Source organism: Sardina pilchardus, chromosome 11 (genome assembly GCF_963854185.1).
Source record: "Sardina pilchardus chromosome 11, fSarPil1.1, whole genome shotgun sequence".
In the NCBI taxonomy this organism is placed as follows: domain Eukaryota; kingdom Metazoa; phylum Chordata; class Actinopteri; order Clupeiformes; family Clupeidae; genus Sardina; species Sardina pilchardus.
The window spans coordinates 21704311-21848489 of record NC_085004.1 but is presented as its reverse complement, the minus strand read 5'-3'; the positions used below and the strand labels follow the sequence as shown (position 1 = coordinate 21848489).

At 41.2% G+C, this 144179-nt stretch overlaps 5 protein-coding genes and 2 long non-coding RNA genes across 9 annotated transcripts; 1 reads left to right on the top strand and 6 right to left on the bottom strand.

Annotated features, from left to right (window-relative positions):
* Positions 1 to 24439: 24439 nt before the first annotated feature.
* On the bottom strand, positions 24440 to 35680 carry LOC134095781 (uncharacterized). Its single transcript, XR_009940613.1, has 2 exons — positions 35459 to 35680; positions 24440 to 25598 (listed from the first exon to the last, which is right to left on the bottom strand). It is a non-coding gene; the product is annotated as an uncharacterized LOC134095781 (long non-coding RNA).
* A 748-nt stretch (positions 35681 to 36428) lies between these two features.
* foxf1 (forkhead box F1) lies at positions 36429 to 40045 on the top strand. Its single transcript, XM_062549461.1, has 2 exons — positions 36429 to 37705; positions 38938 to 40045. The coding sequence occupies exons 1-2, from the start codon at positions 36724 to 36726 to the stop codon at positions 39102 to 39104; spliced, it is 1149 nt and encodes a 382-aa protein (XP_062405445.1). The 5' UTR covers positions 36429 to 36723; the 3' UTR covers positions 39105 to 40045.
* A 3136-nt stretch (positions 40046 to 43181) lies between these two features.
* Positions 43182 to 47745, bottom strand: mthfsd (methenyltetrahydrofolate synthetase domain containing). 2 transcript variants are annotated; one of them, XM_062548938.1, is made up of 8 exons: positions 47586 to 47745; positions 47382 to 47485; positions 47077 to 47190; positions 46538 to 46651; positions 46269 to 46359; positions 45985 to 46097; positions 45669 to 45794; positions 43182 to 44192 (listed from the first exon to the last, which is right to left on the bottom strand). In XM_062548938.1, the coding sequence occupies exons 1-8, from the start codon at positions 47659 to 47661 to the stop codon at positions 43515 to 43517; spliced, it is 1416 nt and encodes a 471-aa protein (XP_062404922.1). In that variant the 5' UTR covers positions 47662 to 47745; the 3' UTR covers positions 43182 to 43514. The 2 variants fall into 2 exon arrangements, with proteins under 2 accessions (XP_062404922.1, XP_062404920.1); XM_062548936.1 differs by lacking the exon at positions 47077 to 47190 and adding an exon at positions 46924 to 47037.
* A 1970-nt stretch (positions 47746 to 49715) lies between these two features.
* Positions 49716 to 70831, bottom strand: LOC134095595 (uncharacterized). Its single transcript, XM_062549221.1, has 12 exons — positions 70800 to 70831; positions 53535 to 53561; positions 53143 to 53436; positions 52665 to 52952; positions 52226 to 52282; positions 51987 to 52079; positions 51433 to 51451; positions 51159 to 51187; positions 50932 to 50972; positions 50765 to 50813; positions 50340 to 50371; positions 49716 to 50247 (listed from the first exon to the last, which is right to left on the bottom strand). The coding sequence occupies exons 3-12, from the start codon at positions 53417 to 53419 to the stop codon at positions 50137 to 50139; spliced, it is 996 nt and encodes a 331-aa protein (XP_062405205.1). The 5' UTR covers positions 53420 to 53436; positions 53535 to 53561; positions 70800 to 70831; the 3' UTR covers positions 49716 to 50136.
* Positions 70832 to 74113: 3282 nt separating this feature from the next.
* Positions 74114 to 81246, bottom strand: LOC134096007 (uncharacterized). The gene is made up of 12 exons (XM_062549746.1): positions 81003 to 81246; positions 80288 to 80314; positions 78458 to 78769; positions 77128 to 77412; positions 75902 to 75958; positions 75631 to 75723; positions 75244 to 75262; positions 74956 to 74984; positions 74695 to 74735; positions 74559 to 74613; positions 74384 to 74412; positions 74114 to 74275 (listed from the first exon to the last, which is right to left on the bottom strand). The coding sequence occupies exons 1-12, from the start codon at positions 81100 to 81102 to the stop codon at positions 74126 to 74128; spliced, it is 1197 nt and encodes a 398-aa protein (XP_062405730.1). The 5' UTR covers positions 81103 to 81246; the 3' UTR covers positions 74114 to 74125.
* Positions 81247 to 116185: 34939 nt separating this feature from the next.
* Positions 116186 to 119209, bottom strand: LOC134095594 (uncharacterized). Its single transcript, XR_009940580.1, has 4 exons — positions 119177 to 119209; positions 118988 to 119042; positions 116363 to 116394; positions 116186 to 116235 (listed from the first exon to the last, which is right to left on the bottom strand). It is a non-coding gene; the product is annotated as an uncharacterized LOC134095594 (long non-coding RNA).
* An 8002-nt stretch (positions 119210 to 127211) lies between these two features.
* On the bottom strand, positions 127212 to 141345 carry LOC134095593 (uncharacterized). Of its 2 annotated transcripts, XM_062549218.1 has the most exons (12): positions 141253 to 141345; positions 133536 to 133562; positions 133149 to 133439; positions 130247 to 130549; positions 129780 to 129827; positions 129538 to 129630; positions 129221 to 129239; positions 128981 to 129003; positions 128786 to 128826; positions 128565 to 128619; positions 127920 to 127951; positions 127212 to 127813 (listed from the first exon to the last, which is right to left on the bottom strand). In XM_062549218.1, the coding sequence occupies exons 1-12, from the start codon at positions 141302 to 141304 to the stop codon at positions 127643 to 127645; spliced, it is 1155 nt and encodes a 384-aa protein (XP_062405202.1). In that variant the 5' UTR covers positions 141305 to 141345; the 3' UTR covers positions 127212 to 127642. The 2 variants fall into 2 exon arrangements, with proteins under 2 accessions (XP_062405202.1, XP_062405203.1); XM_062549219.1 differs by lacking the exon at positions 133536 to 133562 and having other exon boundaries at positions 141253 to 141266.
* Between the last annotated feature and the right edge of the window lie 2834 nt (positions 141346 to 144179).

Sequence of the window (144179 nt, the reverse complement as noted above, 5' to 3'; positions counted from 1 at the left end):
ATACCACCGAGCATGCACAAAGGTCCGGCCTTCTCCATAGCAGGAATGACTCACCTCCCCTGGAGAGGCCAGCACAGAGGTCCTCCTCCTCTCACTTACACAGGCGCAAACACAACACACCAATATACACACACACTCAGCACAACACACCAATACATACACACAAACACACAGACACACACACAAACACACACACACACACACACACACACACACACACACACACTCCCCCCCCCTCTTACACAAGCACACACACACCCCCCCCCCCCCCTCTTACACAAGCACACACACACACACACACACACACACACACACACACACACACACACACACACACACACACACACACACACACACAATACATTCTACTATCCAGAGGGATTATTAAAATGATCCTGATGGCTGTTAAGAACAGCTGGGCTCATCTTAATGTCAGACCCTATCCTCAGTCCATGACTCATCGTGAATCTCTGAGCCATAGTGCTGTTTCACTGGAACTTTACTATGCTGATTAAAGGAACACTTTCACCCAAATTTATGTTATGACAACACTGTAATCTGATAGCACTTAAACTAGTAAAACCAAAGGGACCATTTTGTCACCCACTGGTGTTTATTAGTAATTTAATGCTAATACCCGACACCCCAATCCCAACACACACACAGACCAACCCAATCCTCACCACCACCCCACGCGCACACGCACACACACACACACACACACACACACACTAAGTGGCACCCCATTGTGCTGAGTGTTTGATGACGGGCCTCTGACATTCCTGACGAGGGCCTGAGTGAGCTGACAAATTGCCACGCTGGTCTCTGGCCTCTGCTTATCTGCTTATCCACTGTGCCAACAGATCAGCCCCCGTGCTTTCAAGAATGCCAGTTACCACCTCTTATCAGAGCCAAGCACTCAATTATCCCGTGTCCAAATACCCGCCGAGACCTGGTATAAAACTCCCTGCCTTGCGGTAAGGCTCGGAGGGGGTCTGGTCAAAGGTTGCCCTGGCCTTTAACCTCATCTAATGCAGACATGTGTACGGAATGAGAAATAGGGAGGCTTTGTGTGGCTTCGGTCAGACCATGAAGTTGTAGCTTGAGGTAAGGAGTCAATAGTATCATTGACTGACTGCTTACTGATAGTGGGGAATTGATTACTTATTTTTCTAATAAAGCAAAGTGAAGGTAAAAATTCTCTATTTTACCTAAAGAAAGGTTCTCTCAAGGTTCTTATCTGTAGAACGTTTAACACAGCTGAGAACAAAACCCCCCTAAAAAAATGAGCTCACGTCAAAGTACAGCCAAAACTCCTAAAGTTCATTCACCTAAAGGCCCCTTGAGTAAATAGCTTGCTTATATCTCTAAGTGTAGTTTAATTCAAAAAGCACTGCCAGACCAGGACTCTTGACTGAGTGGAGAATCTCTGCCATGCTCTGCCATGCTCAGTAATCAACTTTCCATCCAGCCACCCACGGCCCTCCAGACGGCCTCTCAACATGGACACTTTTCATTCTCAACCAGCGTACTCCATCCCACTACCAATGTCAAACAACCCATGATAAAGCTGCATTTCTGTGGAAAATGAACACAGCTTGCCGAAGCCCCCCCCCCCCCCCTTCTCCCCATCACTCCATCCACCCACACACACACACACACACATACACACACACACACGCACACACACTTTGATTTTGACCGTGATTAAGGCCGCTTTCAAAATGTGCTGAATTAGCGTGAGCTGTTTTCCTCGCAGCGCGCTGTGTGTTCTCCACATGAAGAGGATGAGTCCAATTCCTGCGAAAGACTCCAGGGGTGGACGTATGCCAATCCTCCCTTTTCACTCATTATGAACTTCTCATTGCCCTGCCGATCTAACTCACAACAAACACGTGTGTGTGTGTGTGTGTGGGGGGGGGGGGGGGGGGGGGGGGGTACACACACACACATGTGTGTGTGTAAAAAACAGACAATGGTGGACGACTTTGTATGACTTTTAACATGCGACTCACTCTGAACTCACTTTGCTGAACAACAGAGAGGGCGGCCATGATCCAAGTCATGATCCGAGGTCATGCTATGCCCCAATCACATGGGCCCTTGGCATGCATGTGAACTCCTCTCACTCTCACTAACACATAATCCCGCTCTGCACCGGGCCGCGTCCGAGGTGCAAGTGAAGAAGACAGAAACATCTGGCAGCTTGGAGGAGCGAGGTGGTGACAAGCCTGCACGGATTACTCCAATGAGAGTAATGCAGTCCAAGTGCTTTACACTTCCCTAAATCAAGCCCAATCACCTGCACTGTCAGCCGGCCCGGGGTATTAGATCTGCATTAGGAGGAAATCCTTATCTGAACCCAGAGTAAGCAGAAAAGTGCCTGCAATGTAAACACTCTAATTCAGCTCTCTCTCCCCCTCTCTCTCTCTCTCGCGCTCTCTCTCTCTCTCTGGGATCCAGGGGTAGAAAAATGTGTTGCTAGGGCATAACAAAACCTGCCATGCTTTCATTAGAACCTCACCACATCTGTGCCAGACACCCCCCCTCCTCTCTCTATCTATCCATCTCCTTTCTCATCGTCTTCGTGATTTTAACTTCTCCTTTCATCCCCCTGTAGTTCTTCCAGTCTTTCTATTGCTAATGATTTTTGAGGTATAAGACAACAATGTCTACGATGCTATTATTAACGACCCAACTTAGGACATCTAATTAACAGCATTTAGTTTATTTTTGGCTTGGCATCTCACCACTAAACTCTTGTTTATGCCTCTTATACAGTGATGATGACGCTCTCCAAGTCTGTGAAGCTTTCAGGCTACTTTTGTTTCATTGTGTAGATGACTTTATTTTTAGAACTGGGGCATGTTAGATCATCTGTAACTACTGACAACAACGAACGCTGCTTTGGTTCATGGAATGATAATTACGTAATTATAAGTATTATTATATGACTACTTAATGTATAAAACATGCAATATTTTGTCATGATAATGGGGATGTGTGTACTTGACACATATTGTAACAGATGAGGTCTGCAATGCTACCATAAATAGAATCAGTAGTTGAATAATATTTCAAATTTAAAAATATTAGTTTTACAATTACAACGTCTTATGAACCCTTTAAATTCAAGCAGTCTAAAAAACAAGGTAGCAACATCTGTTGGCAAGGCTATAGTGTATGAGATATTATTTGGAGTGGTCACACAGTTCAGTCCTTGAACTTGAGCAAGTAGAGCTGGCCTGGATTGCAACGCTTTTTTCCAGATCTGAGAAAATCCATTTAGGAAGAACCCAGTTTGGTCAGAGTTCTTTTCCATCCAGGTTTGGAGAGCAACAGCGTCCAGAAATCTCAGTCATTTTCCTGACTCTCTGATAGTGAACAGGTGACCCTTAACCATGAATTCTACATGTGTCTGTAATCGTCGGTGCTGAAAAGTTGGCTACGAGACACACAAGCCGTATTATTTGAAATCCATTCAATTAAGTTATGAGAACAGTGTGTCATGTCATAATTTCACAAGTGCAAAGTAAAAGCACACTATGTGGCGGTATAACAGCACACAGAGCTAACTTGTGAAGGTTGGCCGGGGTCCCCATGGGTGACTAAGACAGCATTCTATTCTGGGCTACAGCATGTGTCTCGGTGGTGATGGGAACCATTTGGTAAAAGAGAAAGAGCGAGTATGAGAGTAAGAGACAGAAAGCGAAAGAAATAGAGAGAGATAGACTGAAAGAGAGACAGCGAGAAGGGTAAATGGAGGTCCATACAAAAAGTAAGGAAGCTAATGAGAGAAAAGAAGATTCACTCACACACGCACGCACGCACGCACGCACGCACACACACACACACACACACACACAGAGAGACGCGAGTAAGACGTAAGAGACTGGTGAAATAAGCCAGGGAGTGGGCCAGGCGCAGAGAGGGAGTGAGAGACGGGTGCACCACCCAGGCAGGGTGTGTGCTGTGTGTCAAGCCAGTTTGTCCTTCTGTCAGGTCCCAATGCACCCGGCAGCTTCTCACGACCTTATAAGGCAGCACTAAAGTTTAGCGCTCAAGTGTGGCAGCTGGAATCTCTGTCTAATGCAAACAGGATTACTCCGCTCCAGGCCCACACGTACCTACATACATACCAACACACACGCAGACACATGCACATACACTCCTTCTCTCTGTCTCTCTCTCACACACTTAGACACACACACACACACACACACGTAGACACACACACACACACACACACACACATACACACAAACACACCCGCACACATTCACACACGTACACATACACCCACACACATGCACACACACTCACATATATACACATAGGGTGATATACACTTGTAAACAAAAACACGCAACAGATAAACACACACACAGACACAAACACAAAGTACTGTATACACACACTCGAACACGGAGCGTCTATTGGTCCACTCCATCACTCTCAGGGCTGAAGATAAGAGTTTAACACCCTGTCGACACACTGGGCAGGCCCTATCACTCGTCACCCGTGAGAGGGACACGCTTCACAAACCAAAACACACCGGGCTGTTTAGAGACTCTCACTAGACGTCCAGTGTATTTACGCCAGCCGTTGCCCCTCTGTGTTATTAAAAAGGATTAAGAATTGCACTTCTAGGAACCACTATTACTCAATTAGGGGACAAAGACATACTCAGGGATGGTTTTCTGTACATGGATTAAGTCTAGTTCTAGACTGAAAGAACATTTCAATTAAAATCTATGGCAAAAAAAAAGCCCATGGGCATAAATACATACAGAAATGCAATGATAAATATGGCCAGGCACCTTAATTGCATACATGTACAGTAACTACCCAAATGAGGCATTTAATATTGAATTTGTCAGATATAAATATTATCCAAGGGTATTGAATGGTAGGTTATATTTCTTAACAAGACTTTTGAAACATCTGTCCACAGCTGAAGTGCCCTTGAGCCTCACTGTGCCCTTGTGCCTAACTCCTCACTGCTCCCCGAGCGCCGCTGGTTGGGCAGGCAGCTCACTGCTCTGGGTTAGTGTGTGATTCACCTCACTGTGTTCACTGTGTGCTGTGTGTGTTCACTAATTCGGTTAAATTGGGTTAAATGCAGAGACTGAATTTTCCTCACGAGATCAAAAAAGGATAAATTCTATTCTATTCTATTCTATTCTTAAATATAAGCATGTGTTTATTGAGCAATTGAGGTCTACAATATACAGTACTTCTATATACTAATATAAGGTGTAATTAAAGTGAAATACTGAAACAGTACAAAATAAGTGGAATACTGAAAAATCTGAAATCTAGATATTACTTTCAAACAGCAGAAATTCAGATTGCTTAGAGCTTCTATTGAGTGTGTGTGTGTATGTGTGTGTGTGTGTGTGTGTGTGTGTGTGTGTGTGTGTGTGTGTGTGTCAGACAGAGAGAGAGAGGGAGAGAGAGAGAGAGAGAGAGAAATCACAGAAAGTGCCGATTGTAGTGGTGGCCGCGGCTTTCTCCCTCTCCACCATGTGTGTCCCACGTGTTACGGCCACATTCTTGCAAATATTTATTCCTGGTGTGAAACGCTCTTGATCTCCCCACCATGTTTATTTCCCACCATTTTCTTTTGAGGACGCACAGTGCTTGAGTGACCACTATTCACGCTGATTGAGACTGACAATAGGTCGAGGAAATATCGCAAAACCCAAAGTGGGGGAGCAAGCACTATACTCGAGCAAAGATCACAGAAGTCGGGGAGCAGAATGTGTAATGTGTAAAGTGGGTATGGATGCAGAGATGAGTTAGAGGAGAAAAAAAAAACAAAATAAAGATCTGCAAGGGTGGGTTTGTGGGGCGGGAGCCTGATTGATGGTGTCATCTTGCTGAAATCAAAAGGACTGTCTGCCAACCCCACTCTTTAGCAAAACACGCCATGCCACACAGCAAGGGGGGAAGATTGGTCTAATTTCAGAGCAATTTGACATCTGTTGGTGTCGGAACAGTCCCTCTGACAGCATGATGGAGTGGAAGTGTGCAGGGTAGTGAGAGCATACAATATCAAGATAATGATAGGTCGGGTTTGCTGATGTAAATTTTGCTACCCCTCTATGAGAAGCCCTATAGGCAGTAATTCATGCTTGATCTTTCTCAAATGCTATCATACTCTCACAGAAACATTCATTCTTTTTACAGACCATCACATTCTCCAGCGTGCTACCAAACTCCAGATCATAATGAAGTCACTCATACACATGCAAACCATACTGCATCCAAGAGACTGTGCAGGCCGCTGTTAGCAGACTAGGTTTGGTAAATTATAAAATATCTTACATGCTGTATCAGATTAAAGAGTAACTTATTTTTGGATGTCCAAGAAAGAGTATTTTCCACATCATAAAGGTTAGGCCCATTTATCTAAAAAAGGCAAAGAGTTAGGCAAAAAGTTTGCCGTCCCAGCGCGACTACACACTACAGTAATTTATGCACAGATGAAGTGTTTCATCATGTCCCACACATTGACTCATCCATGAGTCTCTATCCTCCTTACATGGGAAGAAGCGAATAGCTAGTCAGTGTTCATATTCATTTATATGAGAAAATTCTACCCACCCAAACAAAATTTTGTGGCAACATTACAAATGTGACATGCAGTATTGCCACTGCATGTTTCATTAAAAACTGGTTATGCAAATTTATTTAATGACATTGTTTATGAAACCAACTTAAAAAAAAGAATCTGCCAAAAAAACACTGATTGTGATAAATTGACGGAATCATCTCCAAGCACTACGGCAGCAATCACAGCAAGGCTTGGGAATGGATATGTTCCCCAGAGAAAGAGAGTTTGGGAAAGACAGAGAGAGAGAGAGAGAGAAGCAGAGTGACAGTGACGCTGAGAGGAAGAGAGAGAAAGACAGCGGGAGAGCGAAGGACACTGACACTGAGAGAAACAAAGAGAATGACAAAGTGAGACATCAGATGAAAACCATTCCCAGCGATGCTCCACCCAGGCCGGCCCACCCCAGCCTCTCCCGCCGCCGTGGCCCAGCCCAGCCCAGGCCTCTGCAGCTCTCTCTGTGGCTTGGCTGGGCCTCGCAGCAGCAGGCCCCTGCCTGGATGCACGCTGGCTGGCTGACTGGCTGGCTGCATGGGGACGACAGGATCAACCCTGCGCTTTGTTTACATGGAGCTGCCTCCCTGCGGAGGGAAGAGTGGCCTCCAGGTCAGACCCCCCATGAAGCAGAGAGCGAGGGGACAGAGAGAGCCCAGCGCACCAGGAGCGGCTTTCAGTGGCGTCCCGAGCATGGCGACTTGGGCCAGTAACTGCTCCCGGCGGCCCGCCGTAACTGCCGGCGAATGCCAGACACACTACAGTAACCTATGAGCAGATAAACTGCTGCATCATGTTCCTCATGGTCACTCATCCGTGAGTCTCCTTTCCTACTTACATGAGAAGATGCAAATAGCTCGTTGAGCTCGTTTGGACCTTGAGTACAAGAGCCCGATCTGGTAGAATTAGTCATCTAAATGCCTTCACTGGTCTCTTTGTGGGAAAAGGCTTTGAGAGAAGTCATTATAAGTGACTGGCAAAAAGAGGAAAGATCTGTATTTATACAACAGAGTAGCAGGATAGAATGTTAGACACCGTGAAACCATTTACTCTTTTTTCCCCCTTTTGATTCTAAATTGCACCTTTTCTTTTCATTTTTGTAAATGGCAGCTGTCAAAATAAACGCGATTGTTCTGTTGAGCGTGTGGGTAATATCCAACCGGGTCGGTGGGTAAATGTGAGGCTGACCGCAGCCTAGCCAGAGCTCCGTAACCACAGCATCTTTCTGACCTTGATCAGAAACTATGAATGGCACGCAGCACCCAAAAAAATCCGAAGAGAAAAGAAAGAGAGAGAGAGAGCGAGAGAAAGAAAGAAAGAGCTCTCCGTTTCTGGAAACCTCTGCGTGGCCCTCCAGGGGCCTCAGCAGCCGACGGGACCAGACGGAGGCGCTCAGAATAATGATATGAGCTGAGAGGGGAAAAGAGACGAGGACATGTTGTCTCCGCACGCCAGCGCATGACATCACGGCACTCACATTCTCCATTAGAGCCTAATAAATGAGGGGCTAACGAGGCGGGCTGGAAGAGAGTGCAGGCAAGTGTGTGTGTGTGTGTGTGTGTGTGTGTGTGTGTGTGTGTGTGTGTGTGTGTGTGTGTGTGGTGGTTGAAGGTGAGGGAAGGCGGAGGGGTTACGCTCTGCCTCTGTCGACTCCATTAGAAACACTGGGGAGAGGGAGGGGTTCGATTCGAGGGATGGGGAGGTGGGCGGGCGGGGAGGAGAGGAGTGGAGCGGAGCGGCGTGGGGTGCGGCGGATCGAGAGAAATGAGCAATGTCGGGGGATTGCAGGGAGAGACCCCCATTAGAAAAATCAGCCCAAAACTATAAAAACACACAGCACAGAAGGGCCAAATCTCCCTGGTGTAAACAAAAGGTGGGTGGCAGCACCCCGAGCCGGCCCTGACGGCCAGCGGCGGCAGTGATGAATTTGTGGAGTTATCTAATTTTCCACTGTTTTAATTAGAGGCCAGGTTCCATGAGGCCCGACAGCTGGCTTCTTTGTACCGACTCCTGTGGCCTGACAGAGAAAAATGCTGCCCGCCAACGCCACTGCCAAGCTCTCCATCTGACCCGAACCCCAGAGAGCGAGAGAGGGAGGGAGAGAGAGAGAGAGAGAGAGAGAGAGAGAGAGAACTGCTGGGATCCATAAGCTGCATTCGCTCCCTCTCCTCCTCCTCCTCCTTCTCCTCCTCCGCCTTCTCCTTCTCTCTCTCTAACTCACACACTGTTGTTTTTGCTATTCGTTTTTATAGTCTGCTACTAAAAGATAGCAGCAGTGGGCTTGGTGCGCGTGGCGTATTGTGAGGTGTGAGCACCATAAACCGCTGCTAAATATAGATTTGTCTCTGTAGGACAATGGCAGGTGTCCTTTGCATGCCCCGCATATGACTTAGATGGCAACATTTCTATACTTAGGGGGCCAAATTACATAGAGTGTTACATAATAGGCCATATGGGGATTTTAATAAAACAGGGGACACTGAGGTTGAGGTTGGCAAAAACCACAGAGTGCAGCCCACACAACACAACACTGAGACCAGAGAATCTCCTTACATGACAATGTCAATCTTAGGAAGCAGTCGTAGAAAGACATTTATAAACGATCCTAGCCTTTATCACTCTGTAGATTTTTAAATGAACGTCGGCCTATTATTTTCAGTACTAAACAATCCGCTCAGTAAACATTCACCATGACTTTTTAATTGTTTTAAACGTCCTATACAGTATACTCAATGTATACTCGAATTACATATTTTTCAATTCTTCCTTTTTTCAGCTTACTTGCTTTGATGAGTGAGATCGATGGATAACTTTTGCATGCACCACTCTGCTACTCAGAGTGCTGAGTGATCCCCCAGTGATGGATGAATACTCTACGAGCATAAACTATATAAAAAGGAGCTCGCCTTATGATGAGTATTGGAGGGATAAAGCACTATGGAAACAATAAAAAGCTGAATGTGAGATATAAATATCATCCCTGCACTTTAGTTAAGATATGATGTCCTCAGGGAGGACAGAGGAATAACGCCCAAGATTCGAGACGGCATCATCATCAATGCACAGCTACCAGAGTCTGTTAAAGTGCCGTAAATTACTTGTATGTTTCTGTGCTGTAAATACAGAGCAAGGCTAATCAGCACAGAGTGAACGACTTGTTTTCCACTAGCTGCGCGCGTAAATATAAAGCTGTCAGGAACTTTATTTTTAACAATGCGAATCCCTTCTCTTTTGTTTACGATGAAGAAACGCCTCAAACAGGAGCTTTTTCACACAAATGAATGGGAGCGTGCGGCAAGTTCGGAAACAAAACTAGGTTCAAATTGGACTCGTAGTGGGAAAGGTAATATATGCGATATTTAAAAAGAAGTGTGAATAAAATATAATCATACTGATGAAGATCAACATCCAATTGCATACGGGAAGTTTTTATGAAATATAACTTAATAATTGTTATAATAACTGACAATTATGCAATGCCACAAGCATTATTTGTTATAAATAAAGGCATGTCTTGAATGGGAAATTATAAACCTTTGGCATTGTAAATTTTCTTGCCTCGCTTTAATTTACACAATTACAGTTTTGCAATTAAATTGCATCACCAATTATCTAAGCACCCACTATTTCCATTTTACCCAAATAAAACAACTGCAATGAAAATATGAGGGACATACATCACATAACTAAAATATTAAATAGTTTTGAAGTAGATTCCACATACATACTGTATATGTGGAATCTGCTTTTTATTTTCGGTAACATTTTTCATGTGCAGAGAATGATACACATACAATAGTGTATTTTCTAACTCCTTTACATTTTCTCATACATACCTAATATTCTCCATGACAATAGCAGTCACAAGTTCATTTTTTCAACAGTTTTCTTATGAACCATAGATACTAATTTACTACCATATGTTTCATCTACTCAAGAATAAAACTTTTTAAATAGGAAAAGTTGAGCTTCAGAAGAAGAAACAGTCATGCGCATAAAATTTTTTATGTGAAACATGTAGAAACAAACTTATTTCAACAGTACATTTTAAAATGTACTGTTGTATCATTACCCCAAAATACTTTTTTTTTTAACTGATCTCCCATTTCACTGTAACTTCACTTCACATGTGTGTGTAAATACATATCTTCCTCTGCTGTGACCTCCGGCTCCCTGGACAGGTGCTTTATGACCTAACCCGAATAATTAATGGCCATTTCAGCCTTCACCTTGCTCTGGACTTCCTGCCGGACCTAGCGCAGGAACCTGCCTCTCTGCAACAATGGACATGAAATAACTGGAGTTTTTCAACCAGTCCAGGTCCATTCCAGTCCGCCCTCTCCTTATCACCATCTTACAATGCCTGCACAGCTGCCCCTCTACCCCCCGGCTTTCTTGGCCCTCTCTCCCTCTCTCCACCTTTAAGGACTTATCTTTCACTGTGGGGGACCGCAAGGATTTTTTCTGTTATCTAAAGGACTTCCGCCGTGTCTGAACGACTATGGCAACGAAGGCCTCCAGAGATTATAACGCGCTGCATGAACTGTACACACCGCTGGACAGAATAAGCTACTGTGAGATTCAGCTTTGTAACAATTCAGGCAAACACACACACACACACACACACACACACTAATAATCACGCAGGCATATACATAAACCAGCATACTCAGAAAGAGACCGTGAACACATCTCAGGACGACCCACTGAATTCCATACAGCTGTGTGTTATGACAGCGGATTACTGATAAATGTTTTCAGATCGGGCGGAGAGCCAGGTCGATGGAGCGCACCGCCACCGTGTCCTCAGTTGTATCAGCCGCACAGACTCCGCCATATGGAGCCTATCCCTTGTTTTTTTTTGTGTGTGTGTCTTGTTTATTTTTGCTTTATCAGGCCAATTGCTAGGACATGGCAGCAGTTGTTTTCATGGCCTATAAATAGAATGTTTAGAGTGTGTGTGTGAGGATACTGTTGTCTGTGTAGGCTTTGGCGCGCCTAAGCGGAGGTCTTCGGAGGAAACCGAAGCCTCCTGGGAGGTGCAGGTGTTCTTGGCCTGTTCCCCCGTGTCGTGCAGGACTCCAGTCGTGTGTTTGTACACACGAAGAGTTAGAGGCAGTGGCCAGAGGATGTTTAGCATTTAAGCCTGCCATATAACCACGGCCCGGGTCATGCTAGCTCTGTTTACGCCAAGTAGGAGTGGTGAGGAAAAATTGATGGTGACGAACAATCTCATTCGCTCCTTCCTCACCTCCTCCTGATGATACCTTAGCCCATATCTCTTTGGGCTAAACTCCTGTAAAAGGACACTTAAAGGTGTGTGCGAAAATAGCGCAGACGTTCACCTGGACGAGAACCATTTCGCTCGGTTCCCGACTGATTTCTCGCACTACTACTCAAGCAACACGTCCCGCTGCATGGGCTGATGCATGGGGAGCTGAGCTTCAGCACCCACCACACAGCAAAGTAAACAACACATTTGGCGCGGAGCTAATGGTGGAAAAATGAAACGTGGAAGGAGAGAGAGAGAGAGAGAGAGAGAGAGGCTGACCTCAGAGTAAATCCTCCATCTTCGCGCTGCTCACATTCAGACTTTCCACATTTACCAAACACCACTTTGATGCTGAGAGCAGGAATGCTGGGTGAGCGATATGTGTGTGTGAGTGTGAGTGTGTGTGTGAGAGAGAGAATGTGTGCATGTGCGCGCGCATGCGTGTGTGTTTGTATATAGATGTGAATGTGTGAGAGAGCAAAAACTGGAGCAAGAACTAGGTATGTGTAGGTGAAATGATGTACGGACATACAAAATCTTTGAGCATGCGTGTGTGTGTGTGTGTGTGTGTGTGTGTGTGTGTGTGTGTGTGTGTGTGTGTGTGTGTGATGTGTGTGTGATGTGTGTGTGTTTGTGTGTATGTGTGTGTGTGTATGTGAGCGTGTGCTGCTGTGTCTCTATGTGCATGTCTATGTATGTGCACGTGTGAGCTGGGGGTGGCGGTTATCGAGGCAGCAGATGTAGCGGGAGCGAGGGAGGGAAGGAAGGGAGAACTTCTTGGGCGTCCTCCTCACCTCCCAGTACCATCATTTTAACTGATTTGGATTAATGTTTTAATTGGGAAATGCACACAGACCGTGAACATCTGCAGCCCATAGCGGAGGGAAGCGCGGGGCCAAAACAAACCTCCAGTGAATCAGGCCGCCCGGATTCCAACGAGGATTCATGGGCATTAAAAGCCTGTGGCAGAGATGCAAGCGGACCTTAATGATAGTTTATTGGAAATGTATTTCTGTGGGCCATTGCTCATTTGCTCAGTGCTGCCAGCCCACAGCTAAGCTCACACGGTGTGGGCAGGCCCCACTCTGGGCCCGACTGCCCCGAGACGCAGGCCCACATCTGGTTTCACGACGCCATTAAGACCCCACTCACACAAAGGGAATCAAGCGCTAATTTCAGTTACTGTTCCCCGTAGTAATATTAGCTTATTAAAAGCTTTAACCCAGAAACTTTTACAGTGAGCAAAGAAACATGGGAGCGGGAGACCTGAAGAAAAATCTTTTGTTGTCGTCAGGAACGGGCCAGGCTGGGGGAAAAAAAGGCACTTGGCAAGGAAATGGGAGGGTTCGGGGGTCATGCAAACATTGATTTTCAAGATGGCCGCACACGCCGGGGAGGAAGCCTTGGCCAGGTATATATACCAGACACCTTTGAAAAATGAACAGGACTGCAGCGATCACAGTAGGGTGCCATTGTGTCCACACATTTCAACATTATTTATAACAAATTATGATAAATAAAACGTATCAGTCCAACAGTCAGACGGTCAAACATAAAAATCAAACACTATTGCATGGAAATACTTCACAACAATATTATTTCAATCTCAAAATCATTATGGCTTTTGAATCCAATAATCAGTCAAATTAAGATAAATCTGGTTACAAATGAGATGGCAATTTCAAATGAATGAATCAAAATAGTCTGCAAGAAAATTATCTGAACATAGGCATACACATCAGAAATTTCCTAACATAATGTTAATTGGCTTCATTTTGAAGTTCCAAGACTTGATTATGTGTTCACGCTGAGCAGCGCAAAACCACAGTGAAATAAACCACAGAATGGGTTTCTGTTCTAGCAAAGAGATGCCAAAGGCTGCCCAAAGTTCTCTCAGCGAGCACTCTACTGGAGGAAATTCCATGCCTTGAATTCCTCCTTTTCAGTAAGCCAGGCTGTCTTTCAGTACTGCAATGTGTGTGACAGTTGTATGTCTATGCAGTTCAGATGCAGTGCCTACTGCTCACTTGGGCTTCAGAAATCTTTCATTAAAATCGATGAATATAGTCCCCCTAACAAGAATTCGATCTTACGTCAGAGTTCAAACTTGGTAACGGAGTCACTTTGCTGCCATCACAAACACATAACAACGTCTCTGTCCTATCAGCTGCGATATCTCAAGACACCCAATTAACCTTGGGTGGCACCAAACAAAGGAAATTGACAGGCTGAGAAACCCATTACAGACTCATCTCCCACCCTGCCCTGTCTCCGCGTGTGATCCGAGATCAAACGGCCGCATGTGATGGCTTCCAAATGGCTGTCAGCCCCGGCGAAGAGCCGCACGGGTGTGTCGCAGGCCACGGCCTCTTGCCACGCCACCCAAATGCTGGAGGTGCCCATAAAGCGAGGCCAGTAAAAACCTTAAATGGGACGTTTGGGACCTTTTTCTGCACTTAGCTGTTCACAAAAAAAAAAAAACTCTGTGAGTTCTACGTTTTTTTAAAGATGTAGCTGACTTTGCTTGCACATTTTATTTGACAGTTCCGCTACATGTTGCAATGTTGGCGGGGAAACACTTCAACTTGAATTTCTGACCCCCTCAGATAAATGCTGAAGTGACTCAGCAACTTGTAAACCAGTAACATCTCTTACAGTTTTCCACACAATAGCCAGGGCCATAAATAGGAATATGAAATAGAAATGTACTTAGACTGTTAGAACTGTTCTACATTACAAAATCTCCTCTCCCAGATGCATGCCCCAAATGCTAAATGACTAAAGCACAGAGCACCAAAGCCTTGCTAATGACCTTAATTATTCTGTCCCTGACCCTCCTTGTCTTGCATGCCAATCTTAGTCATCACACCCTCACACACAAACACACACACGCTCCCTGTCTCACTCTCACACACATACACAGAAATGTGAGCGCACGCACACGCACACACACACACACACACACACACACACACACACACACACACACACACACACACACACACACACACACACACACACACACACACACACAACACACACACACACACACACACACACACACACACACACACACACAGAGAATCATAAAGGCAAATTTGGACACAATAAACGCCCATGTAAACACACACACGCACGCACACACACACAGTGAGATTCTAGGGATCAGTCTCTTATCTTCTCCACAGAGTGGGAAAGTCTTGCTAATTACGAGCACCGGGGGTAACAAGAGCCTTGCGAGGAAATGAGCCCATCCAGGCCTGAGCCGTTACAGAGCCGTCCAAGAAATCAGACGTTTTGGATGGTGATTAATTGAAGTGAAATACTGGGCTTAGGATTTGACCACAGAGTCCAAAATGTATTACATCTAACCTTGGAGAAGAGGAGACGAGAAGGAAAGAAGAGGGGAGAGGGGGGAAAAGGAGGAGTGGGGAGGGGAGTGGAGAGAGCCCTTTGCTTGCGGTGTGACTGCCAAATCTGGTCTGGTGTGCCTGTGAGCGCTCCCACTGAGGGCTCATATTCACCCCGATCTCTTTGAGTGGTTCTGCACCATGCTAACATCAGCATGCCTAATCAACACGCAAACACCACGCCACGTGTTCATGCAGCAGAAACACATGACACTCTCGGTGGTGCAGATACAAGACACAGAAGCACACACACACACACACACACACACACACATACACACACACAAAACCACTCTCCACCTCACTTGTGCAGATACACATGCAACAGACACACACACTCACACACACACACACACACACACACGCAAACACAAAAACACTCTCCACCTCACTTGTGCAGATACACATGCAACACAGACACAGACACACATGCAACACAGACACACACACACACACACACACACACACACACACACACACACACACAGACACACACAGACACACACAGACACACACACACACACACACACACACACACACACACACACACACACATACACACATACACGCACACACACACACACACACACACACACACACACACCATCTGGTAATGTAGAGTACGAGTGAGGGAATCAGTGCAAGCTGCTGATCTCACACTCATCCAGGGCCGTTTGCTATAACTGCTCCAGCACGCTGAGTGGATCACTGCTCTCCGTGAACCAAAAAAAGCGCCCGGGGCAAGAGCTGACATCACCTACCCTGGCCCTGAGTGTGAGATCTGTGTGTGTGTGTGTGTGTGTGTGTGTGTGTGTGTGTGTGTGTGTGTGTGTGTGTGTGTGTGTGTGTGTGTGTGTGTGTGTGTGTGTGTGTGTGTGTGTGTGTTCGTTTGTCCATGACCTTGATACAATCACCCACTATGGAGTGGATAACACAAGTTCAAATCCTGGTGGGTCTGTCAATCAGGCAATCCACCACCCACCTATCCAATCCTAGGAAAAGCACAATGCTTTATTAAAACTGAAGGCCAAGGGAATTGCAGCAGTCTCCCAATATCCTAAATGAAAGTGAATAAGGCAGGCTCATTTTGAACTTTTTCAAGGGAGACACAATACATACAGCTGTGAGCAAACACATGATAATATTCCACCAAGCAAGCACCAGCAGCCCATCAGTTATTGTGAAACATCACCGTGGTACAACTTTTTAAAAAATATCTCCATATCTGTTATCACAGTATGCACTTTATGCATGTGTCATTGTAGGGGTGACATACTGTAATGGCAGTGAAATGTGCCTTCTCTACTGTTACATAAGGGAGAATGCTCTCCTAAACAAGTTCCTTTTTCCATTTTGACAAATGCAATTAATCAAATTATTCCAATTTAGGGTGTATCATTTTACCACCAAGAATCCTTGGCAGAGTTATGGTTACTGGTGTCTATGCCTTGCTCCCACAACAGTCTGATTGGGAAAGTCATTACCGCTAATGAATCCCCGTCCATTTACAGTGAAGTCACTGCTGGTGTGATGAATTGATCTGAGGTACACAGAGAAAATATACACACATATAACTTTGGTTTTCTAAATGAAAATCTGACTTCTGACTCCAAACCACCGTCCATATCATCCATCTCTTACAGCAGACAAAGAGGGAAAATACCAGTTGTGCATAAACACTGGGCGAGTGAAATTACGGGTGTCAAAAAGTGGCAGACGATGGTGGTTTCACTGTGCCCATTCGCTCACTATAAATATTCTGGCAACAGGCAGAGAGGCTATGAAGGCAACATCTACTGCCTTAATGGATGGCCAACACCTTTATTTGAAACATGGCCTGTGCTAATGCATTTTATATTTTTCAATCTGTGACTTGATTCGATTTGTGGTTACAGGAAGTAATGGAGCATAAACAGTAATACAGAACGAAGTACAGAAAGATATAAAAACGCTATTTACAAAAAAAAGTAATATGTATCTATTTCACATCTATTTCAAGTGAACTGCTAGAATAAGCAGGCGACGGGGTTTTGAGGAAATCTCTTGTGCATTAGGGGGTCGCGGAATGCTCCTCTATTAATTTCTTTATTTATGTGAACGGGCCCCTGGGAGGTGTTTACACAGTTGCGCTAAAAAAAAGTAATTCAGGCAAGATCCTTGGATGCAGACACAGGTGTTTATCTTTTCTGGACTTGTTGTTATTATATGCTTTCTGACCCCAGTTTAAAGGCCAAATCAGACCTGTGTGAGTGAGAATGTGTGTGTGTATATGTGTGTGTGTTCGTGTGTGTGTATGTGTGTGCGTGCGCGCGTGTGTGTATGTATGTGTGTGTGCATGTGTGCATGTGTGGTGTGTGTGTGTGTGTGTGTGTATGTGTGTGCGTGCGCGCGCGTGTGTGTATGTATGTGTGTGTGCGTGTGTGCATGTGTGGTGTGTGTGTCTGTGTGTGTGTGTGTGTGTGTACGCACAAGTGTGTGTCTCTGTGCAGATACGCACATGTTTATGTTCAGTGAGAGAAGGCAGAAAGGGAGAAAAAAGGGTAGATACACAGTAAGAATTTGCATCAACTTTGATCCAGCCATTTGTAAACTTTCTTTTCACTGTGACCTTGTTAACATGCATCATATTCAAACCTTTTTTTATGCAACTAGAATTGCCAACCAAGCAACAAACTTCACATACATTCAGTCTCCCTCTATCTCTCTTTCTTTCTCTCTCTCTCTCTCTCTCACACACACACACACACACTCTCACACTCTCTCTCTCTTTCTCTCTCCCTTCTCCTCTGAGTCAACAGGTTATTACTACCCCAGGGTCCCTGGTGGGCTGCAGGCTCTGTGGCGATGTGTGGGGTCTTGCGTGCAGCGCTGGGCCTGCTTATTGATTTTCAAGCATGAAGCGGGAATATTGTCCAGGGTTTTACTCTGCGCTGCTTGCCAACTGCTTTCTCAACCTCCTACCATTTCGGTTTTTCTAAAGTCATTTCCCTGCTTTTTTGACTAACAGCCACCAGAGCGGAAGGTTGCATTTGATATGCTCTCTGAATGACAGCACACACAAATCAGATCTCTCTAAAACACAACAAGGTTAGTGAGTAAAATAGTCACACACCCAACACAAACATCTCTCTTTCTCTCTCTCTTTCTCTCTCCCTCTCTCTCTGTCTGTCTCAAACACACACACATGTTCGCTCACACACACACACAATGGAAGCTGGGGGAATAAAATTCTGCATACACACACACAGACATAAACCCTCCATACCTGAGGAAAGAAATATCAAGGCAATGAGGAAATTGGAAAACTGAAGTCCTGACGTTGTCTAATTAAACCCTGTGTTTGGCATGCAGCAGCAGTGCAGATGTGGAAACTAAGTAAGGCAAGGTTTTGATTTGTAAGAATGGCAGCTACAGTACAAGGCAGGGGATGTAGCCCTAAACCAACAAGTGTAAACAATTCCTTGCTCTTGAAATTGGAACAAAATTTAACTTCCACGTTAATTTAAACCTGACAAAACTCTGCTGACTGCATGATACTGATTTATCAGCCTCCTAGAAATACCGTAGCGGACAATAAAACACCAATTAAAATGCTACTTTCCCCCTGTGGAGCACCACAGCCTGTTTGCGGGGAAACATTTAGGACACGGAGGGTATTTCCCTCAACGTTTGAGGACAGTGGCTCAGTTATTAAACGCCTCTTATAAGGGGAGAGACTTGAAAGGAACAGGAACGAAAACAGCCCCTCCGCTACACCGCTGAAAGAACCTGCTGAAAAATGCGTAGAGGTGCCTCAGATACCAGGGGCCAGAAATAATATTGCTCAGCCCACTGAGAAGCAAGGGGTGGGGTGTGTGGTGTGGCGTGTGGTGATGGGGGGGAAAATGGCTCATATTCATATGTTACACACTCCTTGGATCCAACAGCCACTAAGGAACCTGGCCCTCTGCGGAACACGTCACTCATGCAGGGGAACCGCAAACTGACAGCGGGCCGCGAGTGTGACGGCTTTTCCGTGTGTGGCTTTCATGACAAGCTGCAAAATATGATTTCTTTTCTTTTCTTTTCTTTTTCTTTTAATTGATCTCCTCAAAACAGAGAGCCCTATTATTCCCCGTCTCTTCTGCGGCTTAATTCATTTTGACAAGGAAACACCGCGGAGCAAATCCCTGACAGCTAAGAGTCCGGGGATTTTTCAAGGGCCTCTCATCAGAGAGGATGATGAAGAACAACATGGGGTCTTCATTATTAAACCGCAACTGGATTGAGCTTTGTTTCCCACTCATCGCTGGCTCAACAAGGACACATGACCCAAACAAATTGCTGACGGGTGGAATTAAGAGTAATCTGATAATTTCCATAGGGGCAAGATCGCAGACTGCCTTGACAGGAGGCTGTTTGGCAAATAGCTGGAAATCGTCTATGGCAGGCACCCAGTATCTCAACTCAGCTCAGAAGGATGGCGTCCACAAAGGCCCTGTCATGTAAAAGCTATGTTAGTGAGGCTGTGGCCAGCATTCACTCTGTGCCATCTAGTACAGACAGGAACCGCTGTTGCAGGGCAGTGCAGCGAGCGTGAATCACCTCAGGGATGGCGCTAGCCTTGTCCCCACATCCCTCAGGTTCGGAGCCAACTCAAACAGGGGGCCCCCTATCCCGCCGGACCTATTTGGCTTCCCCACTGGAGACATTTCTGAAGGGGTGTGGGCACTCATGCTGCAATTAGCTGCTGGCTTGGACATCTCATATATACCCCTACCCCATTTCGCCACAGAATATGTATTATAAATCCCCTCCACAAAAGAAAAGCGCCCCTTTAAAAAAAAAAAAAAAAAAAAAAAAGGACTCTCACACACACGCACTCTCTCTCTTTCTCTCTCCCTCCCTCTCTCTCTCTCTTCCTCTCCCCAACTCTCTCCAGCTCATTCTCCGGCTCCCGTCCACTCCAACATTGAAAACATCCCATTCTTTGTGTTATTTGGCTGCTTTACTTTTTTTCTTTTAATGTCTTAGTTCCAGTGTGCGTGTGTGTATGTGTGTGTGTGTGTGTGTGTGTGCGTGTAAAGAACAAACTTCTGTGCTGAGAGACGCATTAACGGAGGCTGCACCAATTTGGAACATCATGCAAGGAAAATAAGAGGCCGTGAGTTTGTGTTAACGCATGAGAGAAATGTTTCTTTTTTTTGTCTCTCTCTCTCACTCTCTCAGCGAGTTGTTTTGGAGAGGTTGAATAAGTCTGGATGAGACAGCCGAGGATTGTTTTACAATTACTATTCTTACACGGAGCAGGATACTGTGACGCAAGATGATGAAAAGATTAATTGTGTGAAGTAAAAGTGTTACTTGATACATCTGAGCGCGTTTTAATGAATAGTTTTACAGTCACCTATCAGCCTTGCCACCTTAAAAAAAGAAAGACTGTAAATTGATGGAAAACAAATGGGAGGTGTCTGAATGTATTGCATTCAGGGTGCAAAGCAGCCAAACCCTACGAAACCATTCAAATTATATAAAACAGAAAATCCATTTTTCTCACACATAAAATAGCTCAACAGAAATCCAAGCAGCATGGTCTGTTTAACAGCCCACTGAGCTCTTTCCAAGCACTAGCATTGTTCAGCACAGAGCATGCATGTCTTGTATTATGGGTGCTCGTTGAGGGGTTGAACGCCTGCCATAGCGCTATTTATTTTTGCAACTCCCATCTGTACACCACTTCCACACTGACATTCCCCTGAACAACCGCGACCCTTGCAAAACCTTAGGCAACATCACGACACTGATCATGAAACCTGTCGTCATCATTCATCGTGTCATGTGAAAAATATGGAGACGCATAAGAGATGTCTACCCTCCTGTCTGTCTGTAACAATGTTTGTCTGTCTGTCTGTCTGTCGGTTTGTCTGTCTGTCTCTCATGTCTGTCTATGCATCAGACAGGGCTGCCTGCCCGGTCCCACAGGAGAGGACGGAAACCATAATCTGGTAATTGGGAGTGGTTCTGTATGATTAAAAGAACAAGCGGATTGGGAGCAGCCCGGATGGGCCCACACAGCATGGGACACGGGGCTGTCCGACGGGCAGCTGCCTCTGCCAGCAAGCCTGGTTGCAGAACTCAGACCAGACCCCAAGCCTTGGGGAAGCCCCAGGTTACGGTTCCTACCCACAACAAGGCAGCATGTTGGTCTGTGGTCGCAACGACTACAGAAGCTAATCATTATACGCACACAGGGAATGTGGCCCACAGATACATTATGTACATATACATTGCATTTTGTGGATGGAGCTGTCCCATAAGCTTTGTATTTACAATTAACTGACAAGCACCAAAGGGCAGGGTTTGGATGTCACCATAGGTTGGAAATCTCGTACGCCCTAGTTTCAAGATTCAACATTAATGTATTGCTACTGTACACCTCATTATACTGTAGGTGTATAAGGAAAGTAAAAGTATTGTATTTCAGCTCTTCTTGCGGCAACAAATAAATAAAAGTAGTGTATGTAAGTGCTGATGTGTTGTGCTGATGTTGGAAATGGTGTTTGTGTGTGTGTGTGTGTGTGTGTGTGTGTGTGTGTGTGTGTGGAGTGTGGTTTGTCTGTAGCACTGAGAAACAGTTTATTGGCCTTGTTTCAGACTTACCCTTGGTCATTAATCTGAGAAAGTTAGGCAGTATTTACAAGATGATTCCAGAAGCTCCTCAGGTTGTTGGTATCCATATGTTCATATGAAGTAACCTTTTAAACCGAGGAACACATAGGAGGATCAAGACTATATCAGATCTACAAACGAGCAGTTTATGCAATCCTTCACTATCGAAAATGAACTGTTAAATTAACATACCAATATGTTAAATAATATCCCAAAACCACCACCCCAATATCTGCTACATAAATTAAGATTTTAAGTGTGACAGCGTAAATATTGTCTCACAAATCCACAAAATATCAAGCGCTCTATATTCTAGCCTACAGTGGGCATTTAAAGATTCCAACAACCATAAGTCATATTTGATTTGTAATTAAGCCTCTCAAGAATTCTAGTGTTTGTTCCATGTAATTATTTCTCTGCTGTTTACACTGCTTTTCTAATGAAGCCTATCCACTTAACCAAAAATAGCAAACATTTCAATGGGCCTTCGAGCAGAGATTGATATTTTCCTTCAGACCCACAAAACCAATAAAATCTGAGATCCTTGCCATAATAAATAATGATGTTGTAAACACAGCCGTAGGCTTAAAGCAAAGTTTCTCAGTAGAGGAGGAACACAGCTAGGCTACCAGTCTCCTCTGGCTGGTAAGTAGCCTAGTAAATCGCAGAAATGAAATGGAGGGAGTGAGGCTCTCAGACACACCAATAAGGCAACCGGCTTTTTCGGTCATAAACACTCAGATTGTCTACCTTTTCACAGGCTGAAGAAACCTAGAAACTAGCCCGGGGTCTGTATTCTACAACAATTCACGACTGACTTGAATTTAATGACTTGCAGTTCGTACCGTTTTGTTGTTTTAGCGTATCTGAGTGCAGTTGGGATGCTCCCTTGACTGAACTAAAGATAAACCTGTATTTTTGACTATTCGAGGAAATATTTTAGCGCGACACGTTTTGAAGTGAGATGGATAGTTTTGTTTTGCTAATCTTTTTAGCATGCAGCCTACCTTCCATCTGCCACATGTAGATATATCATGAAGCTTTCGAAAAACATATAATGAGACATCTTTGGTAAGTATAGCAAAGCATGTCTTTGCTCATGCACAAGGACGCACGTTCTCGACTTTTAGCAGGTGCAAAAAAATGCACGTGCATTGTGCGACGTTGAGAATTTCTAAACAACCTATTGCTGTTTTTTCTGTTCCATCAAACATGCACCCCTGTTATGAATATGTATTATGTAGGCTATCGAACAATGTTGTCTTGGTTTTATTGTTATAGCCTACATGGTGTCAATTTGAATCGCTATTTCATTAAAAGCGTTTCAAAATAACGTTCTCCAAATTACCCTCTAGCAGGGATATGTTTAATAGCGCAACACAAAACATCTGCCATTTGATTGACTCCCATATCAAATTGACCATAGCAATGAAATGAGGTTGAGCTTTTAAAAACCACCATTTCAGCCTAAAACATGGCCCATTACCAAGTCGCTGTTCATCACTAATGTCAGTCTGCAGACCTCATGGTAGACTTGAGATCACCAGGATTGTGTGCTAATTTAGGATGCACCCACACAGTAGGCTACAGTGCAGTCTATGTACTGTGTAAACATAACATTTTTCAATTTACATTCCAGTATTGTCTAGAAAATAACGTAATCCCTTTTGCTGTGATATCAGCAGATATGTAACCATTACTCTCCTTTGCTGATTCTCTATTGCATACAAAGTATGCTCAGCCAAAAACAATATCTTGGTACTTTATAGGGATCCTATTGTGCCAATATTTATATAAGACCATAGTTATAATTTTCATATAGGCTAAGACATTGCCCAGAGCAGACATACATTAACAAATGTAGCCTACAATACGATTCTTAACTCTATTTTGCATTAACTTAATATGACATTAACTTAATATGACATGATGATATGATAATTTGAATAATAAGGAAATGTATGCACTTCAAGGTCATATTAGTACGTCTCAGTTTCTGGGCCAATGGACTTTCTTTCTCCCAAGACAATGATCACACAAGCAGGTACACTAGCAACAGACACAGACATGATCACTTGGTTACTTCACTTTGCACTGCGTTGTGAGGATACAAATATAAATGCCGTACAAAACCAAATGTGCATTTATTTTTCTCACAAGGCTCTCAGAAAATAAACAGTTTTCAAAAGTCTTTAATTAGCATTTAATGTCAGACCTTTTGCTGGAATTAAGGAGGTACAGGAGTCATTGTGGTGAGCCCTGATTACTTAATAATATGTTGATGAACACGACTATCAATCAAATGCCTTGACAGGCCTTACAATTCAAGAGAAACTGTCCAAAATAAGGCCTGCTGACTCTCTCATTGTGGGAACATGTGTGAGTTTTGGGACGGGGGGGTGGAGGGGTGGGGGGTGGCAGGGAGAGTATCCACAGCACAGGTCAATGATGAGGCTCAAATTGAACAGGGAGAAACAAATCAGAAGGAAAACTGTCAAATGACTGCATGCATTTTATTTACAGGGTTGAGCAAACTTAGGCGGCAATACAAAAACAACAATTGTGAAATTCCAAAAAGTGCCGGAGACTGGGGTAGGATATTGCTTTTTAATCATAGAGAAGGAAGGCGGCTTGCTTGCTTCAGTTGCAACGGCAGAATACACTCTACAAAAATATTTTGGGAACACGAAAGAGCCTGTCACAGTAGAGTGTGCTAGTTAAGTGCATGAGTAATATTTGAATTTTACAGTGATGTTACGTTCATATAAAGAACAGGACATGTCCTATGAAGTTTCTTTTATTTCATTTCATTTTCAAATAATGCATCAAATCAAAAAAAGTGACAGAGAACCACAAATAGGAACATATGTACTGTTGAAAATAAAGATATCCTTGCACTTGGTTCAGCTCAAAATTACTAGAATTACATCAACGTAGACAATTAGTCTCAAGAGAGAATATAAATAAATTGGTTCAGTAGATTCAAACAAACTGTACAGAATATGTGACATTTGCATTGTTAGATTTAATCTCTGATGAAACTCAGATTATGTCATTGTTTGTGCTCTACAGTTTCACTTGTGCAGTTTTGGAAATGAACTGTTATCGTTTTTATTGCAGCTCTGCGTCTCCAGCCTTTTCTGCAGAGACAATACAGCAGCAGTGATTCAACCTGCAGGTACAGGACATTCGCCAAGGTTTTCTAATTTTAGCACTGTTATGACACACACACACACACACACACACATATACACACTCACACACACAATACACAGAGAGCGAGAGAGAGACACACAAAGAGAGAGAGAGAGAAATAGATTTCCCTCCCTGTCTCGCTCTCACTTTCTCTCCCTCTTCTGACTTTAGCAGACCATGGCGCTCCTTCCCTTCCTTGCGTGACTCTGTAACGTAAACACACTCAGAGGAGTGACTCATCACTATTTATCCGATCAATCACTAGATATAAACACGTGCTGGAGGTCAAAGGTCAGTGCCCTGGAGGGCGATCTGACAAAGTGCTCACCGTGTGGCACAACGCAAAGCTGCACGTACCCCTTGTTCTCGTTCACGTTCGTCCAGACACCCATGATCTCTGCCGAGAACAGAAACTGTCATTTCAGGTGACGAGCCATATAGATCGGCGTGAGACCACTCTCTTCTCCCTACAAGTAAAAGGGGAATAAGAAGAGAAGGGGGAAAAAAACAGACATTTTGAGACGAATGATCGCTCTCTCTCCAGCCCTGCAGAAATGGAAAGAATGCAAACCTGATGAGCTGCTTGTATCTCTTTTCTGATGGAGCTCTCCCCCCCTGTTTTTGTAATGAGCGAGTGAAAACCTATTCTGATGCGGTGCGGTGCTTTTGGACATGACGGCACAGCGTAAATGAGCTTTATCCTGTTTCATGTAGTGGTGAGTTGATTTACGAGTAGTGAAAAGCCTGTTTGGTTATGCATGCCAAGTTGCCTTTTCTAGCAATTGCCACTTTTTTGGTCGGCGTGTTTGAATATCTATTGTACAGAATGTCTAATAACGTGTACGGTTGACTGAGTGCGCGTGCGTATGTTTGTGTGAGACTGTGTATGGTGCAGGCGAGTGTGTGTGTGCGTGCGTGCGTGCGTGCGTGCGTGCGTGCGTGCGTGCGTGCGTGCGTGCATGCGCGCGCATCTGTGTGTATGAGAGTGTCTTTGTGTACGTAAAAGTATTTTCTGAGAAAGTCATGATCAGCACATTGTCCTATTTTACAGCCCTCGTTTCACAAGAGGTGCTGGTGCTGAATAGAGGTGGGGGGGTTGTGTGGCTGGGTTGGGGTAGGGGGTGGGGGGTGGGTAGGCTACTTCCCTTTTGGACCAGATCTGAAGAAGGGCCAAACATAATCCTGCATCAATCTTAGCGCTGTCACGAAGCACTCTCCAGCCTTTTCCAGTGCCATTGTTATAGAGCAGGCCAACGGAAAGAGGTCTGGAGCAGGTGGAAATAAAAAGCCCTTTGACGGTTTTGGGCGTAAGATTCCCTGTGTGCTCCTTATGACATTTACACAAACCCCAGGGAGCGAGCCTTTGGCAGTCGACACACAACGTCTGGATACACACGCTAGCTGTCTTGCTTGTTGGCCGGCGTGTCTGTCTGTTTCATCCTCGGAGCACGCTCAGTGACCGCCGCTCCACCACTGTATTCCTCCCCCTTTTTCATTATACTGTCATTACGACTGGCATCAGGCGTAGACGTAGCAACGAGCAGAAGACTAAATAAATGTATGAGCTTTGGTCAGTAATTCGGTTTCATCTACCCAGCAGCTTTAGAAATCTCTAAAGAAAGTCCTTGAGAAGTATTATTCAGTGTTAGATGTAGGAGTTTTTTTTTTTTATTTAAGCTAGTGAACGAACATTTGTGTTTTTGTTTTGTAGCATCTATGGTTCTTTGTTATGAGTATAATTCTTTGTCTAGGAGCGGCCATCTCTTGTAGAGTTACCCATACTTTCAAATTCAGCTGGTGTGCATTCTTCTTGCTCTGGAGCAATTAACAATTTAGGGGGCTTCTGCTGTGCTCCCCTCGCTCTCCTCTCCTCTCCAATTGAGATCACAAACTGTGCCTTGGCGGGCTGCTCGTCACATGATGCCAGTTCGGTCTGATGCATCACTGGGACCCCCCTCTGCGCAGGAAATGCTCACAGCCCTTTTTCCCACCCTGGCCTTCCGCTGTGGGGAGAAGGCATTATGGGGCCGAATCACGTTACGTTTCCGAAACATTCTTAAAGCCGACCACTAGCTTGGCTATCGGTTCCCACAGACAATGAGGATATGCCCCGGGTTCAAAGTTACACGAGCGTAGATTGTACAAGCATAATAATGTAAGCTGCCAAGCCTTGTTTGTAAGAGAACAGAGATGGGGTAAACTTCAGAGAGGAAATCACCACACAACCCCCCCCCCCCCACACACACACACACACACACACACAATCACACACACACACACACACACACACACACACAACCATCACGACCACCACCACCCCATCCTGACTTTTACTCCACCCCCCCACCCCTTCTGGCTACCTGCCCCCACACTCAGTTGAGGTTTTTGAGAAGGTGCCTCCTCAGTGTGGTTCAAAAATAGTTGAGGGCTGTCTCAGAGGAAAACCTTAAGAGACTGAAGAACAACACATTGCACAACGACATCGTCTATTGTTGTGCGCTGTTTGGGAATTCTTAATTGCTTTTTCCGAATAGCCTCCCCACAGGAAAATCCCCCTTTAAAGTGTGGTGGTGGAGTGGGAAAGGTGGCGGGGGGGAGTAGCCGCGAGGCCATGTAAATACAGTACGGATGCAAACGCTGACTCTCTCGTGCGCTCTCTTTAAATTCAAATCACTGTATATCAAAAGATTAAACCTGCAACAGACGCCACCACACCAACCCATGCTCTACTCTCTCATGTTCAGCCTGAGTGGATGTCTACTGTGTGATGTCTCTCCACTGATGTATAATGGGCTGACATGGACAGACTCTGGTTAATTGTGTGTGTGTGTGTGTGTGTGTGTGTGTGTGTGAGGGGGGGGGGGGGGGGGTCTAGGGGGTGGCAGAGCAAAAGAACACAAACACGAACTTCACAGTGGGTTCCTTTCAGCCACCCTCCCACAGGCATGTGTGTAGATCTGTGGATCTGAGAGGCCGGACTGGATTGTAGGAAGCACAGAGCAGTGCGTGAGAGAGGGAAAATGGCAATTTTATAGTGGTTTCTCTGGCATTTCGCCCCCAAGGAGAAAGAGAATCTTTTGCGATCCATAGCTCTCAATTATCATTAGTCTGTGAGGAATTCTAACAGGAGGCAGGAGGTAGGCAGAATGGGGAACTGATGGAGGTACTTCATTGGATCCCTTTGATAAGAAGATCAGCCTTCCTGTAAACCCTGTAACTTTATATAGACTACACAGTTCAGACAGTTCAGGGGAAATAAGGGTTTGATGATACTGAAAAGATTTAGGTCTATTGAAATACATACAATTAAGTATGAATGAGAGATAAAGACCTAAAGAACAATGCTGAAATCATGTCAAGCTAATTTGCAATGACCATTTTGTTTTCAGTGATGCCAATTATAATTGGTAAAACGAATTGATCATGAACCTGATAACTTTACAACTTCATTATCATTCACAGTTACATCATTCACAGTTACATCAATCCGCACGTGGCACTGGCTTTTTATATTAATGTAATGCTTGGTGACACACTTACACATGACATTTCCTGAATAACTTAGTTGTTTGCCTAAGTGAAATTGTAACTTAAACTGCATAAAATAATGCAATTAGTATCCTAAAGGAATTGCACATGACTGCAGATCACCATCACAGCCCTTTCCATTATCATCCTCTGACCCTTTGCGCATATTCTCATCAGCGTGCATGTGGTATACTGGCGAGGCTTTTTGTATCCTAGAAGTGCTAAACGGAAAAGGACTTTATAATCCTAAAGCAAAACGAACGTGTTGTGGTCAGACCGTCATCAGGGAGACATATTTACGCTTCCCAATGTATTCTGGTTCCTCCAGTTTAAAGAAGAAAAATGAAATATGAAACCGTATCTCAATCGCTCGTTTCATCCGTCGGGATGTGTTTTGTTTACTTGTTTTCTTTTCGGTATGCTCTAGAATGCTGTCATTTTGAGTTGAAATAAAACTCTTGGGCTTGGGCTTGGGCTTGCAGAGGAATTTCACATAGGCCACACTCAACCAGTTTCAGTTTATTGCCACGAATTCAAGTCCTGCCAACTTTTCATGGCTGCTGCCCTTCACTCGTGTCAAGTTTTGATGCGGCTTTGTAAAAGTACCTCATTTGATCCAAAGAACAATGAAATTGTTGCATTTGTTTAATTTATTTTTAATTGGTTTCTTGTAGAGCTAACAACGTTTGAGGCTTTAATGAAGAAAACTATGTTTATTTTTAAACGTGCGTGCCTTAACAATAAAGGCCTTTGCCGCGCTTCATCTCTCTATGATTTTCATTTGACAATGCCTCAGGGATGACTTGGTGATGCTTGAGATCTAGGGAGAAATTGGCACTTGCCTGACTTGAGACCACGAGACCACTAAAGAGTGTATCAAAGGCAAAGAAATAAGTGCAAATATTGTACAATATCGGGAAACTGATTAATTTAAAAATAGGCTATACAAATAGGCTATGCAGATTTGGGTCGTGTGTTTGTGTAATGTTAACACATTTGAGTGTCACGTATTATTTCTTATAATAATAGTAGCCTATTTGGTTTTAATTTAGTTTAACGTTGTGTGTTGTGCTCAATTTCCATAATGCTGTTATAAAATATGCCGGTATTGTTCTTGCTGAGCAATTATTGGCAATGTAGGTAGGCTAAAGTACGCATCATTATTGAGCTCAGGCGCAATCAAACGAGGCTTATGCGCTCAAACAAAATGAGCAATAATAAAGAATTTAGGTTGTCTTAAGTATTTCCGAAACAGGTTTACCCTGTAAGTTAATTTGCACGAGTTGAAATCACAACCCAAACAGAAATACTTTGATTTAGAGACAGCTACCTTTGATATAGTAAACATGGGCCTACCGGAGAATTCCACCGTGGCAGTCAGGTATACGCGTTGGTCGAAAGGAAGTAGACATCAAAATATTTGCCTTAGAGAGCGTATTTGATGATGAGAGTTCTGGGTAATCTGGCCAGAGATGCAGAGGTCTGGACACAAGTATCAAGAGACAGAGTATACAGGACAGAGGTCATCGTTGCTCTCAAGGAGGCTTCGTGCTTGTTTTGGGGTAAGATTCAAATGATCAATGACCATGTCACCCACTTAGGACCACCATGAAGCCCCTTCAAGTCCCTTATTATTTTGTGTTTCCCGCGAGCCAGCAAGCAGATTTGCCTTTCAGTCAAGTTCTGTTTCTGACGTGAGTGAAGATCTGAAACGAGGATAACAAACCGTCCGGTGTAAGTGGGTTGGGGGTTCATTGCAAATAGGCTGAAATGTCGCGACTCCTTTATTGGTGACGTAATTGAATACACTAATTAAATATTTTGTCCATGTGCAGGAATTATAAAAAGTATAATATTTTGGGGTACAGAGATATATTCTCAATGGGTTTAGCCTTAAACCCATAGACCATATCTTAATATAGCCTATGTATTTAGTTCGCTGCTGTAAATATAACCATGCTACAAGTGGAAATCTCAGATGCTTAGCCTATTCAAGTCACGCATCTCTTGTCCTAGAAATTCAAGCATATATTCATTTAAATATAGGCCGAAATTGGACATTCTGTTTCAGACATTTCCGTAAATTATAATTTTCGCATTTTGTAGGCTATTTCAGCGATAAGCATAGCCTATTGACCTGAGTATTTGAGAACGTTGATATGATGTGACCGTATGGGGAATTGGTTGTGGAACACATACGAAGTGAACCATTATACTGATATGTTGCAAATAAATCAGATGAATATCTGTAAACATATAGAGGGTAGTCCTGCCCAGATACCTCGTCCAACCTAACCCTATCCAATATTCACCTGCTTCATAGGCTAGCCCACACCATCCTATCCTCAACCACTAAGAGATGCTGTGTGGGGACCAATGACATGGAGCTATCTCGTTCGCTCGTGCAGTAAACGACAAGAGCTGTTTTCAAGGCAACTGTAGACATGTTATGTGATGTGATGTGATGTGATGTGATGTGAACATGGTCAATATTAGTTGCTTTGAAAAAAGGTCGATCGATTTACCCACTTGACCCTTTCTCTGTTGCTTTAGTGACTTGGTACAGTTAAGTACTTGTCCCGTCACGGTCATAAGATGCAAGCAGTCTGCCTTCCCGCCTCTTAGTCTTTACCACACCAAATCACCAGGGTGCAATGGCAAATTCTCGCCAAGGAAATTAAAAAGTCGTACAGTGCGATTTTAGCGCCGCTGATTACAAGAAAGGGTGGGGCCCCCATCTTCTACAGTTCAAATCAATCCCGCGGCCCAATGAGCGCAATCAGCCCTCTGTGTAATCCCATCCTTTTTCATTCACATAAACAGCACTTGAACAAAAATATACACGGCCACCTACTGAGTAAGTGAAAGTGATGTGAGTGTGCTGTAGTGTGTGTGTGTGTGTGTGTGTGTGTGTGTGTGTGTGTGTGTGTGTGTGTGTGTGTGTGTGTATGCGCGTGTGCGTGTGTGTGTGTGTGTGTGTGCGCGCGCGCGCTCGCGCGCGTTGCACAGAGAATGCAATAGGATTTACCTCATATCAAAAAGATAATGATGTCTGCTATGAGGCGCATGGTAGGCTTGCACAAACCCTCAGATATCATTTGAAATCACCTGAGACTCATTGAGCAGCTAATTAAACGTTTCTCAGTGGCCATCCTTCTGTAGGCTACATCATAACTGAGATAATAGCTACTCAATCAGTTCGCTTACCTTGCTCATTTTAGCAAATGACGCAGTGACACAATACTTGTGTAGCCTATGAAAAACTGCGTTAAGAATCCAAACGCAACACTGCATCTTTATCCACCTCCTTCAAATATGCATAGTGGTGTGAAAGGTGTTTCAGATAATGTCAAGAAATAGCCTATTCACCACCATGTCCATCAAGAGAATATTTGGGTAAACTCTTTTACACATAATAGGCCCTACAGGTGTTAAAGAAAACTTGAGTGACAGTGGTTCAGCTAACAATCTAGAAATATATCGTTCACATTTTATTACAAGTAACGCAGTCTACATATGAATCACATTGTAAAGGTAATTTATCACCAAAAATATGGAAATTATTTGGCTATGTGAAGCTTTACCACTGTATTGCTAGCAGTTCTCTCAATCAGTGAACATCAACAAAGTCTTTCTTCCTTTCTTTCTTTCTTTCTTTCTTTCTTTCTTTCTTTCTTTCATATACAGGGTCATGCAGGTGTTTCTTCACTATTATATTCATATGAACCAATATGCAATCATATTCATATGAACTAATGCAAGCTAACTGATCAATCACAGCCAAAGATAATGTGAAAGTAATGATACTAATACTAATAATTATAGCAATGATAAAAATAATAATGTGTTACGATAGGCCTAGCATGTAAGTTTCCGAATTAATCATATGGTTTTAAAATACGTACACTGTTCTTAAGGGGGGCTGTCCAAATTAAATTAACTGATCAAAAGAAACACATTAATAGATATACTTTAAAATATCGTTTTCCTTTAAAAAAAAAAAAAACGTAAAACACATTCGTTTTATATTTTTCCAGAATAAGTCTTCAAATGCTACATTCAGCTGACCGGTTGGACCTAAAAATGGAGGGCGGCAAAGATGGATCGTAGTTTTCTATCATCTAGCCTACCTTGATTTGGAATTCCTTGTCTGTATATCAGATAGTCAGATAATCTACATTTTCGTATTTATCTCGATTTGGAATTCCAATTATTTTCCAATTATTCCAATTATTAATTATTTTAAAACCCCAGTACAATAAATAGGCTAGTGTTTCTTCAGGTTAGTACCTGGTCTGTCCCATCCATTTGAGTAGCTCTTGATATAGTAACAGAGCCAGGGCATCAAGCTGCCAAACACCACAAGTTGCTCAACTAGCCTACACTTGAGAATTATGGATAGCCACATTGTTTATAAGTGATTTGTCGGTTAAAATAGGCTAGAGATGTGTGTGACAACATCTGCTTAGAAATGCATATACAGGCTATTGATGAAATAGGGGTTCAAAACGGGGTTTAAAACGGGGTTCAATATGAGGCGTTCAATATTGAATGACTTGCGATATGGTAAATTAAAACGCTCAAACTAAAACTATATCACCTGTAAGGCTATCAGGAGGAAAGACTAGGCTATATCCGTGTGCGTTTATTTCTAACTAAGACATTCCAAAAGCTCGTGAACCCATCTTGCCAAAACGGCAATTATTTCATATATCAATCGAGCAAAATGAACATTTTAGTGACGCTGTTGCGCCAGCGATGAGGAATTGTTCTACCTAAGTGACTGTGCATTCCAGAGGATGCAATGCTGTCAAATATTTCACTGGCAGACGTCATGGAAAATGAGCGCGCATTCAAGAAGTGAGTGGAAGCCGGGAAGGATTTCGGAGAGTGGTTTAAAAATGGCTGTGTTATGGGGGACCAAAAAAGAGCTTGAAATTTCCTAATTTAATGGACTCTTCATGAGACCTTTAAAAATAATCAATTCACGCAAAGAACAAATTGTGATTTCAACTAAGCTAATATAGGCTGAATTTGCCTACATTGTAAATTATAAATTGATTCAATTAATTACAATGGGCCTATAGTAATACAAGTGCTATCATCACATTTAGAACTGCTATCAATAGATTAAAACCAATAATCGCAGTGGGTCGATGCAATTATTAAACATGCTTGTTTTCTTTTTTAAAATTGCATAACTCTATCTGCAGATACCAATCCATTCAGAGGTTGTAGTTTTGATGTTCTGTGGACACACTTTTTCAGTGTCGTTAAATAGCATGCCAATCATGGTTGCTGGGTGATCTATAATTCATGGCGCATGCACACTCTGCCACAAGTTTAAGTAAACACTGAAGCATCCCTTATCTATAAACTACAGCCAGGTTGTAGAGGGCATGTCCTGGAGAGTGGAGGGGTGGGAAGAGTGTGAAAGGCACTGGTTTTGGGGAACGGGTCGAAACAAGGGGTGCTCTCGGAATGAAGTCATCAGCGTAATTAAATGCAGGGAGAGAGAAAAGACGGGCGCGCGCCTAGTTCTTTGGCGCGCTGGGTGGTCCATGTCTCTGATAAATGCATGGGCCCCATTCCAAGCGGGCGCTCCTTGTAGAGCGGTTAAAACAATACTTCTAGCCATATACATTCCTCACTTGGGTTTCAAACCTGGCCACCCCATCAAATATCTCCCTTGCACCCAAACTGCACGTTGGTCATGAGGATTTGTATGTTATGGTCACCAGGGGCACGCACGCTCTGACTTTATACATGTTTTGCAGTAGGCTACAACGCAAAGTAACTCAATAGTGTTAGGCTATATATGACAATAACGTTCATGCATTGTTCTTGGCATACATGTGATATTTTGAGCAGGCTACTATAAAGAGGTACCCTCACATAAATGGTTTGTCTCTCTAACATGGGTTATTAAAAAGTCACGGATCATTTATTTATTTATCTATTTATTTATTTTTTAAAAAATGTGGGTCTGATAGCCTAGTTACATTTAATGGCAGTGTAAGATAATTAATGCAACTACAATAAGGCAGTGTCAATAGTTGCACCTTTAAGGCAGTGTCAACTAACACGTTTCAATGGCATCAGGAGTGAAAGTTGTGCACAGTGCACACTGGCATTTGCTAACTGTTTGTAGTTTACATGCTTGAACTAAATGTACAGAGCTGTGTGTGTAAAAGTGCATATTAAATCCGACTGCTTCGAAAGGCCTGAAGTTGGCAGAAACCAAAACAGCAGCCAGAATATCTTATTTCAGGGACCCGCGAGCCACCCGGAGTGAACCTGCAGGGCCGTCCGTCTGCGAGGGGGCGAAGACTGAGAAATCTCGAGCTCTCTCGGGATCAATGAATACCACTACTGCTTTCAACAGCTGAAGGCAAAATAGCAGAAGTTCTCTGCCACGCACAGACGGCGGAAAATGTATATTTAGGCTTGCGCAAATTTGGCTTGAAATGGTTTTGTTATAGCACAGTCACGAACATATTTTTTAGTATTTTAAATCCCTGTTAGTGGATAGAACAGTCGATCTTTCCCGGTTTATTTTACTGCAAAGAAAATAACGTGAAAAGACGTCGATTTGAAAACAAATAACATATGGTGCTGGATTTAAATAATCTGGAGCAGCTCGTTACTTATATGACCACGAAGTCAAATTGTATCTTATAGTACACACTCAGTATCCTACACAGCATCAGTGTATGTCACAAACTAGAGCTAATCAAAAACGCTAGGCTACAGGTCCACTTTGTCGTCGTTTATAGTTGACATGATTCTAATTACTTGCCTTGAACTTGCGAATAACGGGGTTCATCTTGAAGGTTTGCAGGGCGCTGTTCAGAAGGCTCCATCCGAGTTTCTAGGTTCATAGCTCGGCCATACTAAGGGTGTCTCTCCTTCTCTCGCAGCTAAAATATTATCTTCTTTCTCCTTTTCTGTATTCATGTTTAAAAACAGTATCCAAATGCTGCGCCGAGTGCTCTCACAAACGGGCACAATGTATCATCAGCGTATTAGCTGATCTAGCTGGACTTTTTGCTTGATTTTTTATTTAAAGAAGGCCAGGGAAAATGTTTACATTTTGCAGTATAAACATCCTGCCCATGTTCCTGTCTATCTTAAAAAGAAATCAGCATCGTGGTTTTTTGAATGGGTACCGCTTTTCCTTTCCAACAAACTTTTTGAATAGAATAGAATTGTACATTTATTCCTGAATTTTTAAATCGGCCCAACTAGAAAAGCTGTTCAGATATTCCAAAATGCCAGGCGACACCCACTAGGCTACTTAATGTTTGGGGAACACAAATGCAAAACAGGAATATTTTTGGTGCAAAAAAGAAACAAATATTGCTAATGAATAAAGCCTATACTATAAATTGGAATTACTACCCTAGGTTTATGAGCATACAGATGCTAACTAGCAATCGTGTAGCCTAACCTGGAACTACCAAAAATATTGGAGGTATATACATATTAGTATAATTATTGTGTACATGTTTGAATACATTCAAATGTAAAAAGTAAGCAGTCTTTCTATAATAAAATATTCTTCACTTGGCAACGCACTGGACTCTACAGGTTAGAAATTAGAAAAAAACAATCATACGGAGAGTTAAGGCGGGCAGATGTTCCGGGAGCCCACCCCAGCGGAGTGGGAGGGGACTGGGCGGGCCTCTAGGCTCCTCTGACGTTCGGACGGTCAAGAGCTTTGGAAGGCACTGATGGCAACAGATAAGTAAAAGGCGATCTCCTAAGGAAAGACGAGAAGAGTGCGACAGAACTTGAAAGAAGTTCCCTCCTGTCCCTTGCTTTTTGAGGACGCTACTATCAGAGGAATTCGGGACACCAGTTGCGGGGTACACGTAATTACGCACGAGATAAAAACCATTTTGTCCACGCATTACGGCTACAACTTCATAAGCTGTCGACTATTTTGTTTCTATTCGCCAAAAAGGTCAGTACAAGAGTTTGAAAAAGACTACCTATTAAGTAATTGTTATTCGTTTTAACGTGGAGATTTTGACTGAAGACTGAACTCCTAAAACCAAATGACGGCCGAGGTCCAGCAGCCCTCAGTGCAGACTCCTGCCCAAAGCAGTCCGATGTCTGCTCCGGAAAAGCCGCACAGTCAGACGTCAGTGATGGAGACGGCCTCCTCTACAACCAAAACCAAGAAGACAAACGCTGGTATTCGTCGCCCAGAGAAGCCGCCGTATTCTTACATAGCCCTGATCGTCATGGCCATCCAGAGTTCCCCTACAAAACGTCTGACTTTGAGTGAGATTTACCAGTTTCTTCAGAGCCGCTTTCCTTTTTTCAGGGGCTCCTATCAAGGATGGAAGAACTCCGTGCGTCACAACTTGTCCCTGAACGAGTGCTTTATTAAATTGCCAAAGGGTCTTGGTCGACCAGGGAAGGGCCATTACTGGACTATCGATCCGGCCAGTGAGTTCATGTTCGAGGAGGGATCTTTCCGCAGAAGACCAAGGGGTTTCAGGCGTAAGTGTCAAGCGTTGAAGCCGTCAATGTATAGCATGATGAACGGACTTGGATTCAACCATCTACCAGAGTCGTATAACTTCCAAGGGAGCGGGGGAGGACTGTCTTGTCCTCCAAACAGTTTATCTTTAGAGAGTGGAATTGGAATGATGAATGGACATTTGGCGGGCAACATGGACGGAATGGGGTTGGCAGGGCATTCGATGTCACATTTGTCGGCCAACGGTGGACATTCCTACATGGGAAGTTGCACGGGGTCCACGGGGAACGAGTACCCACACCACGACAATTCTGCTTCTCCCCTGCTGACCAGTGGAGGAGTCATGGAGCCTCATCCGGTCTACTCAAGCACGCCATCCGCATGGGCTCCTGCGCCCTCGTCCTCGCTGAATAACGGGGCCTCTTACATCAAGCAGCAGCCACTGTCTCCATGCAACCCCGGTGCGAATCCACTGCAGCCAAGCTTGCCAACGCATTCTCTTGACCAGTCATATCTGCACCAGAACGGACACGGCACAACCGACTTACAAGGTAATGTCACTTAATCAGGTCACACAGCTTTTCCTATATCAGATTTAAACCAAATGAGTATTTTGAGTTGTTAAATGAGTCCGTATTAAATCACAGACATTGTCATGAATATATCCGGCTAAATCAGTCTAATTTCGATCAAAATCTGCTCAACTAAAATAATCATATAGTCACGTTTAATCCATGATAAATTGAGTATACGTTCTGAAATAATCAGAGCGCGTTTTGTCTCTTTGAGGCTGTGTTTTATACGAGGGTAGTCTATCAGTAATGATTAAGGCCCTCCACAATATAAGGCTACACTGGGTCATATAAACCGGCTTATAACCCTGTTGAGGGCGAATGGATGAAACTTTAAACCTGACTATGGTCTCTAAATACATTCTTGACGGGGTCATCGAAGACAGGCCCAGGGCATCTCAGTAGGGACACGTGTTTAGGACGGTGCCAATCCAGAGTCTATGATAACATGCGCGAGCAGAGCCAGTCTGATTGCCCTGCGGCATATAGTCCTCAGGGACTCGCGTGCAAGCAGTCGACTGTCAATTACAGACTCTACCACCCTCAAACCCACTTTCCAGGCCTGTTAGCCCTCCTCCCTGTAAAGACACAGATGACAACCGAGAGTGCTTACAAGACGTTGATAAAATAAATACGTTTAAAGGGCCTTTATGTAAGCAGTTGCGTAATTATTTAACTAGTGAAAAACTGGCTTTTTTGCTAATATAATTATTTGAACCTGAAGTCCCTTGATGTTTCTAAAGGGACACACATTATCCGCACATATTTTATTCTTGCTTTTTATTTATTTATATTACATAATTATTATTATTAGTATAAATATGTATATTATTATTATAGTCATTATTATTGTTATTTACTATAATGGTGATGTTTTTGGTTAACTGTAACTGTGCTCGTATTAGGCCTGTTATACTTAACTAAACTAGGAATATCAGAGCAGTTTGATTTGGTTTAATGTAGCAATCGTGCTGACTTCCAATATTATGGTAGGCTATGACACATGTCTCATTCATATCCATGCCTTATTGGATATAAACTCAGTACGTAAGGGCGGTTCTTCAGTCTTACTTTTCAGGCTTAAAACATTTTGTTTCTACTTTTCAAGATTGAGCCTTCTGAGTCCTTTCAGTTACACATGGCAGCCACATTTTGTTCCTAAGGTTTATGAAGGCGTGTAAAATATACCAATTTTCCTCCTTGTCTTACAGGTATCCCTCGGTATCATTCCCAGTCTCCAAGCATGTGCGACAGGAAGGAATTCGTCTTCTCCTTCAATGCGATGACGTCGTCAACGATGCATTCACCGAGCAGCGGGTCTTATTATCATCATGCACAACAAGTCGCGTATCAGGACATCAAGCCGTGCGTGATGTGAAGGCAGTATCTTGAATTAAAAGACAAGACTGACTAAGAGCCACTAAACCTAGTATGCAGCTGTAGGGGAGCAAGGGAATCGCTCAGTCGCAGCCCCATACCAACGTGGCCTAGAGCAGAGATGGCTTTTCATGACTGCGAAGATTACCAAGAAGCAAACTCCAGTCACTGGTGTCAGTGAACAGTGGATCCAGTCGCAGAACCACGACTTCAGTGACCGTTATTGCGGTGGGAAATAACCAGAAAGGTGCATTGACTTGATTTCAATTTCCCGAGTTGCCAGCGTAGGCCTACCACTACCAAAGGTAACGCCGCAAACAGCCTCCATAATTCCAATGCATCTCAACCCCTGCAGCCGCTCGGTACTATAATTCTGCTGGCGGATAACTACCACTTGACAATTTGTATTTTTCTTCCAACTCATTTGTATTTTTAGACAAAAATGATTCTCTATTATACTTTTCACTCGGGTTTTTAATGGCAACACTATTTTATGACTTCATCTGACTTTATTTTTAATCAGAAATGAAATTGAGGGGAAATGAAGGCACTTTTAAATACCAAAGCGCAACTCATTTTATTTATTCTGTGCATATTTTAATTGTAAAAAATATCGCCACATATTGAACGCTTTATTGGCAATATTTGCCCAGAGGATTTTTTTTACTGAGGTTCAATAGATAATGGAGAATAAATGTAAGCACTGTTAGTTATTCGTCTTTATTTTGGTGTATATATACATACTGACACCCGTCTTACTTTTCCCAGCACTATAAATTGTACATGATGTAATATCGTTGAGTGGACTTTTTGTCTACTTTCATTGCTTTAGATTAGGCTAGTATGTATTTTAACTACTCACGATTTGTATAGAATTAAACGTATCGGCATGAAGTTTGTTCAACTGTTGAAAACGTCTATAAAATTGTTTTCCCTTTCAAATGAAGTGTCATGGTTTTCAATTATGGATGTATTTCACATTATGTAACCATACTAGGCAACCCATTATTTCTTAAAATCCAAGCGTAGAAAAAGTGACTGGTTTTGACAACCATGTAATTCTTCTATGGATAGGTAACACTTGATGAATAGCCTATCAAAACTCCTGCGGATACGTAACCAAAGCAATTGCAAGCATTCTTCCCCGGGTTTTGACATTTTGCTAAAAAAAATAGAATAAGCACGTTTTCAAATATTAACACTGTATCAGAGAGCTCTGCAAGCTTATAATTTTGCGAAATGCATTGGTTTTTGGTTCATTTGACTGTCTAGAATGGAAAATCTGTCTTAGAGAGAATGTGTTAAAATGGGATGCTACATGACGCTAAAATAGGCCTATTATGCATGGTAGGCTATTTAATCTCGCAGGATAGACTCACGACCAGATCGTATGACCACAGTTCCCCAATCCAGTCCTACCTCTCACATAGGCCAAAACAGACATGGCATATAATGTTGTGATGAATAGACAACCTTGTTCTGTTGGTGGAACAGGCCGTGGGCCTTTTATTTCAATTAAAGTCGCATATGACCTGCAGGTAGTGGTTAACACACTATGTACAGATTTGAGATGTGGGTGCATTTATGTGTGTGCGCAGCGCTGCCTTGTGTAGGAGATAATTTAAGGCTATAGTAACTCGTGTGCGTAACAGCAAGTAGGCATTGCGGCCTTTAAGATGAAGTTTGAGCACGAGCCGTCATGTTTAATGTCAGAATAGCCTTGGTTATGATAGTAAAATTAAATCTAAGAAATCAATACACGTGGTGGTCATGCAATTCATATTAAGTCAGCCCTTTAGATGTCAAAGGAACATACCCAAACTAGGTTCATTTGAGAATGTTAATTTCGAGCAAAGGCATTGTCGTGTAGCATTAGCGGCACCTATTGGCAAGATGTCGCTGGTTAGTGTAGGCCCGGATACCTTTACTAAGTATCTACATGTTATAAGTAAGATAAGCAGAACATCTAAAATTCAAAATGCCATGTTTGACTAAGTTGCTGCAGACGCGAAATGGGCCGACGCAGCCTGGCTGAGAAATATGTGATGGAGCCTAAGTGTTGTTTGTGGCCTATGTTTTTGGTTGTTGTTTTCTTGTAAGTCTTATGTAACTCAGAACTGCAATTGCATTAGATGTTTTACACTCACATTTAACAGACCCAGTTAAGCCAGTACACTTGGTTTGTTCTGTGTATTATTTGTTTAGTTCAAGACCGCTCTTTATAAACCTTTGGTTTATGAGCCCGACTTTTGCGTATGCTATTCGGCCTACTTTAAACTTAGCTCCTTGTTTTCTAACTGTTTAATTGCGGACGAACAATGTCAATAAAGATTAATTTAATGTGAACGTGCCTGATTAAGCAATGAATTTTCTCTCTGCTATATACCCATCTAAATGTGTTGAGCTTAAAGTGGTTTCCCAAACATCTCCACATTGCTTGATTCAATTATCCCAATAACCCACCAGTTTCATCTAGGTATGAGAGTAACTAAATTAGGCTACTTAACTACAAAAGGCTCATCAGAAATATTGAAAATCTGTCCCCATCAAATAAAACTAATGTTAAGATATTGATGATCACAGATCCGGTTTATCAAGCGGAGGGTTCCTAAAAGAGGACTGCAGTCATGAAATGTTTCATTTGTTATGATCCAAAACATCATTCATTCAATAGAATTGCATTTATCTATATTCTCTTATACCTCACATGGCTTCATGGTTTTAGTTCAATCAAACACACAACTCATCATGTATAGTATTCATCAACAGGTTAAATAGTGGCTTTAGACATGTTTCTGATAGTCAAACAGGCCTATATACAGAAATTAGGACTGCTGTTGAGTAAGCGCCTGGTAGCTTCTCCACATTGGTCCTCTGCTTGTCTTCTAGCCTATATTACTGCCTTATCTTGACTAGTGACCAAGCGCTGAACCCAGAGAAATTCTCCTTGTATGAGCAGGGGGGTGCAGCAAGTCCACATTTCTCTGTGGAGCTGGGACCACACATTAGCCTGCTGATGACGTTAGCCAGAGCGGAGCGTTTTGGCCCGGACAAGGAGTTAAATTCTTGTTACCGGCCCACAGCTGTTAGCCAGGGCGGGTGACAGAACCATAAAAAAAAAAAAAAAAGACCTGCGCCTGTACTGGCCTGGCTGGAGACGCGGAGAGGCATGCTGATCTTGTACATCTGCCTCAAAATGAAAAGAAGAGGCTTTGGAAGCAGCCGAGCACGCTGTATACTTATATGTTCATGCAGTAGCCATTTGCTGCCTACACATTCCCGTGTCTCTCTTTAAAACTGTGTGTAGGCTCTCAAAACTTCACAGAACATGTAACAAAAGAGAAACCACATGTGGAATACAGTAAAGCATACATGATTGAGAAAAAAAACAACAACAAAAACATAAGACCTACATTTTGTCAAAAAATCCAACAAGTAATAGTAATAAACTTGTAAACGATGGAGGTGGGCATACAGGGAGGATACTGTGGGCTGCATGTGTATAGCTAAATGTTATGATCCAAAATTAACAAGAAAGAGAAAAAAAACATGTCACAGTGAAATGTTAGAAGAGTTATTTCTTGGACAATATAGGATAAGTTGATTTTGTGATCCTGCTTACGACCAACAACCACTGCACGGACAAGCGTTTGCGAATCTGTGCTCAGGGGTCATCTTATCTGAAGCCTTAGCATACCAAACCCAAGCCAGACTAATTGGACTTGTCAAGCCTCCCGATATGCTTCCCCTGCGTATGAATTGAGGAACTCCAACAGTGGAACAAAGTGAGAAGACCTTCACTTCATAAAATAGCCATGCTGGCTTGAAAAGGCCAAAGGCAACTAATTAAATTTGCAAACAAAGGGGCCAACACACAATTCGTCTTGTTTGGCTGCTTGTGGATTTCCTTTCTCATTAGACTACAGCTGTGGAATAAAAACACAGCAATCCAGTCCTTCAATAGTTTCATTTGACATTTATATGTTTTATCCAACCCCAAGTATATTTTTGAATGAGGAGAACTCTGTCAGTCAACTTTCATTTGAGGTTTAGGTTTGAGAATATATTGCCAGAAGTGTAACAACTTGAAGTAAAATTTATTTTCATATGTAGTCTACATTTCCATGAATTTTACAGCAAATTATTCCTGAAGTATAAAAGACTCAGGTAAATTAATCCCAGCAGTCGGGGAATAAAAAATGTGCTCCCCTATGCTAGATCACCAAAACATATACACAAGCACTGCAACCACCGCACCGCAAATTCATCAGTTCCAAGCTTGATAAAAGCTCCAAAATGAATAATAAGTTATAAGCAACACAACAAGCCTGCAGTCATTGTACAAAACAAACAAAAAAAACACAGTAGGACCTTTTTCCTTTTTGCTGACAGTGCAGGACAGTCTAGACTATTAGGAAGGAGGCAGATTTTCCACCTTCCTCTTGGGGGTTGGTCTTTTTGCTTTAGGCTTGTCCGTGACTGCTGCACCGGTGGTGGTGTTGTCAGGTGTTGCCGCGGCGGTGTTTGCGGAGGTCTTGGGTCTCCTGCGGTGTGCCTGGCCAGGCCTGCGGTCCCCCCTCTGGCTCTTGGCCAGCTCTGGCTGCAAGGTGTGCTCGTGTATGGACAGGCCCTCGAGGGCAGCGAGGGCATGGTCGGCAGCCTGCTGGCCTGCGTAGTCCAGGAAGGCCCGGTGCTGAGCGCCCTGCCAGGTGAGGCGGAGTGGCACGGCCTCGCGCTCCCTCAGGGCACTCTTGAGCTCGCTCACGCGCACGCCCGCTGGAATGTTCCCCAAGTAGACGGTGGTGACAGGAGCTTGGCCAGCTGCCCTGGGCTCCAAGACGCTCTCCCCCCCTCCGCCGCCACCACCACGCCTCGCCGCCACCTCCTCCGGTTGGCCTTCCTTGGGCCGCCGGCGCTCCGAGGGGCCTTTCGGGTCTCGCTTTGGGTCACTCCTGGGTTCCGTCCTGGGCCTGGATGCCCTCTCCCCTCCCTCAGGACTTTTCTTTAGCGTGACGTCTTTTCCAGCCTCCTGCTCCAGAGCTCGGAGTTTCTTCAAAATGGGAATCTTCTCCAACATGTCTGCGTCTACCTGAGAGGTTATTAAATTACAGTTGGTTTTAAAAAACAAAACCGAAATTAACTTAACCTGCTGACTACTGTACAGTATTAAGGGCTAAGATGTTGAACTCGAAGAGACCCTGGGGAACCTTTCTCACAATAAGAAGGCCCCATAACCTTCCACTGACAGACGCTGTTTCGCATATATATATCTGAACGGAAACCCCTTTGAGCCCATCCTGAAACACGTCAGTAGAACATCAAAAAGACCGGCACACGGTTTTTGGCACCATTAAAAACAGCTGATAATAGAATAACTATGCTGTGCTGCGCAGAGGGAAATGGACCCCCGCTGTATGTTTGGAGCGCTGATAACCCTTCACGTATTCATCCTTATCAGCACGACTATTTTACTTCCGCCTGCGGCTAAAGAAAGACGCCTTTCTGATCTGGAGGAGGGAAAAGCGTTTTTTTAGAAGGGCCTGATCACAGGCTGTTTCGTTCAGGATATACACGGCTATTGTCTTTAACCTGACCTATTGACCAGTTTTTTTCCATGCCGTATGCGGGGGGTTCGGGCTTGCCAGGCATTAAGGTCTTTGAAGATCAGACTTGCCCTTCCTTTCTAAGAGTCGGCCAACACCACCTTTTAATGCCCTTTCATGCTCTGGGAAAGGAGCACCATCAGGGCTGATGTCAACAGCCTAAGAATGTAATACATTTGAAAAAATAGGACAATTGGCAATAATACAATCGCTGCAGTACTTTGTAAATTTGTGTCTATGCCTGTATTATTGTGAATTTCTCAAAAATAGCTTTTGGAATATGTCAAGTTGACCATTTAAATCGAATGGATTTTGATAGTATTGGCTATAAAGAATTTGCATTATAAATAGCATTACCGTATGTTTCAATTACTTTTTGCATTAAGTCCGTTAATAATTTGCTATATATAGTCATGGCAGAAATTGTTGGCACTCATGCTAAAGTTAACTAAAAAGCAGAATATAAAATCTTTTGGAAATTTATTTGAATGGCTTAAGTAATAAAATGAGGAAAAATCCAACCTTTAAGCACACCAATTTTCTTTGTAAATGAATAATGTATCATAAATAATGTTCTTCCCAAAATACTGGGGTCATAAGTATTGGCACCCCTATGCAACCCTATGGGAATTTAGCACATAGGGTTAACATAGGGGCAGGCAGTTTTTAATATTTTTTTTAAAGGCCACTTATTTCATGGATCCAGGATACTATGCATCCTGATAAAGTTCCTTTATCCTTTGGAACTAAAATAGCCCCACATCATCACACACCCTTCACCAAACCTAGAGATTGGCATAGTGTTTTGTCCAGTAAGCCTATTAGCTGGTTTGATTTGCATTGAGCTCAATGAGCATCAAACATAGGCTAACTGAACAAAACTGAAAATACCATGTCAATGCATTATATCTGTCTGATTCTGAACAATATAATCAAAAAATACAGTTGAAAAATAGAATCACCTTTGACCAAACAATGCCTGGTGGCTTTGGATGTGTGCATCCTGTCTTGATAATTCTCGTTGGGGTAAGAATGTAATCAACAGTGAGGTCATGGATTTCAATTAGTTCTTCAGAGATGTCCACTACCTTGAAACAAAATTAACAGAAATGTTAGAAAATGAAATGTTATCAGTACCTTAATTTAATTCAAAATACAGAGTAAAAAATACAATGCTGTGCACTGTGAGCTATCTTGTGGATGCTAATCGAGCACTGTGGGCGATGTAGTTTGTTGATTACATGAGCATAATAGATCAGGAGTGACAAGTGGACTGACCTGGCAGTCGTGAACAACCGTGGCAATAACAGTAGACTCATTCACAGCTCCCATAGCGACCATCATGGCATATTCCATGTCTGCAAAACCCTCACCCTTTCCTATGCGATAGCCTAGATTTAAAAAAAATAAAAAAATAAAATGACACAACAAGAAAGTAGGCTACAATGTAAATACAAAACTAAGTAGTTGAACGCTTTACTATAAAACTATACTATAAGTAGTTGAACGCTTTACTATAAAACTATACTACAGTATAAGTAGTTGAAGTATGAACGCCTTACCTTTTTCAGACACAGCCACAGACCCAACTACAATAAGATCAACTTTCACTTTGGCATCAAGACCTATCGGGACGCTGAAATCTTTCACACCCTGGGGGAAAAACGGTATCGTAGGATTTAATGTCGTGCAGAATTAAAACAAAGTGAAGAAAGGGCCCATGTCTTCAAGATGCAGTGTTTTAAATATGTATGTTATAATGATTTGTTTTATTTGTAGTATTAAATTGGTGCTAGTGTAGCATAAGTCTATAGCTGTGAAAAGTCGTCACCTGTGAGGTGGAGCACACACGCAGGTCCTCTTTGCTTGCTCCCTGTGGAGGGGTGATCTTGTTGAACAGCCCAGTCCGCAAACGAGGTGTGGGCACCAGCAATGTTTTCTTGGCCTGAAAGACAGAACACATACATTGATAATACACAATGAACAAACAAACAAAGAAACAAACAAACAAAACTGAAAAGCAGTTTAATGAAAATTTCAATGAAACACACTGGAAAGTAGGGGGGACGGGGGGTGCGTGAAAACAGCAGGAGGATTGCTGAGGAAAACCACAAGTACCAATTAATTTCGCAATGGCTCAAAATGGATGACACACAGTGTGGCCTGCAGAAAGGCCCAGACCAAGCCCAACTCCTTAGGGCCCTGCTGACTGAATACCTGTAGCACCGTTAACCGTGCCCCTTCCAGTGGTTTATCAGGGTCCACTTTGACCTCCTTGGTTCTGCTGTACACCTGGAGTTCAGACACCTTGCTGCAGGCACCATGAGCCCCCTACAGAATCAAAGAGAGTAGGAGGTGAGTGACACTTACTTCCAAAGTACAGAAGCGTGCCTGCTCCTGGGGTTTGTCTGGGTTCACCTTGACCACACTACTGGACCTGAACTCCTGCAGGACCTTGAGCTGATTGCAAGCTTGGGCAGCTCCCTGTCCAACCATAAAGAATTTACATAGAAAGTGTCATGTATGGATGGACATTGATAGAACTGAGTGACGGAAGACTAGTGTACCCGAACATGGTAGCCTAAGCATGCACATGTATCACGCATGGTCAACGCAATTAGTGGACACTTTTGAATGACCAGAATGTCACTTTGGACAATCGTTTAATGACCTACCTTAAAATTGGGAATCCTATTATGAACAGGCCGTGGGAAATTGGCAAGATTATTAGCTTCGATATAATCCCACACTTTTTTCCGGATGTCCCATTTGGTTGCTCCTACAATCAACAAGTAAACATGAAGGTTAAGATTACGCACTCAGTTACAACTCATTTCCAAACACTTGTGTCGACAGTCAGTGATATATTCCGACTTTACCCCGGTTTATCTGTATAACTGCGTCCATTTTGGAGAGGGCAAATCGAGCGTAAGTGTAAGAACAGAACACTTTCATTCACTGTGCAGCTGCGGTGGGCAGGGCAAAAATAGAATCGTTGCATGCCTTGCTGTCAAAACACGTGCGCACTCCACAATCCACGCAAACACCGAGTATGTCCTATGTCATAATAAGGGGTGGACAGGAAAAGGAAATGTTTCAGATATTAACATGGACCACAGTGCCCCTGCTGGATTGAGTGCGTACTGTAGTGTAAGTCAACTCATCATAAAACAGACCTGCTACATGAACATGCAAAATACATGCGAGGTATTGGTGAATATAGTAATACAGAAAACACCACATATTGTATCATGCGGGTCAATTCTGAATTCTGCTAATTCTTGAAACAAACAAATTGCTGCTGATAGGTTATTGAAAATCAAAGGTAGCTTAGGCCTACTATCAGTGATGCACATGCACAAGTGATGCACATGTAAAATATGTGCATCACTTAAGCCTACATGTTGCTGTTGTCTCTCTTTCATTTAGCCTACTGTACCTTGAAGTGTACCACGAGACAATATGTCAGCTATCCATAGGGGGGCAGCAACCCCCGAAACAATCCTTTGATTTGATTTTAATAACCACCTCTATGACCAGAAATGACTTTGAAATTAAACCGTACATAGCATGCCTTCCGAGGACCCCATGTGAAAACATCTAGGATGTTAACATCACTATAACATACCAGATTTGTGGACCAGAAATAATCATTCCGGAGAAAGGATGAGTGTCAGCAGAGGGCGCTATCTCTGCAGATACCACTGTAGGAGAGGAGGCAAGGTGTAGGCCTAACTAAATCATTCACTTTCTCATGGGACAGTTTTGCTGTCTGCATCTCAATGATGGAATACTGCACAGAGCCACCATTCAATCGTGACCGCAAATAATTCTGATAAACCATTAGGGGGACGCTTAATGTCACAGGCATTGCATACACTGGCCGCGTGTTTTTGATTCTGATATTTGAGGATGGTAGTAATGACTTGTATGGGGTTCTTGTTAAATGAAAGGGATCAGGGAAAGGCAATTGAAACATACTGTCACCAATCCAAGCAGACATTCACAGACAGTGCTTTATACGTTTGGTTGTATCTCTTAAGCTTTTGGAATTCTAATATATTATGGAAAATGTTAAGATACAAAAGTCAGTCTTATTCTGTATTTCCACATATTTGGAGTTGAAAAGAGCGCTGAAGCACCCTGCTGTAGCCACACATAGGCTATACGACTAATGAATAATAAAAATGAACTGTTGTCTGAGAAATGACCAAAATACCACTTCACTGGGACATCTGACGAACGGAATATCAAATCGTCCATTTGTCAGTTCCCCTAATCCAATGTAAATTATACCCACATGTAGCTCCTAGTAACTATAGGAACATGCCCATTTGAGTTGTATGTCCCCAAGCAAAAGGAATATGAACTGCAAGGAACAGAATGCAGTTAAGCACTTTAAGTAATCTTTGGGTAAGACGAAGGATGAAGCTTATTATACCATAAGCTGGCAGCATTGGTGCATGCGAACTCAAATTAAATTCAACCTCTGATGGATTCTCTGCAGACATTTGGGTTAATTCAGTTTGTCTGGGTCAAATATCAAATGGAGTTCTTTTGTAACAGGAGAACTTTCACTGAAAAAAAAACATCCTAATTTGGTTTAATCTTCCTGCTGCCCAAACATATTTTGTGCAATCACAATACTCATTCGTTCCCATTGATGTATTTTTTTTTTAAGTGCCAATGTAATACCTTCAGGCTACTGCCTGTGGTTGGCTTTATGTAAGTCAAGCGTTAAGATCATCTTTGATTATTATCACAGAGGAGCTGACACCCACTGTTGTCCCAGCTTGACCTTCAACTCACTAATCGATTGATCAATAGTCAAGAACTTATTGCACCACCCTTCACAAGAAACCTCTGCATTGAGCGATCAAATGATCAAAATAGAAAATAAGGACAGTGCTCCAACTTTCAAAGAATTTGTCAAAACAATATTCAGAGACAAATACTACTAGTTAAAGGAATCAATTCACTGTAGGCTACATTGTTTGCATTTGCGCATTTATTACACATAAGTAATTTTAGACAGATATTTATGCACATCGGTAGCCACATCTGGATATGATGTAAGAAAGCTTTACTTTATGAGTGTCAATAATACATGACTTTCAAATAATCAGTGTACGATTCATAAAGAGCTAGTTAAAATGATTACATGTTGCCCTTGGTAAATATTAAATAAATAATTTAGATAATACTACTGAAATATAGCATCAGCTGTATCAATTGCATTTTAATTCCACATAATTACAAATGAAATCAAATTATGCTTCATTGATATGAAAGAATGAATAAAGTATTTTTTTGTCAAAGCTACATGTATGACATATTAAGTTTTGATTTAAATGGTAATGATTTAAATTAGTAGGGTGTCAATACTAATGCAATCAGTCCATCTGCACAACACTGAATGTCATTGTCTTCCTATGTAGACTGAAGAAGAGAATGTTCCTGTATGAGACTGTAGGAACTCTCCTTCTGGTTGGAGCTGTTTGGGACATCAGAGATAGAGCTGTACACATGATACAGAGCAGACTAGAGGTAGAAAGAGAGAGTGAGAGGAGGGGGGGCGGTTAGATCATTGGTAGCCATAGCCATGAGACTGATAAAGGCAGGAATATACTTACATCCTGATCAGGATCCAGGCCCACCGTCATTTCTAAAACCCAAAGCAAAGACCTTCTAATGAGGAGATGCAGCATTCAAAGTAGTTTGTAACACCAATACGGCAGTTGTCTACACATATCCTGCCCCTGCCGTCAACAAAAGTCGGCATGTGAATACATCGAGCCAATCATGTGTTGCTATCTGGCAGCTTGATGTTGTGAAGCCTTGCACATGACATGCACAGAGTGCCCAAAATAGCTGTCCAATAATCAAGATGGCCTCCAAGTGGGGGGACTTGCATTAGTGGACTGTGTGCAATGATTATATCAAAACCCCAAAATAGCATGTCTGTTCTGGTTCCATTTGTTGTCTCGTATTGGCATCTGCTTCAGACAAATAACGTACAAATCGCTTTTGCATTCTGCACATGCAACAGTGTTCTTACCTGAGTCTACTGCAGTAGATGGCATTGCCATATCATCCATTACACCAGGCTGATGAAAGGCCAAAAACATATTTACGTCAACTCATTCATGCACTGTAATTAATGTGAATATGAAAACTCTTAAGAATTTGGTAAAACAGGTACTTATTTTTTTCTCTTGTACTTACAGCAGTGTTAGTGCTCCCAGATGCTACACTATGATTCTCATCTATCCAATGTAGAGAATATTATGTGAATATATATCCAGTCTGCCTTGTACATTCAAACGTTTGTATGTAGCGTATTGTTAATTGTTAACACAGACACACAGACACACAGACACACAGACACACACACACACACACACACACACACACACACACACACACACACACACACACACACACACACTTACGTCTAACAGGGGAAGCATCTACTTGAAATCTGTTGAGACAGAAGGAGAGAAAGAGAAATAAACAGAGGACAAAACAATCATGGAGTATGCTCTCCCTTTCATGTCTGTGTGAAAATTTAGACACATAATATATCCACACTAGGGACCACAGTCAGTGCAAGGGGGGAGTGCTGCAGGGTGTGGGAGGGCGTCTGTGCATTTTCCACTTTTGCATGTGTGTCTCTGTACACAATGACATATGAGCATTGGGCATTGCAGCACAGTGTTGACATACCTTTTGGAAGTATATCTTCCTGTAGAGCAGGGAAAGGCATTGTTACAATGATGTTTTATGAAATTGTATTGACTAGTGCAGTGCCCGTTCAAAATTTGCTATTCTTGTAAAACCTGTAGCCCAATTATATGCCTGCAGGTATGCCTGCTTTAAAAATAGAATGATAGGTGAAAACATCATTCCAGCTACAGTAAGCAGTCAATAATGAATATCTGTATTATTATTACAGTTAGACTCATAAGTGTGTGAACCCATGCTAAAGTTGACTAAAAAGAGGAATATATCTATGGGAATTTAACATAAGGGTATGAATACTTAAGACCCTTGTATTTTAAGAACATTTATTTATTTACGAAACATTATCCATTCGCAAAGAAAATCGGTGTCCTTAAAGGTTTTTACATAAGGCATTATGATCAATTTCCGAAAGATTTTTTTTATATTCCTTTTTTTAGTCAACTTTAGCAAAGGGAAATCACCGCCAATGTGTAGCAACACCCAGCTGGTGGTCTTACACCCAGCTATGCCACGACTTCTTGATAAGAGAAACTCACTGGTTCTCAGGCAGAGAAAGGAGGTGATCAGGCCTCCCACTAACATGATCACACCAAAGATGACTATCACTGTGGTCCAGCTTCCCCCAGAGCCTTTAGAAATAGAAAATAAATTATATTAAATTTCATACTATACGTGAAAATATAGTTTACATCAGTTGCGATGCAATCACACAATAAAAACACACAAAATCTTCGGACTGCCTTTCATGTACAATATTTGCAGTGCTTTTACTTACCAACAACAGTGACAGACGCTGAATCAGTGGCATTTGTAGAAGTGGACTTCTGTACACCTATCCAGAGGATGAAACGTATGACCTGACTGAGGACTTTGTTATTCTGCTTCGTTGCATTTACATCATGTATTCATTTAGCATATGCCTTTATCCAGAGCGACTGAGTGATTACATTCAACAAGTTACAATCTTTATAGAAATAATACTGAAAATATCATAGCCTATCTGGAAGGATACTCTGGGGTGAAAATATAAAAAGGTCACCTATGTCATGTGGGATGCCTCCACAGTTACAGTCAGGAAATAAGGAATGTTATGTCTACTCATCTTGGTTTATTATAGTCAAGTTACACATATCACTGACACAGTACTGTCTACACAGTAATGAGTCAAAGAAAGTCATTTGATTTGCAATATTCAAAATGCATGTTGTCCTTACCTACAGTAATTGAGACTGGTTGAGATGGGTCAGATGACAGTTGAGGGGTTGTTGCAACTGTATAATAACAACTCAGTGATATTTGTGCAGGTGGCCTCACGCCTGACCAGTGGATCAAATCCTTCCCAGTGCTCTGTAGCTGGCATGATGGCATTACTACACTGAGAGACTTTCCCCCCACTGAGAGAAAGCACTGAGACACAAGAGGGGACTGAGGTGTCTGACAGGACAGATTAACTTTATCTGTCTCACTGATGAGCTGACGAAACAACAGCAGCTGTGGGGGTCCTGAAGAATAATAAGACGCAGATGATGCAGATTACAATTGTGACAAATTACCCTAACACATGACCCTTTTGTAACAAATAATCTGAACCAGATCTGAATCTCTTGGGCATTCATGATAATCCCTCTTTGTCGACATTTGAGCATTCATAGCCTTGTGTTGAATGAGCATTACATGTTTGTATTTTCTTACCTACAATGATGACTGAAGTGGGGGGTGAATTAGATGATGGCCTTGAAAATGTTTGGACAATATAGTAACAAGTCAATTCAATTACTGCAATCCCACTTTGACCTGACCATTTTAATAGGTCGTTTCCAGAATGTGCTGATCTGCATGAAGTAGAGTGCTGGAAGGTGCAGTTTGGATGGTTTATGCAGAAAGAACAATAAAACACATCAGACCGAGATGTCACACAAGTCAGATTAACGGAGTCAGACGGTCTGATGACTGCAGGGACCACTTTCATTTCAGGCGCTGGAAAATCTAGATGTACAGGCAAAACAATTATGTGATTAGGAGTTATTTCTGTTTCAGGATGATAAACATAAGTGATCACATGTTATCAGTGTTTGCAAACTGACCTTGAGCTTGGGAATGCTGCGTAGGATCTAAAAAAATGTGTGTAAGAAATGTACAAATATAAGAAAAACTATCATAAGAAATAAGAACATTACAAATATAAGATAAACTATTTCAGTATAATGCAAGATTGTGGAATATAGTATAGTAGTAGTAACTAGGAGGGGTAGAAGTTTCATGTACATTTTGTTCTTCACATGCTCCTTTCATACAGTTTGATGTGAAGTTTGATGTAGTTTGTTTCCTAATATTGTCTGTCTGATGTCTCAGACCTGACTGCAATTCTTTAAACTTGACAGAGGATTTCCAGAGACCTGATACCTTTTTATCTGATGTGTAATACTAGATTCTGACACACTGGATCTCCTAATATACAGTAGACAGCATAGGTTTTGAGGCCAAATGGCTCTGCATGCCGGGGACACACCATCAAGGATGTCTTCAGCACCCTCTAGAGGATCTGATCAGCGGAGTCCTCTCTGCCATTGTGTTTGTCAGAACAATAACATGGCAAAAAAAGCTTCAACTACAAGGCACGGCTGGCAACCACCAGTCACCATCTCAAACTGCCTCCAGTTTGCCCTCATCAGCCCAGCACAAAAGGAGCCACGTCAACAAAGTCTATGCGTCTGTGTTTGTCTACCAAGCTACTGTCACTCTGCTGTCTCCTACACACAGGAAGTGCCAAACCAAAGAATAAGAAGATGAGAATACCAACAAAGCTCCGCTTGAACTCCAGGTCTCCCGCTCCATCTTCTCTGAGTCTCACTGGTGGTGAACCCCTCAACTGCATCTTGTCTACCCCGCTAATTCCCCCAAGACCTTATTCAACCTTGAGCACTAGTAGCAACTCCACTCCTTTCTCGAAGTAATGCATCCATTTTAACGGGTTTTCACTGCATCTGGATTCTAGTCCATTCTTGTTCCGCCAGACTTCCTATTCTATCATGTTCAAGGAATCAAAACATTTGTATGTTTCGTCATACATGGCTGCGTTGTTTTTATATCTGTCTACTGTTTGACCTCTAAAGGAACTGAAAATATGAAACAAATAAAGACATGTGAAAAACTACTTCAGTATGCAGGATTATGCAATGACTGATTTCTCTCTGCATTTTCAAGCAAACTGTGGGTCTTGTCTTCATTTTCCTGTTAAGTGTTGCATTCAATCATACTGTACTGTAGATGTTGTAGATGTTGCTTTGTTCATTAAAGCCTATGAGGCACAACACGTCAACACAGCCACCATATTTTAACGGATTGGATTATTATTTATGTGAAGGTTGTCTGTCTTCACCTGTGCCTTGTTTCCCCGTGTTTTTAAGCCCTCATGTTGCCTCTGTGTCTTGTCAGTCTTTGATTTATTCACAAACGGTTTTCTTGTTTAATTGTTTTTGTGTAACTAAGTAAAGACCTTCTTGATTCCTGTTCCCCTGTTTGTCGTGGTGTTGTATCGAACCCTCAAGCAAATCGTTAGACAAGCTGTTTCACATTGAACTTCATGGAGATCTTCTCTTCTTCAATACATATTCCATACTTACATTGATAATGGTTCCTATTTAATTCAAGGCATCAGGATAATTGATAGCTTTTGTTTGACCTATTCATCCACATGATCAACAGACTTTCCAAGATGATTAATCATGAAAACCATGAGTAAATACACAATCCAAAACACATAAGTATTTTAAACAAACAGATTATTCTGTTATTCAGTTCTTTTGATTTGCTAAAGGTCAGTTTAATTTTGTACTAATCATTAATATGTTTTAAATCAGTGATCAAATCCAAATATAGAATTTTCTAATTGAGTAGAAATAAAAAAAAAAAAATGGCTTTGTTTTACTCACAGGTAAAGAAGATTGTAGATACAACAGAGAGGGTGAAGTATAACATTTTCATTTAACGAGCAACTCTCAAATGTAGAGTTCACCACAACACATATCATTAGAGTGATGGGTGGCACAGGAAAACCACACGTGTCACTTCTGCTTGATGGTGACAGGCAGCTACTGCATTTGCAGACGAGTGTCACATTTGTACATGTGGTTTGTCAGTGGTGGTCTTTTCTACATGCTCAATTCTATGAAACAAAGTGAAGAATGTAACTTATTTGACCTACTAATGCATACGGTTCTTGCAGGAAAGGGAGAGACTGTACTGTTCTGGACTGTATCAAGTCCAACATCAACAGTGTCACCACCCTCAAATAGATTTCCATTTTCCCCGATCAGAAGCCATGGATGAACACTGAACAGTGAGGTCAGGCTCCTGCTGAAGGCACGAGACATTGCATTCAGATCAGGTGATGCTCAGGCCTATAGCTCATCCAGGGCTAACCTGAAGAGGGGCATCAAAAAGGCCAAGCACAACCATAAGCTAAGAATCCAGGATCACTTCAAGAACAACTCTGACACCCCTGACACATCTAGGCCATCACAGACCCCCCTCCCCCCCCCCCCCCCACACACACAAACAAACACACATCTCCTTACTTTGAGAGTTGAACCACTTCTACGCCCGCTTTGACAGGGACAACAAAGAGTTGGCCATCTAGGCTGTGGTCCCTCACACTCTCCCTGACCAATGTGTGTGTGGGACTGAATATAGGACTAATGCACATAAGTAACAATGCTATGATATATTTTTAGGAGTGTAAGCGTGTAAGCTTAGAAGCTTTTGATCTTTTCAAACTGTACTCTGATCACTATCTTTGAGGAAAATGCATCTGGCAGATACCTAGCAAAGCAAATCTCTCTTCCTTCATTTTTGAAAAGGAGTGTGACCAGGGGCGGAGTGGGACACAAAAATCCACCGGGAATATTCTGACCACACCGGCCCCCTACCGAACCAAAAAAAATGCCACCACCACGCATTCTTACCTCTCTACCTTGCCCTCTCCTTGGGCCTGCTCCTCTCACTGCTCCTGCAACTCCTGCTGCACCTCTCACTGCATCTCTCACTGGGTGTGCTCTTCTCCCTGGGCCCCTTGTTCTTACTCTTCCTCATCCAGATATAACAGTATTTGTCTTTTTCTGTTTTTGTTTCCAAAAACATCACCTCCTCCTTCAAGTGTCAATGTAATAGAGAGAAATAACCCATGCCACTGAGTCTAAGACAGACTGGAATCAGCTGTGGTTGGCCCCATACCCAACATAAATCATCATGTGTAGGCCCTACCAATTATTTAATTGTTTGTTTATTATCAGCTGAGATATTGTTTTTGAACTGATACCATTGCGCAGGGGTTAAGGTTGGGAATATTGTTTTAATTGTGGGATGTTGTGTGCTAACATCTGTAAATAATAGAACAACGATCCATAATTGTGTTGAGAGGTATAACTTGTCTGTTAAGAAAATGTAAGCATTGTTCACTGCCTGCATATTGTGCGAAAACGACATGAAATGTGTGAATGATATGGCCACAAAAGACGGATGCTGTGCTAACTGGCAGACTTAGTTTTGAAAATGTGACAACTGTTTGGACAAATGTTAGCCACTGATGAGTTAAACTAGCTTGTGATATTTTCCGTCTAGCAATAGTAACGTAGTTGAGCTTTGTGTCAGTGTTTTTCATTCTGTCCAATTTACCTGCACTCGTTGATGGCCGTGGACTTGACTACGGATAAATCTGTTTTGAGCATTTAGATGCATGCTCCTCCAGCAGTCGCTTCTTCTTAATTCTGCCCTTTTCAGCCCCCTCTTTCTCTTTCCTCAGCTTGCCTTAGCCTAGGCCCTACATATTAATCACGCAAGCACCTGCTAATCCGTTCACTATCAAAACGCTACGTTCACTAATACAGGCTAAAGGGCCATGCCATTAAAGGAGGGGCCGCTCATCTATCCCCCTACATAGTGAGGGGAATTGTGTTATTTTAGGAACGATTCATATAGATTTTTGCAACTAGTGTTTTTTTACTTGCTAGGACCCCATTGAATACAAAACAACCTGTTTCCAATTTTTTTCATCATTTTTAGTGCCAAAATTCAAAATGGCGGTCAATATATGCAGAAAAATCACAAAAAATAACATATAGTATAGTAATTCCGTGACTATTCTCTGGCAAATATATTTTGTTGACTGATTTGACTTCTATACACCCTATACATCTCATTTTGAGATTTAGACATCATCTTGGCCCTGAAATCGAAGATGGCCACCATCTGGTAGAGTGAAAACATCATTTTTAATACACAAATGAACTTTTTAACCAGAGCACCTACAATGATGCATGAAGACAGTTTTTGTGGTAAATTGACCATAAGGATTGTGATTTTGACATTATTTTGACATTAGCTCATTGTTTTGACCCCAAAACCCAAGATGGCCACCATCTGGGAAGGCAAAAATGTGACGTTTAGAAGAAACACTGCCTTTGACACCATAGATCATGACATACTACTTGATAGGCTTGAACATACCATAGGCATCAAAGACTCAGCACTCACTTGATTAAGATCATAACTTACCAACTGTCGACAATTTGTACTGGTCCATAACGAACCATCTACCCAGATTATGATAAAATATGGAGTGCCTCAAGGCTCAGTACTGGGGCCCCTCTTATTTTCCCTGCATTATGCTTCCCCATGGTTCTTAAATTAGGAAACATGACATTAATTTCCATTCGTATGCAGATGATACACAATTATACTTTTCCATAAAGCCTGATGAATTAACCCTGTTAGGCAAACTTGACACAATCATGTATAAGAGATATAAAAATCAGAGCACCTAAAATGATGCATGAAGACATTTTTTGTGGTAAATTGACCATCAGGATTGTGTTTTTGACATCCTTTTGACATTAACACATTGTTCTGACCCCAAAACCCAAGACGGCCACCATCCAAGAAGTTTAAAGTAATAGAAGATTAGTCCAAATCAGAGCATTCTGCCTCACTAGACTCTGAATCACCACTATCTGATGAAATTCTACTCTGCACATCATCATTTTCATTTTCTTCCCAATCATACTCACACTACTATCTTCCGTGCTGTCTTCAACTGCCCTTAATGCAGGTAGATGAGTTGGAAGAGCAGGTATTGTGTTGCGGACAGGGCGACAATGACCATCCACCAACTCCCATCCATGTCTGATTGGCATGGGATGGTGCTCAGGGAGGGATGGCGTACTAGATATGCCAAGTAGTTGTCACAGAGGCAGTGTTGGCACAAGCTATCTTCATCTGGGGTGAGACTGATAGATGATTTATTTTTCATGCTCTTCTACTTCACTGCACCTGCCTCTGCCATGGTGCTCTTGTGGTACTCTTGTGACCACAGATGACATGTCTTGTGAACTTGGATACTTCCTGCAACACTTCCTCCTCAAGGTCAAGGCTAAAGCATTTAACACATTGCTTTGTAGCGTAAGTAACATGGGGTATCTACAAAAATTGATATGAGGCTACCTGACTGACATTGCACAAACTGTTGATGCAGAGATTGTTTACTCTGGTGGCCCCCACTGTACTAACTTGTCAACCCAGCAACCAATGCAGAACTTCTGCTTTCACCAGTCTGAGGCAAACACTATCATCTCAACTCTATCATCTTCTCCACTTACGCAATGCTGCGAGAATCAGGCTATCATGGACCTGTTGTCCTTGATTCTGCTGGTAATGATGCCTATGTCAAACCAGCGTTAATCTCAAAGCAACTTTCTGGTATGCTCTACATCAAGAGAAAGTAGAATATGGTAGCCTGCAGTGATCTTATAACTGACAAGATGGTAGACTGCATTGTGCAGCTGCACTGTATGATCGGATGTGATCCTAACTGGATTCTGTGGCAAGGATAAGAATTCAGTGTATGACCAGATGGCAAAGAACCCTGTGCAATAGCTCTCACAGTGTGGAGATAGCCTTGACTTTGAGGATGAAGTGATACAGGAGGTGTTACAAGTTCACGAGACAGATCATCTATGGTGACCACAAAAGTAGCACCATGGCTGAGGCACATGCAGTGAAATGGAAGAGCATGAAAAAAATGATAATCTCCCTCCAGATGAAACCAGAACCTCCAGAAACACTATATTGCCAAAAGTCACTTGTCTTGACTCGGATATGAACTTAAGCGACATCCCATTCTTAATCCACAGGGTTTAATATGATGTTGGTCCACTTTTTTCAAATATCTAACTGATACTAACAGCTTCAATTCTTCTGGGAAGGCTTTCACACAATGTTTAAGAGTGTGTGAATTTTTGACCATTCTTCCAGAAGCGTATTTGTGAGGTCACACACTGATGTTGAACGACGAGACTGGTCTCTGCTCTAATTCATCCCAAAGGTGTTCTATTAGGTTGAGGTTAGGAGGTCAAGTTCATCCACACCAAACTATCATCCATGTCTTTATTGACCTCGGTTTGTGCATTGGTGCACAGTCATGTTGGAACAGGAAGGGGTCATCCCCAAATGGTTCCCACAAAGTTGGGAGCATGGAATTGTCCAAAATCTCTTGGTCAATGCTGAAGCATTCAGAGCTCCTTTCATTGAAACTAAAGGAACATGGGAATTAATTAGAGCGGAGGCTGACTCCCAAATGCGCTTCTGGAAGAATGGTAAAATATTCCCATAACCAGACTCCTAAACCTTATGGAAAGCCTTCCTAGAAGAATTGAAGCTGTTATAGCTGCAAAGGGTGGACCAACATTAAATTAAACCCTATGGATTAAGAATGGGATTTAATATGCAAGTCAAGGCATGTGACCCAATACTTTTGGCAATATACTGTAGTGTAGCAACTGATCAAACAGGGTGATTATTAATATACATTTTCTTATTATAGCTCAGGGGAGGCTATTCCTATACTAACTCCTATCCAGTAAAGACACATCCCATGTCTCTTACATATAGTGTAGTAGTAGGCATGTGATGTAGTCTACTTTAATGACCTTTTGAACTCTTTTATAAAAGTCCATGTCTGACCACACAAGTGCTGGTTCATTTTCCTGGTGGTCCCCTGCCATCAGATCGTTAAGATTACAGAACTGAGTTCTTCCTGAAAAAGCTCACGTTTCATTTTGTTTATTGTTTCCGAGTAACAAGGGCTGTGCTAGTATATTAATTCAAATGATAAAATGTTCAGAGGTGGTCAGAAATGACCCACAGAAGAAACTATTCAATTTTGGGAGTGATCCGTATCACCGTCGGGATTCTGGAGGCGTTTATGTTTTTCGCTTTGTGGTGTAATGGCATGGTATGACCATGGTATGGCCACGTGGTGGCGATCAGGGGTGCGTTTCTAGAAAGCGTCGTTTGCTAACTTGCGTCGCAATCTTGGGAGTTCGCTCCGTCGTTCTTGAATTTGGTGTTTCTAGAAAAGGTAGTTCAAACTCTCAATCGCAAACAAGGACGCAAAGTTTGGTCGTTTGAACTACTGCCCCTGGGCAGTCGCACCTGTGTCGTACCTTGGGAGTTCCAGTTGGTGATGTCGTCAGTGCAAGATCGCCTGACCAAAAATCTCAAGCGCCCAACCAAAAATCACTAAGTTGTTGTTTTCTCGTGACTCAATGATTGCGTTATACTGTAGGCTAATATAAATTAAAATACCGTTGGGCTCATTCTTGCTACGTGTGTTACCTTGCGTTCATTTGCGTGTTGGTCTGCGTTTTGGTAGGCTATTATGATATTGACAAACCCTCGGGTGAAGCACACCGTTCATTAGTATAGTGGTTAAGGCAGGTGGCTTATCATCACAACATCGTAGGTTCTTTTCCCGTATGCATCACACATGCTTTTGTTTCTGACTAGTGAAACGTGGAAATAACCCTAATAAGTAATGTCGTGGAACTATTAAACTGGTGTCGTGTTCCTGGCCACTCGATGTAAAGCAATTAAATATATTTAGGGTCTAACCTATGTTGTGTGTGTGGTATGCCTGCTCTTACTCAAAAGTGACATGGAGAGGTAAGATGCGAACTTGGGCCGCGCGCGCAATGTACTGACATGCAACTGCTGAACCACCAGACACAGATTCAGTATTGTGATCATTTGTAATTAGTCTAGGCCATATATATTTTGTACAGATATTTTTTAGATATTTCACACAAATAAGTACATATATTGGACAGCTTAAGCAAACTGTTCCATGTGCTTGCATAGGTTTACGTTTTTTCCTGATACCAATGATAATGCCAGCATGAATCACTTTGGGTTTAAATTAGACACGTCGACACATAGTGGGTGCCTCTCAACATCCCTCCTCGATCCTCTATCCCATTGTTGCCGCCCCATCATTCAGTGAGGACGAGGATCGAGGAAGGAAAGGAGAATCTATAAAAAGACAAGTGATAGGCATCCAGTGACAGAGAACTTCTAGTGGGTGGGGTATTATACGTTGACACTTTTTCCACCAATGAAATGTGCCGCTGCGTCCTAAACAACGTTGTTTGAACAACGGTGTTCGAACACCGGAGGTAGCGAATTGCGACACAAGTACGATGCTTTCTGGAAACAGGTGTAACACTGTCGTTGTTTGATCGCAAGTTGCGTCGCACCACGGTGGTTAAACAACGCTGTTGCTAACTCTTCTAGAAACGCACCCCTGAATAGTTTAGGTTCAAATGTATGACAACCTAGGTAGAGCGATACAGGTGGAAGTCTGCGGAAGTGCTTTTCTAGTTAGGTTATGTGAAGGAAACATAATCAGTCAACGGGTATGCAAATAAAAGTACCATAATAACATAATGGTGGTTACACCCATTATTGGTTGATTATCATGAGACTCATGTTACTAATGGTCATATTTAGTAATTCAGTTATTTAGAAAATGTATATATATATAATGATTATACCTAATATATACCATATGTCCATTTGAAATGTTTAAAAAGGCGATTATTTGCCATTTTTGGTGATATATCCGCCATCTTGGATTTCGGGCCTGTGCAGCCCGGGAAAAAATCGGAAACAGGTAGTTTTGCAAACTATAGGGTCTGAGGAAGTGAAAAAACATAATTTGCAAAAATCTTTATGAAATGTTCCAAACACTTCATTTTGCTACATATCGCCCTACACTAACATTTCTGTAATAGACTTGACCTAGCAAACGTATTTGCGATTCCCAGGAGGCTTTGCTGTTCTATTTTGAATTTATTTGTGACCAAAAGAGTTAAATAACACTCTAATGATATATGAACAATTAAATCAAGACACCCAAAGGCTATACCGATGCACTGATGAGAGAGAACTGAGATGAATATGGCCTGTAATTAATATGCAAGGTAACCATGACTAAGGCATATATCGCAACTAACTGGTTTATATGGTAGTTGGCTTCCTTTAACAACAAATAAATTTTGGGTGACTTCTTAGTGGACAGCAGTTCATATGTTAACGTCTTGAGATAATAATTAATAGTAAGCCTACTAGCGGCCGCTCAAGCCCGTCATGGGCCAAATTAAATGTAACGTAGGCCGGCCGGCCTGGCGGGAAATGTCCCGAATCTCCCGATTACCACTCCGCCCCTGAGTGTGACTAAGATGGTGGCTGGCTTGATTTATACCAAAAGGTGGAGAAATCGGGCTAACCTTCATTCATTAAAACAGTCGTCAGTCCTCAGCCCCAGGAGCCTCCTTCTCCATGGGCTTGTGTAACTGTGAATCAGTAAACCGCAGTAAACAAAACTGATTTCACTTCTGCCTGTTCCAACCACTTCTCTCTGGAGCTCCTTGGTCTCACTGAGACTTACAGTAGATCAAACCAGAGAACACTGCTACCCCGGCTGCGCTCCACTAATTTCACATTCTCTCACACCCTTGGCCATTTTGTTACAAAGCATCAGCCAAATGTAATGTAATTTGATGATTCCAGTAGAGGTATCAGTAAGTCCAGTCTAGTCAGGTTAAGTTCCAGAGTCTTCATGTGTGTGTGTGTGTGTGTGTGTGTAAAGAGGGAAAAACATGAAAACATGCCAGAATACAAGACCAAGTTTAATACCACAACACCTTAATCTGTGAAATGGCATCCTCACATATCTTGCATTATTTCATGAGAATTATAGGAAATAGCTAACCCATAAAAAACAATACATTCTTTTCTACCTGCACTATAATTGCAATACATGCATATATATCTACAAACAATAATCATAATCATAACAGTGTAAAGCTGATGTCAGCTCGAGAATGTGGGAAGCATATGGAATAGGAATGCATATAGAAATGTATTTATTTACGAGACAGCTGATGAGATCTAATGCAATCCTTCAATCATCAAAACACTTTATTATAAGTATTGTTGTTTTTCTGACCTTAAATGAACTGATTAATTATATGTTGTGATTCCCTGAGCAGGGAAAATTCAGTTGAAAACAAAAAGTGTACTGTATAGTACAAAACACACAGAACTTAGCTCAATTATGCATTCAAAGGAAGACAAGATTGCAGGGAGATCCTCAGCATGGATGAACGAAAGGGAAGCTAAGCTATGGGCACATGTGTTATTTTTTATATATATATAAAGCAGCAAAATCAGGCGATCTGCAGTACGTTGTAAATGTTGTTCTGTGTGGGTTCAAGTTGGCTATACACATGCTCTACACTGGAGTCCTCTTGGTCTGCCACAATCGGGATATCAGGGATGGAGGAGTACACAGGATGCACTGTAGACTTAAGATATGAGACAGAAACAGGAAACATTTATTAACTTAGTAACAGAGTAAATGGTATCCGAATCTGTATAGAAAATGTGCATGGACATTTACAGAAGCAAAGAAATGCCAGTATACTTACAACCTGTTCAGGTTCTAGGGCCATCGTGGTATCTTAAACGTACAACAAAACAACAATATCAATGACATCATTATGATACAACCACGCAATAGCATGTCTGTATGCTAGTTCCATTACAGTAAATGTTTAGGCTACATATCACATACAGTAGGTCTTACAATGCTGCGTTCTTGCTTAAATTAACCATGTGATTTATTTTTTTATGTAATACGCTTTCACCCACCCACCCACATACGCACACACACATACTTACACACACTTCTAACAGGGGAAGCATCTTCCCGTGGTCTGTTGAGACAGTAAAAAAGAGAGAGATTTTTTTTTTTTAGGTCAAAGTATCCACACCTGTGAGTCAGTGTAAGGGAGGACTGCTGCAGGGTGTGGCAGAGCATGTATACTTTTTGTACTTTTGCATTTTGCATGTGTGTCTCCTTACACACTTATGTGTATGTAGCAACAGCACTGTTTTGACATACCTTATGAATGCACATCTTCCTGTAGAGCAGAGGAAAACATTGTGATGATGAATAATGAAACTGCATTAATTATCACTGCTCAATTGATTGGTCCCCTCTTCCATTGGACCAAAAGAAGAGCAAGAGTAATCCAGCTAAACAGACTGGGTTCTACATCAATGAGTTCTACACCCAGCTGGTATGCTATGGCCTGCTGATAATTGAAACTCACTGGTTTTCAGGAAGAGAAAGAGAGTGATGATCACGCCTCCCACACACATGATTGTTCCAAAGATTATTATCACTGTAGTCCAGAAACCCTTGGAGCCTTTGTACAAGGAAAATGAATTAAGTTCAATTTCACACAATTATGTGAAAATATAATCTACATTTCAAAAGTTCATGATCCAAATTTTCAAAAAAGCAGTAAGCAAAAAGTGTGTTTGGTGAGATCTCTGGCCAGGGTCCTCCTGGAGTGCTTTGCAGGGATCATGCAATATACTGTGCAGCCAGGAGTCGAGTAGGATCCATGCATACAGCCCTGTGCTATACCTAACCTAAGAAGATGGTAGGAGTGAGGGGAGGTGGTGGGCTTAAAGCGAGCAAGAGATCAAACTAAATGCTGCAGCCAGCACGAACAGGTTGGGAATAAAGTACCTGATGAGAGTGGTGCTGTAGGTGTGGCAAATTCCGTTATGGTTCTCTCGAATTCCCGTTTCCTATTGATGCCTTCAAACAGTGAAAACACACAAAACCTTTGGTCTGCATTTGATGCACAATAGTTGAAGTGTTTTAAGTTACCAACAATAGTGATGTCAGTTGGCATAGATGGATTTTTTGTTTTAACTATGAAATAGAAACTCTTACTGTACAAGACATCTCAAACCCTCAAAATGCCAAGTGATGCAATCATCTGAGCACATTAACAATATTTGAAAAGTATTAAATATAGAATTATCAAATAAATAATTCATTTTGAATTGAAGAGGGGAAAGAGTAAACAGTACCTCATCAAGAGGACCCCGAGTGATTTTCTAAGATGAGTGAAAAGTTTGTGAATCTCTCTTAGATATAGATACAAAAATAACTACTTTCTCTTCATTGGACTTCTACAGTTTATATGTCTATGTAAAACTAAGAAAAATATTATTTTTTTAAATAATTTATTTGTCTGACCAGAGCATTACATTTCCTTGACCTTTAGCTGGCTTCCTGAGTTATTCAGCTTCATAAAAGCATACTTTAAAATTAAGCTCATTAAGTATTAACTAAATAAAGTAATGCTTTTGTAGATTAAAGCTTCCGTAGATTAAAGGACTTTGCCAACATTTCAACAACTCTCATGCCCCTCCCCCACTACCACAGAGCACCCTCCCTTTGAGTTTGTGGTTGTTTGTGACTGTGCACAAACTGTGATTGACAGTCAGATCTGCCAATGATCGTACAGTCTTGCTCTTATTGGACCAGAGGAACCGTGATCTTTGCAAAACAAATAACAGGCTCTAGGTGGAGGTAGAACGCAGGGTTTTCTCTAAAACCGACTGATTTATGTTGTTCTGTCGGTTTCAGTGAATAAGATCAAAAACATCTTGCCAATGGCAGCGTTAAATAAGATATTGATTTGTCTGTCACTTATTTTTGTAGGGGTCTTAAGAGCATTAACTGTAGCCAGAATCAATGCCATTGATACACAATATTCCATTTGCAGTTCAGTTACGGACTATGACTGAGGCTGTTTGAGATGGATGATTATGACAAATGATGATAAGGGATTATGGATTCTCTATCTTAATGTATAGTCAGCGACATTTATGCAGTAGGCCTCACCCCAACACTAAATCTTCTCCAGTGAGTTTAGCTGGCATATGATGGATGTGTTGTTCAGTTTCATAATCTACATGAACTACTACCTAAAGGGATGAATTAAAAGATACCCTAAGAAATTGGGAAATGTCTGCTCATCTTGGTTTATTTAACCACATTTTATACTAACACAATACTGCCTACTCAGTGAGTCAAAGAAAGTACACGTGTCCTTACCTACAAAAACTGAGACTGGTTGAGATTGATCAGATGACAGTTGAGTTGTTTTAACTGTATAATAACAACTCAGTGATATTTGTGCAGGTGGCCTCACACCCGACCAGTGGATCAAATCCTTCCCTGTGCTCTGTAGCTGGCATGATGGCATTACAGAACTGATTGACTTATTGATCTATTTTGGTGCATTTCAAGTTAGATGCTAGCCTAGAAACCTAGACGCACCCTAGCGGGCAAAAATATTTTTGCCTAGCGGGATGGTCTAGGGTCGCACCGTTGAGGCCAAGCCTGCACTAGGCTCCAGGCCAGCCTAGCCAATCAGAACGCTCTATCTGTGTACGGAGTCCCCACCTTAGCTCACCTTCCGCTTCCGATATTGACGCCAGGGGGCTGGACCATGCGTCCTCGTTCTACGAGTTGGATGTGAGACCGTGTTGCACAACCGTAGAGAAAAACAAAAGATGGATGAGGCTAACGAAGCGCGCTTGTTTGAATCGGCTTTGGAAGAGTTAGACTTGGGCTTTTCTTTGAAGGTTGAGCAGAAAGAAGCACTCAAGTCATTCGTTTTAAAGAAGGATACTTGCCGTTTTGCCGACCGGCTACGATTGGTCACAAATGCTGGCCTATTACGTGCAGAGGCAGTTTGAAAGACAACTGTTCATCCCACCCACAGGCTTCAGCTCTGTGAATGGTCTGACTCCAGACTATACATTTCTGTATAGTTTGGCTTGCCAGGCTAGTTAGATGCATCATTAATGCACAAATGCAATGCAGGAGTGAGCCAAAGAAAGTAACTGAAATGTAACTATATCAAGTCAAGTCAAGTCAAATTTTATTTATATAGCACATTTAAAAGCAACAGCATTGCACCAAAGTGCTTTACATAGAACAAATAAATAACAATAATAATAATAATCAATAATAATAACAATAATAATAATAATAATACAATATTAGTAGGCAAAAGGATGGGCATTGTGATAATATTAATGAAACATAGAAACTAAAAATAAAAACAAATAAGAAATTAAAGAAAAGTTAAGAAGTTAACACTACAGTGGAGATAAACAAAAAGGAAACATTTGAGGGAGAGGTGGAGAGGTCAGGGAGTGTTAAAAGCTAGGGAGAAGAGGTAAGTCTTTAAGTTGGATTTAAAGCTAGTAATAGTGGGGCAAGATTTGACAATATCAGGAAGGCTATTCCAGAGTTGGGGGGCATAGACAGAAAAAGCTCTGTCACCTTTGGATTTAAGTGAAGCAGAGGGAATAGAAAGAAGACATTGTGAGGAAGAACGAAGAGGTCTAGGAGGACAGTAAGGAATTAAGAGATCACAGATGTATTGAGGTGCTAAGTCATGTAAGGCTTTATAAACAAAGAGCAGAATTTTAAAATTAATTCTTTGTTCAACAGGGAGCCAGTGAAGTTTAGCCAACACAGGTGTAATGTGGTCATGTTTCTTAGATCCAGTTAGCAATCTTGCTGCAGCATTTTGGACAATCTGGAGTCTGTGCAGGGTTGACTTAGTTAAACCTACATACAGTGAGTTGCAGTAATCAAGTCTAGATGATATGAAGGCATGTATAAGGACTTCTAAATCACTGTAGGAAAGACAGGACTTAAGTTTGGCTATTAATCGAAGCTGGAAAAAACTCCCTTTGACCACACTGTTGACTTGCTTGTTAAAAGTCAAAGCAGAGTCTAGGAAAACACCTAGGTTTTTAACAACACTGTGGTGGTTAACAGACAGAGGGCCAAGAGCCTTGCTAAGAGTGTTGACAGAGTTTGATGGTCCAAAAATGATCACTTCTGTTTTATTTTCATTAAGCTGTAAAAAATTATTAGCCATCCAATTCTTAATGTCACTGAGACAAAGAAAAAGGTTGCTCAATGAACAGGAATTTTCAGGTGCCACTGGTATATAAAATTGAGTATCATCCGCATAGCAGTGGTAACGAATATTGTGACGGTTAAAAATGGACCCCAGGGGAAGCATATATAAAGAAAATAACAGAGGCCCTAAAATAGAACCCTGGGGGACACCACACTTAATGGGAGCAGATGAGGACAAAGCATTACCTAAATGCACTGAAAAAGATCTATCAGTTAGATAGGATCTGAACCAAGTTAATACAGTGCCTTGCAGACCGACTTCAACATCCATATCAGACAAGACCATTGGTTTGCAATATTCAAACTGCACGTGTCCTTACCTACAGTAACTGAGACTGGTTGAGATGGGTCAGAGGACAGTTGAGTTGTTGTTTTAACTGTATAATAACAACTCAGTGATATTTGTGCAGGTGGCCTCACACCCCACAAGTGGATCAACTCCTTCCCTGTGCTCTGTAGCTGGCATGATGGCATTATTACAACACTGAGCTTTCCCCCCACTGAGAGAAAGCACTGAGACACAAGAGGGGACTGAGGTGTCTGACAGGACAGATTAACTGAATCTGTCTCACTGATGAGCTGAGGAAGCACCAGGAGCTGTGGAGGTCCTGTGGAATAATAAGACTGATGGACATTACAATTGTGATGAATTACCCTAACACATGACCCTGTTGTAACAAATAATCTGACTCTCTCATGGGCATTCCTGATAATCCCTCTTTACTTAATTATGCCATTATTATGAAATTTGAGCATTTATGGTCTTGTGTTGAATGAGCATTAAATTGTCATATTTTCTTACCTACAATGGTGACTGAAGTAGGGGGAGAATGAGGTGATGGCGTTGATAGAAATGATAGGACAGAATAGTGACATGTCAATTTAATTTCTACAATTCCACTTTGACCTGACCATTTTAACAGCTCATTTCCAGATTGTGCCGATCTGCATGAAGTAGATTGCTTCCAGGTGCAGTTTGGATGGTTTATGCAGAAAAAACAATAAAACACATCAGACCGAGATGTCACACACGTCAGATTAACGGAGTCAGACGGTCTGATGACTGCAGGGACTACTTTCATTTTAGGCGTTGGAAAATCTAGATGTACAGGCAAAAAAATGATGTGATTAGGAGTTATATACTGTATGTTTCAGGATGGCAAACATAAGTGATCACATGTTATCAGTGTTTGCAAACTGACCTTGAGCTTGGGAATGCTGAGGATCTGAAAGAACACCTTCAAAAATGTGTGAAAGAAATGTTATACAAATATAAGAGAAAAAACTATTTCAGTATGATGCATGACTGTGGAATGAATAGTAGAAACAGAGGATGAAGTTTTATATTTAGCTTCAAGTAGATTTGTTCCTGCACATGCTCCTTTCATTTGATAACGGCTCCTAATTTGTCTGATGTCTGAGACCTGACTGTAACAACTCTGTAACCTTGACAGATGCCTTTTTGATGTGTAATACCAGACTCTGATACACTGAGGATGTCCTAATATAGACACCATACTGGAGGTTTTGTGGGCAAATGGTTCTGTCATGCTGGGTACACGCCATCAAGGGTGTCTTCAGCACCCTCTAGAGGATCTGATCAGCAGAGTCCTGTTTGCCATTGGGTGCCTCTCAAACTCTCTCCTCGATCCTCGATGCTCGGTCCTCCATGATCGTTCCCACTGATCTATAACTAACACTGGATAGACTATCCCATTGTTGCCGCCCTATCATTCTTTATCTAGATCAATGGGAACGAGGACCGAGGAAGGAAGGGAGGATGTATAAAAACTAAAAGGCGAATGAGAGGCACCCATTGTGTTTGTCAGCACAATAACATGGGCAAGAAGCTTTGACTAGGTTACTACAACAAAGCACGGCTGACAACCACCAGTCATCTTCGCAAGCTGCCTCCAGTTTGCCCTCATCAACCCAGCACAAAAGGAGCCACGTCGACCAAGTCGTGAATCCATAACACACTAAAAGTCTTCTAAACAAACAAACATTATTCATTCATTCTGATTTACTAAAGCTCAGTTTCATTATGTACTGATTCTGAAAATGTTTCAGATCAGTGATGAAATTCAAATACATAATTTTCTAATTGATTAGAAATCCCAAAGAATTGCATTGCATTACTCACAGGTAAAGAAGATGGTAGATACAACAGAAAGTGTGAAGTGTAACATTTTCATTTATGGAGCAGCAGAGATACTAATGTAGAGTCCACCAACACATGCAATTAGAGTGAGGTAGTTCATGGCTGGCACAGGAAAACAACAGATCTATGTCTGTCACACAAATCACTTCCGCTTGTGGTGAAGTTATTATAGTATACTGCACTTGCAGACAAGGGTCACATTTGTACATTTGTTCAAAAATCGTACTTGCTTAAATTTGTATTTGAAATAGTAACAAATATCAACTAAATGCTGAAAACGCTATTTCAAATCTGCGTGTTCTTCATTGAGTAGCAGTGAGGGAGAAACAAATAGATCAACTGATGGTCAGACAGGAGACAATACCCTTACAGAAATGTCAGCTATCTGAGGAACAGTTGCCACAAATTTGCTGCAAGGTCATATTTCTGGCAAACACTTGTGGTTAACTTTTGGCAATGTTGCAGCACATTTGCAGCATGTCTTATGCAAATTAGGTTTGTCACCAGAAGTTCACTGGAAGTTTGCCATTATTGGCTAAGTGTGGTGCCACTAGTGGCAAACTTCTCATTGTTACTAGAACGTTGCTGGAAGTTTGCCTGTAGCGGCCAACATTGGCAAACTTCTAGAAATAGTTTCGACTCATTTGTTTTCCACCATTTCATTTTGTAAGGGTATGTCTTGCTTTGGTAGTGGTGGTCTTTTTTGTACATGCATGTGCTTGTTTGAGCTACTAATGCATACAGTACTTGCAGAACAGGGAGAGTGATATTGTGATAATTAGCAGTCAGACAACATACAAAAATGACCACCACCAACAACACCACCACATCCTCTAACAGTGCAAAGATATCTTCCGGCTGATATGAAAGTTAAAAGCAAAACTCTAATCTTTGAAGTCAGATTTAACTTGGCTGTTGAAAGGTCAAACATGTTTGTAGCAGGCTTTTCATGAAGTCCACTAAATTCTCTATAACAGTGATGACTTGGAGTGGAAACTTTTAATTACCTCTGCCAAGGAGGATATGTTTTCATTGGGGCTTGTTTGTTTGTTTGTCTCTCTGTCTGTCTGTCTAGCAAGATAACTCAAAAAGTAGTGGATGGATTTCAATTAAATTTTCAGGGAAGGTCAGAAATGATCCAAGGAACGATTAAATTCAGCAATGCACACAAATGTTTCCATTGATCAAGCACCAAAGAGCCTGGTGCAGGAAAGTGGAGATCTCAATTGCCTTATATGGACATTCCTTCGAGAAGAGCTGGTAGGGGGACAGCTGTCGACACCACAGGCCGTTGCAACTGTTTCCACCAATTATATGTTTCACTGCATCATCAGCAATGTTGTTTGAACAACATTTTTTGAAGTATCAAATTGACCTTCATTTCATATTTCATAGGGTATATATTACAAAATGGCAACTTCAATTAATATTCAATTAACAATTACTCAATAGTGCCTTTAGTGTTAGGATCACACTGTCATGTTATTACACGCAAGACATCATTAGGTAGTCAGGCAGGACAAGCTATATGAGCACACAGCCTCAAGAACGACCGAGCTTACTAAAATAGTGTGCTAATAAGTATGCATAAGATGACACTTTATACAGATACTGTAGGCCCACATAAACACGCATGCGTCAGTGTTCTCACATCAACTAGCCTACATCAAAACGCCAATATATGTCTACTCCTGGACAAAGAAACTTTACATATTCAACTCATTCACTCACTGATGTGTACTTTACTTGGCTATTTTAGGATGCTGTTTTTCTATGTAACAAGTTTACACACACACACACACACACACACACACACACACACACACACACACACACACACACACACACACACAAATGGAGAGAGAAATAAACAGAAGAGAAAATAAGTTTGTTATCCATTTTAGTGGAGCATATAGCTGTGTGTCAGAAGACATGTTCACACCAGTGACCACAGAGTCAGTGAAAAGGCGGACAGCTGCAAGGTGCTGGAGGGCGTGTATGCCTTTTGCACTTCTGCATTTTGATTGTGTGTCTCTGTACACACTTACATGTGTATTTAGCATAACAGCACTGTACCTTTTGAAGGTATCTTCCTGTAGAGCAGAGAAACACATTGTACCATGATGATTAAATTGCATTGACTATCACTGCTCAATTGATCGGAAGAACAAGAATAGTCTAGCTAAACTGTCTGGGTGCTACAGCAATGGTTGCTACATCCAGTTGATGAGCTGTTAAGCTCTTGATACGAGAAACTCACTGGTTTTCAGGAAGTATCATTCCAGCGATTACCATGACTCTAGTCCAGATACCCTCAGTGCCTTTGTAAAAAAAGAGAATGGAAGTTCAATTTCACACAGGAAGAACTTTTGGTCTGACTGTGATGTACAGTATATATGCAGTGCTTTAACTTACCAACAACAGTGATGGAAGGTGGTTTAGATGTGTTTTAAATGCAAAATAGCAATCCACTTGTAAGAGCATTACGAACTAAGAGTACGCAAACTTATTGGGATCATTATTCTTCAGTATGATGTACCACTATTTGCAAGGTAAACCAGAAACAACATAACCTTTTACGGATACACTGCATATAATTCTAACCGGAGATGAAAGATAGCAACAATGCAATTTCACTTGCATCTCTGGCACAGAAAGATGACCTGAAACAGATGAAAGGCTAGCCATTCCACACAACCCTGTTGATGCATTGGCATGGCATGATGAGCTAAACAAACCCAATATGTCCCCCACAATTCAGAAGTCATAGGGTAAGTGAGAATTTCAAATCTAAGAATAGATCTAATAATTATACATTTAAATTGTATAGGCCTAGCACTTTTCAACATATTCAAAGAAGCTTTACAGTTTTCACATTTAAGCAAAGCACAGGGTACATGGACAAGGACAAGGTTACATGAACAGATTAACTGCACATAGTTACAAATGAAATCAAATGAACCTTTATTGATATCAAAGAATGAATAAAGTAATTGTTGTGAAAGGTATGACATATTAAGTATAGACTTAAAGGAGAACATAGATCTGTTTCTCGAGGTCACCAAGTACTGTAAGTACAAAAAAAACCCACTAAAGATTAAGATGCTGCAGCCAACAGCTAAAGCCAGCTATATTTCTACACTCTGGGGGCATGAACATGGGGGCTCATCATGAACATGCATGCCCCCAGAGTGTAGCATAGTAGCTACCTGGCAGTTCTAGCTGTTGGCTGCAGCAACTCGAGCTAAGTGGAACCGATTGTTTCCCTTTTTTCATACCAACAGAGTAGTAGAGTGTACATACTGAAATCAGCTCATCTGCACAGTACTGTAAATGTCATTTTCCTGCTGTGTAGACTGAAGATGAATATAATCATGTACTACACTGTAGGGACTCTCTTCGTGGTTGGAGCTGTTTGGGGCATCTGGGATAGAGCTGTACACATGATCCAGAGAAGACTAGAGAGAGAGAGAGAATGAGAGAGAGAGAGATGGAGTGAGGGTTAGATAATCCATAGTCAAGTGTATGGATGAGACTGATATTTATAAATACAGGAATATACTTACATCCTGGTCAGGATCCAGGCCTGTTATTTCTGAAACCCACAACAAAGCCAACAAGTGGGCAGTTCAACTATTACTTCAAAACCCCAAATATTTCTGGTTCCATTTGTTGTCTTGTATTGGCTTCTTCTGACAAATCAATTACAAATCGTATCTGCACAGATGACAATGTTCTTACCTGAGGCTGCTGCTGTAGTTGCCATTGCCATGTCTTTATCACCCATCACACCAGGCTAATGGAAGGCCAAAAAGTCTTTACATATTCAACTCATTCATGCACTAAACAGATGTTAATTTATGTGGATTTCACTTACAACAGTGTTGGTGCTCCTAGATGTTTCATTAAGATTTGCATCTGTCCAATGTAGAGAATAGTATGTGAATATACTGTATACCCAATCCACCTTGAACATTCAAAAGCGTATTGCTATTTTCTATTTGACACACACACACACACACACACACACACACACACACACACACACACACACACACACACACACACACACACACACACACACACACACACACACACACACACACACACACACACACACACACACACACACACTTACGACTAACATGGGGATCATCTACCCGTGGTCTGTTGGGACAGAAAAAGAGATGGAGAAACAAGCAGGAGATGAACATGAAGTATGCTCTCCCTTTTTAGTGGAGTACATGTGTGTGTGGAAATGTACACAAGATATATTTACACCAGCGACCTCAGAGTCTGTGTAAGAGGGGACTGCTGCAGGGTGTGGGAGGGCGTATATGCATTTGCACTTCTGCATTTTGCACGTGTGTCTCTGTACACATACAGTACATATGTGTATTTAGGATAACAGCACTGTTTATCATACCTTAGGAATGCACATCTTTCTGTAGAGCAGAGAAAGATGTAATGATGATTAATGAAACTACATTGATTATGCTCAATCGATTGTCCTCTTCTCCATTGGAGCAACCGAAGAAAAGAATAAGCCAGCTAATCAGACTTGGGAAGGTAAGTACAACAAACACTTGGGATGTGGTAACTTCCTTTTTTGGTTATACACAGCTTACTGTACATATCATATATGCAAATCCTACAGCTATGAACAAAAACAACAACAACATGTTGCATTTACAGTAGAGCTTTATCAAGGCACCCGAAGCACTTGAAGGGTGACCACCACCGTAATGTATAGCAACGAGTGCTAAACCCAGATAAGCTATGACCTCCGGTCCTCCTGATAAGAGAAACTCACTGGTTTTCAGGCAGAGAAAAGAGGTGATCAGGCCTCCCACAAACATGATCACACCAAATATGACCATCACTGTAGTCCAGATTCCCCCAGTGCCTTTAGAAAAAAAGAAAATGTATTACATAAAATATCATACTAAAGTATATGTGAAAATATAATTTAAATTAGTTTACATTATTCACATGCAATCACCACACAATTACGACACAATACAAACACACACAAAACATTCGGACCGCCTTTGATGTACAATATTTGCAGTGCTCTAACTTACCAACAACAGTGATGGAAGTTGGCTCAGTGACATCTGTAGAAGTGAACAGCTGTACACCTGACCAGAGAATGACATTTTCTGTATGACCTCTAGCTGGTGATGACTGATGACTGAGTTATTCTGCTTCATTGCATCATTGATTCATTTAGTAGATGTTTATCAAAAGCAACTTATAGAATGAGGAATGATATTCAAGTTACAAACTTCATAGAAGCATGCTTTAAAATATCATAGGGGGATAAATAACAATTGGGAGCACTTCGACTCGGCGCAGTAATATCCTCACTCCAAAGTGAAACTGAAAGTTCAAAGGTGATGATATTACTGCGCCGAGTCTAAGTGCTCCCAATTGTTATTCCGCCACACAATAGTTATCCCTCTTACCTGCTTAGAAATGCACCACGTTTTGTTTTGTCTCACTATACTTGGTCGTGTGACTACTCGTGTAACTGTATTTTAATAGGGAAAACATGGAGGTGTTTGGTCGCTTCTAACTTCATCTCTGTTTGGATCCTAATGAATGAACTGGGCTGTAAGTGCTATCAAAGTAGCGCAGCACGCCAGAGCCAGTGAGTGCACGCATTGAAACGTGAGAGGTATGTATCAACTCATCTTAGTTAAGGGAATAACGTAGTTTAATATGAAAAAATGGTGAAGTGTTCCATCATCTCATCTTTTCCTTCAGAGAACCGAGGTTACAGTATTCATTCAATGGTTTTAAGAGCATTAACAGCCAACAGAACAGACTACATATTAAATGTGCTCTAAGCGATGTCACATCACCAAGAGAACAACAAAAATCAAATTTCAGAAAGTAAAAGTCCTACCACATATCTGTGGCAACCATTCATTTAAACCAGCTGATTCTAATTAGCACAACTTTTCAGCTAGGTAGAGCAGCTAATTGATGAGATCACCTTTGCTAAGTGCGCAGGTATAAGCAATACATGATCAGACTTTTACTCTCTGAAGCTGGAGTTTTCCACCGCTGACATCACCTCACCATCCAAAAACAACCTGGGCCATAAAACCATGGACCATAACCTACTGTAATCTCAGTGATGCCTCTATACAGATACACTGATGAAATAAATGGAAATGTTCTGCTTATCTTGGTGCATTTCAAGTTGAACACAACACAATACAGGAGTGAGTCAAAGAAAGTCTTGAAATGTATTTTGAACAATTCCATTGATTTGCAATTTTCAAAATGCATGTGTTCTTACCTACTGAGACTGGTTGAGATGGGCCAGATGCCAGTTGAGGAGTTGTTGTAACTGTATAATAACAACTCAATGATAATATTTGTGCAGGTGGCCTCACACCCAACCAGTGGATCAACTCCTTCCCTGTGCTCTGTAGCTGGCATGATGGCATTACAACACTGATAGACTTTCCCCCCACTGAGAGAAAGCACTGAGACACAAGAGAGGACTGAGGTGTCTGACAGGCCAGATTAAGTGTATCTGCCTCATTGATGAGCTGAGGAGACACCAGCAGCTGTGGAGGTCCTGTGGGATGATATGAAAGGCGAAAGATGATCTTGTAGCAACTGCGAATCCAAATAACATCTGACTGTCTTGCGTTTTGTGTCAGTCCCTCCAAATTAGTATCAGTGTCATTATTGTGAATGATATATGAACACATGTGACTTTTTTATATACACTATATTGCCAAAAGTATTGGGTGACCTACCTTGAATATGAACGTCAGTCATGTCCTATTCTTAATCCATAGGGTTTAATATGATGTCGGTCCACTCTTTGCAGCTGTAACAGCTTAAACTCTTCTGGTAAGGCTTTCCACAAGGTTTAGGAGTGTGTTTATGGGCATTTTTACCATTCTTTAAGAGGCGCATTTGTGAAGTCTCACACTGATGTTAGACGAAGAGACTGGCTCTCAGTCTCCACTTTAATTCATTCCAAAGGTGTTCTATTGGGTTGAGGTCAGGACTCTCTGCAGGCCAGTCAAGTTCATGTCAGACTCTGTCATCCATGTCTGTATGGACCTTGCTTGGGGCACTGGTACACAGTCATGTTGGAACAGGAAGTGGCCATCCCCAAACTGTTCCCACAAAGTTGGAAGCATGGAATTGTCCAAAATTTCTTGGTTAATGCTGAAGCTTTCAGAGTTCCTTTCACTGGAGCTAGCAGCTTGGGTTGGATGGCCCCTTCCAGTTCCAACATGACTGTGCACTAGTGCACAAACTGACAGAGTTACTGTAGGTGTGGATGAACTTGACTGGCCTGCACAGAGTCCTGACCTCAACCCAACAGAACACCTTTGAGATGAATTAGAGCGCAGACTGAGAGACAGTCTCTTCGTCCAACATCAGTGTGTGACTTCTGGAAGAAGAATGGTCAAAAATTCCCATAAACACACTCCTAAGCCTTGTGGAAAGCCTTCCCAGGGCAGTTGAAGCTACAAAGAGTGGACAAACGTCATATAATTGATTAAGAATAGGATGTGACTGAAGTTGATTTGGGGGTCAAAGCAGATGACCCAATAATTTTGGCAATATAGCTTAAATGAGCTTAAATATCTACATATTCTTACCTACAACAGTGACTGTAGAGTAGTAAGAAAAGTGAGAATACTGTGGTTCTGATTGTGTTCCAGCATTATAGAGACACGATAGTTTGATTTCTGCAATCCCCCTTTGATGTGACCATGTTAGCAGATTATTTCCAGACAGTGCCAAGGTGCATGATTCAGAGTACTGTTCAGAGACACATCCTGACAGACGCAGTGGATTTATACAAAAAGTACACTTAGATTTAGGAGGCCAAGATGAGGCACAGGTCAGATGAACTGAGTCAGACTGTCTGATGACTGCAGGGTCTACTTTCACAGAATGTTGTGGGATATCTGAAAGCACAAGCACAAAATATGGGTTTAATGATTGTACATGATCTTTTCTCTAATGTAAGTTTCAGAATGGCAAGATTAGTAATCACAAGTTATCAGTAAGAGAAGAGGGATCACCAGAGCACAAAGATGTTTGGATTGCTTAGTTTAATGCATCAGAGTCCATGGACCCCAAAGGTGGTTGTGTGTGTCCTTTTAAGAATTTTTCTGTCCTACTTTCGTTACAAATCTGTGGGGACCTATCACAAACTGGCTTATGCACCTGGCGCACCCAGATCATTGGTCTGATTGGTTGAAGGACTATCCTATTGCGTACAACTGAGTCATTTGAACTATGCCCGTTGATCACGCCTCTTGTGCAGTAGAAAATACAGAGCAGACTAATGTTCCTAATGACCGTACCCCAGACTAATGTTAAATATTGAAAGATTGTGCATGTGATAGCAAGGCGTGTACCTGCAATTAGTTTTAATATCACCTATTGGTCTACTTTAATTTGAATCATCAGCCATAGGGGGCAGTAGTTTCTTCAAAGAGTAAACGTGTTGCATAAAATCATCACATATAAAGAATTCCAGTACAATAGTAAACAAATCATTAAGCATTACATAACAAAATTGCAAATATTTCTTTGTCATTTTAGCTAATGACTTTATGACTGGTGAATCATACATTGAAACAACAGTAATTTCTGTACCGTTTCACATTAAATGAAGCAATCCTAATATCTGTGTGTGTCAGTGATCCCTTTTTTCCCTCTTCCATGAAGTACTGAAACCTATTTTGTTGCAAGGTGGAGTTACTATTTATAACATGTTATCAGGGTTTGCAAACTGACTTGGAGCTGAGAGTACCGAATAGGATCTAAAAGACATGTGAAATAAATACATAAATATAAGAAAAAACTAATTCAGTATGATGTACGATTGTGAAATGAAAGTTTCATATTCAGCTGCATGTAGATCTTCTCTAGTTTCACATATTGTTCCATGGAGTTTGAGAATGGTTCCTGTGGTGTCAGAGAGGTTTTCCTGAGACTGGACACATTTTTGTCTCATGTCTAAGATCTGACATGAGTGTAGTTCCATAAACGTGAGAGAGGATTTCCCAAGACCTGATAGCCTACCTGATTCTGACACACTTGAGGGTATCCTAACACGGACACCATATTGTATGTCCTATTTCATCGTGTTCAAGGCATCAAAACATTTGGTTCAGATCGCACACTGTATATTTGTCTGTTGTTTGACCTCTACATTCTAATCCAGATCCTAGAGCCAACAACCTTTCTATGTTCATTATTAATGAAATGAAAGTAAATTCCCAATCCACAAATCAAATGACAGAATACATACAGTTTTGACAGTCTTATTTATTAAAACACTGTTTCATATTTTAATGAAGAGCAATAATATTCAGATCTGTGAAATGTTGTGAAATATTATTTGAGCTTTATCAATAGTAGGCCTAAGATTAAGTAACCAAGGTTAGTAAATGTTATATATTCTATACACTTACCTTGAGCTTTGGTGTTCTGAGTACGATCTATAAATAGTAGAGAAAAAGTAGTATTTCAGTATGTATTTCTCTTTGCATTCTCAAGCTCACTGTTTCACATATTCAGCTTCAGATCTTCTCTTCTGTCACTATCACTTGCATACATGATCCATTGATAATGACTCCTACTTAAGCATGTTCAAGGAATCCAGGTCAGGGAACTCTGAGGCCTTTGGTGTGTGTGTGTGTGTGTGTGTGTGTGTGTGTGTGTGTGTGTGTGTGTGTGTGTGTGTGTGTGTGTGTGTGTGTGTGTGTGTGTGTGTGTGTGTGTGTGTGTGTGTGTGTGTGTGTGTGTGTGTGTGTGTGTGTGTGTGTGTGTGTGTGTGTGTGTGTGTGTGTGTGTGTGTGTTCTTCCGTAGTTTCACAATAGTTCCATTCAAGCATGTCTAAGGTATCAGCATATTTGATACATTTCAAAAAGAGATGGCCACTCTCTGCTAATTAGGTGTATTTGTCTAATTTTCAACCTATTCAACCTATTAATCAATACCTAATAGCCAGCAAATGTTTTGGGTCCATTAATCAATAAAACTAAAGTAAAAACACAGAAGGTCAAAACGATTTATTTCAATTTACCACAGCTTCATGTTGTAATTAGGATTCTTAAGATTCAAATGTATCGTATGCTCATTTTGAACTGAACACAACCTCCAAAGAATATAATTGTATTACTCACAACCAATGAGGAGAGTAGTAGTCACAACAGAAAGGGTGTAGTAAATCATTTTAATTAGTTCCACATCTGCGAAGTAACATAAATGAGTGTAGTCCACCATCAACCACTACAAGTAGAATGAAGTTCAAGGGTGGGACACAGCCCTAGACCTTTCTCTGGCGTGTGTATCACTTCCCCTGTGGTAACATTCGCTGCTACTGCAGTTGCAGACAAGTGTCACATGTGTAACCACTACTGACGGTATCAAAAACAAAAACACTTGCTAAGATATTGTCATATGACCATGGATACATTTTCTGCTCTCTTACCTTTGGTAGTGAATATAATGGCACTCAACACAACTGTTATGCTTGATACAAACACTTACACCAACAAAACATTAGCTTACAGATAATTTATAGTAAAAATGAAAACCAAAAAGGAAAACAAAACTGATGGTCAGAAAGCAAACAATTCTATTGTGTGCATTGTCATTAATGGTCTTTTCTGTTCACTCTAGTTCCTCTGAAGATAGATGAAGAATGTGATCTGTAGTATTAATGCATACGTGCAGAACAGGCAGAGACCAGAGATAGGGAGATGACAATTACTGTAGAAGTCTGTCATCGTTCAATGAAGTGATACCACAACCACCACATGAAAAAGTGAAGATTCTAGAATGAGACAGTCTCCTCTCCTGACCTCAATATCATTAAGCCACTTTGGGGAGGTTCAAGTGAAATCAGTAAGATGAGTGGACATCCCTGCCATCTCAGAAAATTAATGCACTCATCAACAACTATCACAAAAGACTGCAAGCCGTCACTGATGCCAAAGGAGGTAATGCACAGTTTTAAGAACTAAGGGTATGCAAACTTAACAGGGATAATCTCATTATTTTTCTGTATGATGTACCCCTATTTGCAATGTCATAACAACATTAAAATGAAGTGTACCAGTTATGTACTTACATGTACATATTACTGTACATGTATGTTGTGTCATTGGTGTCTTGGAACATGTCTGCCATTACCCTACGTAGCACATGTATCAACTGTGTTGGTACACACTTATTACTCTTTGATACGGTGGCATAAACCCTTAACAAGGTTGTAGCAGCACAGCAGTTACATGTACACTGAAGACAATGAGGCCTTGATTGGAGCTAAGAATGGTTTGTATATCAAATCTATCATGACCAGATTTCCCCCATCCATCAGGTCTCAGGTCAGCCCTTTTCCTCTGATGAAAAATGTAGACAAATTGGCAAAGTTTTGTAAAAGCACTCAGTATTGCAATGTAGGTACAACAACTATACGTAGGTACCCACAAATACATAATGCAAGTACAATGATAGTACCTGATAGTACATGTTATTACACAGGTTGTACCACTGTACCTATTGGTACACTTTAACAGCGACACATTAAAATAAAGTGTTACCCAAAAGTTAAACATTTAATGGCTGTGAGAATGTGTGACAAAATAAAATGTGTGACAGTCGTGGTCTTTTCCACAGGTGCGCACTTTGGATCATTTAAAGATAAGTGAAGAATGTGATCTGTAGTATAAGTGCATACTTGCAGAACAGGAAGAGACAATAGAGATAGGGTTATGACAATTAGAAGTCAGCCATCATTCAATGAAGTGACTATACCACAACCACCACATCCTGCACAGCAGAAAAAAAGTGAAGAGTGACAGTCTCCTGACCTAAATATCATTAAGCCACTTTGGGGAGGGACATCTCAAAACATGCAGTTCATGCAAAACAACCCCACTCTGAGTTTCTCTTGTCAAGTTGAATGGGTGTCTCTACCAACTGAGAAAATGAATGCACTCATCAACACCATATCACAAAAGATTGCAATTTCATGTTGTCCCTCTATTTGCAAGGTACTGTACCATACCAGAAACAACATAATGTACAGATCCACTGGGGGTCATTCTGAAAGACTTCAACAATGCATACAATTCCCTTGCCTCTCTGGCATAGAAAGATGACTATGAGACAGATGAAAGGCTCGCCATTTTTGCACAACCCTAATGTACTGACATACCATGATAAGTACTTTTTCAAAACAGACGCTTTACAGTTTTCACATATCACAACAACACACAGTTACATAAACAGAGAAAAAAAACACACAGGTGCATGGACTACCAAGACAAACCTCCCCAGGCCAGGAGCTTGGTCCTGGTGGCCTTCAGTGTGTTTGCATCAATCGACCTGAGGAGACGGGTAGGAGAGTGGTGGAGGAGGAGGTCGGAGTTTGGTATGGAGGGGCAAGGTTATTGAAAGCTTTGTAAGTGAGGAAAAGTATTTTGAAGTTGATCCTGCATGTGTGAGAGCCAGTGGAGATTGTGGAGGACAAGGGTGATGTGGTTACGGCCAGCTAAATTCTGGACATAATGAAGTTTACTGGTAGTTTTGTTAGGTAGTCCATATACTGTTGCAGTAGTCCACTCTGGAGGTAATGAGGGCATGGATGAGTGTTGAAGCTGCGGTGAACGAAAATGAAGGGTGCAGGCATGTAAATGTTGTGGAGATTAAAGAAAGTAGTTTTGGTGATGTGGTTGACATGTGGTAAGAATGAGAGTCAAAGATAAATAAAGATGATGGTTGCAGGCCTTGCAGAGTAGGTCTTGACTTTTTTTGTGACTGTTATTCCTTTTTTGGCCATGTGGGGTCCTCAGTGTCTTTGTTTAACGTCTGTCACATGTCGATATCACATGTTTAGCCCTCCTTGTTATTATTGATGTTATTTTAACCTTGTTAAGTTGCCTGTTTAAACCTGTCTGTAGTCTTCAGCTGAGTCTTGAGTTGACACTCATGCAGTGAATCAAGTAATTGTTGTAAAAGCTACAGGTACGGCATCTTAAACATTGACTTAAATTAACCATTAGTAGGGAAGATACTACAGTATACGGAAGTCATTCCATCTGCAGAACGCTGTAAATGTCATTTTCCTCCTGTGTAGACTGAATATTAGTATGTTCCTGTATTATACTGTAGGGACTGTCCTTCTGGTTGGAGCTGTTTGGGACTTCAGGGATAGAGCTGTACACATGATACACAGCAGACTAGAGACCGAGAGAGAGATAAAATGAGGGTTAAATATACTAATAGTTGGAAGCCATAGATGAGACTGATTATTTATATAAATACAAGAATATACTTACATCAGGATCCAGGCTCGCTGTCATTTCTAAAACCCACAACAAAGCCGCAAAAAAGGGCAGTCCAACTATTACTTCAAAACCCCAAAATAGCCAACAGCATGTCCATTCTGATTCCATTTGTCGTCTTGTATTGTTTTCTGCTTCAGACAAATAACTTACAAATAATTTCTGCATTCTCCTCACTCAACAGTGTTCTTACCTGAGGCTGCTGCAGTAGATGCCATTGCCAGATCATCCATCACACCAGACTGAAAAAGGCCAAAACAATCATTATATATACAACTCATTCACACACTAAACTGAGGTTTGTTCATTTTTCCTTTTACTCGGCTATTTCAGGATCAAACGTCAGGTAGTATTTTGAAAGAAGATTTTGGTAAAATAGGTGAATATTGTTTATCTTGTACTTACAGCAGTGTTAGTGCTCCTAGATCCCATACTAAGATCACCATCTGCAATGCAATGAAGATTAATTGAATATATGGCTAGTCCACCTTGTACATTCAAATGTCAAAAATTCAATGTCATTTTTTGTGATATGCTAACACACACACTTACGTCTAACTGGGGAAGCATCTACCCCTGGTCTGTTAAGACAGAGAGAGAGAGAGAGAGAGAGAGAGAGAGAAGAATAAACAGAAGAGAAAAGACCATGAAGTATGCTCCCCATTTTCTGTAGAGTACATACAGTGGGTATAGTAAGTATTCACACCCATGCTAAAGTTGACTAAAAAGAGGAATATAAAATCATCTTTTGAGAATTGATTGTAATGCCTTAATTCAAAAAATGAGTAAAAATCAAACCGCTAAGGACACTAATTTTCTTTGTGATTGAAGAATGTATCGTAAATAGATAAATGTTCTTCCTTAAATACAGGTTGCATAAGTATTCAACCCCTATGCTAAATTCCCATAGGAGCAGGAGGATTTTTTATATGTTTTTATTTTTAAAGGCCAGCTATTTCATGGATCCAGGATATTATGCATCCTGATAAAGTTCCCTTGGCCTTTGGAATTAAAATAGCCCCACATCATCACATACCCTTCACCATAGATAGAGATTGGCATGGTGCTTTTTCCAGTTAGCCTATTAGCCTGTTTGATTTGCATTGAGCTCAATGAGCATCAAACAGGCTAATTGGCTAACTGTAAAAAGCACCATGCCAATCTCTAGCTATGGTGAAGGGTATGTGATGATGTCGGGCTATTTTAATTCCAAAGGCCAAGGGAACTTTATAAGGATGCAAAATATCCTGGATCCATGAAATAGCTGGCCTTTAAAAATAAAAACATATAAAAAATCCTCCTGCTCCTATGGGAATTTAACATGTATTTAACCTGTATTTAAGGAAGAACATTTATCTATTTACGATACATTCTTCAATCACAAAGAAAATTAGTGTCCTTAGCGGTTTGATTTTTACTCATTTTTTGAATTAAGGCATTACAATCAATTCTCAAAAGATGATTTTATATTCCTCTTTTTAGACAACTTTAGCATGGGTGTGAATACTTACTATAGCCACTGTATCTGTGTGAAAGTGAAGACAGTAAGAGGGGACTGCTGCAAGGGGAGGGTGTATGCATTTTGCACTTTTGCATTTTGCACGTGTGTCTCATACCACTTACATACTGTATGTGTATTTAGCATAACAGCACTATTTTGACATACCTTATGCATGCACATCTTCCTGTAGAGCAGAGAAAGACATTATGATTATGTGGTGATTAATGAAACTGCATTAATTATCAGTGTACAATTGATCGTCCTCTCTTCCATTGGAGCAACAAAAGGGCAAGATTAATCCAGCTTCACAGACATGGAATAGGGTAATTGACTGTGTTGGTCTCCCAGTCTACATATGGTCATATATGCCTTTTGGTTTTTTAAGCCCCCAGCATCGTCTTACAGTGCTGCGTGGAAGGCACTAAGGTTAGGGTTAGGTGCCTTAAAGTCGACTGTCACAGTGCTGCCTTGAAGTCCTCGGTGGGGGCTTAAAACACCATTGCAAACCACACAGCTATGAACAAAGGCAACAAACCATAGTATTCATACAGTGCTTTATCAAGGCACCCAAAGTACATTGCAGTGAAGGGGGGGCCTTATTAACCAGCACCAATAATGGGTGTTACATATTACCTCCTGATAAGAGCAACTCACGCATTTTCAGGCAGAGAAGGGAGGTGATCAGGCCTCCCACTAACATGATCACTCCAAAGATTATTATCACTGTGGTCCAGCTTCCCCTAGAGCCTTTTTAAAAAGAAAATTGTTTAATTAAATTCAATTACATTAAATCTCACACTATACACAAAAATATAGTCAACATTATTTGCGATGCCTTCACACAACAAAACCTCTGATCTGCCTTTGATGTACGATGCAAGTGATGCAATTTAAAATTACAGTGATGATAGTTGGCCAAACCGTTGCATGTCATGGGTTCTTTTCCTCCTGATTAAATCTTCTCCAGTGAATTTTACCTGCCAGCTAGCATATGATGGCATTGATCAGTTTCATGATTTATATTATTCCTAAAAGGGATGGGAAGTGTTCTGTCAGCTTATCTTTGTTCATTTAATAGTCAAGTTACACACATCACTGATGCAATACTGTCTACACAGTCAAAGAAAGTTGAAACATAGCTTTATTGTTACGACCGGGAATCGAACCCAGGTCTCCCAGGTCAAAGTCTGGAGACAATCCTCTAGACCATGGAGCTGACAGGAAAGGACTCAAGTGCGGCAAGCAAGGACAGTTTAAGTTGAGGAGTTTTTATTCCAAACGTTCAAAAGCACAGAAGATCCAAAAAGTTAAAGTAAAGTCAGTTTAAGAGGAAATCCAAAATACCACGTCTTAAAGAGAAATTAATCAAAAATGTAGGTAATCCAAAAGGCAAAAAGTCCAAACAGTCCAAAGAGTAATCCACAGAGTAATCCACAGAGTTATCCACAACAGAGAGCAAAAACAGAGGCGTCCAAAGTAACACTTACAGGAATGCGCAGCGAAGACTCAATGAAGCAGAACACAAAATACAGGGTTTAAATACTCTGAGATAATTGGCTAACAAGAAGCACATATGACAACTAACAAGACAACTAACAAGACACAGGTGAAAATAATGAGGGCATCAACTAGAACAAAGAATAACATCGTAGACCAAAACTAGATTTGGCGACATCTAGTGGTGGAAAAAAGGTATGACAAAAGTCCAGAGTATGACAGAACTCCCCCCCTTAGGAACGTCTCCTGGCGTTCCCAGGACGATCAGGGAACTGCCGATGAAAGTCTCTGATCAAAGTCTTGTCGACAATATCCCGAGAGGAGACCCATGAGCGTTCCTCAGGCCCGTACCCTTCCCAATCCACCAGATACTGGACCGAACCCTGGACCCGGCGGGAGTCCAGTAACCGGCGGACTGAGTAGCCCGGCTGGCCCCGGAACATCCGAGGTGGGGGCGGGGGCTTGGGGGCCGGGGCAAAAGGCGAGGTCAGAACTGGCCGAAGACGGGAAACATGAAAAGTGGGATGGACCTTCATGGACCTGGGCAGTTCAAGTCTGTAGGACACTGGATTTACCCTACAAATGACCTTGAAAGGCCCGACGAACCGTGGAGCCAGTTTACGGGACTCCACCCGTAATGGTAGATCGATGGAGGACAACCAGACCCGCTGTCCCACCCGGAAACGGGGAGCCGGCCTTCTCTTGCGATCGGCCTGCTTCTGGTTCTGCTTGGCGGTGCGAAGAAGAGCTTGGCGTACCCTCTTCCAGGTCCGTTTGCACCGTCTGACGAAGTGCAAGGCTGAAGGCACAGCAACCTCACACTCCTGATCTGGAAACAAGGGTGGCTGGTATCCAAGCTGGCACTGGAAAGGTGAGAGCCCAGTAGAGAACGACTGGAGGGTATTGTGAGCGTACTCTGCCCACGGCAAGCAGAGGCTCCACGATGACGGATTCCCGGCAACCAGAGACCTCAGGGTCGCCTCCATCTCTTGATTCACCCTCTCGGTCTGCCCGTTGGACTGCCGGTGAAACCCAGATGAAAGGCTGGCCGAGGCACCGATGAGCTGGCAGATGGCTCGCCACACCCGTGAGGAGAACTGGGGACCCCGGTCGGAGACGATGTCCTGAGGGAGGCCAAAAACTCGAAAGACATGGTTAAAAACAATCTTAGCAGTCTCAAGAGCAGAAGGCAATTTAGGCAGAGGGATAAACCGACAGGCCTTAGAGAACCTGTCGACAACTACTAAAATGACAGTGTTACCTTCAGAGACTGGAAGCCCATTGACAAAGTCCATAGACAAGTGAGACCAGGGTCGAGAGGGAGTAGGCAAAGGGTGCAGTAATGCCTGGGGGCGCTGACGCGGATCTTTGCTGCGAATGCAGGTGTGGCAGGCAGCCACAAAGTCTTTGACCTCCTCCTTCATTTCTGGCCACCAAAAGCGTCTTTCCAGGAACTCCGAGGTCCTGTGAGCACCTGAATGGGCTGTAAGGTGCGAGGAGTGTCCCCACTGGAGAACCTTAGATCTGACCTTTCTGGGAACAAACAGTAGTCCTTCAGGTCCATTGCCGGGGCCAGGGTCCTGCCTGAGAGCCTGCTTGACCGTGGTCTCAATTCCCCAGCGGACAGGTGCGACAATGCGGGAAGGCGGGAGGACTGTCCTCAAATCCTCTTCAGAGCCACTGGAACGAAACTGCCTTGACAAGGCATCCGGCTTCCCGTTTTTAGAGCCAGGTCGGTAGGACAGGGTGAAGTCGAATCTACAGAAAAATAAGGCCCACCGAGCCTGCCGAGGGTTTAGACGTTTGGCCTGCTGAAGATACTCGAGATTCCGGTGGTCCGTCCACACCAAAAATGGATGTCGAGCCCCCTCCAGCCAGTGCCGCCACTCTGTCAGTGCCATTTTAACCGCTAGCAGTTCTCTGTCCCCCACATCGTACCTTGCTTCCACGGGTGTCAAGCGGTGGGAGAAGAACGCACATGGATGCAACTTTCCGTCAGGAGAACGCTGAGACAGGATGGCTCCAACACCCACACTAGATGCATCCACCTCAACGACAAAAGGAGAAGAAGGATCAGGCAGCACTAGAATAGGTGCGGAGGAGAAACGGTTCTTGAGAGCCTGAAAAGCCTGATCCGCTTCCTGGGACCAGGAGAATGGCTGCCCACTTTTCCTTGTCAAAGCAGAGATGGGAGCAGCTACTGAGCTAAAGCCTCTGATGAACCGTCGATAAAAGTTGGCGAAGCCAAGGAACTGTTGCACCTCCTTGACGCACTTAGGGACTTGCCACTCTCTCACGGCTCTTGTCTTCCCAGGATCCATCTGAACCTGTCCCCGTTTAATGATGAAGCCGAGGAAGGAAACTTCAGTGACATGGAACTCGCACTTCTCAGATTTAACAAACAGGTGGTTCCTTAGGAGTCTCTGCAGAACCTGACGGACATGATGGTGGTGGTCGTGCAGGGACTTGGAGAAGTTTAAGATGTCATCAAGGTACACGAAAACAAAGACATTAATCATATCCCGCAGAACATCATTAATTAGGGCTTGGAACACTGCTGGGGCGTTAGTGAGTCCAAACGGCATCACTTGGTACTCGTAATGGCCCGAGGGGGTGTTAAAGGCAGTTTTCCATTCATCGCCCTCCTTGATGCGTATGAGGTGGTAGGCATTACGCAGATCCAATCTGGAGAAGATTGTTGCCCCCTGGAGGAGATCAAACGCAGTTGAAATCAGCGGGAGTGGATATCTGTTGCGTACCGTGATCTTGTTGAGGCCTCGGTAATCAATACACGGCCTCAGTCCGCCATCCTTCTTGCCTACGAAGAAGAAGCCCGCCCCAGCTGGAGACGTCGAAGGGCGGATAAACCCAGTGGAGAGGGCGTCTTTAATGTATTCATCCATCGCCTTTCTTTCGGGGAGAGAGAGTGAGAAGATGCGCCCCCGTGGAGGACTGGAGCCTGACAAGAGGTCCACAGTGCAATCTTAAGACCTATGGGGTGGAAGAGTGCATGCTCTTTTCTTGCTGAATACCTCTTTAAGATCATGGTACTCGGTGGGAACACAGGATAACTCGACAGAATCAGGAGACTTGGACTCAGTTGAGGGACTAGGGAAGAGGCACGTAGCATGGCAGGTAGGGCCCCACTCCAGGATTGACCCGGTAGCCCAGTCAATATGGGGATTGTGCAGTCTGAGCCATGGGAAGCCAAGGACCACAGGAAACTCAGGAGACTCGATCAGGTGCAAGGAGATTTCTTCAAGGTGATCAGCGATCTGGATGCGAAGAGGAGAGGTGACAGAGGTCACCTTACCATCACCAAGAGGCTGACCATCCAGGGCAGAGACAGAAAGTGGAGTGTCCAGGGTGACCAGAGGAATCTTCAGTGTGTGAGCAAGACGTGAATCGATAAAATTCCCAGCTGCACCAGAATCCACCAAGGCTTGACAAGGATGTGTGTGGTCCCCCCAGGCGATGGTAAGTGACAGAAAAACCCCAGTCTCTGGGAAGTTGGGAGAGAAGGTGGCCCCCGTCACAGCCCTCCCTCGGCTGAACGGGACTGGTCTTTTCCCAGGAGCTCTGGGCAGGTGAGGCGGAAATGGCTGGGTTTTCCGCAATAAATACAGCACTTCTCCCATCGACGGCGATCCTTCTCAGCTTGGGAAAGGCGAGTGCGTCCGACTTGCATGGGCTCAGGGTCATCAGGAGGCAGAGGGGGGTCCAACATGGAGGGAAAGGGCTCGACTCTGCCGTGGGGACTTGTATGTTCTCTCCTCCGCTCCCGGAGCCGGTTATCCAGGCGAATTGACTGGGTGATGAGGGACTCGAGGTCTTCTGGAACATCTCTAGCAGCAAGACAATCCTTTAAAGAGTCTGACAGACCATTGAGAAAAGCAGAAATAAGGGCAGTCTGATTCCACCCACTTTCTGTGGCCAAGGTACGAAAGGTAATGGCATATTCAGAAACACTACTGTTCCCTTGCTGGAGCCGAAGTAGCTTTTTTGCAGCCTCCTGTCCTACGGCGGTCTGATCAAACACCCTGAGCATGTGAAAAGCCTAATATCAGAACATTCTGGGCCTTGATTCTGCCAGATTGCCGTGGCCCAAGCCAGCGCTTTATCAGTCAGGAGAGTAATGATGCAAGCAATCTTGGAGCGGTCAGAAGAGTACATGGCACGCTGAAGTTCAAACATTAACTGGCACTGAGTTAAAAAGCCTATACACCCACCTGGGTTACCGTTGTAGCGTTGGGGAGCTGGAAGTCGAGGCTCAGGAACTGTAGGTGGCAGTGGAGTAGGAGGTGGTGGCGGAGGAGCTGAAGGCCCAGAGGGTAAAAGTTGTTGGAGAAGTTGGTCATGACGAAGCAAAGCATCATGTGTCACTGTTAAGGCATGTCCATGGGTGTCCATAGTTGCACCAAAGCTGTTGAGAGCTGCCATAATCCGCTCGAACTCAGAAGCAGCAATATTCACATTGCCCCCTGTATCCATGCTTGCTTCCGCTGAGTCGGTCATGATTGAGTCTTCTGTTACGACCGGGAATCAAACCCCGGTCTCCCAGGTCAAAGTCTGGAGACAATCCTCTAGACCATGGAGCTGACAGGAAAGGACTCAAGTGCGGCAAGCAAGGACAGTTTAAGTTGAGGAGTTTTTATTCCAAACGTTCAAAAGCACAGAAGATCCAAAAAGTCAGAAGTAAAGTCAGTTTAAGAGGAAATCCAAAGTACCACGTCTTAAAGAGAAATTAATCAAAAACTTAGGTAATCCAAAAGGCAAAAAGTCCAAACAGTCCAAAGAGTAATCCACAGAGTAATCCACAGAGTTATCCACAACAGAGAGCAAAAACAGAGGCGTCCAAAGTAACACTTACAGGAATGCGCAGCGAAGACTCAATGAAGCAGAACACAAAATACAGGGTTTAAATACTCTGAGATAATTGGCTAACAAGAAGCACACATGACAACTAACAAGACAACTAACAAGACACACACTGTAAAAAATAAATGTGATATGTCAGGATTTACTGTGTTTTTTTACAGATTTTGTCTGGAATAAATTATTTTTGGAAATGCCATTTATTTTACAAAAATAGACTGTGATTTCACATGTCAAATTTAAAATAACTAGAAATCACTGTAACTGTGAAAAACACTATATTCATGTTCTTTTACAAAAAAAACCATCAGAAATGCATATATTTCTAATTGAAAAACATTAAAAAATCTTTTGTAATTTTCATATAGTTTGAAACATTGAAACTATTTTGAAGCCTGATGTTGAAGTGATATTGAAAGTGTCCCCTCTGTTTTACGTTGAATCAACATTGGATTTTCAACTATACTGACACATGTGATCTTGTGAAGTGCTGTCCCAATCCCAAATACCTATCTGAGCCCATAGACCTCTGAAGTTCGCCTACAAATAGGATCCAATGCTGCCATATTTGCCCATATAAGGAGTTCCGGATGTTAATTGAAGCTAACTGCCTATGGCAAGTTGCATTGTAAGTTAGCTCTGGGATAGCAAAGATCAAAGTGTGCCATCTTCACCTACCAAAGATCACAGTATGCATTTGAAGGCAGAGGACACAACAGTGCAAAACGTCTGCACTCGTCCTCATGAGAGTTTAACAGGTGCGATAATTCAAAATCCCCACGTTATTTTCCCATAGAAAAAATCTCAAGATGCCGGATCTCCTTATTTGGGCAAAGATGGTGGCTTTTTTGTAGGCGAACTTCGAGGTCGTGGCCTCACACACTTAGCACCTGAGATCAATTAAGAGTCTTTAGTCCTTAGTCCTTAGGGCTCACATTGGCTGAATCCCAGTACAGCAGTTAGGGATTATGGGTAAGTGTTAGTTTCTTGTTTATAATGTTTAATTTTTCCTCATTACTCTTTATTGTGGCTTTTTGGGATGTGTACTGTATGTAATAGAACAACTGATTGAACAGTCCACAGAAAATGACTGTAAGGAATTTGTCAGGATTACCACTATAGAGAAGGCCATGATTAAAATACATGGACATTTTAGAGAGTATGTATATCTCTTCATGGGTGCATTGCGAAATTGAATACTTTCTCAATTAGCATTCTTTTGCCCCCTTGGCAGTGTCACAAAGTTGGGCACTCAATGCTCACGTGCATTATATGTCTGCAGAGGCACTGCTGGAGAAACTTGGGCCCCACAATAATGTTAGTATTATTGCGGAAGGGTTTTTAACACATGTTGTTATTGGGGAGGGAGCTCTATATGCATTTGATGGGATTTTAAAATCAACAGTAAATTATTGCAATAGTAAACCCAATATCATGTTTTTCCACATTTTTGTGACATGTTTTGAAAGATGAATCACATTATTTTGTGTGTCACATACTGTTATATCACATCAAATATAAATTATAATACAACCAATATCCATGAAAACCAACTAATAACAGCACATTTCTGTAAATGTCAGCATTATTATTCGTAATACATTTATTAACCATATTTGTAGGTAATTTCATTGTTTTAAAATGTGAAAATGGTTCTAATTAAACATTAAAAACATGAAAATAAGGCAAAATCTTTTTAAAATGACAACTACAAACTGTATTTTAATTATGGAAAATAACCGTATTTTTACGAGAAAGTAATTTTCTGTTTCTTCACGGTATTTTTTTGGTACCGCACAGTATTTTTTTCGCGCCCCAGCTGCCGGAAATTTACTGAGTTTTTTTTTACAGTGCAGGTGAAAATAATGAGGGCATCAACTAGAACAAAGAATAACATCGTAGACCAAAACTAGATTTGGCGACATTTAGTGGTGGAAAAAAGGTATGACAAAAGTCCAGAGTGTGACATTTATTGGATAAAACCTTTGATTTGCAATTTTGTACCTACAGTAATTTTGTTTATCACAGTAAGTTTTGGTTTCGTCTTCCCCTGTCATCTGATTGGCCTGACATCAACGGTTATGAACAATGGTATTCCAGACATTTATTTCCCTGAAAGAAGATCTAGGTGGGCAGGGCCAGGCTAGTTGATCGCGGGGCGGGCTTATAAATGGTAAGGCTATGGAAAATGTCCTAAGTGGATGATTGAAGATTGGTTCAGATCAGTGACGTCATACAAGGATGACTTTCCATTGATTACAATCTTGTTCTCCTTCAGAGTACTGAGATTATGTTCATTGTGAAAGTGTGTCAGTCACTTTTGTAAGGGTTTTAACTTCAATCTACAGAATTTATATGTTGTATTTGATGCACTAAATACCATCTGCAGTTTATACTAAGTTACCACTAGTGACTGAGGCTGAGATGGATGGGATTACAAATTATAAAATGATACGTATAATAAACTAACATTTGTGCATTTGGCCTGAAACCTAAGCGGTGAATTAAATCTTCTTCAGTGAATTCTACCCGCCAGCTGACATATGATGGCATTGATCAGTTTCATAATTCATATTATGAACTATTGGGACCATGGGATGGGACATGTTCTGTCTGTTTATCTTTGTTCATTTAACAGTAAAGTTACATACATCACTAATGCAATACTGCTTACACAGTCAAAGAAAGTTGAAACGTACTGTACCTTTATCAGATAAAACCTTTGATTTGCAATATTCAAAATACATGTGCCCTTACCTACAGTAACTGAGACTGGTTGAGATGGATCAGATGACAATTGAGTTTTATCAACTGTATAATAACAACTCAGTGATATTTGTGCAGGTGGCCTCACACCCGACCAGTGGATCAAATCCTTCCCTGTGCTCTGTAGCTGGCATGATGGCATTACACTGAGAGGCTTTCCCCCCACTGAGAGAAAGCACTGTGACACAAGAGGGGACTGAGGTGTCAGACAGGTCAGATGAACTTTGTCTGTCTCATTCATGAGCTGAGGAAACACCAGCAGCTGTGGAGGTCCTGTGGGATGATACGAAAGGCAGATTATGAATTATCTTGTAGTAACTACAAATCCAGACAAAATCAGATCTGACAGTCTTTTTGCATTCAATACCCATCTCCTTATTTTGAATTACATATGGACACATACAGTATGTGATTCCTTTTTGTGTAAATGAGCTTACATTTTTGCATCTTCTTACCTACAACAAAGACTCTAGCCGATTCAGAATATGGTGACATTTGTGATTCTGTTTGAACAGTATAGTAACACAGCAGTTCAATTTCTGCAATCTCCCTTGGCCGCAATGATGATGGCCACAGATCATTTCCAGACAGTGCCAAGGTGCATGATTCAGAGTGCTGTTCAGAGGTACAGCCTGACACATGCGCTGGCTTTATACAAAAAGTACATTTTGATATCGAATAAGATGAGGAACAGGTCAGATGTACTGAGTCAGACTGTCTGATGACTTCAGGGACTACGTTTATAGAAGCTTGTGGGATACCTGAAAGCACAAGCACAAAATATGTGATTAGTGATTGTTCATGATCATGGCCCGTATTCACAAATAATTTTAAGGCTAAAAGTATCTCCTAAGTCTACCAAGCTTCGTGCACCCCGGCCTTTCAGTGTCCCAGGAATCCTTGACGGAAAATTCCACATAAAAAAAAAACTGACAGACTAATAATAATAATAATGATACTGATAATACATTTTATTTATATTGCGCTTTACATCAAGTAAATGATCTCAAAGCGGTAAAACCTAAACCCATATGACCGCGGCTTCGCTGCACAGTGGTCATAATGAGTGTGTGCATGTGTGAGTTTGCTTTTGTGAGTATGTGAGTATGTGTGTGTGTGTGTGTGTGTGTGTGTGTGGTTGGTGTGTGTGTGTGTGTGTGTGGTTGGTGTGTTTGTGAGTGTGTGTTTGTGTCTTTCTGTGTGTGTCTGTTTGTGTGTCTGTGTGTTTATGTGTGCGTGCGTACGTGTGTGTGTAGATGTGTGTGTGTTTGTGCGTGTGTGCCTGTGTGCGTGTGCGTGTGTGCGTGTGCGTGTGTGTTGCGCGTGTCAGTGTGTGACAGTATCATCCTAAACCAGCAACCCTTCGCTCAATAGCACCATCTACAGGCCGATGGGTGTACAGTCACTAAATGTACACATAAATAAAATTATGTTATAGCCCTCCATGGATGCAATTCCACAAAACTTGGCAGTTCATAACATATCATCTGAAGATACAAGCTATTAAATTGCATTTTCAGTTTTTACCATAGGGGTGCAAATCACAAATGACTGGTTATAAGCTAAGTTGATGTGGGCTCTTGAGACCAACATACCATAAACATTTTGTCATCCTCTATGATACAGTGGCATCTTTGATACAGTGGCATAAACCCGTAACAAAGTTGTAGCAGCACAGCTGTTACATGTACACAGATACAGATGACAAAAGGCCTTGACTGGAGCTAAGAATGGCTTGTATATCAAATCTATCATGACCAGATTTGCCCCATCCAGCAGGTCTCAGGTCAACCCTTCGCCTCTGATGAAAAATGTAGGCAAATTGGCAAGGTTTTGTAAAATTACTCAGTATTACAATGTAACAACTATATGTAGGTACCCACAAATACATAATGCAAGTACAATGGTAGTACCTGATAGTACATGTTGTTACACAGGTTGTACCACTGTACCTAATGAGGTAGGTACACTGTAACAGTGACACATTAAAATAAAGTGTTACCAAAAATCTTTGTTAATAGCTAGGCTATAAGCACCCTTAACAGTTTTTGACCTTAATATAACGTTTCCGAAATCATTTTAATGGCACATTGCAAATGTCTGAGTCTTTGTTGCAAAACACGCATATTTAGTCAATTTAGTAGTGTGCTTCTCGACCAGATGGGGACCCCAAGAGCATATCTTGTAAGGGTGCCTTTAACGTTTAGTGCATCGTGCTATTCGTAATCACACTGACCTTGAGCTCCGGTGTTATGAGTGGGATCTGAAAATGTGGGAAATAAATACATGAATATAAGGAAAAACTTTTTCAGTACGCATTTCTCTTTGCATTCTCAAGCTAACTGTTTCACAATTCAGCTTCAGATTTTATCTTCTGCCTCATCACTTCTGTACATGATCACATGATCTCATAACCACATTGATAAGAAACAGACAACAACACTGTGTTTTTGTCTAATGTTGTTTTACCAATTAATCCATGTGTAAGAGCCAACAGACTATCTGAGTTAAATAATCATATAAAGAATAAAAAAAACATTATTGTTCTTTACAGACAGATTAGCTATTCTCATTTTAGTAAAGCTCAGTCTAATTATCGGTCATTTTTTCAATGACCAATAATATGTTTCAACCCAGTGATGAAATTCAGGTGTATCATTTCCTCATTTTAAAATTGAGCAAATATCCCAAAGAATGTCATTGTATTACTCACAGATAAAGAAGATGGTAGATACAACAGAAAGGGTGAAGTATAACATCTCCATTTACGAAGCAACAGAGATACTAATGTAGAGTCCACCAACAAATACAATTAGAGTGAAGTAGTTCATGGATGGCACAGGAAAACAAGACGTATCACTTCCGCTTTTTGTGACATAAGTTACCACTGCATTTTAAGAGAGGTGTGACACATGCGCATGTCCACAAAGACAAAGACTGATGTTTTCCAAAAATATTACTTTCTTAAATGTGTACTGTAAATAGTTTACGTCAGCTATATACTCTGGACGAAACAGATCCTTTATGAAGTAGTAGTGAGAGAAAATTACTGATTAATCAACTGTTATGGTCAGACAGGAGCAGCTGTATGTCTTGTGTGCTTTGTCAGTGGTGGTCTTTTCTACAGGTGTTAACTTTGGCTCCTATGAAGTGAAGGGAGGAATGTAACTTGTTTGGCCTACTAATGCATATTACAGTAGCCTACTTGCAGAACAGGGAGAGATGATAGAGGTGCTATCATGTCATTTACTGTCACACATCATATGAATATTACCATTACCACATCCTCATGTTCTCACATCCTGCTGAAACTATTTTAGGCTGACATTAAAACTCAGAAGTCAGATTTAACTGGGCTGTTCAAGCTCATTCACATATCTGTATATTGACTTTTTGGACTTGATTTTTTTTATACCTCTTTTTAGTCAACTTCAGCATTTGTATGCAAACTTATGACCACAACTATACAACACAGCAATACTTTTATCTTTCCTCCTTCAACATTTTTGATAAAGTAGTGTGACTAAGATGGGTAGTGGCTGGCTTGAGGTGTCAGTGAAAACACAGTCAAGTCTAGTCAGGTTTGTGTGTGTGTGTGTGTGTGTGTGTGTGTGTGTGTGTGTGTGTGTGTGTGTGTGTGTGTGTGTGTGTGTGTGTGTGTGTGTGTGTGTGTGTGTGTGTGTGTGTGTGTGTCGTGTGTGTGTGTCGTGTGTGCGTGCGTGCCTGCCTGCCTGCCTGCCTGCCTGCCTGCGTGTGTTCGTGCGTGCGTGCGTGTTGTAAGGGAGGAAAAACATGACAGAATATAAGACTCTCATTTCCACAACACATTATTCAGTGAAATGGCATCCTCATATCTTACATTATTCCATGAGAATTATTATTAGGAAAATAACTTACAAGACATAGCTAGCCCATAGAAGACAATACATTATTTATTTTCTATCAGCACTACAATTGCAATAGGCTACATGCATTTAACTATAAATTTAACTATACCGTAGTTGTCAAATGAGAAATTATCATCTATTCATGTTTGGTGTCATGTTTAAGGTCCCCATGTGATCAATAACATCAGTTGTGCAGTAGTTAATGCATATGATGTATCTGGGATAATGCCTTCGGAGACCCCTGCTCTCAGATAAAAGAGAACCCCTGGTGATTCGGGGGTCTCCAGATGAATGCCGTGTTCATTTCTGTTTTGGATGGGGACACATGAGAGGAACATGGATTTTTCTTTCTCTGCTATATTTGCCTGCTATGCTCTGGCTCTGCCCTGTCAGCTCACTCTGTCGTTTTCTCCCTGGCCCCTCTCTCCCTGCCCCCCCCCCCCCCCCCTCTCTCTCTCTCTCTCTCTCTCTCTCTCTCTAGCTTGTTTTATTGGCATTGCTTAATCTGACGTATTTGACACCTAACATGTTTATTTGTTAAGTGTATGGCTTATACTTGTACTCAATCTATCTTGTCAGCGGATTTTGATCTGATTTGACCATACATCCAATTTGAGTAATATTGGTTATATTTACTTTTATGGCTTACTGCTGATAAATTGTTCATTCACCACCATGCATACAGTATCTCATATTGTATGCCATGTCACTACTTTGCTATTGTTGATAAACTACTTGGTAATTATTTGAAGTCAAGTTCTTAATTTTGTGGAGTCATTTAAACATTCCCTTGGCCAAATCCTGAGGTACTTCTGGAGCCACCCTTACAGTCTCTGGCCATACAGATGATATTAATCAACAAGCAAACCAAAATAATGTGAAAAGTTTAGTTTGTTCTTAATAAACTAATTATTGTAACATACAGAACATACAGTACAGTAGGAAGCTTGATTATGCACAGGGAAGACAAGATTACAGGTAGATTCTCAACATGGCAACAAAAGACATGAAGCTATGGGCACAGGTGTATTCAGATGTGCACTTAACAGTGAAGCATTTATGATGAATTGAGAAAATTCATAGAAAAACAGCGAGCAAGACTCAAATATTCAACAAAGATGCTTTAAAAAAAAGCACACGACCCAAATTAAGTGACTTTATAAAAATCTTTCCAAGGGCATATAGCATCCTAATTATCCTGAGTCCTTTATAAAGCAGCAAAATCAGGCGATCCGCAGGACATTGTAAATGTTGTTGTCCTGTGTGGGTTCAAGTTGGCTATACACATGCTCCACAATGGAGTCCTCTTGGTCAGCCACAATAGGGATATCAGGGATGGAGGAGTACACAGGATGCACTGCAGACTTAAGATATGGAGAAGAATAAGGGATATAGGCATTTAATAACTTATTAACAGAATAATTAGCATCCAAATCTGTATAGAAAATGCACATGGACATTTAAATAAACAAAAAATACACGCATACTTACTCCCTGTTCAGATTCCAGGACCATCCTGGTATCTTGAACATGCAATAAAACCACAATATGATCAATCATTATGAAACAACCACATAGCATGTCTCTATACTAGGAAATGCTTAGGCTATATAGGGCTTGCAAATGTTCTCCTTTAAAGAATGCTGAATTTTGCTAATTGTTCTTGAGTATCACCTGTAGGTGTTACTCAAATGAAGACTTATTATTATGTAGACTAATTAATATTTTTGTCACATTTTCTGTCTACTGTATGTTGGCGGCCTGCACTAAACCACAGTGAAAGGTGAATAGGGCTACATTTCACTGTGGTTTAGTTCAGGTTAGGGGTGTAACGGTACCGTAATTTCCCAACTGTTAACGGTGGCTTATACAATGATTTTGCTAAATTTCTACAGCTATGAGGTTAATACATGGGGGCAGCTAATATGGTATTAATATGCTTTTGTTTATTTTACAGGAACCGTATGTAAGAAATAGATTTCAGTTAATCATAAAATGTCCACCCTCCACCATCTACTAATCACAAAGTGTTTCGGCATCCGGGTTGCCGAATTCGACTCAGAGGGAGGGGAAAGGAATACACGGCTCTACGGTATTTTGAAAGTGATTGCAGTACCAGTTTTGGCCAAAATCCCATACGGTTCCTTTGACACTAGAACGGCCAAGCGCCGGTCAAATGACCGCTGTGACATATTACTTGAAGCGCCATGTTGGTTTGACCTCAAACCGCTTTGACTGGTCAAACCGGTTTGATGACCGGGGCGCGGCACTTCTAGGTATAAGTGGGTGACAACGGCTAGGTGAGTAGGTCTGTAAGTACTGCTAGCCGAACATTTACATTTGCTGCTATATTGCTGATGCTCAATGCATATAGTATTTTAAAAAGGTGTCAAGTGTTTTGCTTCACCTCTTCATTTAACAACATTCTGTAAAAGTTTTTTGGAGCAACAAAAGGGCAAGATTAATCCAGCTTCACAGACATGGGATGGTGTAATTGACTATGTTGGTCTCCCAGTCTACATGGTCATATATGCCTTTTGGTTTTTTAAGCCCCCAACATCGTCTTACAGTGCTGCGTGGAAGGCACTAAGGTTAGGGTTAGGTGCCTTGAAGTCGACTGTCGCAGTGCTGCCTTGAAGTCCTTGGTGGGGGCTTAAAACACCATTGCATACCACACAGCTATGAACAAAAGCAACAAACCATTGTATTCATACAGTGCTTTATCAAGGCACCCAAAGTACATTGCAGTGAAGGGGGGGCCTTATTAACCAGCACCAATATGTAATGGGTCTTACATATGACCTCCTGATAAGAGCAACTCACGTGTTTTCAGGCAGAGAAGGGAGGTGATCAGGCCTCCCACTAACATGATCACTCCAAGGATTATTATCACCAACCTGATTATCACTGTGGTCCAGCTTCCCCTAGAGCCTTTTTAAAAGAAAATTGTTTAATTAAATTCAATTAGGCCTACATTAAATTTCACATTATACACAAAAATATAGTCAACATTATTTGCGATGCCTTCACACAACAAAACCTCTGGTCTGCCTTTGATGTACGATGTAACTGATGCAATTTAAAATTACAATGATGATAGTTGGCCAAACCGTTGCATGTCATGGGTTCTTTTCCTCCTGTTGGGACTTACGTAAGGGATAACGGCCGACGAGGTGACCGGTTCGATGGAAATAATGGCTAGGTGGAGGTCTAGAACTCCGGCGACGTGCGAAGCACGGAGACGGAGTTACCTCCGCCGTGCCATTATTTCCATCGAACCGGTCGACCTCGAAGGCCGTTATCCCGCTTATCTCCCGTTTGTATTCATAACATGTATATTTAGAAAATATTTTTATTCCACCGTTGCGTCCGTTAACATCGCTAAAACTGTCTTGACTGCAGGGACTACTTTCCGCCACATATCAACTTTCTACTTGCAGGACAAAACTGCCGTTACTAGTTCTAAATGGATGGTTGCTATGGCCAAAAGCCAGTCGTTAGTTCTAAATGGCTGGTTGCTACGGCCAAACGCCAGTCGTTAGTTCTATCTCTCCCGTTGTCAAGCGGGCATATCCCAGGATTCTGATTAACTTTAACTTTGAAAGATCGCTACTTTTATAGCCTACATGGCATCCAACTAGCTACAATCCACCTCCGTCATATGCTACAATGTTACTATGGTTCTGCACGTCTGTATTTCAGCTTGTATGCAACGTGACAGTTCATTTAAACTTCGCAACGAGTTTGGCGAATTAATATTCAAGTGTGATACGGGAACTACTTCAAAGGTAGCAGGTTATACGAAGTTAATGGCCACCCCATCAGCCAATCAGAGAAGAGAATTCCATTGTTGAGGGAGATAATTTCCAATAATTACCTACGAACCATACATTATTCCTTACGTGTTCTCTTTCAGTATTGAGGTTATATTCATAGCCATACAATATTATGAAAATGTGTAACTCTTTTTTTGAAAGGTTTTAAGTATATTAACTACAACCTACAGAATCTGTGACAGATGTCTTTGATGTACACAATACCATTTGCAGTTCATATTAAGGTTAAAAACTACAATGACTGAGGCTGTTTGAGATGGATGAAATGACAAATGATAAGGGATTATGAATTCTCTATTTTGATTTCAACTGACATTTGTGTAAATGGCTTCACACCTAAGCAGTTAATTAAATCTTCTCCAGTGAATTTTACCTGCCAGCTAGCATATGATGGCATTGATCAGTTTCATGATTTATATTATTCCTAAAAGGGATGGGAAGTGTTCTGTCTGCTTATCTTTGTTCATTTAATAGTCAAGTTACACACATTACTGATGCAATACTGCCTACACAGTCAAAGACAGTTGAAACATAACTTTATTGGATAAAACCTTTAATTTGCAATTTGATGTTTCCGTACCTACAGTAATTTTGTTTATCACAGTAAGTTTTGGTTTCGTCTTCCCCTGTCATCTGATTGGCCTGACATCAACGGTTATGAACAATGGTATTCCAGACATTTATTTCCCTGAAAGAAGATCTAGGTGGGCAGGGCCAGGCTAGTTGATCGCGGGGTGGGCTTATAAATTGTAAGGCTATGGAAAATGTCCTAAGTGGATGATTGAAGATTTGTTCAGATCAGTGACGTCATACAAGGATGACTTTCCATTGATTACAATCTTGTTCTCCTTCAGAGTAGCCTACTGAGATTATGTTCATTGTGAAAGTGTGTCAGTCACTTTTGTAAGGGTTTTAACTTCAATCTACAGAATTTATATGTTGTATTTGATGCACTAAATACCATTCGCAGTTCATACTAAGTTACCACTAGTGACTGAGGCTGAGATGGATGGGATTACAAATTATAAAATGATACGTATAATAAACTAACCTGAAACCTAAGCGGTGAATCTTCTTCAGTGAATTCTACCCGCCAGCTGACATATGATGGCATTGATCAGTTTCATAATTCATATTATGAACTACTACCCATGGGATGGGACATGTTCTGTCTGTTTATCTTTGTTCATTTAACAGTAAAGTTACATACTTACACAGTCAAAGAAAGTTGAAACGTACTGTAACTTTATCAGATAAAACCTTTGATTTGCAATATTCAAAATACATGTGCCCTTACCTACAGTAACTGAGACTGGTTGAGATGGGTCAGATGACAGTTGAGTTGTTGTTGTAACTGTATAATAACAACTCAGTGATATTTGTGCAGGTGCCCTCACACCCGACCAGTGGATCAAATCCTTCCCTGTGCTCTGTAGCTGGCATGATGACATTATTACAACACTGAGCTTTCCCCCCACTGAGAGAAAGCACTGAGACACAGGAGGGGACTGAGGTGTCTGACAGGTCAGATGAACTGTATCTGTCTCATTGATGATCTGACGAGACACCAGCAGCTGTGGAGGTCCTGTGGGATGATACGAAAGGCAGATTATGAATTATCTTGCAGTAACTACAAATCCAGACAAAATCAGATCTGACAGTCTTTTTGCATTCAATACCCATCTCCTTATTATGAATTACATATGGACACATACAGTAGCCTATGTGATTCCTTTTTGTATAAATGAGCTTACATTTTTGCATCATCTTACCTACAACAAAGACTCTAGCCGATTCAGAATATGGTGACATTTGTGATTCTGTTTGAACATTATAGGAACACAGCAGTTCAATTTCTGCAATCTCCCTTGGCCGCAATGATGATGGCCACAGATCATTTCCAGACAGTGCCAAGGTGCATGATTCAGAGTGCTGTTCAGAGGTACAGCTTGACACATGCGCTGGCTTTATACAAAAAGTACATTTTGATATCGAATAAGATGAGGAACAGGTCAGATGTACTGAGTCAGACTGTCTGATGACTTCAGGGACTACGTTTATAGAAGCTTGTGGGATACCTGAAAGCACAAGCACAAAATATGTGATTAGTTATTGTTCATGATCATGGCCCGTATTCACAAATAATTTTAAGGCTAAAAGTATCTCCTAAGTCTACCAAGCTTCGTGCACCCCGGCCTTTCAGTGTCCCAGGAATCCTTGACGGAAAATTCCATATATAAAAAAAACTGACAGACTAATAATAATAATAATGATAATGACAATACATTTTATTTATATTGCACTTTACATCAAGTAAATGATCTCAAAGTGGTAAAACCTAAACCCATATGACCGCGGCTTCGCTGCACAGTGGTCATAATGAGTGTGTGCATGTGTGAGTTTGCTTTTGTGAGTATGTGAGTATGTGTGTGTGTGTGTGTGGTTGGTGTGTTTGTGAGTGTGTGTGTGTCTTTCTGTGTGTGCCTGTTTGTGTGTCTGTGTGTTTATGTGTGCGTGCGTACGTGTGTGTGTAGATGTGTGTGTGTTTGTGCGTGTGTGCCTGTGTGCGTGTGCGTGTGCGTGTGCGTGTGCGTGTGCGTGTGCGTGTGCGTGTGTGTGTGCGTGTGTGTGTGTGTGTGTGTGTGTTGCGCGCGTCAGTGTGTGACAGTATCATCCTAAACCAGCAACCCTTCGCTCAATAGCACCATCTACAGGCCGATGGGTGTACAGTCACTAAATGTACACATAAATAAAATTATGTTATAGGCCCCATGGATGCAATTCCACAAAACTTGGCAGTTCATAACATATCATCTGAAGATACGGGCTATTAAATTGCATTTTCAGTTTTTACCATAGGGGTGCAAATCACAAATGACTGGTTATAAGCTAAGTTGATGTGGGCTCTTGAGACCAACATACCATAAACATTTCGTCGTCCTCAGTGCCACGTTTTAGGTAGTTATTTAGGAAAACCTGCATTTTTGGGGTTTCGGGGTTGATTGGCCACTGGGGACCAAACAAAATGTTTTTGTCAAAGTCTACTGGGGCTACATGCCCACCAAATCAAGGATTTACTAACTGAAATTTGGTCTCTGCATTTATCCCAATCCGTGAATTAGTGAAACACACACAGCACACAGTGAGGTGAAGCATACACTGACCCGGAGCAGTTAGTTGCCTGCTACAGCAGCACTTGGGGAGTGGAATTACCATACCATGTACTGTATCAAGCTATCAGGGTTTGCAAACTGAGTTTCAGCTTGTGTGTGCTGAATAGGATCTAAAAAACAACACGTGAAATAAATACATCAATATGAGAGAAACTAGTTCAGCATGATGTACGATTGTAAAATGACTAGTAGAAGCTACTGTAGCAGAAGTAGAAGTTTTATATTTAGCTGCATGTGGTCTTTTCTTCTTTTACATATTATTGTTTCCAGTGGTGTCCATACACATCACAGTTGACCTGACACATTTTCATCTCTGAGACTTGAGTGCAATTCCATACATTTCAGAAAGGATTTCCCTATTCTTTTATTTTGCCTTCCTATCATGCCTTGTTTTTGAGTGTATGTTGTATTTAGGTTGTGGGTGGGCTTTGTTTGTGTTTTGTGTGTCTGGGGAGGGGGGAGGGGGGGGGGGTACTTACTTGTATGTAGTCTGCCATCATTACGCTTTGTGTATGTTTCTCGGTGTGTGATTTGACCATTCATTCTTAATAAACATTTGATCACAAAAAAAAAGAAAGGATTTCCCAAGACCTGATGTGTTTTCATCTGATGCCTGATACCTGACTATGACACAGAGGATGACCTAACATGGACACTGTAGGTTCCTATTTCCTTTTTGACTTCTACTGTACATTCTAATCTAAGAGGCAATAATCTTTCTAGGTTCATTGGTCATGAAATTAATGTAAATACCCAAACCTAAACCACGCATCACATGACAAAATCTATACAAATACATGAAGGAGTAAAAATCTTCAGGTTTGTGGTGGGAAAAAAATCTTTGTTAATAGCTAGGTTATAAGCACCCTTAACAGTTTTCGACCTTAACATAATGTTTCCGAAATCATTTTAATGGCACATTGCAAATGTCTGAGTGGCAAGCGGCACTCTGTAGTGGACTACCGACCTATAGCAACTTTCTAGTTTCAGGTAGGAAACAGGAATTCATAGATATTTTCCTACAGACTACAGTCGGTGCATTCCCTCAATATTATATTGGAGTTGAGTTCATACTTTGTTTCAAAACACGCATATTTAGTCAATTTAGTATTGTGCTTCTCGACCAGATGGGGACCCCAAGAGCATATCTTGTAAGGGTGCCTTTAACGTTTAGTAGTGCATCGTGCTATTCGTAATCACACTGACCTTGAGCTTTGGTGTTCTGAGTGGGATCTGAAAATGTGGGAAATAAATACATGAATATAAGGAATACCTTTTTCAGTACGCATTTCTCTTTGCATTCTCAAGCTAACTGTTTCACATTCAGCTTCAGATTTGATCACTTCTGTACATGATCACATGATCTCATAACCACATTGATAAGAAACAGACAACAACACTGTGTTTTTGTCTAATGTTGTTTTACCAATTAATCCATGTGTAAGAGCCAACAGACTATCTGAGTTAAATAATCATATTATATAAAGAATCAAAAACAAACATTATTGTTCTTTACAGACAGCTATTCTCATTTTAGTAAAGCTCAGTCTCATTATTTTTTCAATGACTAATAATATGTTTCAACCCAGCGATGAAATTCAGGTGTATAATTTCCTCATTTTAAAATTGAGCAAATATCCCATGTCATTGTATTACTCACAGATAAAGAAGATGGTAGATACAACAGAAAGGGTGAAGTATAACATCTCCATTTATGAAGCAACAGAGATACTAATGTAGAGTCCACCAACAAATACAATTAGAGTGAAGTAGTTCATGGATGGCACAGGAAAACAACATGTATCACTTCCGCTTTCTTGTGACATAAGTTACTGCTGCATTTTAAGAGAGGTGTGACACATGCGCACGTCCACAAACACAAAGACTGATGTTTTCCAAAAATATTACTTTCTTAAATGTGTACTGTAAATAGTTTACATCAGCTAAATACTCTGGACGAAACATATCCTTTATGAAGTAGTAGTGAGAGAAAATAACTGATTAATCAACTGTTATGGTCAGACAGGAGCAGCTGTATGTCTTGTGTGCTTTGTCAGTGGTGGTCTTTTCTACAGGTGTTAACTTTGGCTCCTATGAAGTGAAGGGAGGAATGTAACTTGTTTGGCCTACTAATGCATATTACAGTACTTGCAGAACAGGGAGAGATGATGGAGGTGCTATCGTGTCATTTACTGTCACACATCATATGAATATTGCCATTACCACATCCTCATCCTTCTCACATCCTGCTGAAACTATTTTAGGCTGACATTAAAACTCAGCAGTCAGATTTAACTTGGCTGTTCAAGCTCATTCACATATCTGTATCTTGACTTTTTGGACTTGATTTTTTTTATACCTCTTTTTAGTCAACTTTAGCATTTGTATGCAAACTTATGACTACAGCAATACTTTTATCTTTCCTCCTTCAACATTTTTGAAAAGTAGTGTGACTAAGATGGGTAGTGCCTGGCTTGAGGTGTCAGTGAAAACACAGTCAATTCTGGTCAGGTTAAGTTCCAGAGACTTTTAATTGGAGTTACATTCAAGCATAAATGTACATTTGTCTGTGTGTGTTGTCAAATGAGAAATTATCATCTTTTCATGTTTGGTGTCATGTTTAAGGTCCCCATGTGATCAATAACATGTCAGTTGTACAGTAGTTAATGCATATGATGTATCTGGGATAACTGATGCCCAGTCGGAGACCCCTGCTCTCAGATAAAAGAGAACCCCTGGTGATTCGGGGGTCTCCAGATGAATGCCGTGCTCATTTCTGTTTTGGATGGGGACACATGGGAGGAACATGGATTTTTCTTTCTCTGCTATATTTGCCTTTACCTGCTATGCTCTGGCTCTGCCCTGCCAGCTCACTCTGTCGTTTTCTCCCTGGCCTCTCTCTCTCTCTCTCTCTCTCTCTCTCTCTCTCTCCCTCCCTGCCCCCCCCCTCTCTCTCTCTCTCTCTCTCTGTCTCTCTCTCTCTCTTTTTGGGCATTTTATTGGCATTGCTTAATCTGATGTATTTGACACCTAACATGTTTATTTGTTAAGTGTATGGCTTGTACTTTGGTCAATCTATCTTGTCAGTGGATTTTGATCTGATTTGACCATACATCCAATTCGAGTAATATTGGTTATATTTACTTTTATGGCTTACTGCTGATAAATTGTTCATTCATCACCACCATGCATATCTCATCTTGCATGCCATGTCACTACTTTGCTATTGTTGATAAACTACTTGGTAATTATTTGAAGTCAACTTCTTAATTTTATGGAGTCAGATTACTTGTAGCTTGCCACTGCTTCAGCGAATTCTGTCCTAATGTTGAAGACACGTTTAAACATTCCCTTGGCCAAATCCTGAGGTACTTCTGGAGCCACCCTTACAGTCTCTGGCCATACAGATGATATTAATCAACAAGCAAACCAAAATAATGTGAAAAGTTTAGTTTGTTCTTAATAAACTAATTCTTGTAACATACAGAACATAGTACAGTAGGAAGCTTGATTATGCACACCAGGGAAGACAAGATTACAGGTAGATTCTCAACATGGCAACAAAAGAGATGAAGCTATGAGCACAGGTGTATTCAGATGTGCACTTAACAGTGAAGCAAATATTTATGATGAATTGAGAAAATTCAGAGAAAAACAGCAAGCAAGACTCAAATATTCAACAAAGATGCTTTTAAAAAAGCACACGACTCAAATCAAGTGACTTTATAAAAATCTTTCCAAGGGCATATAGCATCCTAATTATTCTGACTGAGTCCTTTATAAAGCAGCAAAATCAGGCGATCCGCAGGACATTGTAAATGTTGTTGTCCTGTGTGGGTTGAAGTTGGCTATATAGTCCATGGGCCAGACCGGCTACCGGTACCATCTGGGTGGGCAAATTCTAGTTGTGATTTTTTTATTCCTACACATCCCTAGTTTATGTTTTGATGTGATAGACCTCTGAGATTGGTAGCTTTTTAGTGGTTATCACCTAATGAAGTACACCACCCTCTACAATAAATCGCATTTTAGACACCTGGTGCATATCCTGGTTGAACCCATGGTTAAGATACTTATCAGTGTTGTATAATATTGAGTGTGGTATCATTTTAAAGAGTACATCCTAAGCTTTCATTCAAGCACATTGGTGGAGCCCTCTGATTAACACAGAGGTCACTGGAGCTCTTTGAGCCAACAAAAACACAACATTTTCAACCATTTCCGCCTAAACTATACACTTTCTTTATGCCCTGTGGCATCAGAGAATATTACAGACACAAAAGACAGAAACTAAAATACTCTCAGGACTCCAAGGATTTAAAAAATGTATGCTTTACCCATACTACTCCATTAAGGGATGTAATTTCAGGGCCAAACTAAAAAGGATGACCAAAATAAGAAGCAGGGCCAAAATTCCGCACATGGAACTCCTCGGGCCCCCTTCTGTTTCGTCTCCTTCACAATCTTTTCATGGCCAGTAGAAGAGTTGTGGATCTTATAGGTCTACACATGAATGTCACAATTGTTCTCTGTGACAACATACAGTGCATTTCCCCACCTGTCTGCTAGTTTTCTTTTACCACATTCCCCCATATTCGGGATTTAAAGTGAGAAACTACAGGTGAATAGGGTAACATTTTAAAATAATAGATATCACCATGAAACTTCCTCAGTTGATTACTTACACAAGTATGAAAAAAAAGTATTGCAAGTTTTAAAATGTGTATGTTTAATAATGCAAATGAGGAGTTGCCTCATTAAATATGCATGATTTTGCATATTTCCGGTAGATAGATTTTGAACATAATATGATAAAGTCAGGCGCACAATCATTTTGTTTACAAACAAGATTACAATTACAGGGGGATTTCAGGATATCTGCTTTCATTACCTAGGAAATCAAAATATACTGTCCATAGTAAAAAAATATTATTATTTTTATTATCAAAATGTCCCATAAATCAGGCCAGGAATGATTAGCTAACAAATTCCTCTGTAAGTATCTGTATATGTGTGTATAGGAAAGTTCGGTGTACATACATGTAGGTGCTACAGTACATACAATGCCTTTAGAAAATCATCATACCCCTTTGAAATAGTTACTTTATTTGCCTTACAGCCTGAAATCAAAGCCCATTTTTATTTAGGAATTTAGCATCAAACATCAAAATAATGAAAAAAGGCAACAGTTCTGAAAATTAATTAAAAAAAATGAAAGAGTAACAGGGTTGGAAAAGTCAGCATATCCCTGATTTAATACTTTGTAGGGCTTCCTTTTACTTTGATTACAGCCATCAATCTGTTTAGATATGTCTCTATTAGCTTTGCACCCCTAGATTGGGGAATATTTGCCCAATTTTCCTTGCAGAATTGCTCAAATTAAGTCAAATTCTGTGGGGAATGGCGATGGACTGCTGTCTTCAAGTCAATCCACAGATTTTCTACAGGATTTAAGTCAGGGCTCTGACTTGGCCAATCAGGGACATTCAACTTCCCATCCTTAAGCCACTGCTTTGTTATTTTGGCAGTATATTTAGGATCATTGTTGTGTTGGAAGGTGAATGACCTGCCCATCTTCAGTTGTCTAGCAGAGGGACACAGGTTTTCCTCAATAATTTGGTTGTACTTGACAACATCCATTTTCCCTTTTATCTTGACCAATTGCCCAGAACCGCTGAAGAGAAACATCCCCACAGCATAATGTTGCCCCCACCATGCTTCACAGTAGGTACTGTATGGTGTGTTTTCGGCGGTGTACTGCGTTTGGTTTTCGCCAAACATAGCGCTTGGAGATTAGTGCAATATACACTGAAATATTCTGCTACCATGTAGAAAAAGGCTTTATGGCAGATGAGACTAAGATTGAACTTTTTGCACTGAACTCCAGGCGCTATGTTTGACGAAAACCAAACACAGTACAACACCCAAACAAACCATACTGCCACACACCCTGGCAGCTGAGTTATGGACATACTCAGAGTCTGCTAAGGGCCTTGGTGGGCAGTCCAGTCAGAATACCATTGCAGTAGTCCAGACAGGAGGTGATTAAGGCATGGATGGGTGTTACTGAATGTGTGAGTGAAGGCCAAAGTTGTGAGATGTTTCTGAGGTGGTAGAAGGCGGACTTGGTGATGTTGATGTGGGACTGGAAGAATGACGCCTCAGGAGATGGGGAAATGGATCAGCCTTCCACAACCAGGGCCAGGTCTCCAACTTTCCTGAGCAGTGGTGCAGGGTCTGCCACCATGAGCTCTGTCCTATTACTGTTGAGTTTGAGTAAGTTTGTGGTCATCCATGATTTGAGTTCCTGCAGGCAGTTTACAAGTTCTGTGTGTGGGAGCTGGCATGAGGAGTTTGTGCTGATATAAAGTGTCATCGGTATAGCAGTGGAAGCTGAGTTCATGGTTACGGATAATATGACCTAGGAGTAGCGGGTGCTAGATCAGAGTTGGAGCCATTGAGAGTGATAAATTGTTTCCGGTCTGTGAAGTAGGACTGGAACCAGGACAGTGCTGTGCCACTAAGGCCGATGAGCTCAGAAAGGTGATGAAGCTGGATGGTACCACACCAGAGATGCATTTATGATGTTTTCCACTGGATGACAGAGCATGGGAAGACAGGTCTTGATCAGGGTGGTGGACATTAGGTCAAGGCTGCTGTTGAGGTCTTGGCTGAGGTGAGTTTTTTTACTCGGTCGGCATCGAGTGGAGAGAAGCCAGATAGGCAGCACTGAGGTGAGCCGGCAGCTGAGTGGTGAGAATCCTGTTGGGGCAGTGTGGGGCAGAGCCCAGGAGACTGGAGCTGCCCATGGATGGTGTCCACTTTCTGCTGGAAGAAATCCAGGAACCTGGGACCTCATTTGTAAAATGTTCTTACGCACAGATTTGATCTTAGACTGTGTGTAAGCTCAAATCCATGGCAACGCTCAGATTTACTATAAAAAACCCCATCTTTGACATGGAAAAGCATCTCCACGTCAGGTTCCAATTTCAAAATTCCAAGGCCAACGATCTCATGTCTTCCTTTGCCATACGCATGATCAATATCAGATGAAGTAATTCTTAAAGATTGGACAGCACTTCACACGTATGCTGTGTTAAACAATTTAGCATATCAGCATTCCCTGTTCATAATTCTAACTCTCACAGGAGAAACACACAGATTTCATAACTCTCAACCAAGCCACTCCCCAGGTTATGGCTATATCCTGAAGCCTCACAGCCTTGGCCATGGTGGCGGTCTTAATGTTATGCATCGTGCTCACATCCTGGTCAAACTCAATATGACCTCCTTTGAATGTGTTCACTTCACGTTGTCTGGGTCCACACAGCCCCTAATCTACTTTGACGCTATCTGACTCCATAGCGACTCATCTCGTCACCCACCACCCTTACTCTTAGTTGAACACTACAACCAGGCCCTCTCTCTCAGGACTTTGTAGCACCTCTCACCACATGTTAGTGTCTTTCTCTGGTCCTTTCCCCTGGTTCATCCTTGAGCACCGCAGGATGAAGACCACAGGGTGTAGGCTCGAGAGACGATACAGAAGATCCAATCTCACTGTCCATTGTGAAACATTTAAAGAACACATCACGAACTACAAAGAAGCCCTCTCTCAGGCAAAAACAAGATATTACTCCACACTCATCAATAACCATCAAAACCACTCCAAATTGCTCTTCTCCATCATCAACCATCTTCTTCACCCTCCTGATGCTGCTAAACCCTCAGATGCAACTGACCTCTGAGCCAGGGGCCTCATTAATAAAAATGTTAAGTAGAAATCACCCTTCATTTGATCTTAGATCATCTCTGGAATTATCGTATGTATGATTCAGAAAAAACAAACGTACAGTACATACAAAAAAACATGTGTAGGCCTAGCCTATGCCATCTGATATTAACTAGCTTACATTTATGCGCTGTCATTTCTAATAGTTTCTAATTATGATTTTCCAAGCAGCGCAGTCTGGAATGAGATTCTATGCATCCATGTCCATTGTCATTTCTTCTGCTTGCAGTAATGTGGTATGCAATGTGTGATACATTTGGTAGATTTACTTAATAGAAAATAGTAGGCTACCTTATGAAGGAAAGACCTCTAGGCCTACGTTAAGGTACAGTACGTTTCCAATATGACCCAGGGTCATATATTGCTGATGTAGCCTAAAGCGTACTAAATTATTAGCATGATATGTCATGTAGGCCTAACATCTCTTTTGGGATAGGCTATGTTTAGGCTATGTTTTTGCTAAAGTGAAGTATAGTATAGAAGTAGTTTGCCGGTCATTCTTCATTCCTTCTGCACGTCGGGGTTCAAGCTATTATATCTTTGCATTTGTTTTCTAGTGCCCTAAACATTGCCCTTTATAGTTTGATATAGGCCTACCTTTAGGCTATCTATCTTTATATTTCTGCCTACATTATCCAAATTGTCACTATCCAAGAATTTTCATCTGATCTCGGGCACTGCCATCAGTCATAGAGCAAACAGGTGCGCGCTTTGCAAAAACCTTGGGCAACTCTAAATATGAAGATCAGAGGATAACTTCTGTCCCTTGGTGATTTATAGATGATGCCAAACTATCTGTCCATTATTGCTCATTCAAATATGAACTTTTTGTGACGGAGCCATGAACACAAATGTCATATTTTCCTTTCCTAAACAACACTTTAAGGTCAATATTACATTGATTGGAACATGAAATATATCAATTACTTTATGGTAGGCCTTTGTGTTGTTTTAGATGTTATGAAATAGGTTAGGTAGGCTATAGGCCCATGTTTTTTCTCACTTTCCTAAGCAGGCTAGATAGCTCAATAGCAGTTTCACGTCAAATCATGAAATATTAAAAATCATGTTTGTTGGTCACAGTCTCATGACACACCATAATTACATTAATACTTGTTATAATCCCTTGTGCCAAAATTCAAGGTAAAAATATATTAAGAAGCCTCTGCCCAAATGAACTTAAAGGAGCAAGCTAACCACCAATCTGCCGACTAATGGTCACAAACACACCAGTATACTGCTGACAAATGGCCAATCGAACAGCAGTATACAGTATGCAGCATGTCATTGGGGTTATCAAGTGGGCACCCTCATTCAACGATGTTTCATTAAGTTAGGCCCACAACACCTCATGAAGGCTTAACAGTAAAACCAGCATCCTAGAGACACTCCCCTCCATGCTGCCACCATAATAACACATTGCAATATCCAATATCCAAATACTCTTAACCAACCTTGGCATGGTCTAGGCTGGTTAGGTTGGTCCGTTCCGTTGATGCGTACTGAACCATAACCCTAGAAAACCCTAACCCTAATAGTCCGTCACAAACACAAAACAAATAAGACAGTTAGCTACCTTAGCTTGCACCCCAGGAAGTCTAACTTCTCCTAACCCACAACCATTCACTTGCTTGTTCTGCTGCCAGGGACATGGTAACCACCTGCCTTAGACTTCGTCCACAAATGCCCAATTCAGAAAGAAAGCCAATAGCAGATCTGGCCACAAACCCATGTGCGCCGATTTCAATAGGCCTTAGTCATGCACTCCAACTTTGCTGGGCTGCCTCCTCTGCTATTTCAGTGTATTTTGCTCTTTTCAACTCATTGGCCTCTTCTACTCATAATAATATTACAACAAACGTTTCCACAGTGTGTATACACATATAAGTCCTTGGGGTGGTGTTGGAATATAAGATTACAAAATAAGACATGGACAGATACGTACCTGAAACAGGGAAGATGTGGAGGTCACAACAATATATGACAGTTGACATACTGTAAGTGATATTATATGATACAAAATACAAAATTGATACATATGGGGAGGAAACAGAAGGGGGCCCGAGGAGTTCCATGTGCGGAATTTTGGCCCTGCTTCTTATTTTGGTCATCCTTTTTAGTTTGGCCCTGAAATTACATCCCTTAATGGAGTAGTATGGGTAAAGCATACATTTTTTGAATCCTTGGAGTCCTGAGAGTATTTTAGTTTCTGTCTTTTGTGTCTGTAATATTCTCTGATGCCACAGGGCATAAAGAAAGTGTATAGTTTAGGCGGAAATGGTTGAAAATGTTGTGTTTTTGTTGGCTCAAAGAGCTCCAGTGACCTCTGTGTTAATCAGAGGGCTCCACCAATGTGCCTGAATGAAAGCTTAGGATGTACTCTTTAAAATGATACCACACTCAATATTATACAACACTGATAAATATCTTAACCATGGGTTCAACCAGGATATGCACCAGGTGTCTAAAATGCGATTTATTGTAGAGGGTGGTGTACTTCATTAGGTGATAACCACTAAAAAGCTACCAATCTCAGAGGTCTATCATATCAAAACATAAACTAGGGATGTGTAGGTATAAAAAAATCACAACTAGAATTTGCCCACCCAGATGGTACCGGTATGCTATATTTTGGGTCTTTGGCCCATGGACTAATACACATGCTCCACACTGGAGTCCTCTTGGTCAGCCACAATCGGGATATCAGGGATGGAGGAGTACACAAGATGCACTGTAGACTTAAGATATGGAGAAGAAACAGGGATATAGGCATTTAATAGCTTATTAACAGAATAATTAGCATCCAAATCTGTATAGAAAATGCACATGGACATTTAAATAAACAAAAAATACAGGCATACTTACTCCCTGTTCAGATTCCAGGACCATCCTGGTATCTTAAACATGCAATCAAACCACAATATGATCAATCATTATGAAACAACCACATAGCATGTCTCTATACTAGGAAATGCTTAGGCTATAGGCTTGCAAATGTTCTCCTTTAAAGAATGCTGAATTCTTGATTGTTCTTGAGTATCACCTGTAGGTGTTACTCAAATGAAGACTCTTATTGTTATGTAGACTAATTAATATTTTTGTCACGTTTTCTGTCTACTGTATGTTGGCGGCCTGCACTAAACCACAGTGAAAGGTGAATAGGGCTACATTTCACTGTGGTTTAGTTCAGGTTAGGGGTGTAATGGTACCGTAATTTCCCAACTGTTAACGGTGGCTTATACAATGATTTTGCTAAATTTCTACAGCTGTGAGGTTAATACATGGGGGCAGCTAATATGGTATTAATATGCTTTTGTTTATTTTACAGGAACCGTATGTATGAAATAGATTTCAATTAATCATAAAATGTTCACCCTCCACTTATCTAGTAGTCAGTAGTGTTTTGGCATCCGGGTTGCCAAATTCGGCTCAGAGGGAGGGGGAAGGAATACACCGCTCTACGGTATTTTGAAAGTGATTGCAGTACCAGTTTTGGCCAAAATCCCATATGGTTCCTTTGACACTAGAACGGCCAAGCGCCGGTCAAATGACCACTGTGACGTATTACTTGAAGCGCCATGTTGGTTTGACCTCAAACCGCTTTGACTGGTCAAACCGGTTTGATGACCGGGGCGCGGCACTTCTAGGTTTAAGTCTAGGTGAGTAGGTCTGTAAGTACTGCTAGCCGAACATTTACATTTGCTGCTATATTGCTGATTCTCAACGCATATAGTATTTTAAAAGGTTTCAAGTGTTTTGCTTCATCTCTTCATTTAACAACATTCTGTAAAAGTTTTGGAACTGAGGAGGCTAACGCTGCGTTGATGTTTGAGAATGAAATGTGGTCCTACTCCTACCCAAAATAGAGTTTCAGCTGTTCAACAGTCTGGAGACTTCTTAATCATGTTTTTTCAATCCATTTAGACCGGTTTAGACTGCAGACTGGCCATTTACAGTAAGCACTTGGACTCTTCCTCTATGAAACAATACTGTTTTAAATATATGCATAAATCATTATGGCATTGCTTTCCTGAAATATTCAAGGTCTTCTCTGAAAGGACACTGTCTGGATGACAGTACAGTATGCAGTATGTATACTGTATGTACTGTGAACACGGCTAAAAAAAAAAAATTAAGGGAACACTGGTTCATAGGAGTATAGCATCAAGTCAGTCACACTTGTGGGATATTGGCCTGGCCTGATATGTAACAGAGGTGGTTGTGAATCTGGATCACCTGCTTTGATGTCAACGAAATTTTCTACAGGTAGGCCTATACTACAGGACCAACTGTGAGACGACCCCCAAAACAGGAATGGCTTAACAGGTGTCATTCAGTGGTCATCCACTGTCATCCTTCTTGACTGATTTCTCACTAGTTTTGCATTTGGATGGGGTCAGTGTTACTACTGGTAGCATAAGCCAGTATCTGGAGCCTACAGAGGTTGCACAGGTACTGTAGTCCAACTCCACCAGAATGGCACACCAATACTTTCCATTGCCAGAAAGATTGCTGTGTCTCCCACTGCCGTCTCAAGAGCATGGAAGAGATTCGAGAAGACAGGCAGTTGCTCTAGGAGAGCAGGGCAGGGTGATAGAAGGTGCTTAACCCAATAGCAGGACCAATATCTGCTCCTTTGTGCAAGGAGGAACAGTAGGAGCCTTGCTAAAGCCGTACAGAATGACCTCAAGCAGGCCGCTGGTGTGAATGTCTCAGACCACACTATTAGAAACAGACTTCATAAGGGTTACCTGAGGGCCCGATGGCCTCTAGAGGGACCAGAAAATTTAGTTGACATCAAAGCAGGTGAACCTAATTCACAACCACCTCTGTTACATATCTGGCCAGATCTACAGTATATTCCACAAGCGTGACTGACTTGATGCTATACTCCTTTATACAACAGTTAGGTCCGGTCGAACGATTTAGCAATATCTGATTGGACGAGACACATTTTATCAGTGGTGATATTAAGCAATATCCAGAGACGGCGCGGCGATATAGGCCAACAACACCACTCCCACTGGTGCGATAATGCTTAAATGAACCAGTGTTTCCTTCATTTTTTTGAGCATTGTAGTATGTTACTTAAAACCTGTGTACATCATTCAGAATTGATTGTGCATGGCAAGATGTGCAAAATGTCCATGCCAAAGGCACCTCCACTGTCGTGGATGCTGTTTTGAACTGAGCACTATAACAAGTTGGATGTGTTGGATAGTGGAATAGTCCCTCTCCATTTTTGTGAAATCAAATGAATAATGAACAGTGTATGTATCATCTTATCTGCCACCAAAATGTTCCACACCAATTATGTATGAATAAGTATGAATACGATGACACTTCGTACACATAGGCACACAAAGCAGTACAAGCATTTGTCTGTGTTCTTACATCAGTTAATTATCAAAACTCCAACATAGTGTATCCTGGTTTTTATTGGCTTATGCTTTTAATAAATCACATCTGAATACACAACAGTGTTCTTACCTGATACAGCTGCTGTAGATGGCATTGCCATGTCTTGATCGCCCATCACACCAGTCTGATGGAAGGACAAAGAAACGTTACATATTCAACTTGTTCACTCACAAGTTTGTGGATTTTACTATTTTAGGATCACACAATAACAGGTAATATTATGGAAGAAGAATTTGGTAAAATGTGTAACATACTTACAGCAATGTTAGTGCTTCTAGATCCCATAATGACATTCTCATCTGTCCAAAGCAGAACATATTATCTGAATGTATACTCAGTCAGCCATGTGCATTCAAAAGTTTTTATTGTTATTTGTAACACACACATGTACACACACACACACACACACACACACACACACACACACACATACATACAGTACTTACACACACGTCTAACAGGGGAAGCATCTTCCCTGTGTTGAGACAGCGAGAGAGAGAGAGAGAGAGAGAGAGAGAGAGAGAGAGAAAGAGAGAGAGAAGAGAAAAGAATATGAAATATGCTCTCCATTTTTAGTGGAGCACGTATCTGTGTGGAAAATAAAGTAAATACTGCCGCAAGCGGCGATGGCGGATCCGAGCACCTGTGGTGCGGACCCGTGACATTGAATAATCTGAGTAACAACAATAGGGCCTTGCACCTACGGTGCAGCAGCTGCTTCAGCGGCCACACCTCGGTGCTCGGGCCCTAACAAGATATGTTCACACTAGTGACCACAGAGGCTGAGTAAGAAGGGACTGATGCAAGGTGTGAGAGGGTGTTTGGGCATTTTGGACATTTTTTGCATGTGTGTCTCACACTTAGATATGTGTAACAGCGCTGTTTTGACATACTGTACCTTTTAAATGTACATCTTCCTGTAGAGAAAGACATTGTGATGATGATGATGATGATTAATGAAACTGCATTAATTATCAGCACTCAGTTGATTGTCCTCTCTTCCATTAGAGCAACAAAAGAGCAAGATTAAACAGACTTGGGATGGGGTAACCTCCATTTTGGTCTCCCAGCCTACATATGATCATATATATGTGACCCTGTAAAGCGGAACCAGTCGTTTCGGTAAAATTTACTAAATGAAGTTATTGTGCTCACGTGAACGGCCATAAACTAAGCTTTCCAACGACATGTATATCAAGGGTATTACACAAACTATCGCTAAGATAACCGCATCCAAAGTTGACATGGTTCTCCTGTCACAATATGCCAGAAGAGGAGAAATCACCTTTTTAAGCGGCGCGTGCACAACGGGAATGACAGCAAATGTGTTGAATCCTGCCGGGTTTAACAGTCAAAACGTATTTTTCCGTGAAATGTGTTCACGATATGAAACTGTAGACTGTATACAGTAAAATTATGCGAAAACGTGAAATTCAACATTTTAACCCGGAAGTTTGTTATTGTTGATTTTCTCAAAATAACGTTGTGCGCAAAACGACTGATTTCGCTTTGAATGGTCAAATATATGCAAATCACACAGCTATGAGCAAAAACAACAACAGCATACTGCATTCATATTGTGCTTTATCAATGCACCCAAAGCACTTTGCAGAGGGGGACGTTACTACCCATCATCAATGTGTAATGAGTGCATCTGACCTTCTGATAAGAGAAACTCACCGGTTTTCAGGCAGAGAAAAGAGGTGATCAGGCCTCCCACAAACATGATCACTCCAAAGATTCCAACGATTCCAATCACTGTGGCCCAGCTTCCCCCAGAGCCTTTAAAAACCATAAAATTGATTAAATTCAGTTTCACACATGACAATAGGCCCTATAATCGATATTAGTTGTGATACCTTCACACGATGAGAACACACTTCGTTGGTCTGTCAGAGGATAACATTTTTCTAGCTGGCTTGATTACTGAGCTATTCTGCTTGATTTGTGTTTATGAAAAAGAGGACACTTCAGCGATGGTGGTGGTGGTGAAGAGAGTGGTTATCACATAGGCTACTGTATGGCACCATAAATGTGTCCAAAGACATGGCTACTACAGTATGATAATTAAGCAATATGCCGTGGTTTATAGGCCTACTGAATTTAGAACAGCTAAGGGGCGTTGTTAGGCACGACACGAAGCGTCTAAATTCAATATAAACCACGGACTCGAGTGGCTTATTGCTTTTCTAAAATGGTTACTACGACGTTAGCTAGCAGATTTCATGAAACAAGGGCCCAGCAACAAAAAATGTAACAATGTATTAATAGATAAGAAATATATTCCCTAGATATGAATGGTTGCCATGCAACAACGAGACGCAGCTACTCTAACTTTTGTGCAAGTTGTGGTAGCGCATTACCATAGAATGAAATGCGGTCAAGGTGTTTGGTTATAGGCTACTGGAATTTACAACGGCATCGAACGCGATTCAGCCAATCATAATGAAGGAACCGGAACTATCCGTTTTAGAATGAGCTTTATTGCGCCTTAAGAACACTAAGTTGCCTCGATAGGCTATCAATAGTGGACATAATGTGAACCACTAGACCTAGAACTGTACATGATGTGATAATATTTGCATATTATGTCAGCCTTTATATCAAGAATCATTGGTGTAATTTTTTCACTAGCTAGCTAAGTTAGGGTGACCAGATTTGAGTTTGCAAAACTTTGTATAATAATGAGCTTTATTGGCCGGCCCAACACTAGGCTATTTTGAACAGAAAATGTTTGAAAGATTTAAATGTCCAAACAAACTATACATTTGTAGGCTATACAATGTAAAGTATAGTCACAACAATAGTAAAACAAAAATAGTAATAACAAAATAAAACCTAATTGCAGAAAATAATACATTTTTAAAGTTGAAAAGTTGCCCAATGGCTGATACTTTTCAGTCCTCCTCCTAAACTGCTTTGCAGGTCAGGCACTCAGCTTCGTATTGATCTCGACCGAGACAAAAACATGGACATTTACGTTTCAATTCGTCAGTGAACTTGCGCTTGCGTTTCGGCCATAGACCTACATGTAAAAGAAATTTCGGCATGGCTGAAGATGCCGGATACCCAGATAGCAATTTCCTTTGGGCCGGATCCGCATGAAAGCCTTTAGATCCGTATGTAGCGGACCTACGGTATCTGACTGTGGGCCAGATGTGGCCCACACACAGTAAGCGGACCCGTATTGCAGATCCGTACAACACAGAATAAGCGGACCCGTGTCACACACAATAAACGGAACCATATTGCAGATCCGTACCACACACAAGAAGTGGACCCGTACCACACACAAGAGGCGGACCCGTATTGCAGATCCGTACAACACAGAATAAGAGGACCCGTGCCACACACACACAATAAAAGGACCCGTATTGCAGATCCGTACCACACACAAGAAGCAGACCCGTACCACACACAAGAGGCAGACCCGTATTTATGGGTTTCATCAGGTCCCTTTGCACAGGTGTATCAATCACCATGCAGTCTGCATTGATAATCAAGGTGCTTCATTTTATACACCTGTGGAAAGGGACCTGATGAAACCCATGAATTGCAGATCTGTATACCACACAACAGAGCGGTAGATAAAACAGAGTGGCGACACTCCCATAGACCTCCGTAGGAAATTTCCTCGTTATAGGACTTTTGGAACTATTTACAGCCAATCTCTTGGTCAGTAGTTAATGAGTTAATTTATTACACCTTCCAGCATCTAGAAGTACATCCCACCCTCCTGGAATTCAGCCATTCGGCGCAGGTTTTTTGGAACTTTTGATCGCGTGGCGGCGACATCAAAGCGTGTCGTAACTCTCTCTGCTCTCTCTATGGCTCTGCCACACACAAGAAGCAGACCCGTACCACACACAATAAGCGGACCCGTATTGCAGATCCGTACAACACACAAGAAGCGGACCTGTACGGGTTCGCTTACTGTGTGTGGTACGGATCTGCAATACAGTTCCGCCTCTTATGTGTGGTACGGGTCCGCTTATAGGGCTCGGGATCATGACGTGAAAACTTTGCGGGCACAGCACAGCTAATACTATATTTCTGCTTCTTGTCTTCTGCATCTGAATGAATGGACATCACGTTCAGTGCGCTACCAACATGGCGGCAATATTCCTAGAATGCAAGTCGTGTGCCCGAGCCCTATTGTGTGTGGTACGGATCTGCAATGCGGTTCCGCCTCTTATGTGTGGTATGGGTCCGCTTCTTGTGTGTGATACGGATCTGCAATGCAGGTCCCATATCACATATGACTTTAAGCAGACATTCACAACATCCCCAACTGGTCACCACTATAAAAAACTTTGCAGAAGAATTAAGGATGCTTATCACAATTTTATGACTTTATAAACCTCATGGTTTAGATATAAAATATAACCTAGACATTCTCTGATAACTTTAATTATATTTTGTGTAGGCCTACTTTGTTTGCTTGTTTGTTTGGTTTGTCTGCTTCCCAGCATGCATTGCAAATATTAGTTTTGAATTTTGAAACAATGTGGTTGGGATATTTTAGCTTATAGGCTAACCTACTCCACTGATGTTTTGAACAACAACATTACCAGATATGACCATTGACTTAGTAATTTATTAGGGGGGAAATACATCGTAGTCGTGAAAGTATTAGACCTAACCGGGTATAAATATCCAGCTAACTAAACCAATTACTATTCATCTGGACGTGATCATCACTCTCCAAGCCGCACCCACAGGTAAGATAAATAAGTATGTGAAATGAAATGCTAGACGGTAGGCCTAATTGCAAATCATTACTGCATGCCAATTACTGTTTAACAACGTTGACAGCTGTTTCACTCACATAACGCCACACGCTTCGTGACAGATTGACTTGGGTAATCTCCATGGCGCAAATGCTAAACGGTGAACAGGTCGTTGGGTGAAATTCGATTTTTCCTCTTTTTACGTCGCAGTGACAAAATACGTTTTTTAAAAAGCTCTGAATCATCGCCGGGCGTTATCTTGTTTGTTGGGAGCAGTCTCAGCCCCTATTGCCACCAGATCAGTTAAACGGATCCAAAACAATTTTGGACCGATGTGCGTTTGGACGTCGGATCAGGTCCACTATTCAGATCCGTGCCGGATGGCGTGGTAGGTGTGTTTTGCTATCTGGGACGGACCTGGACGAGTGCAAGTTCATATCTACCGCAAATCCGTCAAACAGATCCAAAACAATTTTGGACCGATGTGCGTTTGGACGCCGGATCAGGTCCATTATAAAGATCCGTGCCGAATGTTGTGGTACATGTGGCCCAGTTCCGTCCCAGTGCAGTTTTGCTATCTGGGTAGCCATGCGCGTTGCCAGTGGTAAACAAGGAAGTGTGCGCTAATGAGGTGAATAACCAATTAAATGTTTAGGCCGAGAATATCGACCAATGACGCTCTACACCTACACTTCAACTCAATGCAAAGCGAACTGTAGGGGGAGTGCGTGATATACACTAATCCAGCGAAACACGGAAGTAACACAAAACCGCCATTACTGCGTGCCTGGCTGCTAAGAAATTAGCTCGTTGGTTCCATAGGCGGCTGTTGCAGAAGTTAGCTGTCATTAATAGACGTCTTAATACCTTATGGTGTTAATAAATTACCTTCATTGGTAAGTTTTGGTACAGTCTGACATCATTGATCCAATGTTCCCTTTCACCTGACATTTTCATTCATTAGCAGTCCTCTCGTTAGACATTCTCTGACAGGATGCTTTCATTGAAAAGCACAGACAAGTGTCACTCGTCACACTCGCAGGCACGCAGTAATGGCGATATTCAAGATGGCAGCGCCCATAAAGTTCGCGCTGGATTAGTGTATAGGCTACTATGTGAATGAAAGAGAGAGCAATGTAAATTCGGTGAAAACACGTTTGAGGATATAGAATAACAAAATCCCGGACGATTCTGAAATTCCGCCCGGACACATTTTTAGGTTTCAAAAAGAGGACATGTCCGGGCAAAAGAGGACGTCTGGTCACCCTAAGCTAAGTGCTATCAAAGTTGCGCCACGCGCCAGTGAGTGCACGCATTGAAACGCGAGAGGTATGTATCAACTCGTCTTAATTAGGGGAATAACATAGTTTAATATGAAAAAACGGTGAAGTGTTCCTTTAAGGACAGAATAGTCCATGCACAAAGCGAGCAATGTTACAGCCATAGGCCTAGAGCTCCATTCTAAAGCTGCCAAATTCCATAAACAGACTCAATCGTCGAGATTTTGGTGTCAAACACTCGTTTTCATGCTAGGCAATACAGAAAACGGGCTTAAAGTGTAAAATACCGAAATATCCCTTTAACTTGTACACATTTAGCTAACGATTTTGGTAACACTTTATTTGACGGGTTCGTTCATAATACATTCATAACAGCTGTCATGAACTGCACATGAAGCATTCATGACTGTTTCATGAAACGTGACTCAACATTCATACCAACCCTTTCATCAATGTGGAGGACAAAACGTCAAAACTTGTCAAAATAAAAGTCCACGATTTCTATTTCTACGATTCACGATTTCTATTACTATAAAACGTGATGTAAAAAAGACATTAATCCTAGCTTGACAATATGGTTACTTCAGAAATGTTATGTTTATAGGACTAGTTTATTGCAGTGCAGGCCTATAAATTGTAAGGCCCACAGAAAATTCACTAAAGTGGGAGATTGAAGATTGGATTGGATCAATGAAATCATGCAGGGATGACTTCCCATTGATTAACATCTTGTGTTCTCAGAGTGCCGAGGTAATATTCATAAGTTAACCATACAATACAGTATTGTGAACGTGTGTCACTTAACGTGTGCACGAAATATAATTTGCAGTTCATACTACGTAACTTACAGATGGTACAGTAACTGAGGCTGTTTGAGATCATAAGATGACAAGATCTCTATTTTAATTTATAGCAACTGGCATTTGTGCATTTGTGCCTCACACTTAAGTGGTTAATTAAATCTTCTCTATTGAGTTTTACCTGTCAGCTGGCATATTTCACAGTTTCACAGTCAGCTTCAGATTTTCTCTAGGCTACATGATCCATAACAACATTGATAATGGCTCCTAAAGCATGTTCAATGAATATTTGATAAGTTACAGAAATAAACAACCACACTGTGATAGTCAGGTGTTGAATGTTGTTTTACCAATGAATCCACATGTAAGAGCCAACAGTTAATTAGTCATACAAATACAAGTAATATCAGAATAAAAACAAATGTTGCTGTCCTTTAAACAGATTAGATTATTATTTAGTAAAGCTTAATGACCATTAATATGTTTCAACCGAGTGATGAAATTCAGATGTACAGTATAATTTCCTTTAAAATTTAGCAAATATCCCAAAGAATGCCATCGTATTACTCACAGATAAAGAAGATGGCAGTTACAACAGAAAGGGTGAAGTATAACATTTTCGTTTACGAAGCAACAGAGATACAAATAGAGTCCACCAACAAATATAATTAGAGTGAGTTCATGGGTGGTACAGGAAAACACGTATCACTTCCTCTTGAGGTGACATAAGCTGCTGATTTGCAGCAGACAAGTAGGCCTATCACATGTCCTCAAAGACAAAGACTGATGTTTTCAAAAATCTTAACTTTCTTAAATCTGTAAATAGCTTATATCAGCTGGATAGGATGAAAATACAAGAAACTCTGGACAAAACAAGTATTTTTATGAAGTGAGAGAAAATAACTGACTGATCAACTGTTGGTCAGACCGGAGCAGCTCTATGTCTTGTGTGCTTTGTCAGTGGTGGTCTTTTCTACAGGTGTTAACTTTGGCTCCTATGAAGTGAAGTGAGGAATGTAACTTGTTTGACGTAATAGTGGCATTAGCTGTCAGACATCATGTAAAGATTGGCATCACCACATCCTCATGTCTCACATCCTATTTTTGGCTGATATTAACACGCTAGATGCCCAGTCTGAGGAGATGCACCCACACCCTCTGGTCCCTAGATAAAAGAGAACCTGGTGATCTTTTGAATTCGTTTTTTTATATATTGTTTTTATATTTGATGTATTGTTTTATGTATTTTCGTTATTTCTTAAGTTCATGCAAGTCTCATCATTGGGCTAAGATTGGTTTACTGATTAATGAATTGTTGATCTTCATAAGGTCCATCTTGTGCCATCAAACAAACCGAAAAAATGTGGGGAATTTTTTGTGCTTTTTTGCCTTTTTATTCATAGGACAGTGAAGAGTGAGACAAGAAGCAAGTGGGAGAGAGAGATGGGGTGGGATCGGGAAATGACCGCAGGTTGGACTCGAACCTGGGTCCCCGTGGGCACTTGGACCCATTCATGGCATGAGCACTGTAGCCTGTTGCACCACAGCGCCACAGCGCCCCCTGGGGGAACTTGTTCTTGATAAATGAATCAATAGATATGAAGATATGAAGTAGATATGAAACATACAGGACTTACAAGGCTCAATTGCTCAGCGTGGCAACAAAAGAGATAAAGCTATGGGCACAGGTATATTCACTGCACTTATAACAGTGGTGCAGATATTAACGATTATTTGAGAAATTCTGAAAAAAAAATGGTGAACAAAACTCAAAAGCATGAGTCAAATCAAGTGACATTATCAAAATCATTCCAAGGGCACATTACACCCTTACTATTTATCATGGATGGATGGATGGATGGATGGATAGATAGATAGATACTTTATTGATCCCCAAGGGGGAATTCAAGAGATCTAGGTCTTTTGTAAAGCAGCAAAATCAGATGTTCCGCAGTACATGTCGCTATAAATGTTGTTGTCCTGTGTTGGTTCAAGATGGCTATACACATGCTCCACACTGGAGTCCTCTTGGTCAGCCACAATCGGGATATCAGGGATGGAGGAGTACACAGGATCCACAATAGACTTTGGATATGAGACAGAAACAGGGATACAAAGACATTTGATTATTTAATAACTTATCATTTATTAACTAGTATCCAAATCTGTGCAGAAAAAGCAGTATACTTACACCCTGTTCAGATTCCAGGGCCATCTTGGTATCTTAAACACACAACAAAATCACAACATGATCAATGACATCATTATGATACAACCACAAAATAGCATGTCTCTAAGCTGGTTCCATTAAATGAAATGCTAGGCTTCATATCACATAGGCCTACAAATTCTTGCTTAATTCAACCATCAGATGTTAATCAAATGAGGTGCTGTGTTTTACTATTTTGTATGGTTGTTTTGTCATTGTTGTTTTTGTCATATTTTCTGTCTATTTAGGCAGCCTGCAATAAACCTGTCGTGTCGAGTTGTTTTAAAAACATCCTAAGATGAATAGGCTTACATTTCAGTGTGGTTTAGGTTAGTGGTGTAACGGTAAAGATATAATGAACTATCCTACAACGGTGGGTGCGTTACTACAGAGAAAAGAAGGGTACCGGTAAGTATAATCGTATCTAACTAAGAGAGCAAAGCTAATTTCCCAAAATGTTACAATCTGTAGGCACACAAAGCAGTAGAATTATCTGCCTGTCTTCTCTCCACATCAAAATCCCAACACAGCATGTCTATTCTGGGTCAATATGTCTTGTATTGGCTCATGTTTTTGTCAAATCACTTACAAATCATATCTCCACATTCAGTGCAACAGTGTTCTTACCTGAGGCTGCTGCTTTAGATGACATTGTCATGCCTTCATCGCCTATCACACCAGGCTAATGGAAGGCCAACGAAACAATAAGCATTCAACTAGTTTGTTTACAACAGACATTTATTTAATGTACATGGTCTTTGTCTGCTGTTTTAAGGATCACACAATATCAGGTAAATTATTAAAGAATTTCTGAAAATATCTGCACATTTAACGTCTCTGATACTCACAGAAATGGTTGTGCTCAGAAATCCAATACTTAGATTCTCATCTGCAAGGTGCATAAAATATTATGTAAGTATATGCCCAGTCAGGTGCCAACACTTTTTTTTAGCACATTTACACACACACACACACACACACACACACACACACACACACACACACACACACACACACACACACACACACACACACTCACTTACCTCGATCAGGGGGACATTCTTGTCTGGTGAAACAGAAAGACAGAAAATTAGTTAAATTGAGTTCACAAATAACTTTGCCATATCTTAACCCTTTTTAGTGGTGTATCATGTCTGTGTGAAAATATAAAGGCACAAGTTCACACCAGTGACCACAGAGTCTGTGTAAGGGGGCAATGCTGCAGGGTATGGGTTGGCGTGTATGCATGTTGCACTTCTGCATTTTGCACTGTTTTGACTTACCTTTTGAATGCACATCTTCCTGTAGAGTATAAAAATACATTGTGATGTTTAATGTATAATTATCACTTTTCTCTTCTATTGGAGCAAGAAAAGAGCAAGAATAAGCTTGAATAATTCGGGGGGGGGGGGGGGGGGGGGGACTTTTTACAGTGTACAAACATATATGCAAAGCATACAGCTATGAAAAACAAGAACAACAACACACTGCATTTATAACACCACCAATGCGTAATGGGTTTCACATCCAGCTATGCTATGACCTCAGCTATGCTATGACCTTTTCTGTGAAAACAGACATGTATATGAGTGAAACTCACTGATTTTCAGGCAGAGAAAGGAGGTGATCAGGCCTCCCAAAAACATGATCCCTCCAACAATTATCATCCCTCTAGTACAGATCTCCTCAGACCCTTTGTAAAAAGAAAATGGATGACATTACATTTCACACTGAGAATATAGGCCTACATCAACATTTGTTGAGATGCCTTCAGACAAAAAGAGCTTAAAAAAAAACCTTCAGTTTGCCTTTAATGTACATATTTGTAGCGCTTTAACTTACCAGCAATAATTGAAGTTGAGTTAACTGTAGATGTGAACAGCTGGACACCTGGCCAGAGGATGAAATTCTGCTTGTGATCTCTAGTTGGCTTGATGACTGTTCTATTCTACTTCATAGAAACATAATTTAAACTATTAAGTGTTAACTAACTTAAGTGATGCCTCCACAGACTTAGTACGATGTTGATAAGTGTGTCATTCACTGTTGTAAGGGTTTTAAGAGCATTAACTACAGCCTAAAGAATCTGCATAATACTTTTGAAGCACAATATTTCATTTGCAATGTCAGATGAATGAGATGACAAATGATGGGGAATCATGTTTCACTATTTCAATTCAGCTTATAACTGACGTCCGTGCAGGTGGCCTCAGCAGTGGTTTAACAGTCAAGTTATATCACTAATGCAATATCAGTTAATCAAGCATGACACCGTTGATTTACAATATTCAAAATACATGTGTCCTTACCAACCCAGTCTTTACCTACAGTGATTGAGACTGGTTGAGATGGGTCAGATGACAGTTGAGGGGTTGTTTTAACTGTATAATAACAACTCAGTGATATTTGTGCAGGTGGCCTCACACCCGACCAGTGGATCAACTCCTTCCCTGTCCTCTGTAGCTGGCATGATGGCATTACTACACTGAGAGGCTTTCCCCCCACTGAGAGAAAGCACTGAGACACAAGAGGGGACTGAGGTGTCTGACAGGTCAGATGAACTGTATCTGTCTCACTGATGAGCTGACGAAACAACAGGAGCTGTGGAGGTCCTGTGGGATAATAAGATTGACGCAGATTACAATGTCACCCTTACACCACAACGACCATCTGAACCAGATCGGATTATATCTACTTTACATGCGATTATTATGAATGACATTTGAGCACATTTATTGCCGTGTACAAAATGAGAATTCCATTTGGTAACACTTTATAATAAGGGTACATGAATTCTCATGAACTAATGCATGAATTAATGAATTACGCATTAGTTAATCCATTAATATATCATGAATCATTATGACTTAACATGAATTCACTGATTGTCATTAATGAATTAATACATAAATAATTCATCATCTTAAGCATTAAGTACGGTTGGCACATCATCATGAATCATGATTAATTAAGCATGATCATGATCAGTGGCGTAACTATAGTAGGTGCAGCCGGTGCAGTCGCACCAGGGCCCGTGACCTCCCGGGGCCCGTCGCTACCCCCGTCCTGCCTTTTTTTTCTTTTAGAACCTCACCATGAAGAATCAAACTATCAAAAAACGGCTAAATCAAATGTACCATCTTTCCTTGTCGTCATACTGTTTCGCCAGCTTATCTTTCTTTCTACTGAGATACAGCAAGGATATCTGGTTGCTACAGTAGGCTTAGCGATTTGTTGGATTTTTTGAATGGATAGTGCGGCTGCACATTTCAGTCATCGTTCAGTCATCGAGCGGCTGCAAGAAGCGGCAGGAGCGTAAAGAGCAAGGGGAAGGGTGGCCAAACTACTACTAGCCTAACATCTATTTTTCAACTTGCCAAAATGCTGGTGGTAGATTATTTACGACAGTGTAACATCCACATTCGGGGAAGTGTGTAGCTAATTGCTCTCATGTTTCTGACATTGCATGTGACTGTGACAACAGTCATTAAATATTGGGAACATCGTTGACGATTTTGCACAACCAAAGGTCTCACGGCCTAATTCATGCATATTGGGGATTGTATGCAATGATTTTATTTGGTTTCTGCACGGTTAAATAAGGCTAAATTAAGTTTCGTTTCTGCGCAGTGCGATTTTATAAGCAAGCAATCTACGCTTACAGTTTCAGCAGAGGGTTGAAAAAGTTTCAGCGCATTGGGTGTTCCCATAATTCCATGCGAGTTGATGTTAATGCAGTAGGCTAATATTAGATTACACTGGCCTGCAGACTATTAATAAAATAAATGTTTTATGTTTTCAGAATGGATCATGTAGTCGTGTGATTTTTATTTGAAATTGTATCTGTAACTACTAAACTATTTCGGTGCCTCAGGTCCTTTGCATAGTCACCCTTAATGTGTATTGCATGTATCAGAGTTAAGACTTCCTGGGCGACCATTCTTCGTCATTTTCATGCAGGGGCGCGGACACAATTTTCGCACAGGGGCCCGCACCTGCCTTGTTTCGCCACTGATCATGATGACTTTTTGTCAGACAAAATTTTGGACATCACCGTCATGGAGAAAAAAGAAAAGTAATTACACATGAATTCATGTTAACTAAATGTCATGAATTATCATGAGTTAATTCATTAACTCATGCATTAATTATACATGAAAATCTCATTAATAAACATGAATTAATAGTATGTCATTAATTACATCAGGTATGGACAACAAATTCATCTTGAGCATTAGGTACAGTGGGTAAATCATTATGAATAATGATCAATTACACATGATCATGGTGATTTCTAGGTTTTTGAAATGTGCTCCAAGGGGTAAGTAAACTATACATTAACTCATCATGAACTAATTAAGACCATTTTCAGAGATTATCGAAGAATCCACTTCTTTCGTCAGTGATAAAGAAGGGTCCATTTACCACTTTAGGTGAGGGGCCACAAACATGATGAACTCATCATTAATTAATGTAAATTGACCATTTTTGCATGACTTCAAACTTCATGCATTTAAAGCACCACCTGTTCATCACTTTATCTGAGGGGCCACAGACATGATTAACTAATGAAAAGATAATGCTTAGCTAATGAGGACATGCCTATATTTGAACGATGTGGATTCTTCGATATTCTCTGAAAATGGTCTTAATTAGTTCATGATGAGTTAATGTATAGTTTACTTACCCCTTGGAGCACATTTCAAAAACCTATAAATCATCATGATCATGTGTAATTGATCATTATTCATAATGATTTACCCACTGTAATGCTCAAGATGAATTTGTTGTCCAAACCTGATGTCATTGATGACATACTATTAATTCATGTTTATTAATGAGATGTTCATGTATAATTAATGCATTAGTTAATGAATTAACTCATGATAATTCATGACATTTAGTTAACATGAATTCATGTGTAATTACTTTTCTTTTTTCTCCATGACGGTGATGTCCAAAATTTTGTCTGACAAAAAGTCATCATGATCATGCTTAATTAATCATGATTCATGATGATGTGCCAACCGTACTTAATGCTTAAGATGATGAGTTATTTATGTATTAATTAATTAATGACAATCAGTGAATTCATGTTAAGTCATAATGATTCATGATATATTAATGGATTAACTAATGCGTAATTCATGCATTAATTCATGCATTAGTTCATGAGAATTCATGTACCCTTACATTTTTACAATTTCTTACCTACAATGGTAACTAAAGTACGTTCAGAGTATGGTGAGTTCATCAGTGGCATTGAGCCAAAACACTGACACATCAGCTCAATTTCTGTAATATCCCGTTGACCTGACCATGCAATCAGGTCATTTCCAGAGAGTGCCAACCTGCTGGACTCAGACCATGTCCAGTTTCCACCATTTATGGCGAAATAACAGTGAGACAAAGGAGACAGAGATGTCTCACAAGTCAGGTGAACTATGTCAGTGAACTGTCTGATGACAGCAGGGACCACTTTCATCTCAGGCGGTGGAATTCCTAAATGCACAGACACAAAGTATGTGATTAATGGTGTTTATTACAGTATATGATCCCAACAAAATAAGCTTCAGTGACAAGTGTGTGCAAACTGACCTTGAACTTGTATGTACTTAGTAGAATCTAAAAAGCAATAGTTCAAATAGATATGTAAAACAAGCAAAAGCATCATGCATGATTGTGGAGTAAAAGTTGGTAATCCAGATCTACAGTATAGCCAAACCCGTCCTAATAGCAGTAATGATGAAACTATGGTGAATGTCACAGAGCCTTCACTGTCCCATCAACCATCTTTTTCAGTTAATATTAGGGCTGTCAATCAATTAAAAAGAAGTCTGATCAATTACATACTTACATACAACGTCATTAATTTATCTAAATTCATTATATTGCTGTGAAAGTATGTTATATATTTCAATTAAAACCAATCAGTGAATAATCAGCATTAGTGACGTTAAAGTTCAAACACTCTTTTGACATACAAGGCATTTCAGGTCACAGTTACTGTATAACCTAGGGAACACTCATCAACATTATTTCTTTGCATTTAGAGTTGACAAACTCCAGTGATATATAAATTCCATGCTGCAGACATTGCATTGGTGTTTATTTTTGTCAACACCATCAGGCCATTTTTTTTAAATGTTCCAATCAATGATCTAGGCAGCACTCTCTCTCTCCTTCATTTTACAGTCTAATGGTTACTGAACGGCTCCTGGTCAAAGGTCATATGGAATCGATTAATCTACATTATTTATTTATAATCAGTTATTATTTCCCCTCCCTCAAATTAATCCATAGCCTACTAGTGCAGTGCCCGTGCAAACAATGTTTTCCAAGAAACGTGTTGCCCAATGACGTTGATGCAGGTAGCCTAGACAAGGGCGTAACTTTGGGTCTACCATTGGGGGGGTTAAACTTGCGGCATATTTATCAATTTATTTATTTATTGAATAATTTTCTTGTGCAAAAGGTAACATGCTAATTTGCCGTTCCTTTATTAGAAATACATCATGATGATTTAGGCTAGGCTACGTAAATGCAGCTGTTCACTTGACTGTTTGTGCCATAATGCCACAGTAGTTGAATTCAGTGTGCTCACATGGACCGTCTTGTGTGTAGGCCTATGTATAAAGTGCGTGCCTGCACTAGCCCTATGAGCCCTGGGCTGTTTTAAAGGCATTTTCACTACCTCTAGTTAAAAGCATCTATCCTGGTCATTGTAAGTGCCATTCACACATGCTACATATTGTTTTTTTTTTTTTTTTTTTCAGCACAGTCTAGGCTATCCAGATCTACCACATGTATTAATACTTGCATTGATTTGATTTAGATTTTTAAATAATACAAATTAAAAAAGCATACTATACAAATTCTTACATTTTGACATGTATCTCACCACAGCAAGCTGACAGCTCGACATGACTTGCATGGTTGTGTAGGCCTGACTGTCCTGAAAATTGCAATATAAGAACCATGGTGGAGGTATACTTTGGGGCTGAGCAATTTACAGAAATATGTGGTGTGTGCCTTCCAGAAATAAATGACCATTTTTATTTAGTGTTGAGAAATTACTTTGACACTTTTTGTGCTCCATATTTGTGACACTAGCTGATCTGACTTGTTTGCGTGGTAGCACACATGACGTGCACAGATGATGATTCTCTATAATATTTTTTACTGCATTGCAATGAACAAAGTAAAGGCAAAAAAGTGTTTATTTGTCAAACAAATTTGGATGCAATATGAGTCTTGAATTGGATACCATACAGGAGTTTGCTAGGATCTCAAAACCGTATTATGAACGTGACTTGCCATAGAGAGACGGAAACACATGAACGTTGGATTATGAACATAGGCTATTATGCCACACAAAAACATGGGGTAAGTGGAGCTAAATGAAGTTATTAGGCTATTTTGCTGTCACTTCGTCTGTTTTATGGCCTAGAAGGTTGTATTTGGTATCAGTGGATAGCTCTAGCTCTCCTCTTTCATCTGACATGCGTGCCATATCTTTCCGATGGCGGGTTTGCGTGTAATTCAAGTGAATGCAGAGCAATATAGACTGTAAATATGATATACTTTGATTTAACTTAATGATTTTATTTTAGTTTCATACTTGATCGTACAGACAAGCATCGAGTCTCGTTGAAAAGCCCCGGTTCTGCTCTTTCGTGCAATATAGGTCTCATCTCGCTGTGACTAATTATCCCGGAGCAACGTAACAGAGAAGAATGGGTGTGTTTTAGACGCACTTTGCGTCCGTCGGGCTCATAGGGCTAGCCAGCCAACTCCAGTCAACAAATCATCAGCTAATTTAACAGCTAACTTAGCAATAGGGGTATACCTCCATTTGGTCAGGATTTTTCCTATTTTTGGTTGGTGTCAACCAACAATGAAAATGCTGTCTGGCTGCCTTTCAATGTCTTTTTCATCTTCCCACCTGAGTTGAGAGCTTTCTGCAACCATTCATCCCAGCGACTGCGCAAAATAGGCTATAAACAAACTTTCGGTAGAGAACGCAGGTTGGGTAATACCAAGTAGTCGGTGGGCAGGGGGGTACATTTCAGAATATTTAAAACATGATACTATCTTGCTGGAAAATGAAATGAATAAAGAAAACGAACAAAAAATATTCATCCAGAATATTTCATATTCAGTGTAATCTGAATTATGTGATGATATTGAGGGGGTTATATTAGCTGGATATGATTTTTGAGGGGGTCATGACCCCTGTAACCCCCCCGCAAATTACGCCTATGAGCCTAGATCATGTTAGATTGGTGATGAGAATCAGGCCCGTGCTGTTAGAGCTTTTTACTCTTTGCAAGGTAATAGAAAAGTGAAGGGGAAAGGCGTTTGAGTTGCAGCTAATGGCTATTAGACACATTACATACCCGTGCGTTTTTGCTGTTGTTGGGAAATTATAGCCTAAAGCTAACCGCATGCATGGCCCGTCTATGCCATGGCCATGCCAGTGCTATGAAGCGCAAGGCAACCGCGGTTGTTGATGAGTAGCCTATGCAACGTTACGTGACTTTAACAGCCTGCTTACCAACATGGGTGCATGTGTGTCGGACTCAGCATGTTTATCCAACATGAACAATCTTGAAACGGTCCGTTGTTTACGTGAGACATCGTAATTTCCATGAACACGGAGTTTGTCAGCGAAATGGGCTTTTTTCTTTCTATGCTGGTGTAAGTGAGAGTGAGGGGGAGTGGCTAGTGCAGAGAGCGGTAGAATTGTGGGATTGCGGCAGAGTTGTATTTTGTTTAATTTAACGATATCTTTGTCATTTTTTGTCCGAACATGACCAAACTTTGCACTGCACTCACGCATGTCATTAGCAATACATGTGTCACATTTTAGGTCAGTTGGATGAGTGGTTTGAGAGTTCTGCGTGGAACACACAGACAGAGTGACACACAGACAGATGTTCCTTGCATTACAGTTTTTTTCAATCGCTAACAAGCGTTTGTCCTTTCAGTCAGGGGCGGAGCTATAGGCGGGGCAGGCGGGGCAGCTGCCCCTGGGCCCGGGCCCTTCCCGAGGGCTCAAAGGGCCCTTTGCACTTCGTCGAAAACGCGAACTCAATCTCCCCGAATTAAAATTTTTATTCTCACCGAACGTGTTGTAGCGTACATCACACATAATTGCATTACATACGTGGCTAGCCTATTTATATATCTAGCATTTTAGATCTACTATTTTATCATGGTGGGAGTCATGACTCAAAAAATACCAGTGAAATACAAGCTGTCTTGTAATGTAATAGTTAGTCATGTTCTTTTAAGATAGCCTAAGCTATGTTGTTAAGGCTTGTATTTGTTTAATCATGTTTGTGTAATTTTTTAACAACTGCAGTGCATGATGGGTATGATATCTGAAGACTTGTTGAACGTCATCATCAAAATTCCATTGTAGTGAACAACGTAGGCTATAGGCTTGGACTAGGCTACGGGATGTTGGTAATAACTTGTTCTTATGCCAAGCATCAGCCCCGGATCATTCTCACACAATTAACGCATAATCTATCGTTTTTATGAATGACAATTCCAATAATCGATCAAACGAGAAAGATCATTATAGCCTACTGTACTTTGTGGGCTCTCTCAATGCTCGTGACTTCTACAAACTAAAGCATAATTTGGAACGAAATTATGAGCATGCAGTAGAGACAGAGAGGCAGGTTCCAGCTTCACTCTTCCGCTGTCAGACCGCATAGCCTTTATTTAGGTGTCATCTGCCCAGCTAACTACGGAAATTCTAAATAAGATGTGAACAGTAAGTGGCTGCTTCACGTGATGTCCGTTACCGTCCGAAATTCGGCAAGATTATCGCAAAATGTGCAGAACATTTGAAAACAGCTATGAGGCAGGTTCCACCTAGCTTGTCATTGTTGACATCTTCTGCCATAAGAATCGTTTTAAGAAAGGTAGGCTAATGATGATGGCAGCAAAGACGAGGGAAGGCTAAAGGAGGTGGCTGATCAGGTTTCCAGTGATTCACCATTTGTAAGCTGAGGTTGGTAAGAAGACTATTTTACATTGGCTGCACTCACTGTGAGTAACTTAGCCAATTTATTTATTAGCTAGCCTTATTTTACCATCTGGAGAATGGAGTCACAAATTAGACTATTCTTGTGAATGCATTCCACTCAGATAGCTAAGTGGCTACCAGGTTCAAAGCAACAAATGAAGGCTGCTTGTAATAATACAAATATTGTGATATCAATATGGTGCAATCAAACGAGCTACAGCTGGTAGAGCCTTCAGCCTGGAGCATGACCTGCAAAAGGGCATTATGAGAACCGTTCAGACTCTTCTTAAAGTGACTGCACCATTTATCAATATCAATATCACAATTGATCAAAATATAAAATAATACATAAGCAATTTGCATTACTGTAGTTGCTTGTGTCACATTTGTGTTATCATTCAAATGTTATGATGCGTGTTGGGGGGCTGAGCGGGGGGGGGGGACGACGTATGGGGAGGGGGGCCCATCAACCATCTCTGCCCCAGGGCCCTGTGTGCAGTTGTTCCGCCACTGCTTTCAGTTGACACATTTTCAAAACTCTAAACACAGTTAGCACGACATCGGTCTTTTGTGGCCATACCATTCACACATTTCATGTTGTTTTCACACAGTATGCAGTCAGTGAATACATTTTCACAATGCTTATACTTTCTTGACAGACAAACTATACCTCCCAACAAAATAATGGATCGTTTTTGTATTATTTTCGAATGTTAACACACAACATCCCACAATAGTTAAAACAATATTCCAAACCTTAGATACAGTATAAAAACCTCTGCTTCTGCAATGTTATCAATTCAAAAGCAATATGTCTCAGCTGATAATAAACAATCAATCGAATAATTGACACACAGATGATTTATGTTGGGTAAATTGGGCCAACCACAGCTGATTTCAGTCTGTCTTAGACTCAGTGACAGGGGTCTCTATTACATTGACACTTACACAGTAAAAAGAGGAGGTGATGTTTTTGGAAGCAGAAACAGAAAAATACAAATACTGTAATGTCTGGACGAGGAAGAGTAAAAGTAAGGGGCCCAGGGAGGAGAGCAGGCCCAGTGAGAGATGCAGTGAGAGGTGCAAGAGCACTGAGAGGAGCAGGTGCAGAGATTAGACACAGTAATATTGTGCTTTTTTTTGTTCACCCCCTTTTTATCTGGGCTTTTTTGCTGTTGTTTTTTGTTCAAAATGCTCTTTTGTATCATGGATATTTTGTTCACTGCAGTGCTGTAAAACTTTTTCTTTTCTATCATAGTCTACTGTAAACAGTATTTATATTGCACCTCCTGTAGGCCTAGTGAACAGTAAAAAAAAATAAAATAAAAAAAAGATTAGCTTTTTACTGGAATGCATTTGAATGTGAACATTACATCTGGACATACAGTTCCCAACCAAAAAAGTTAGTGTAAAAATGCTGGATTGCATGTTTTGTATGCAAATACCTGTAAAACTGAAACATAAAAGTCTATGCCGTTTTTGTAATGTGAACAGTAGCCAGTATTTTGAAACTAGTGTACTCTGATTGACTGCATGTATCTTGTGAAGTGAAAACAAGTTTCATTCTTTGACAAAATAACTTCATTTTGAGTCAGGTTTCCAGTGTTTTGGTAAAGTTAGTGTGTGCAGAGAAATGAGGAGTTAGTGTAGGCCTATATGTAACAAAATGTGGTGTAAGAACATGGGATGTGCTTTTGAGAAGAAAATGATCCATTTGGCCAATTGTGTTTTGTAGGTGAGAGTCTGTGTTTAGAGTTTTGAAAATGTGTCAAATGAATGGACAAACGCTTGTTAGCGATTGAAAAAAACTGTAATACAGTAGATAGATAAATTAACTATTTTTGACAGCCCTAGTTAATATATAAACTAAACCATGCATCCCAGGATCTCTATCTAATCAGTAAAGGAACAATACTCTTAAACCAGCTATTTCTAAATAGCACAACTCTTAAGCCAGGTAGAGCAGCTAATTGGTGAGATCACTTGTGTTAAGTGCAAAGGCAGATCCAATACATGGCTGGACTTTTACTTTCTGAAGCTGGACTTTTCCACCTCTGCTATTAGGCACATGCCATATACAGTGTTCATAATCATACACTGAGCTTTGGTGTACTGAGTAGAATTTGAGAACATGGAAAGTTAGATGCACCTCATAGTGGTTAGTATGATTGCTGCCTGGTCTTTCCATTTGCTACACAAGAAAATAAAAACATATTCTCTAAGCTTGTAGCCCACACTTAGATACGCTAAAAGCAGTAAAAGTGGAAATATCAGAGAATAAATATTTTTTTATTGGCACTGTAAATGAAGCAGGGCCGCACCCAGCACTGCCAAAAGCCTGCGAGAGTGAAGCAGGCATCAGAGCAAGAGACAGCAAACTGGAGAGAACAGGTTTCAACTGATCCTCCAATAAGGCCATAAATTGGCGCACCTGGCTAGAACTCCACAGCTCCACCTTCCCAGGCCAAAAGAGGAAAAGACACAGGCAAGCCAAAAACAATGGAAGGTCAGCTAGGAAGAAAGGGGTAGAGCCGGGCCATCACAATCCGAAAAGGCACAATTGATGCTGACTGTTAAGCAGCTGTAGCTCCCAAACATTCACAGACTGTTGTTAAAAGAAGAGGTGACACACCATAGTGGTAAATATGTTCCTTTCCCATCTTTTTTGAGACATGTTGCTGGCATCAAATTCAAAATGAACATATTTAAAACAAAACAATAACTATAAAAAAAAAACAATAACTATAAAATGTATCCGTGTCAACAGCTGATATGTTATCTTTGTGCTATATTCTCAATTAAATATAGGATAAACATGATATGCAAATCATAGCATTCTTTTTTTTATTGTCAAGATCACATTTTGAAAGGTTGTGGGTCAGGCATTTAAGGTTGGGGGGCAGTATGCATGATGATGGAATGAACAGTTCCATAATGGTTGCTTTTAAGCATGTTCAATGCATCGAATTTGTTAAAATTTGTTATTTATCAGAACACATATTTCAAGAAATAGATGGCCACACTGTGCTAATCAGGTGTACAGTATTTGACTCATTCTGTTCGACCTATTTATCCTAACAAACATTTTGGGTTTAATAGCCATTAAAATGAAAGTAAATAGGCCTACACAAACATAACACAAGGTCAAAACGATCAAAGCTCAATTTCATGTTGCAGTGAGAATTAATAAGATCTATATCTGTGATGAAAGTTTCAGATGTACAATATCCTAAACCGATTACAACTTATAAATCATGCCATTGTATTACTCACATGCCAGGAGCATAGTTGTTGCAACAGAAAGGGTGAAGTATATCATTTTCATCAGTTGCACATCTATGGAGCAACAGAAATACTAATGTAGAGACCACCATCAAACACTACAAATAGAATGAAGCAGTTTAAAGGTGAGACACAGGAAATGTAGCCCTTGGCCTGGGGTATCACTTCCTGTGGTAACATAAGCTGCTCTGTGTGACCACTGCTCAGGCTTTATATATCTTTTTGTTTTCATTTGACCAACAGTAATTGTGTAAAGCATACATGTAGCTTACTAGCCCAACGTGTCTCAGGCAGAATAGATTCTTGTAGACATTTGCATTGGAACAATTATATTCTCGTCTTATTGCTTTCTGCATTTTCTTTGTGTACTGTATGATTCCAGCTTCACATAAACTAAAAAATGAAAAGACATTGCAAAAAAAAAAAAAAAAAAAAAATGACAAAAACATCTTACAGTTTTTTTCAATCGCTAACAAGTGTTTGTCCTTTCAGTTGACACATTTTCAAAACTCTAAACACAGTTAGCACAGCATCGGTCTTTTGTGGCCATACCATTCACACATTTCATGTTGTTTTCACACAGTATGCAGTCAGTGAATACATTTTCACAATGCTTACATTTTCTTAACAGACAAACTATACCTCCCAACAAAATAATGGATCGTTTTTGTATTATTTTCGAATGTTAACACACAACATCCCACAATAGTTAAAACAATATTCCAAACCTTAGATACAGTATAAAAACCTCTGCTTCTGCAATGTTATCAATTCAAAAGCAATATATCTCAGCTGATAATGAACAAACAATCGAAAAGTGATTTATGTTGGGTATATTGGGCCAACCACATGCTGATTCCAGTCTATCTCAGTGGCAGGGGTTATTTCTCTTTGACACTTACACAGTAAAAAGAGGAGGTGATGTTTTTGGAAGCAGAAACAGAAAAAGACAAATACTGTAATGTCTGGACGAGGAAGAGTAAGAGTAAGGGGCCCAGAGAAGAGCAGGCCCAGTGAGAGATGCAGTGAGAGGTGCAGGAGCACGGAGAGGAGCAGGTGCAGAGATTAGACACAGTAATATTGTGCTTTTTTTTGTTCACCCTCTTTTTATCTGGGCTTTTTGCTGTTGTTTTTTGTTCAGAATGATCTTGTGTTTCATGGATATTTTGTTCACTACAATGCTGTAAAACTTTTTCTGTTCTATCATAGTCTACTATGTAAACAGTATTTATACTGCACCTCCTGTAGGCCTAGTGAACAGTAAAAAAAAGAAAAAAGATTTGCTTTTTACTGGAATGCATTTGAACATTACATCTGGACATACAGTTCCCAACCAAGATATTTAGTGTAAAAATGCTGGATTGCATGTTTTGCATGCAAATACCTGTAAAACTGAAACATAAAAGTCTATGCAGTTTTTGTAATGTCAACAGTTGCCAGTATTTTGAAACCTATGTACTAAACCTCTGATTGACTGCATGTATCTTGTGAAGTGAAAACAAGCTTCATTCTTTGACAAAATAACTTCATTTTGAGTCAGGTTTCCAGTGTTTTGGTAAAGTTAGTGTGTGCAGAGAAATGACGAGTTAGTGTATATGTAACAAAATGTGGTGTAACAACATGGAATGTGCTTTTGAGAGGAAAATGATCCATTTGGCCAATTGTGTTTTGTACGTAGGTGAGAGACTGTGTTTAGAGTTTTGAAAATGTCTCAAATGAATGGACAAATGCTTGTTAGCGATTGAAAAAAACTGTAAAAGCTGGCAGCAACATTCATTACTGGTAGACATGCTCAGGTCTTGTACTGTAGCTTATGCTCGAGTGTCTTCATGAAGACAAAAGCTGTCCTTCTAAAACATTTCACTTGCTAAAATATGTATTGGTATGTTTCAAAATGTCCTTGAGAAACAGATCTGTAGCAGAACAGGAAGAGATGGCGTGATGACAATTAGAAGTCAGCCATTATGCAATGACGTGAATAACCACCACATCCTGCACAGCAGAAACAAGTTCTGGAGTGACACTTCTGATCTGATATGAATGATCCACTTTGGGGAGATATCTCGACGGCTGAGAACCAAAGGGGTGTAAGTGACATTTTGGTCAAAATTGAGTTATATATCACCTGAAAGCTCTTGATGAGCTCTTTAGCTGACCAAATTATAGAAGTGTAACTGTGAACATATAGAAGCAGTTAGATTTGTTTTGGCTCTCCTGTAAAGTTGGTGAAATGTCACTTACACCCCTTTGGTTCTCAGCCCTCGATCATGCAGTTCATGCAAAACAACTCAAAATTAATATAAATGAGTGGAAATTCTATCAGGGAGCTGTGATGCACACACTGTACTGTATAAGATATTCAATGACCTCACACAATACAGTCTATATAATGATCAGATGTTCAGGCTGGGGCCCATGTATCCCTTTGTGAACTGTTATACTGTAGGAGGAGTCTGGAGGGTTTAACAGGATTTCAGGGGCCCTGGTCTCCTGAGCCAATGCCTGTTCATCTGTGCATGTGCGTGTTCGGCATATCTTTGCATCTATGAATAGGTGTATACTTGTGTGTGTATACGACTCTCTCTCTCTCTCTCTCTCTCTCTCTGTGTGTCTGTGTGTCTGTGTGTGTGTGTGTGTGTATGTGTGTATGTGTGTATGTGTGTGTGTGTGTGTGTGTGTGTGTGTGTGTGTGTGTGTGTGTGTGTGTGTGTGTGTGTGTGCGTGTGTGTAAATAGTCAGAATGTTTACATGCACAGTTAAGTCGAGTCACAGTTAGCTCAGTTAGGTGATATGACGACTTATCTGAGTTTACATTTACTGACTGCTCTATTGACTGAAGTACTGTTTTACTCCGCTACACTAGATGGCGATTTCTCCTCCTTCCTGTTCAGAAACGCCAAAACATTCTATATGAGCTT

What these genes read in the sequence shown, in the direction of transcription:
- foxf1 (XM_062549461.1), top strand. Translation starts at nt 36,724, where the DNA reads ATGACGGCCGAGGTCCAGCAGCCCTCAGTGCAGACTCCTGCCCAAAGC. An exon ending in CGGCACAACCGACTTACAAG is followed by an intron (nt 37,706 to 38,937) that starts GTAATGTCACTT and finishes CTTGTCTTACAG; the next exon opens with GTATCCCTCGGTATCATTCC.
- mthfsd (XM_062548938.1), bottom strand. Translation starts at nt 47,661, where the DNA reads ATGAAAGTGTTCTGTTCTTACACTTACGCTCGATTTGCCCTCTCCAAA. An exon ending in GTGTGTGCTCCACCTCACAG is followed by an intron (nt 46,360 to 46,537) that starts GTGACGACTTTT and finishes TTTTTCCCCCAG; the next exon opens with GGTGTGAAAGATTTCAGCGT. An exon ending in CGGTTGTTCACGACTGCCAG is followed by an intron (nt 45,795 to 45,984) that starts GTCAGTCCACTT and finishes TTTTGTTTCAAG; the next exon opens with GTAGTGGACATCTCTGAAGA.
- LOC134095595 (XM_062549221.1), bottom strand. Translation starts at nt 53,419, where the DNA reads ATGAAAGTGGTCCCTGCAGTCATCAGACCGTCTGACTCCGTTAATCTG. An exon ending in CTGGGAGCACTAACACTGCT is followed by an intron (nt 50,814 to 50,931) that starts GTAAGTACAAGA and finishes GCCTTTCATCAG; the next exon opens with CCTGGTGTAATGGATGATAT. An exon ending in ATCTACTGCAGTAGACTCAG is followed by an intron (nt 50,372 to 50,764) that starts GTAAGAACACTG and finishes TTTGGGTTTTAG; the next exon opens with AAATGACGGTGGGCCTGGAT.
- LOC134096007 (XM_062549746.1), bottom strand. Translation starts at nt 81,102, where the DNA reads ATGGTGGACTACACTCATTTATGTTACTTCGCAGATGTGGAACTAATT. An exon ending in CTCTACAGTCACTGTTGTAG is followed by an intron (nt 77,413 to 78,457) that starts GTAAGAATATGT and finishes ATCATCCCACAG; the next exon opens with GACCTCCACAGCTGCTGGTG. An exon ending in ATCTCAACCAGTCTCAGTAG is followed by an intron (nt 75,959 to 77,127) that starts GTAAGAACACAT and finishes TTCTCTGGTCAG; the next exon opens with GTGTACAGCTGTTCACTTCT.
- LOC134095593 (XM_062549218.1), bottom strand. Translation starts at nt 141,304, where the DNA reads ATGAAAATGATATACTTCACCCTTTCTGTTGCAACAACTATGCTCCTG. An exon ending in TGTAGGTAAAGACTGGGTTG is followed by an intron (nt 129,828 to 130,246) that starts GTAAGGACACAT and finishes TCCTCTGGCCAG; the next exon opens with GTGTCCAGCTGTTCACATCT. An exon ending in CTCAACTTCAATTATTGCTG is followed by an intron (nt 129,631 to 129,779) that starts GTAAGTTAAAGC and finishes CTTTTTACAAAG; the next exon opens with GGTCTGAGGAGATCTGTACT.